The sequence below is a fragment of the Lissotriton vulgaris genome, chromosome 1_1 (assembly GCF_964263255.1).
Source record: "Lissotriton vulgaris chromosome 1_1, aLisVul1.2, whole genome shotgun sequence".
Lineage (NCBI taxonomy): Eukaryota > Metazoa > Chordata > Amphibia > Caudata > Salamandridae > Lissotriton > Lissotriton vulgaris.
In genome coordinates, this window is record NC_141685.1 from 1,857,860,709 (window position 1) to 1,858,004,887 (window position 144,179).

Here is a 144,179-nt window from a genome sequence, read left to right on the forward strand (position 1 = left end):
AATTTAGAAAGTATGCATTTGCAGGATGTTAGACTCGGCTAGGAAACCTTTGTATTAGAGATTTGTTAAGGTTAGCCAAATAACATGTCTTCATCAAAATGTAATAAATGAAAATTGTACATGATTATGAAACTTTTATTTAATGTTTTAATTTTGTTTCATATTTTAATAAATACGGCCGGGAGGGTGACTCCCTCCCGCCTTCCAAAAGTTCAGAACTACGTCCGTCTTCCCATCCTTGGGGATTGTGTTGGGAGGGGGTGACGGGCATCCCGGCCATATTGCATCTAGCTATTTTACGCACTAAATCCATTACGTTAGTTTATAATTTGGAAATTAAACACCTAAATAATAGTTTTGGGGCCAGATGTACGACCCTATTTTGCATGCGCAAACGGTTTTGCGACCTCTTTGCGCATGTAAAATACATATGGGCCATGTATTAATCCTATTTAGCGAGTCACAATTTTTTAGCGATTTGCTAAATAGGATTAGCAACTCGCTATTAGGAAGGGGCGTTCTGAGAGCGTCCCTCCTAATAGAGAGTCTGAGCCCTATGTAAAACTGTTTTGCAACTGCAATTGAGGTTGCAAAACAGTCGCAGTTTACCACCCTTCTCAGAAGGGTTGTAATGCACTCACAAACGGAAAGTAGTCTCAAGGGACCCCTTCCCCTTTGTGAAAGCAGGGGACAATAATTTTATTGGGCTCTTTTTATGGGGCAGGCAGTGGTCCCAGTGAAAAACGTTTCGTTTTTTTAAATGCATCCTGTTTTCCTTAAAAAAAAACGGGCTGCATTTTAAAAAAATAGCTTTATTTAAAAGCAGTCCCAGACATGGAGGTCTGCTGAGCCCAGCAGGTCCCATTCCTGGGAGGCCCGGCCATTCCCAATTGGGTCGCAAATTGCGAATGCCTCATTAGTATTCATAAGGCATGCAATTTGCGACACCATTCGGAATCGCAAACAGTGTCTGAAACATTGTTTTACATTGTGATTTGCAACTCACTAATTGCAACTCACAATTTGTCACAATTTGCGGGCCGCAAATCACAATGGTGGTACATATGACCCTAAGTGTGCAAAACCCATCATTCACAACTGTTAATCCATGGTAGTGAGCCACAAAACACCCCCAAATCCACCAGTTTTCGGCAAATACATTCCCAGCCCATGTCGTAATCAGATATGTGTTCCAATTAAGTAAAGAAGCGGGAACGTACCCAAGGAAGAAACACCCTAAAAACTAGTGAGGTATTGGAGAAAGGGTTTCCACACAGTCGGAATTCAGTTTTGCTTTTCATTGGTTCTTGCATAAATATACATTTAATATACTTTTGCATGCAAAATATATTCACATAGCAATACATATGTTGAATTCCTTGATAGTCCAAAATGTATTCACAATGTTGCTGTAACACCACAAGTGTACATTTCCGGCTTTGCAACCTTCTTCGATCAGGGATGGTTAAGACATCATTTGAAAATACAATATACTATATACAATATACTATACAATTTCTTAGAGCAGCTATTGATGTTAAAATGGCAAGGTAAATAACATTGTCAAAAATAGTGTTAAATAAGGAAGTGGCCTAATAGAAGTGGTAGGTGAAGTAATGCCATAATAAATTATACCTTGATAGCCAAATCACCCACACTTATTAGTCAGAGGTGTGTAATATGCTCTTTAGGAAACTAGAGATAGGAGAGGTGTACTTGAATACACCCACTTTAGAATGCTGTTTTAAAACTTCACTGGCTAGGTGCATGATATGTATATGCATGAGTGGCTGTATAAGTGAGTGAGTGGATGAATGAGTGCTTGTATGGATGTGGGGATAGTTATGTAAGTGGTTGTGTGGGTATGTAAGTGGATGTATGTGTGCTTGTATAGGTGAGTGAATAACTCTGTTGTGAGGCTATATACGTGAGTGAGTTGGTGTGCAAGTAGCTGTATGGGAGAGTGATTGACTGTGTGAGTAGCTCTATGGATGAGTTTTTGGGGGTGTGAGTGGTTGTACGGGTGTATGAGTGGTTGTGTGGGTGGATGTGTGAGTGGTTCTGTGGATGATGTCATCAGTAACATAATTGAGATGTTACGAGTGTTGTCATCAGTAATGTCAATTATGATGCTATCAGTAATGTCATCAGTGATGCCACTGGCCATGTCATGAGTGATATATGTGAGGTCAAAAGCAGTGCATTGCAGGGGGTATAGGTTATAGGTAGCTCAGGTACTTATGATGAATTTTCAGGGTTTTTGTTGTGTGAAATCTGAGCCTAACTATAAAATCGCTGTAGCCTTTGGGTTTTTTCAGTGAATTTCTAAAGTTTGTTTAAATCTATCTGCTAACTATAATGTCCCTGTAACCTTTGTTTTTTCAGTGAATTGCAAAGGTTTTGAAATTCTATTTTCAAAGTATTATGTCCCTGCAATGATTAGTTCTTTGAGTTAATTTCTAAGGTTTATTTTTGGTACTAAGTATACTACCCGTTATTTTGCTTTTTAATTTAGTAAATTGTTTTTAAACTATGGACTTTCCTTGTTAATAAATATACTTTTTTATAATTTTTTATAGGTAAAAATCAGATATGTTCTTTGTGTAACATATATAATGGTTTTATAAATGTAATTCAACAAGTTTTATTTTTTTAGTCATATTTTGGTACATGGTACCTCTGCAATTCTGAAAAAATAGATGGGACTTCAAGTGCTCTATTATTATTAATTCAGATCACATGATTGAAATAAATGTGCACATTGTGTTTATTGTGATTTGGGGATTCACCAAAAATGTCAAAAATAATTTTAAATGTATACATCTCTAAACTGTCATTAATGACATCAGTATGCGCATAAATATAAGTATATATATAATAACTTACATCTATTCTTCAAAAAGTTACTCATTTTATGAGTTTCACAAGTTTGCAAATCTAAAGACTGGAATCGCAAAATCGCTCGATGACACACCCAAACCTTGCCTTTTGATTGGGCACATTAAGACCCCACTCATGTAAATGTCAAACCTCCCTCAAAAACAGTTATTACTCCAGTGAGCTCTGTTGGAAAAGAATTCAGAAGCAGTGGTGCTCTGTTTTATGTTCACTTTGGTGAATACTTTGATAATATGGTTGAAACTTCATCTTCTGTCCAGGATGACCATCCAGAACCGGTTGAAGATGATGAACAAGATACACCACCTCCAAGAAAACAAAGTGATGTCTGGGAGCATTTTACAATACCTTCATGGGAAAAGAAAGTTATTACTAAATATTTGCAGTGCAGTATTTGTGGCAAACAGTTATCCAGAGGCACTGCAAAGAAGTATCACTTAGGACAAGTTCCATGTGGAAACACTAAAAAACAATTAATGAAAGAGTTTACCCAGATGATGTGGGAGAAAGCAGGTGCAGTAGAACAGTCCACCTCTAGAGCACCCTTGGTAGGACAACCATCAGCTGAAGTCAATATTATATAAGCTGCCTGTGAAGAATTAAGTGAAATGGTTACTCACTGCGCAAAATTCCACATGCTTGTCGCAGTAAAAATGTCTTCTGTGGTTGCATTCTTGTATATAGTGAAGAAGCATCGCTGTTAGTTCTTTGTTTGTTTTTACTTCCAGTTTCCACTAAGGAACTAATTATGATGTCCAACACCCTCTCAGACCTGGGACTGACTGACCTCTGGTTGGCAGTCCTGACCACCGAATTCATATGCGACTGAACACTGTTCAGTTGCATTCCGACATTTCTGTGTGGGAGCATACATTATGGCTGTAAACCAGCCGTAATACATGCTTCAATTGGGAAACGGGAAGTGTTGTTCATCCCTGCCACTGGGTACAGAGATCAACAAGGTAGCACCATAGATGCCCTCTCTGCCCCCAACCAGAGGGGGCCCCAAATATGCTTTCCAACATGGTTTCCATGTCGGACATGACCGGCTTTTAAACCATGCCAGAAACCGTGCATCATATTCCCAAGGGTGGATAGGCCCCTCACTTTGGGATTACGAGCTGGTTCTGACTGGCCAATATGCTCCTTGAGCCCGTCGGATGCTAGCCAGAATGACTGGATGATTTCGTTTTTGACCACCTGCATTGTAATTCTGCAATCCGAAACTAAACTGAGGTGCTGATTGGGATGTGACCCAGAAGGCTACGACTGTCTGTCGGACCCCGTACAGGCCTCATCGTAATCAGCCCCTTAATGTTTTTGAAGCCAATAGCTTCTTTGCCTTTCCCTTCCCTTACCCTTTTCATAGACTGTTGACTTTTTGCGGGAACAAAAACAGGATTTCTTTTTTTTTAAACGGTTAAAAACCCCTTCTACAAAACAACCCTGTTTTTTTATAACCACTATCTGGTCAAACAAAGAGCAAACTCTTGTGGCTGTATCAGTGTGAGACCGGGTCCGTTAGTGGCTGTATCCGTGTATGCCTGGGTATGTCAGTGGTAATAGAGGTGTGTGCATGAATGTATCAGTCTCCGTATCAGTGATTGGCTTGGTGTGCCAGTAAGTGTATCAGTTTGTGCCTGGGTCTGTCAATGTGTAAGAATGTATTACTGGGTGATTTAGACTCTGCTTCATTGTGTGGCTGGGTGTATCTCTGTGTGGACGGATGTTTTCAGAGGCCGCATTGGTGTTTGCCTGGGTGTGTGAGTGTATCAGTGTTTGTCTGGATATGTCAGTAGCTGTATTGGTGTGTAACTAGATGTGTTAGTGTCTGTATCAGTGTTTGTCAGGGTGTGGAAGTGGCTCTATTGAAGTGTGAATGGGTGTGTAATTGTGTGTATGAGTGTGCCAGTGGCTATATTGGTGTTTTCCTGGATGTTTCAGTGTCTGTAATAATGTGTGCCTGAGAGTGTTAGTGTCTGTATTTGTGTGGCTGGGTGTGTCAGTGGCTGTATCAGTTTGGGTATGGGTGTTTGAGAGGCTGTATCAGTGTTAGGCTGAATGTCTAGCTGGACGTATCGAAATGTGAGTGGCTGTATGTGTCGTTGAGCTAGGCTGTGAGTGGTTTTGTGTGTGTATGACTGGATGTGTGTCTGCTTGTATGGGTGTGTAAGTGGGTGAAGAGTGCCTGGATAGGTGTGTGAGTGGGTGTGCAAGTGCATGTGAAAGTCTGTAAGTGGGTGTGTAAGTGGGTGCATAGGTCTGTGAGTGGGTATATGAGTGCCTGTATAGGTTTGTGAGTGGGTGGGTGAGTACCTACATGAATCTATGAGGGGTCTCGGAGTGCCTGTGTGAGTCTTTGAGTGGATTTGTTAGTGCCTGCATGGATATGTGAGTAGATGTATGATTGCCTGTATGGCTCTCTCAATGTGTCTGTGACTGCCTATGTGATTCTGTGAGTAGGCATGACAGTGTATGTGTTGGTCTGTGTTAGAAATTGGATTTCTGGTTGGCTAGGACAAGCGCCTAAGCCAGGCAGAAACCACCGATCTATTCAGGCCAAGAGAGTTACACACTGAATATAACCCCTGCTCAACCCCTTGGTAGCTTGGCAGAGCAGTCAGGCTTAGCCCAGAGGTAATGTGTAAAGCGTTTGCGCAACACACTCACACAGCAGCTACACACTAAGCACACCACAAACAAAACTCCACACAAGATATATCAAAAACAGACTTTTTATTACTGATAAATCACATTTGAGCATAATCACATATATAAACAGTGCCACCTGGCACCAGGTATTACTTTACAGGGGATTATATACATTACATGGCCCATTGCACCACTGTCATCATCATCATAACACACAAGTAGTGAAAAATAAAGAAGCAACCAGTAACTACTGGTAACCTTGCACTTAGCAGAACATATTGCTCATAGATCCTGATTATTGACATCATCATTACATCAGGCCCCTCTTAGGCAGAATTAACATAGTGGTGTTCAGCAGAACACCTTATTCACAGCCATTATCAGTGGTGCAGGTAACAAACCTTATTAGTGCACCCATCACTATAAGCAGCACATAGCCCAACCCTTGCAGGGCATACACATTACTATGTGGGGCTCTGGCAGCAGTCCGATCTGTCCTATGAGGCAGCCTCCAAAGTACTGCATGGGGGCCCATCCTGGGCTGACCCCGAAATACCCCTCTCAACATGAGGCCTACAAACTGGCCTGCAAAGTAATGGGGGCGAGGGTTGCACTCACCCTTGTCTTTGTTTAGCACACACAAAATGCCCCTGTGGTGCAGCTGCCGTGATTGGCGGTGCAGTTGTGTAAATTGCATCCGGCACTAACAGTGCCTTGAGAGCCCCCCTTTCCAGGCTCCTCCTGGTGCAACTAGCAGGCACCAACTGTGTGCCTTCTTAGCCCCACTCACCGGGCTATTCTTTCCTAGCAGTCGGCTTGAAGTGGGGGCAGGAATCAGGTACCAACAGTGTGCCTTGCAGGCCTGCTCACCGGGGCCTCTTCTCTCTCGCTGCCACTCAGCAGAACAGGACGGGTGCGAGGCCGGGAGCATGCGAGGCTCCGTCTGTCTCTTGGCTGCACGAGGGGCTCTCCTCAGCATTATGGGAGCCCTGCCTTGGACCAGGCAACCTCTGCCTGTCTTTGGCAGCACTTCCTCCAGCCGGCCACAAACACCTGACTTCTTCTTTGGGGCCCTGGACACCCTCAAACGTGCGGTAGGCTCCCGCCCACCCCCAGGCACAGCTCCGACCTGACTTCCAGGCAACATGCAGGGCTCTTGAAGGACTGGGTTCTGTTAAGACCCAGCGGTGCCAGGGATAACACCTAAAACCTTCGTGGGTAACCTGTTCCGGCGTACAAATGACAGAGACACGGGACACTTCCTTCGGCGTCAAAGATTCGAGGTTTATTACTGCAGGGAAGACAGAAGTCACGAGAAGTACATAGCATGTAAGTTCACGGAGCCTGATTCGAATTGCTACTGTGGGTCGCTCCTTTTATACAGTTTTTCCTCATAAGTTAACATGGTACACAAAGGTTTACAACTTGGTTCCCATCATAAAAACCATAAGGGGTTGCTTTCATGTATTCAAGGCCCGGAACATAAGTACGGAAACGTTTGGTGGTTCCCAACTGTAGAAACCCATCTTCCCACCATTAGTACATTCCAATCAGCAGTAAACAGATCGAAGAAGGAACAGAAACAGGTGCAGAGGAAGACAGAAACAGTGGGGAGATCGGAAAGGGTGTAAAAGGGGTGGTATCGGGAAACACGAGCTACAGGCATCAAAGGGACGTGCCTAATGAGATGCACGGCTGAGACAATAGAGCGACACGGCAAGATGAGCCTCGAGCGGGGCCATCTGCCTTACAGTGTCATCCCCCTCATCATAAAGACACTTTCAAAGGAAACGTGTCTTCCGCGAGAGTTTGGGATTCCCAGGGTCGCGAAGCGGACAGCGTCCGTTCGCTGGCTACTTGAGAGCAAGAGACAAAATGGATGCCGCATCTAATATGGAACCCGTGGGCTCGTATGTAGAAACCCACGAAACAAACGAACGGTTTAGGCTAGCACAGCGAAAACGCGTACATCCACTAAACTCGTCATTTGCGGTTCATAGATACCAGACTCGACCATATTCGTGCGAGTCCAAAACACCACTTACGATCGTCACGGAACCTCAGACGCTCCTTTTGCCCTCAAGCACTAGTCGGAATCATACTCGATATTCATCAGACCATCCAGATGCTGCTGCAACATAATTCTATCCATCTGAGCTCCTTTGGTAACAGGCGGCTGTCTTATACACGTCGTAGCACAGAGGTCACATAAGGCAGGACCACACTGCACACAAAGGCAACACGTGAACAGGAATGCTACAACAGCCCGGATGATCATCAGAATCTTCCAACCCCAAGTCGACATTAGGCCCCAAAACCACCCAAGTAGCGTCCAATCCCCTACGTCCACGTGTATGGACTCGGAGATCTTATGCAACTTCGAAATGGCTTGATAGACAGTCGGAGCGTTATCTGGAATGAAAATACAGCAGCTCGAATGGATCACCTTACATACTCCACCTCGATCTGCTAAAACAACGTCTAAAACCATACGGTTTTGTAACGTCATAAGCCTATCCGCCTGAAGTTCTGCTGTAATGTTGCCAAGGGCACTGGCAGTGATATTAGCTGTCGATTCCACCACTCGGGTCAACTGTCTCAGGTTCCTACTATTGACCATAGGTCCCCAAAACGGAAAGAAACCCTTGAAAAAGTCTCCTGCCTCTTGACCGGCAGTGTCCTCTTCGCTAATCACGCCCCTCACAATTCGAGTCTTGTGGTAATCGGAGGCGACTGTAAAAGTCGGTGGCAACAAGTTTGCAATGTAACATGTGCCCGCAAAGTCAGAGGGCAACCATGTGTACGCACGATCATGACAAACAAAGTACGTACCCTTGGCAGTCAAAAACACAGGGGAAGAGAGCATCGGTAAGACATACGTCTCGGAGCAAGCACTCTCTCCAAGATGTGCTCTCGGTCTTCGGCCACGACCTTTTAGACAGAAATTACCAAGGTGGGGTACGATCCATATTGGAGACGAGCTTCTAAGCTGTCTTTCACCCACGAGCGCACTATACTCAGCCTCACTCAGATCCCTATAGGCTCGCTCCTCTTCCTCTGGGATGAGCGACGGCTCATAGATATCCCTATCTAAATCAGCAATCGCTATAGCCAAAGGCTTGTGGTACGGACCGGGACCAAAGTGCGGAGGACGTGGCTCTCGATTGGGGTAGGAATCTAGTGCACTTCGAAACATTGTTTGGAATGCTCGAGCTGAACCCTGGGAACTATAAGGAAGAACCAAGTACGGAATTCCCTTATCGGTGGTATGTGGCATCAACCCACACACCCAACAATTGGTAGTATTAACCACCAACTGATGTTGATGAAGGAGCTGAATGAAGGAATTGTTCATAAATTCCGCACGTCTAGCCTGCTCGTGTTGGGGTAAGATGTGGAAGGAATGGGGAGAAACAGTGGAGGTAGTTTTAGGTTCAGGAGAAGGGGTAGGTGAGGCAGAAGGCAAAAACGTCAATATCAGATAATACACCCCACCCACCAATAGCGAAGAAACAGTTAGGAACAGAAGGAACACTTGAAACATGAAGCATTTGGTACGAGTAATTTGCTGCAACTTGAATCTTTGGGCCTGAGCTTTTTCCAAATCCACTAGCTTAGAGAACGGCATCCTCTAAAACCGTCCGCAACGTTTCTTGACGCACTTCGTTCTGTGTAGCAGTAGTCAATCCCCAGGAGTTCCCAGGAACCGACGGCCTTTAACCTAGTGTCAAGACCTACTAACCAGAAGGAAGTACACGCGCGGCCCTACGGTTCACCCAGATGCAGGGTATTTTATTTACAAGTATGTGCAAAATCTCCTAGCTGTGGAAGCAAAACACATGTATGGAAACAAACTCACAGTATTTACAAAAGCCAAAATCATACAAGTGTGTTCAAACTGAATGGTATCAATGGGGTATTGTGGATGTCAAAAAGGGGGAAAGCAAAAAAAAAAAAAAAAGCTTTTTTTTTATTTGTCCGTGGGAGTGGATCGCAGAAAGTATCGGCTTTTCCCGGGACGGGTCTGTTCATCAAACAACTGTTACGATGGTGGGACAGAGTTCTGCTGATCAGTCAATTGTTCGGATCTTGAGTTTTTCGATGGTAAGGGTTCAACAATGTCTTTCTGCTGCAGTGAGGGCTCTCCAACAAGCTGCGCGTCGCTGAAAGGGACGAAAGTCTGTGCAGCTTCTGTTTCCGATGAAGCAATGCCTTTCCTCACCCACGAGTCTGCTGATAAAGGTATAGGTACCTTTTTGGTGTGGGTGGCGTGCACCCAATGTTTACGTCCTTCCAAACGAACTGCAGCCTTGTGGCGAGTAACACCTGGTAGGGTCCAGTAAAGTGGGGTTCAAGATTTCTTTTTCGTCCAAAATTACGAGTCACCACCCAGTCTCCGGGCTGGAGCTGGTGGCCTGGACCCTCCGTCTGCGTCGGCAGTGCTTCAAAGACCTGTTGGTGAATTAACCTCAGTTTAGCAGTCAGATCATGAAGATAATCCATCAACATTGGGTACTCAAGATCAGAGAACACACTCGGTCTAGGAACCCCCCAAACATTTGCAGGACGGCCGAACACTATTTCATAGGGACTGAGCCCTACTCGGGAGTGTACAGTCGCCCTTGTTGACAACAGAGCTAGAGGCAAAGCGTCAGGCCACGAAAGACCAGTTGTAGCCTGAATCTTCGCCAGCTTCAATTTGAGCGTGCCATTGTAACCTTCAACCAAACCCGCTGACTGAGGATGATTGGCGCTATGGAATTTTTGAGTAATTCCAAGGCCCTTACACACATTCTTCATCACACTCCCCACAAACTCACTTCCGTTATCAGACCATACAATCCGTGGCATTCCATACCGAGGAAAGTATTCCTTCAGTAGGATTTTCGCAGTGGACAAAGCAGTATTATCTTTGAGAGGGTAGGCTTCAATCCATCGGGAGAATGCGCAAACCACAACTAAAACGTATTTCAGGTTATTGCATCTCTCCATATGGATGAAGTCTAGCTGAATTACTTCAAAGGGACATGAAGGGGGAGCAAAATGGCCAGGAGGTGTAGGGGTTCCTTTTCCAGGGTTGTACATCATACATATCATACAATTCTTAACCAATCTCTCAGCACATTTAGTAATACCGTCATTCTTCCATACAGGGGACAACAACTTGCAGATACCTTTCGCACTAATATGTGCTAACCCGTGTGCCATTGTCACAACAGCTAGTACATAAGCATCTGGCAACATCCATCTCTTATGCTCCGACAAATCGATCCACCAACCATTCGCATCCAACTTTCCCGTACTCTCTTTCCACTTCGTCTTTTCAGTCTCGGTGGCCTCATTCTGTATCGCTTTCACACTCTCGATAGTATCCTCGCACATACTAGTTTCTGTAGGCCACCTTACCGAACTCGTCACATACATTCTCGTGCTAAGGTTCCGGGCAGTCTCCTTAGCAGTCTCATCCGCAAACGCATTCCCACAGCCAACATCATCCGTCACCTTACGATGCGCACTACATTTAACAATCGCCACCTGCTCAGGCAAAGTCAGTGCATCCAAAAGATCATTCACAAGCTGTCCATGCTGAATCTTAGTGCCATGCGACGTCATAAAACCTCTCTCTCGCCACAATCGTCCAAAACTATGTGCGACGCCAAAAGCATATTGGCTGTAAACACATTCACCCGTTTCCCTTTCGACAACACACACGCTCTAGTCAAGGCAATCAGCTCTGCCGCCTGGGCAGAATTCTGATTCAATCTTGCAGCTTCCACAACCGTACTCAATGGCACTACAGCATACGCAGTCGTTACATCACCATTCGGCAACTTAAAACACGACCCATCCACATACAAAGTCCCATCGGGATTTTCCAAAGGAGTATTTTTCAGGTCCACACGACCCTTGGTTTCCTCCACAGTTCGTAAGTAGCAGTCATGAGGTGCTACTTCATCTGATTCCATACTGATTGGCAACAAAGTCGCCGGGTTTAAGACATTACAGCGTTTTATTTGAATATGACTTGCCAAAAGCGTCAACTCATAACCAGACAACCTTGCACTTGTCAAGTGCTGAATTTTCGTACGATTCAAGAGAGTGTCAACTGCATGTGGAACCATCACCGTAAGCATATTATCCATGACCAACCCTGCAGATTGTCGAATGGACACCGCAGCTGCCGCTGTTGCCCTCAGACAACTCGGCAATGCTCTTGCTACTGGGTCCAAGGTCGAGGAAAAATATCCACATGGACGCTGCTTACCGCCGAATTGTTGCGTCAAAACACTCAACGCACAACCTTCCCTCTCGTGAACGTATAGTGTAAACGGCTTACTGTAGTCAGGGGTACCTAACACAGGAGCCGAACACAACGCGTCACGCAGTTCAGAAAAACTTTTCTGACATTCTTCCGTCCATGGCAAAGGAGTTGGAATATCCTTGCATGTAAGAGCCACCAATGGTTTCGCTAGCAATGAAAAATTTGGAATCCATTGCCTGCAGTATGACGTGATACCTAAAAAGGAACGCACATCTTTCTGAGTTGTTGGCACAGTCATTCGGGCAATCGCTGCAATTCTCTCTGGGGTCAACCTTCTTCCCTCCTTTGACAATAAGTGACCTAGATAGGTTACTTCTTGACAACAATATTGTAACTTAGAAGGTGACACCTTGTGATGTAAGTCACAGAGATGTTGCAACAACGACACCGTAGCAATTTTGCAAATGTCCTGAGTATCTGCAGCCACCAATAAGTCATCGACATATTGGATTAAGGCCGCACCGGCCGGCAACACAAACGCATCAAGTTGACTCTTCAAGGCTTGACTGTATATCGATGAACTTTCACAGTAGCCTTGAGGAGCACGTTTAAACCTGAAGCTACGGCCACCTAGAGAGAAACCCAAAAGGTCTCTACTCTCCTCAGCAATCGGAATACTGAAAAACGCATTTTTCAGATCGATCACTGAGAACCAAGATGCAGAGGCTGGAATCAGAGTTAGTAGCGCCGTGATGTCGGGCACCACAGGGAACTGAGGAATCACAATTTTATTCACCTCCCGTAAATCTATAACAAAACGATAAACAGGGGGTTTTGATGGATCAGTGCGCTTCAAAATGGGCAGTAGAGGGCTATTGCACACGTTTCCCCGAGTCTCCTCAATAACGTCTTTCTCGATCAAATCGTAGATGATAGCTAACAGTGCCCGTTCACCATCAAGGGAGATACGATACTGGGGAATACGTGGCAAACGCACATTAGATTTCAAGTGAACAACATAAGGGGAGATGTCAAGCAGGCCCACGTCATTGGGACCTGTCGCCCACAAAGATGCAGGAAGAGAACTCAATTCCGGTGGAAGCTTATCGATGGATAAGTACATAGGAGAGACAACTCTCTCACCCAACGTAAGCTTTACTCCCGCAGGAGAACAATACAAAGTCGCATACAAACGTTTTAGCAAATACAGGCCCAAAAGATTTTCACCACAACCAGTGGTCAAAATCAGCGGAGCTTGCAGCTCACGAGGCCCAATTGTAAGGGGCAAAGGGCACGAAACCGGATTGCTAACAGGGGCGCCAGAGAATCCAACGGAAACATTTGTTAAGCCAGACAAAGGTGCGCCAGGGAGTTTCGAATGCATGATAGAACTTTTTGCTGCACCAGTGTCCAACAGAAAAGGCTCAACGACGCCCGAGGTGGCAACTGCGACGTAAGGCCCTCTCTGATCAACCGAACTGATACTACTCCCTCTCTTTGTTCATGGCTGTCCTAGTAATTACTATCGTCGATATTGTGATCAACGTAATAATCGTCTACATTGTACTGAGCAGATCTGCTTTGCGATGATCCACGTTGATCAAAACAGTTGTTAGAATCGGAAGAGTTATTAGAACGTTCAGTCTGAACACCATGACCTCTATCAAGTGATGCTTGTTGGGGGCCGCTACGACCTCCTCTAGATGAATTACCGCTGTTTCGATCACGCAAAACCGGACAATCGAATTTCAGATGACCCTCGTTCCTACAATAGGCACACTGATTGTACCCCAATGAAGATCTGTCAAAAGAGGAGTCATTTCGAGATTGCGATCTATTCGACTGAGGCTGCGGTCTATTGCGCTGTTGCGAATCGTTCTGATTCGAACGTGGAGGATACACTTGCTGTAACAACACTTTCGTTTTGAGCTCTTTTGTCTTTTTATCAGCACGGTCATTCTCTTCTTTCTCTCTGTTCTCATAATATTGTGCCGTAGCCAATATTTGAGCAGAAGTAGAGACAGCCCACGCACTTTCGGAATTACGCAATTTGTTGCTTAAATCTGGTAACAAATTAGACACAAACTTATCCACAAACAATCGCTGTCCTCCCTCAGTACCCATATCCTGACCACTATGGTCGATGAATGCCTCCTCAAATCTCGTAAAGAAATCAGAGACACTCTCGTCCTTCTTCTGTTTACAAGCGGACAACTTGTCCCAATTCACCTTCAGGGCTGGCATAAGCATCTTCATAAGAGTGATAATTCTCTGAGGAAGATCCGTAATTAACTGTTCAGGCTTAGCCCCACCAATTTGACGGGTGTCTGCTGCCACAAGAGCAGGCCAGTCACCACCTAGCTCATTTGCATGATTTTCCTGACGAATCTTTGCCCATACCGGTTGCGGTACGACATTACCAAACAGCATATCGATATCGGCAAGATTCATTATCGTAGCATCCACAAGCTGCGATAATTCTTTATAGTACCCTGCAGGATTTTTGCGAGGGTCAGGCAAAGATTGCTTTACCTGTAAAACCTCCGATCGTTTCCATGGAAGATGTATCCATACTCTCTGAAAGTGTGGCAGGATCGGTGGAGCAGCGCCAGGGTTACCTGGCATCCACACCGGTGGAACTTCGCGCATGGGGTACTGACCAGGCGCTTCCAGCGGTCCCTCAATATCTTCTACAAACAATGCTCGAGGCATTATAGAAGGACGAAAAGACAGCAACTGCTCGACATTGCTACCCACTACCATTCCACTTGAGAACTGGAGCTGAAGGTTAGTTAGAGCAGAAATCGTTTCTTCAGATGCATCAACTGATATTTGATCTCGCAAAACCTTGCACATTTCCTCAAACACGAACCTCTGTGTCGGTATATTGAACTGAGAGAACGTGTCAAGCACCACGCGTGGTGGATTCCTAAGGGAATATTTAATCCAAGCCATCGCCATATCATATAGACAGTCACGTTCCCGACTACCGGGAAGCTGACTTCGTCTCTGGGGGCCGTCAGAACCAGCGGTCTCAAGAATCGGTCCAAGAGAATTGAAGAAGTTAGCGGCTACAGAAGGGACACGTCGTCCAGTAGACGGGGTAGTAGAATAACCCAAAGGGGTAACAAGAGAAGTACCAGAAACAGAGGGAACAGCAGGAGAAACCAAAACAGTAGAGGCAGCGGGAGCAGGAGTATGAGGAAGTACAAGCGGAGGAGCAGTAGGGACGGAGGCAGGTAGAGGAACAGGAACAGCTGGAAGTACAGGAACAGGAACAGGTTGGGGAACAGGGACAGGGGGGACCACAGGAGCAGCGGTACCCTGTACATACGGAGGTGGTGACTTCATGAGATAAGACATTAAAGGGTCCTCGGTACCTTCCTCCTTTTTATCCGTATCCGCCGGTAAAGCGGGATAGCACTTATCTACAGACATACGCTGCAATCTATCGAAAACTTCCTTTTCCTTTTCCTCCTTATCTCGCTGGAACTGCTCTGCGTTTCTTACCGTAGTCACAATTCCTTCTCTCTTATTACGTTTAATTTCCTTGATTTATTTCTGTTTGGCTTCTTTACGCCACAACCGAAAGGAATCAAACATGGCCGGCCTTGATTTTCTTTTAAACAATTTGGCTTCAAGATTATCTAGAATCGGGGTCTCAAAACTACCATGAGGTGACCAACTAAGGGCACCATCATTTTTAGTATAGCGCACCCAACACTCATTGAATGTAATTAGACCTAACCCGTGCTTGCTATACAGCTCATAATTTGGAGTTCCAATCGGAGGTATCGGACGCGAGTCCTCCAATCGGGAATCCAAACCACAACGTCTAAAACAACTGAACAAAGTACTACGGCCAGGCATCTTGCACACTAACCGAGTTTCACAAACTTCAAGGGTTATAGGATTTACAAAGTCCCTGCAAAGAGCAAAAACCCTCATTTTTTGGCGACTGCAGACGTCAAATATCACAACAAAGAACCAAGTACTAAGAACCAAAAATGCAATGGAACCATGCAACAACTAAGCACCCACAACTAAGAACTCTGGGAGCGACCCACAAATACTTAACTCAAAGATCGATGGCGTCACCAGGAAGGCCCGTCTATCGTCTCGCTGTACCAAGGTCTACGCCAGGCGCCAAAACAGGTCTACAGTCAGGGCAGCAGTCCGTCGCAGCCGTCAGGAGGCGGGAATCTTCGCGGGAAAAGTCGCCGGGCCACTTGTTTCGACAACAGGATCGATGAAGCGGGGTGCACCTTCCCTCTGGGATTTCACACGAAGTTCCTCACGATCGTCGGGCTTTGGACCGGTACCACTGATGCAGCCCCACATTGGGCGCCAACTGAAGGACTGGGTTGTGTTAAGACCCAGCGGTGCCAGGGATAACACCTAAAACCTTCGTGGGTAACCTGTTCCGGCGTACAAATGACAGAGACACGGGACACTTCCTTCGGCGTCAAAGATTCGAGGTTTATTACTGCAGGGAACACAGAAGTCATGAGAAGTACATAGCATGTAAGTTCACGGAGCCTGATTCGAATTGCTACTGTGGGTTGCTCCTTTTATACAGTTTTTCCTCATAAGTTAACATGGTACACAAAGGTTTACAACTTGGTTCCCATCATAAAAACCATAAGGGGTTGCTTTCATGTATTCAAGGCCCGGAACATAAGTACGGAAACGTTTGGTGGTTCCCAACTGTAGAAACCCATCTTCCCACCATTAGTACATTCCAATCAGCAGTAAACAGATCGAAGAAGGAACAGAAACAGGTGCAGAGGAAGACAGAAACAGTGGGGAGATCGGAAAGGGTGTAAAAGGGGTGGTATCGGGAAACACGAGCTACAGGCATCAAAGGGACGTGCCTAATGAGATGCACAGCTGAGACAATAGAGCGACACGGCAAGATGAGCCTCGAGCGGGGCCATCTGCCTTACAGTGTCATCCCCCTCATCATAAAGACACTTTCAAAGGAAACGTGTCTTCCGCGAGAGTTTGGGATTCCCAGGGTCGCGAAGCGGACAGCGTCCGTTCGCTGGCTACTTGAGGGCAAGAGACAAAATGGATGCCGCATCTAAGATGGAACCCGTGGGCTCGTATGTAGAAACCCACGAAACAAACGAACGGTTTAGGCTAGCACAGCGAAAACACGTACATCCACTATACTCGTCATTTGCGGTTCATAGATACCAGACTCGACCATATTCGTGCGAGTCCAAATCACCACTTACGATCGTCACGGAACCTCACTCTCCCTTTCCTCATGGGAGACCCGCCCACAGACAAGCGCAGACTTGCATAACTTCTATTTTTTTACTTTTAGGGAGCGAAGTCTCCTACGGGGCCCCTGCCTTCTTCCCGACATGGACACACACTCCGTAAACACCAAAGAGTTAAGCACCCTCTATGGCAATATGAACAACCGTGACCACAGCACTCACCACACACTTCCACTGTGGCACCAGTTCAAAGGGAATTGAAGTGCTCTGCATGCCCTCATGCCAATGAGCCCACGTCCAGGGCAATGAACGGATCACGTAGTGCTTGGCCTGTCTTACCCCAGCAGGTACCACCAGAAGTGCACTGGCAGGCCAGCACACTGGGTCTCCTAGACAGGCAATGCAGACCCTCCAGCTGCCAAGCAGGGCAGCAGGTCAGTCCCCAGCGGCTGTTCCTCCTATCAGTCGGGAAGGCTGCCAACCTCAAGTCCAAAAGTAAGGACACCAGCCATGGGGCTGGAGTCCCAATATTTATATCACATGTCTCCTTTGTTATGCCCTGACAGAGGGCTTGGGACCTGGTTAAAACCATTTCTGGGGGGCACTTAACAAGTGCACAACAGTCCCCATTGACAGTGTAGGCCCTGGCCCCAGACATACCACAGGGGGGCAGAGCCAGCAGTATACAAGGCAGGCACAGACCTATTCAGGGTCAGGGGCTACTCCTCCCACTACTCCAAATGCAGGTCAGGCCCAGAGTGGGCATGTGACTGCCATTGGGGGTCTGTAATTTGAAGTGAGAATACCTGCGTGGGAGCCTGAGTGGGTCTGAAAGTAATTTTTTTTCAAAGTGCATCAAGATTTGTGGATACAATACAAATTGAAATGAGGGGCTTGCTGGGCCTCACAAGGATCTGCAGGTTTCCAAAGTAGAAAAAAAGAAATTACTCACTTTCGCACCCAAAATACCTTTGAAACTCCTCTAACACACACATGGGGTCAGGTTACTTCTACTCTGACCCCTTTAATAATTTTACAGGTACATTTTGAGACCTTGGACCGTTCCCCGATACTGGTGGCCACATTCTCCCGGCCAAGTTGTGGTCAGTCAACCAAAGCATTGCTGATGGCACATGACTTCATGGATCCACTGTGAGGGATCTGCAGAGAGTCTGCATCCCCAGATATATAATTTCATTTTTCCCTTAATTACTTCACAACTATTAAAACTGATATACACCAGACCACAAAAAGGTCTCTTTCTTGACTAAGAACTACCTCTAATTTTAAGTGATCCCATCCAGCAGTTGGAGCTGCAGTAGTGTTCAAAATCCCCATTGGATCTTACATGGGAAATGCACAGATTCATAGACGTGCACATTGGCAACGTGGCTAATACTACATTGAAACAGAACAAATGACTGTGCCTCTATGTTTACTTACACATGAGCCTTCTTTTCTTATTTTAACGATTAATCATCAGCAATCCTCTGCAGTGACAAGTAAACATTTTCCTAATCATATTTGTTCCAAACATCTTAAGAACAAAGGTTTCACAACGTTTCACAAATTGCAAGTATGCTAGAGGCCCTGCCCCCCTACAGTAAGCACGGTCGATGATTGGACCAAAGTTTTGACCTTGAAGAAATCGCAATCTTGCACACTAGTGCATGGAATTACAATGGCTGAATACATGAGGGCTGTTTGTGCCCCACCAGGCTTGATAGTAACCAATGCCCCTCGTTTGTTTTTGAACGAAAAATCATTTCTAAAAGACTGGTCTCTTATAGCGTGGCGCTGCACGCGAGATTGGCACATTTTGATAATAAGCACAGCCAAGAAAGTGGCCGATTCATTCTTGATTGAAATTGAATTGATTGAAACTTGAAGCACAGATCAAGGCTACCATCACACCAACTCTCTTTAAAAAGCAACAAGATGAATCTAACAAGAGTAACAAAGAGTTCAAAGATTCTATTTTACAGATGATATTGGACAAATTCAAGAAAGATCTAGCCAAATTCAAACACGATCAAGTCTACCCTTACACGAGTGATAACTATGTCGCCCCAGAGTTCAGGAAAAGCGGAAAAAAATATGGTTCTAATTATTCAGGTTCTAGTTCTGACACCAGCAGTGACTCTGACACTTTGAGCCCAGCAATGCAGGGTGGTAGAGGGAAAGGTAGATCAAATAGGTTTCAACACTATAGGGGCCAACAACAGACACAATACCAACCATGGTGGCCCCTCCCCCCTTGGGGACATCCAGCACACCCACAACATACCTTCCAACCCCCCATGACCGCTCTATATCAAGGATATTAGCCACATTACAATGCGCAGTCTTTTTTAGGATTTGGCCCTCGCAGGTCAAGGGGAAAAAGGAGAAACCAGCAGCCCCAGGTCCATTGGGAGGAGCCAACAGGGCCACATGCAAGGACCTGCAGCCTCACCAGGAGGAACCCACCTCCAGCAGTAAACAACCAAAACCTAGCCTGGTGATCAATCTGAGTAGTAGGCAATTGAACGAGGCAGAAGAAAGGGTACTCAATAAAGGTCTAGGTTATGTTACAACTTTTAATGGAGACCCATTCCAACTACAAGTTGAACGAGCTCAATTTTTTTCGCAAATTGCGATTACATTACTTCTTCAAAGATAAATCTCCAGCAGAAGCCTTCTCTCACAATGAAAACACACTAAGAAACAAGTCCACCTTTATGCCACCCACTATTCTGACACCCCCTCAGGTTCTAACATTTGAGAATGCGGTTAATGATGACATCCAAAGAATATGGCACTCAGATGAGAGTAACACCTTCAAAAATGTATCTAAATGTGAACATCTGGCCTTGCGCACTTTAGCAGAGGACGCTACTATCACGATTAAGCCAGCCGATAAGGGCGGGTCCATCGTCATCCAGAATCCCTGTGACTATAGGTCTGAATATCTACGACAACTAAGCGACAGACCATCATATGTACCTTTAGTAGAAGACCCCACTACAACACTAAGTCAACAAATTAAGATCTTGGTAGAGGAACCCTTAAATGAGGGGTGGCTTACCAATCATGAAGCCAAGTTCCTACAAATGAAACATCTGATTGTACCCTATTTTTACACATTGCCTAAAGTGCATAAAGCACAAAGACCACCACCAGGAAGACCAATAATATCTGGTCTGGGCTCTCTTCTAGAGCCCCTTTCGGAATTTGTAGATCACTTCTTGCGCCCAATTGTGCACACGATGCCAACATACCTACAAGACACTAAAGATGTTTTGAGGGTGATACCAGAAATAGAGTACAATCTAGAGACAGACTATTTGGTCTCCTTAGACATGGAGTCTCTTTATACTTCCATACCCCAGGATGAGACTTTAGATACCGTCATGTCCATCCTGGAGGACTCAGTATTAGAGTCTATAACACCGGTCCAGTTCATCATGTCTCTACCCAGAATTGCTATAAAAGAGAATTTCTTTAAATATGAGGAAACAACTTACCTCCAAGTGTCAGGAACCAGCATGGGGAGTATTTTTGCTCCGTCCCTGGCTAATCCCTATGTTCACACCTTTGAGCAACAGCACGTCCTAACACCTAATAATCCATTCTTTCCATCCATCATATGGTGGAAACGGTATATAGATGACGTGATGTTGATATGGAGAGGAGATCGAGATACCATCTTACTGTTCCACCAGTGGCTTAACAGTCAAAACCGGTATTTGTGCTTCACGGTTGAGATCAGTAAGGACGGGTTGTCCTTTCTTGATATTATATTTATTCCACTCCTTCAGGACTTGAAAGTGAGTTGTTCCATAAACCTATGGCAAGGAACTCACTGCTATCATACGGAAGCAGACACCCGAAATCGCTACGGGACAGCCTGCCTTAGGGGCAGTTCCTCCGTGTTAGGCGGAACTGCTCTACAAAAGAGACCTTTTCAAAACACTCACAAGGCTTATCCCATCAATTGGAGGCCCGTAATTATCCTAAAAGGTTGATCAAGCGATCACTCAAGCGAGCATTGAACAATCACAGAGAAGCTCTATTAGAACCCCCACAAGAAAAACCTGCACTCAATCGACTCACTTTGTGTGAGTACGTTTAGTACGAAGTCCAACCAGATTCAGAAGATTGTCAACCGACATTGGCGTATCCTAAATGCGGGTAATGAAAAAATTGAGCCCCCTCTGTTTGCTTTCAAGCGTTCTAGCAATATACGTGATCGCTTAGTACACACCGTCCGAAAGAAACACCTGGACGTATGATAGGTACCCTTTGGGACTTACCAGCAACTACTGGACATCATCCTTGTGGATGTTGCTCAGTGTGTCCACAAACCAGACACACCACTGAGATCGATATTGGAACAGACCGTCCCTGGGAACAGCGACATTTTACTAACTATAACAGCACCCAGGTAATTTATTTACTGACTTGTCCGTGTGCTATTAGATATGTTGGAATGACAACAACACGTAAGGTCTGTCTCAGAATGCTCGAACACAAGAGTGCATTCAGGTGCAACAAGACTGTAACCAAGCTAACTTGACATTTTGTTGAGTTGAAACATACAGAAGAAGATTTTACATGGACGGTACTGGAAAAACCCTACATACCATCTCATATGGGGGATGTATCCAAGTACCTATTTACTAAAGAGCAGCGATGGATTTATAAATTATCCACCGACTCCCTTGGACTCAACGATGATATTCCATGGGCCAGTCTCTGATGATGGGATCCTCTGCATCATAGCCTTCTTCTGTTATTGCGTTCTCGTGACATAAGATAGTAGAACCATCTTTTTTTAGCATCACCAATTTTCTCAAGACAAGATTTAAACTGTAGGAACCCACTGTATGAATCCGCGGATGAAAATCATTGTGCATTACACAGCAACTTTTTCCATTATATACCAAGTTTTTTCCAATATACACTAAGTTGATTGAACACATGTATAGATCTTCACCATTTACATGTGTACAATAGTTTTGAGATATACATCACTCGAACTCTCGTACCACTATGCTACACCGATTTCAGTTCATGTTTACAATAGTTTCGAGACACACATCACTCGAACTCTCGTACCACTCTGCCACACTTATTTCAGTTCATGCCACTGCCAGAACGAAAGTATTCTTAATTCTCTCTAAATCCTATTTTTAATGTCCAGAACTTGTGAGGGTTTTGGAAATGTACCCTATCGAACGTTTTTGTAAAACTTTATTGTATTACTCTCCAAACACTGATAGCGTCTGCGGTAGTCATTGAACTACAGAACGAGTACCAGTGAGGTCATTCTGTAGTTCTTTCAAGTACCGCAAGAGTGACCATAACAGCCGCGGTTACTCACTTTCTGCATCATTCGTCGTCCATAGTTACTATGGTTAAGAGCGCACTACCAGCTAAATATGCTAGATGTAAGTTAGCTTTGAATCACGGTAATTCGATTGGTAGAAGCGGCTATTGAGTAACGAGACTCCACCCCTAAACACTGGAACTGCTTAAACTTCCGGGACAGAGGGAAACAGACGCCTCCCCCCTGACTCGGCGTCTGCACAGAGGTAACGACGGACAGGTCAGGAGGAATTTGTAGATCACTTCTTGCGCCCAATTGTGCACACAATGCCAACATACCTACAAGACACTAAAGATGTTTTGAGGGTGATACCAGAAATAGAGTACAATCTAGAGACAGACTATTTGGTCTCCTTAGACATGGAGTCTCTTTATACTTCCATACCCCAGGATGAGACTTTAGATACCGTCATGTCCATCCTGGAGGACTCAGTATTAGAGTCTATAACACCGGTCCAGTTCATCATGTCTCTACCCAGAATTGCTATAAAAGAGAATTTCTTTAAATATGAGGAAACAACTTACCTCCAAGTGTCAGGAACCAGCATGGGGAGTATTTTTGCTCCGTCCCTGGCTAATCCCTATGTTCACACCTTTGAGCAACAGCACGTCCTAACACCTAATAATCCATTCTTTCCATCCATCATATGGTGGAAACGGTATATAGATGACGTGATGTTGATATGGAGAGGAGATCGAGATACCATCTTACTGTTCCACCAGTGGCTTAACAGTCAAAACCGGTATTTGTGCTTCACGGTTGAGATCAGTAAGGACGGGTTGTCCTTTCTTGATATTATATTTATTCCACTCCTTCAGGACTTGAAAGTGAGTTGTTCCATAAACCTATGGCAAGGAACTCACTGCTATCATACGGAAGCAGACACCCGAAATCGCTACGGGACAGCCTGCCTTAGGGGCAGTTCCTCCGTGTTAGGCGGAACTGCTCTACAAAAGAGACCTTTTCAAAACACTCACAAGGCTTATCCCATCAATTGGAGGCCCGTAATTATCCTAAAAGGTTGATCAAGCGATCACTCAAGCGAGCATTGAACAATCACAGAGAAGCTCTATTAGAACCCCCACAAGAAAAACCTGCACTCAATCGACTCACTTTGTGTGAGTACGTTTAGTACGAAGTCCAACCAGATTCAGAAGATTGTCAGCCGACATTGGCGTATCCTAAATGCGGGTAATGAAAAAATTGAGCCCCCTCTGTTTGCTTTCAAGCGTTCTAGCAATATACGTGATCGCTTAGTACACACCGTCCGAAAGAAACACCTGGACGTATGATAGGTACCCTTTGGGACTTACCAGCAACTACTGGACATCATCCTTGTGGATGTTGCTCAGTGTGTCCACAAACCAGACACACCACTGAGATCGATATTGGAACAGACCGTCCCTGGGAACAGCGACATTTTACTAACTATAACAGCACACAGGTAATTTATTTACTGACTTCTCCGTGTGCTATTAGATATGTTGGAATGACAACAACACGTAAGGTCTGTCTCAGAATGCTCGAACACAAGAGTGCATTCAGGTGCAACAAGACTGTAACCAAGCTAACTTGACATTTTGTTGAGTTGAAACATACAGAAGAAGATTTTACATGGACGGTACTGGAAAAACCCTACATACCATCTCATATGGGGGATGTATCCAAGTACCTATTTACTAAAGAGCAGCGATGGATTTATAAATTATCCACCGACCCCCTTGGACTCAACGATGATATTCCATGGGCCAGTCTCTGAGGTTGGGATCCTCTGCATCATAGCCTTCTTCTGTTATTGCGTTCTCGTGACATAAGATAGTAGAACCATCTTTTTTTAGCATCACCAATCTTCTCAAGACAAGACTTAAACTGTAGGAACCCACTGTATGAATCCGCGGATGAAAACCATTGTGCATTACACAGCAACTTTTTCCATTATATACCAAGTTTTTTCCAATATACACTAAGTTGATTGAACACATGTATAGATCTTCACCATTTACATGTGTACAATAGTTTTGAGATATACATCACTCGAACTCTCGTACCACTATGCTACACTGATTTCAGTTCATGTTTACAATAGTTTCGAGACACACATCACTCGAACTCTCGTACCACTCTGCCACACTTATTTCAGTTCATGCCACTGCCAGAACGAAAGTATTCTTAATTCTCTCTAAATCCTATTTTTAATGTCCAGGACTTGTGAGGGTTTTGGAAATGTACCCTATCGAACGTTTTTGTAAAACTTTATTGTATTACTCTCCAAACACTGATAGCGTCTGCGGTAGTCATTGAACTACAGAACGAGTACCAGTGAGGTCATTCTGTAGTTCTTTCAAGTACCGCAAGAGTGACCATAACAGCCGCGGTTACTCACTTTCTGCATCATTCGTCGTCCATAGTTACTATGGTTAAGAGCGCACTACCAGCTAAATATGCTAGATGTAAGTTAGCTTTGAATCACGGTAATTCGATTGGTAGAAGCGGCTATTGAGTAACGAGACTCCACCCCTAAACACTGGAACTGCTTAAACTTTCGGGACAGAGGGAAACAGACGCCTCCCCCCTGACTCGGCGTCTGCACAGAGGTAACGACGGACAGGTCAGGAGATATTCTACCTCCTTTCTTTGCTCGATTACTGACTTGACTTGTTGCCTTTCTTTAAAAATAGGAGTCTCTGTATATACTAGAGAACTGATATAGAGTTGTTTTAAGGGTTGTACCAACTATAGCTTTAGGGATGATTGATCACTTTTTTTGGAGCTTTTTCTCTACCAGATTAGTTGAGCACCCATGGAAGAGGGGTTTAGAATTAGTGTGTATTGGGTTACAGAAGGCACATGCGTCCAAGGAGCTAGCTTTTTTACTCAAGACACTTTACACTTCTCTTTCATAGAGCGGGGCCTCCATCTTCCTGAGCAGGGTCCAGGAGAGGTGAGGTCTAGTCCCCGGTCAATCTGGGTGAGTGTTGATTTATAATTCTGATTACAAACTTGTTACACTTACAATGTACACATGATTGAGACTATTGTGATTGTTTTTTTCCTAGATGTGAGACACACCAGTTTTGACACGGAGGAGTATGATTATGGACTAAAATGTCCATCTATATCCTTTACATTTGAACAATATTATTTCATCTGTTTTCTTTATTCTTTGTATTCACACCAGCGGTAGCAAATCATTCGAACAGAGGCCCTGAAGAAAGCCTGGGAAACACTATTCCCCCAGAGGCTAAAACATGTTGGCCCTTTTTGGTAGTCAAATATTTGTTTGAGACTGTCGTTTTTTGCACTGTTCTTGATTTTAATTACAGGGTAAAACAGTCTACAGAATAAAATGTCCTTTTTTCTGTCTTTGCCACTCTATTTTATTTCACCACGTTCTTCTTTCTTTGCACTGCACTGATTCCCATATTTATTTGACCTACTTCATGGTCAGCACAGTGATTGTGGGCTAGACTCACGGACTCCTTTTGGAGAGTGGGAGTGGAGATGGTCTCAATGATCTAGACCTGATGAGAATATAGATCTTCACAAGACATTTGATGGGAATCCATTTTCACTGAGTCTCACTGATAATCACCTGTGTTCACGATCACAGTTCATTGTTGCGTACTTTACGTTTAGACTCAATAGGACTTTCAGCATTCTCAACTGATTTAATTACAATATCGCCTATCGTATGGTTGAATAGATCCATTTCCTTTAGACCCCTGGTTCTCTGGTTGTAGTACGATTTTTCTCTCTACTGCCTGTATTTTTGACTGTATACTGGACATTGTTTTTGCTGGTTTGTGTAATCTAGGCACTTTGTTGCTGCTAATCAGTGCTTAAGTCCCTGTGTAAATTGTGATTATGTTTGGTGATCCGTGATTGATATGTTTGATTTTCTGATAGGTCCCTAGTAAAGTGCAGAGTGTGTGCCCAGAGTCTTAAATCAAATACTACTAGTAGTAGACTGCAGCACTGATTGTGCCACACATGAGTAGCCCTGTAAACATGTCTCAGGCCTGCCACTGCAGTGTCCGCAAGTGCAGTTTTAAACTGCAATGTCGACCTCGCAAGTATACCCACTTGCAAGGCCCAAGCGTTGCCTTTTATTATATGTAAGGCACCCCTAAGGTAGACCCAAGGTAACCCCATGGGCAGGGTGCAGTGTATGTGTAAGGTAGGACATGTACTGGTGTGATTTACATGTCCTTATAGTGAAATACTGCCAGATTTATTTTTTCACTATTGTAAGGTCATCTCTCCCATAGGTTATCATTGGAGCTGCCTGGTAACAACTTACAAGTGTAACTTTCAATTTGGAAGAGATAAGGATTTGGAGTTTGGGCTCTCATCATGTTTTAGTGAAAGAGGTTTTCAAGTTGGTTGTTTGAAAATACCACTTTTAGAACGTGGGCATTTTTGTGCTTTACCATTCTGTGTCTCTACCTGCCTGCGGAACCAATATCTGATTTAAAATGACAGATGGGTTGTTTGTGCATTCCCTTAGACAGTCACTCAAAGGGAGCTGAGATGTGCCCTGCATATCCTGATGACCCATCACCAGGCTGGTGGGCCTTCCTGAACTAGGATGGTGGGAGTAGTTGCATTAACACTTGAATAAGGCTATGCCTGACCTCTCGCAATACTGTCTCCACCTCCTGTAGTGTGTCTAGAGCCAAAGCAGGTCAAGGCAGGACCCAGGGCCGGACTGGCTACCGGGCAGTTTGGAATACTGCTGAGCTTCTGTCTGATTTTACTGCAGTGGGGGCTGATTTCGTTCATGGAGACCTGAGTGTGCTTCGAAATACTGAAAGCAAAACTAATTTAGTTTAGCTCACGCAGGTCCCCATTAATGGAATCAGCCCCAGCTCAGCAGCATTACAAACTGCCCGGAAGCCAGTCCGGCCCTGGCAGGACCATGTGGACAACAAAGACTTCCCTTTGAAGTAGGCCTACTTCAAAGGCCAAATGTGGTATAAGTATTGGACTGTTAACCCCACATTTTTAGAACATCTCAAGACTGGTGACCCTGCTAAGAAGAGCTGGAAATCTGTCAGGAGGGGTACTTCCCCTTTGCGGTGTGTTGCTTTGCTGGGTTGGCCTGCACTTGCTGCTTCTGTGGGCAGTAAAAGAATTGGACTTTTCTTTCTTGTATCCTGCTTTTCCAAGGTTCTTAATGGCTTCTGTGTGGAAGTCTCAGGGCCATCAGAGACTTTATCTGCGCTGAGTTCTGACCAGCCAAATTATGCCAATTCCAGGGCTAGGCACTTGGAGGTGGTTCTGCTACTTAGAGACTTGAAAATCCATGCATCGCACTTGCAGCAAAGTCTTTCCCGTCACAAGCTTGCTGTGCCGATGAAAAACCAATACAGCACCTGTTCTCAGCCTGAAGGAACACAACAGCCTCAGTCTGCTGTGCGGCTAAAGGAATCGATGCATCAGCTGTCACCAGCTGTTGAAAACGATGCATCACCTTTTTCACCAGTGTATCAACCTGAAGTGCCTAGATTTTCTCATGAATCGCACCTGTGTGCTAAGTCTTCCAATGCGTCATCCTGCTAAAAGGAGTTGTCTATGGAAATGTATGCATCACTTCTTCTCGCAGTAAGGAATCAACCCAAAACTTCTCCTGCCTAGAGCAAAACTGATGCATCCATTCGCCTGGAGCTCACGACCAGATGCATTGCTGCATTTTCTGGCACTTTCCTCCTTTGCAGCTGTTTTTTGTCATGGATTTTGATGCATCAAAAGTATTTTGTGCTAAAACAACACACCCACAGATTACTTTAGACAGAATTGCTTAAAGTGATATTTTGAGTTATGTATGTTGGATTTTTGTTGCTTTGGTCTTGATTGGTTTAGCTAAAGATTGTTTATTTTTCTAAACTGGTGTGATGTCCATTTGTAGTGTTTTCACTGTGTTACTGTGTTTGTTATGTGCAAATACTTTACACATTGCTTCTGAGAAAAGCCCGACTACTCATGCTAAGCTACCATGATTGAGAGGGGTAATCTTGAGTGTGTAACTCCCTTTCCCTACTTGGACAGGGTGCATACAATTCTCAATTAGAGCTCCCCATTTCTAACAGGGCATTATTATTAGAGCCCCGCAAGCCTGGGTGTTAATTCCACATGGCTGAAATTAATTAACAACACCACAATCCAATTAGCTCTGGGATACGGACTTCACAGGGATTCAAAGGCTTAGATAAATGAGGAATTTCCTGAAATATGTTGTTAGAGATCAGATTCCCATGGAAAATCCCCATTGTACCCTCTATTTTCCTCCTCTCAGCAGCCATAGTGTCCAGGGAATATTTATGGGTCTGCGATGTTCCTGCAACTGATAGAATTTCTTGAAGCCTATAAATTCAGTAAAGTGTCTCATTGTGGACTTTAGAAGGCTTGGAATGGATGCCTTTGTGTAATTGCAGCATGTTACTCTAACACAGCTTAAGGTGTCCAGCACCCAAATAGATGTCAGGAACAACAACCCTTTTACCAACTTGGCTGCTGGAGTGCAAGTCTTCTTTATTATTTTATTTTTTATTTATTTTATTTTAAAAAGCTTTATATAGCGCGAACCAGATCCCAAGGGATATCAGAGCGCTTTACAAAAGGATGAAAGGGAGAGCACTAGACCAGTAAACAATGCCAAACAGTTGTAGTCACGAAAGTCACACACAAATGATACACCGCGAGAAGCGAGGGAGAAAACAGAGGCAGTAACAAGGTCATATAAGAATCCCAATCAGTTACATGTCATATAAGAATACCAAACAGTTACAGTCACATTTTTCACCGACAGGTGGTACACAGCAGTAATGAAATAAGCAGGTCAATAACAGGCTGCTACAGGGGGCAAACCTTACACCCGAGAGGGGCATGGAGCACAAATACAGGAAGGTAAAAGGATGTAGAGTCAATCAACACCTGTTGTATGATCAGTGGGTATGCGCGAATTCACATCAGCCAAATTAGGGTAGAAATGTGTTCATTACAAATCTTTTGGCTTCAATTTTGGAAGCAGTTAATGATGATAATCTGCGCAAACCCAGTGGAAGAGAATTCCAGATCTTTGGTGCAGCACCAGAGAAGGCTTGACTACAAGATCATTTTTATTCATTATACGTGTATTCAGGAGGAAGTTGTTAGCCCTTCTTGACTCTCTCTCGCCACATGATAATTCCAGCTTTTGTGCTAGGTACCTGGGGGTGTTGTAGTGCAGTGCTTTGTGCACCAGAACGATAATCCTTAGCTGGATTCCGGCTTCATAGGGCACCCATTTTAGAGACTTTAAGACTGGAAATGTGCTCATTTCATTTGGTACCAGTAACTAGTCTGGCCACATCGTTCAGTGATTACCTCAGTGGAGCCAGGGTGTATTTGGGGAGGCCACAGAGCGTAGCGCTGCCATAGTCTAGCCTTGGCAAGATCAGTGCTTGGCCTGCATGTTTGAAGCCATTATGTGGAAAGAAGGGCTTGATATTTCCGAGTGTCCTCATCAAGTGATTAGCTCCCTTACATACATTGCTGATATGATTTTTCATATCCAGGTGCTTGTCCAAGGTGATTCCGAGGGATTTGGCTGGGTCAATAATGAGAGGTATGCAATTGAAAGCAGTGAGGTGAGTCAACCAAACGTCTAGCTTGAAGGGGTGGTTCGGAGGAGAGATGAGAAGGAATTCAGTTTTGGAGGTGTTGAGCAGCAGGTGGTTCTCAGTTAACCAGTTTTGAGTAGAGGTTAAGTGAGAGTTGAGTGAGATGATGTTATGCAGGGATGAGATTTTCAGGTAAAGTTGTGTGTCGTCAGCGTACATGTGGAAGGGAATGTTCAGGTCATTTAGAGAACTAGCAAGAGGTTGCAAAAAGAGGTTGAAAAAGATAGGAGAGAGCACCAGACCCGAGACTCCCAACCTGTTCTTCAGAGTGGAAAGGAGGTTGTCGTGATTAACCGTGTTGAATGCGGAGGAAAGATAAAGGACGTGAGTGCTGATTCTGTGCAATGCCCCTTCTGAAAGCTTGATTGATGGACAATAGCGGTTAATTGTTTGGCCTGGTCAGTCATTTCTTTTTTTACATTTTGGGGTTAAGAAAACAGCTGCTAGAAATTTCTATCTTAATTTTTTTCTACAGTATTAGTCAACAAACTTATTCTTGAAAAACATCTTTGGTAAATTCACATTGTTACATGAACCAAGGAACTAAAACACAACTGAAACACAATATGGAAAAAAAACATTAAATGATTTCTATTTATCAATCTAAAACGCGAAGATCTAAATAAAATAACTTTTTATTATTTATAACCTCGATTTGCTCTCCATTAGAGACATAGCTATCTCAACTTGTCGGGAAGAGGATGCAGCCCTATGGCTAGAGAGGGTGACCTTGAAGCTGAGGAGCTGGGTTTGAATCTCCGCAACGACGCTCAACAATCTGTAATTCTGGTCAAATCACTTAACGCCTTTGATGCTTGTGACGGAACCATTCCGTCATCAGTCACGGTTGGGCTGTGCTGATGACGGAATGGTTCCGTCACGACCACACCCATTATCATAGGGGCCCAGCACAGGAGGAGAATTCCATCAGCAGGGATGAGGTTAATATCGCCTGCCTAACAAAAATAAATGTGTCCTTCTGTAATGAAACCAGTGCTCATGTAAAGCGCTCTGTTACCCAATGTCTCAGGTCTAGTTTGCCCTAAATAAAAAAATATTTATATATCTGAGCTTCGCCGTTAGCAATTCCTTTGCCCCTTCTCTTTCTGGACTATGTAGGGTTTCCCTGGTACAGCTCCTTCTCCGGCATCTCCACCAGCAGTTCTTCCATCTAATAAAGGACTTTATTTAGTAAAACAATGACTCACACTGGCTGAGATTGCAAAAGGCTTCTCTTGTTTGTATTTTACTGTGTTTTCTATTTTGATAATGTTGTCGTACAGCAAGATCTATATGTTTTATAAAAAGCATGTGTTTCCATAAAGTCTTCTGAACAGTGTACGGTTCTTTAGAATTATTTTTACTATTGGACTGATTACCTCACATACACTGCTTCCTATTACCTTTCACCCTTCTTTATAATCTCTCAAAATATCAGAGACAGAACACAAAACAGTCAATTTCAGGTTTAAAAATATTCCTGCAAATTACAGATTGGAATGAGAGTTGTTGTTCTCTTGTACAAAAAGGAAGGGCCTAACTGTGGCAATTTAATTATAGAAGCAACAACTGCTCTCACTGCCCCCTATTTATGGTAGCAATAACATTTAGCATGTCCAGAATAAGATGACAATGTCTTACCGTGGGAGGTAGATAAGGAGCAAATAAATACTTTTGAATATCAAAGGAAGCACAACATATGTGGTACTGATCTGGTTCAGGGGTATGGCTATAAATAGTACACTAGGGGCAGTAATATTGGTTTCCAGGCCCTGAGGTGCCCACTCCAACCCAATTCTGGCTGTCTTTTACTACATTAGTGATTTTTAAATGGAAGAAAGGGGGACACACATTGGGCTACAGCTTAAAGAGCTGGGGCCACCTACAAACTTTGTACATGTATATACACATAAATAAATACATATATATAGGGGTCGAGGCAGGACAAATCCAATTGAGGCTCGGGCCTTATCTGCTGCCCCCTTCTAGAAATCCCAGTGACTATAAAAAAAAAGTACATTTTTCTTTCATTGTTCAGCCCGTAATAATTGGAAGATCCAATTCTTACACAGTGTCCCTCAGCTTAATTTGAAACGAATACTTTATCACGCACTGGGTAGTTATGTGAGAGAAGTGATCACTGCCCTTAGCTTTCCTTTCAAAAGGCCATTTTCCTACGAGGGAAACATGTCGTTTGTGCAAAAGCTTAAAGTACTGTGGAATTGCGAGTAACTCCCGTGAAAGTTAGCAAATTAACGGGTAGCCATATCTTTCGCGATTTAAACAGACACAGATCTGCCTGGCTGCCTCCCTTGATATTTAAAGAAATGAGGGGATGAAAATGAATGCAGCAATAAATGTTTACCAAGGTCCCTTGAAATTATAACTTTCGGTACGGAAGTTTTGGTAGATTACTTCATTACAGGGGGACTCGAATATATTTAATATAAAATGTTTTTGCACCAGAGGAAACACGGTTAAGATCATATTTTTGAAGATAGAACAAGTTATGCTCCCTTTTCCTGTGCAAAAGAGAGATTAAGTTAGCTCGGTAGTTCCTTAATTTCCCATAAAAGTGCCCGGTTGAAATTGACAGGTGTGATTGTACTTAAAAGTCTTGAGAAGATGAAGCCAGGTTGTCAGTTTTGAGCTGCAAATGGGTTGTATTATCCTGGAGGTATGTTAAACAGACCAGCAGCCACCGTGGCAATTATATGTAGCAGTCGGAACATAAGTGTATGCATCTCATCCAAGCTGCCTTTCCAGTGAGCGGGAGGGGAATGCTTATCTGGCAGTCTCAGTGAAACTACCAACACATTCTTTACCTCAAATAGCCATGACATGAACCTCATTTCGGCGAAGAATTTTTTTCTAAACGTGACAGTTCCAAAACCAATCCTAAGGGTGTTTGTTAAATTCATTTTTAATAATATGCCGTGGTGTATTTGAAAATAGCTGAGCTACGATTCTTTGTACTGCTCGAATGCATGTTATACGATTTATTTCTTTTTCACCGAACGCCAGGCCGGTAGTTACACATAAAATAAGGGTATTTTTGTTAACTTTTTTTGTGTTGCGATTGCCACAAAATCCCGATAAAAAAATATTGACCTACAGTAATATTAAATTCCCTATATTGCCTAGTACTACATTGTCATTGTTTACACTATTAAATGCTGTATGCATCTATGTTAGGCCTGGCCATTTTGAAAGGCTTATCCCCAAACGTTTTGCCTTTTGTCTCTTATTTTTCTAAACCTGTTTTCGTTGGCTATAGGATTCTGGGCACTTCACTGCTAAAGTGCATATGCTCTGTGTGTAAATGGTGATATGATTGGTTATCCATGGTTGGCATATTTGATTTACTGGTAAGTCGCTATTAAGTGCACTGAGTGTGCCAGGGACGGTAAATCACATGCTACTAGTGGGCTTGCAGTACTCATTTATAGGGCCACCCACATGAGTGACCCTATAAATGTGTTTCATGTCTACCACAGTAGTGTCTGTGTGCACAATTTTAAACTGCCCTGATGCTTTGGCAAGGGCCAGGGCCAGACTGGCTACCGGGCAGTTTGGAATGCTGCTAGCTGGGGGCTGATTTAGTAAATGGGGACCTGCATGAACTAAACTAAATTCGTTTTGCTTTCAGTATTTCGAAGCACACGCAGGTTTCCATGAACAAATCAGCCCCCACTGCAGTAAAATCAGCCAGCAGCTCGGCAGCATTCCAAACTGCCCGGTAGCCAGTCCAGGCCCTGGCAAGTGCACCCATTTGCGAGGTCCTAAACTTCCATTTTCTTACATGTAAGGCAATCTTATGGTAGGCCCAAGGTACCCCCGTGGGCATAGTACTGTGTGTTGAAGGTAGGGCATGTACTGACGCATGTGACATGTCCGATAGTGAAATACTGTGGATTTTGTTTTTCACTATTGAAAGGTTGTCTGTCCCATAGAGTAACATAGAAGTTGCTTTGCAACATCTTAAAAATATAACTTTCCATAAGGACAAGATAGAGAAATGGAGTTTAGTCTCTCTAAACTCAGAATTTATGAACACACCTTTTCATAAAGGTGGTTTCGAAATTCTGTATTTGAAAATGCCACTTTTAAAAAGAGAGCATTTTCTGGCTCTGCCATCCTGTGTGCCTCTGGCTGTTTGACTATTAGGTGTTTGGTTTTGGAATGACAGTAGCTGGGGATGTGCATTCACTCTAGACAGTCACAAGGGGGAGGGTTGAGGTGTGTCCTGCCTTGCTTGGGTGACTCATTGCTGTGCTGAATAGATCTGGTCTGCATTTAGAGTTGTGGGAGCAGTTTCGCTGAATAGGTTGTGTCTCCTTTTCACAATGCTGACTCCACCCCCTGTGGTCATGCTGCACCAGGGAGGACAGGGCTGGTTTGGACTAGGTTCAGAGAGCCTAACAGCAAAGAGAACAATGACAAAATGAGGTTTAAGTAGTAGACCTAAAACCCCAGACCTTTAGATTGCTTCAAGAAATAAGAGGGCCCTGCCAAGAAGAAAACTGGAAGGACTGTGTAGGAGTGCAACTTTTTCTGTGTGAGCGGTGGGTTGCCCTGCAGTTGCAGCTTCTGCATTTGTTAAAGGGCAAGGACTGACACTTTTTGCCCTGCTGTGGTATCCTTCTTATGTAGAAAAATATCAAAGGGCTTGTGGGTGCTTGCCTCCTGTTGAATGTCTCAGGGAAATCAAAGACTTAATAAGTAAAGCTCTCTGCAGGATCTTAAATAACCTACCTGGGAGGAGAGCTGGAGATGGTGTGTGAAGAGCGCTCCCCCGGATAGGTGTGGGGTAGGACTGCCAGGAGCAGGAAAAGGACTGGACTGGCTTCTTGGCACCTTTATGATTGCGAGGAGGTGCCTGAGGAACACTGTATTTGACCATCCAGCATGTGGGGAGCAATGTATTTCCTCATCTTGTGGGGAGGAAAGCTGCATGCCAGGCCAGAAAGCACATGGTGAGTGCTTTTTGGGCAATCCCCTTCCTCTAAAATAAGCATGTGAGGCATTTCTAATTGATCTAGGAGGTACCGTGAGAGGCATTGCGCGTGCCGCAAGCAACCCCACAGGGTTTGGGCCCGGGAGGGGAGAGCTTAAGGTGTTCTCCCCCCTTTCCAGCCTCCAGTGCATGTGCCCACTCATGGCCAAGAAGCCGTGGAGAGAAGGAGTCACATCGGTGTCTCCCGATGCGGCCCTGGGATTTAAAAGAAAATTTTGCCTGGCAACTGGCAGGAGGAAGCCAGTGGGAATAGATGCCCGCCTTGCCATCTCTCGACATGGCCCAGGCATTTAGGTGTTGCCTAGCAACCTGTGCAACTGGGTGCGGCATCTCCAGATACTTGGAGGAATACAAAACCTGGCCGGAGGCCTCTGCAGCTGTTGGGCATTGTGGGAGGGGTCCACTGACATCACCAGCTGGTACGTCCTGAAATAGACATGGGCTGACCCGGCTTCAAGACACCGGGAGAGGTCTCCAATATATCCTAAAGGCATTGCTACCTGGGGACAGCAGCTGAGCCAAGCGAATGCGGGCAGCTGTCTTTGGATCAATCCCTAGGCAGGGGTCACCCACCAAAGGTGGACGTATAAGTATCTTCCCTCTTCCCGCTGGGGGTCACTTACCTTAAGGGGCATTTTCGTTAACACGGGGAAGCCAGGGATGGGCCACCAAGCAGAAACTGGTAGCATTAAAGGGAAACCTCCTGGGGAGACCATATTGTCATGGTGTTCAGGCACTCTGTGGAGCCAGAAACTACAGTATGGCTGATATTAAGAGTGCAGATGGAGCTCCTGAGGGTGATTTGTGTGTTAGGTCTCAAACCTAACTACTGCATGTTCTTTATTCCCTGGTGTTGTGCTGTACATATGATATAAAGAGTCTGTGGACTAATGCACTAGTTATGAGTACTTGTGTCAATGAGCTAACTGGTATGTTTTGCTTAATGTTTCTATGACAGGTGATGTAATGGCAAATACCTAGTTGGCAAATTGATGTATGATCTCTATATTTAGGACAATTGCCTAGTGGCAAAGTGATTTATGTGATTGAGGTCCAATCTGTTTTATGTATAATACAAAGGATATTTTTATACAACCTTGTGTGGAGTCTCTTTTTGTGGTGTGCCTAGTGTGTCACTGGTATGTGTTGTTGCGGCTGCAAACGCTTTACACATTGCCTCTGGGATAGGCCTGACTGCGTTGCCAAACTGTAAAGGGGGTGAGCAGGGGTTATCTTGTGTAACTCCCCTACCATGACTAGAGTGGTGGGTTCTGCCTGGCTTAGCTTCTGCCTCTCATCCATATTCCACTGGCTTGCACATGCCCAACTGAAGTGCAATGAGGACAAGTCGGAGGTATTCCTGTATGTCCGGTTCTGCCCTGCCTTCAGAGAATCTTTGTGGCCTCCAGACTTTCCTTGCCCTTACTCATCTTACTTACAGAAGGAGACCCTAAAGAGACGTACGGATAAAAGACCTACCTGACGCCCCAACTTGATTGACACAGATTGAATCCACTGAATCTTTTTGGAATTGAAGCTTGCTGTACCATCATTGCGACAGCAGGTGAGTGATCAGCATTCACGGGACACCATCCCTTAAACCATACATGTTGTATACGGGTCATCAATTGAATTACCCGCTTATGTTTAGAACACCAATAGTGAGGAAGTCAGCCGCCGGACCTCCTTATAAGACGAGGGAATAGGTCTACGCCTGGAAAGGACCCACTCGGGCCACCCAGATGCGGCACACCAGACTCTAACTTCCCTGCACTACAGTCATGATGAAGACCCGCAGTGACCAACAAACTGGGCCATAACTGGGTTGAAATGTCGACGAAAATATTTGGATCAGCAATAGAGACTCTGTGGAACAGCCAACGCATGTGGCCCACAGTTCATACCAATGAATGAAATTGGTCTGACCAAAACCTCCCCTCCTTTCAACACTGTATTTATCACTGCACGATATATCACTGAGCACTTGGACTTCACTATTCTCACAATCTGTTGCGCCATTTGGAATATTTGAACTGGTTTTTTTAAATGCAAAGAAGGGTATTTATGAATGCAAGTAAATCCATATAAAATAACCTGAGATACTCAACGTGGTTTGGATTTGTTTATTCATTTACATACTTTTTTGGCATTTGTGGCTGTGATTGACTCGTTGAGAAGAAATGAACTACTAACTATTAAGTAGAATGTACTAAGAATTTTGTTTCGAACCTGACAAGACCATTGTTTCTTTACCGCTTACTCAGAGGGAGGCCCGGCAAAGAACTTAGGGGTGTGGTTTGGTGAAGATCTCTGGTTTTCCGATCATGTTACAAAACTTACAGTAGTCTGCTTCGGCACCCTTAAGGACATGAGAAGGTTTTTTCCCCTGCTTCCTAGGGAGGCTAAAGAATTGGTAGTGCGTGTCCTTATCCTTTCCCGCCTCGATTATGCCAATGCTTTGTTAATTGGCATTCCTGGCTATTTGGTAAAGAAACTTCGAATTATACAGAATGCCGTTGCTGGACTCCTGTTTGACATCTTTTGGAGATCTAGTGTTCGGCAGCATTTGCGGGATTTGCACTGGCTGCCTGTGGCCCAACGGGTGCAATTCAAGGCCCTCACCCTATCTCACAGGGTTCTTCATGGCCAACAGCTTGTGTACCTTAGGAGGCGCTTTGCTTTGGACATGCCCAGTAGATTCTTGCAATCTGCCACCCAACGCCGGATGGTTATCCCGTGGTTTCCCAGGTCACGTCTGGGGGGCCAGTCCCTTTTTGTCAAAGCAGCAGTTGCCTGGAATGCCCTCCCCATGGACTTACAGCATACCCAGGATTTCCGTCTTTTTAAAAAACATTTAAAAACTTATCTTTTTAATCAGCTCATTTAATTTTTCCGGACCTCTCTACCACAGTCCACTCACACGCCAGGACACTCTAGAGTATTAGAGCGCGATACAAGTCTTTTTTTAACATAACATAACATACCCTAGCCAACCAGAAACCTCATTTCTAACAATCTATCAGTACTACCTTGAAATGTAGCAGTTATTCTAACTTAGTGGATCCAATATAATTGCCATGTAATATAATACATGCAATATAGTGGGGGTATGTCAAAAATACCTGAGATAAAAGGTCTATTGGTCAGTTTGTGCATGTCCATGCAATGCTTTTCAATTATCGCCTGTAAATGATTTTACAATAAAAGTATTCAACTCAATACTTCTTGACAACACTGCCACACTCTTCCCCAATCTAGAACCTGTCTCACCCACTTAATTTTGCAAGGATCACTTTTTACACACATGATGGAACCTGTTTAAAAGCCTCACATATATACTGCACCCAGGTACAACCAGCTCATGAATGCAATGTGTTATAAAGTGCTCTGAGAAAAAACTTTACACTACGTTTACTCTATACAAGCACACAACAAACCAAGTTTAAAACATGGTGTTACACTAGCAGGAGTACTTGATCTTTAACTAGAACAGAATATGCAAAGATAACATTCCAAACAATACTGACAAAGCATACTGTTGTCAACAAAAAATGCATATTTTGCACGTACAAGCTGAAGCGCATGTTTGTAAAAATATACAAAATATGCAGTCTGCTGATATCTTTGAGCGGAGAATACTTTCCAGCTTACAATGCAAAGGCTTCATGCCTGCACATTGATTCTCTCATCAATACTCTTCATAGGTATCTGAAATGACACCTTTTTCAGTCACTATCCCAGCTTAGAATAGGGAGCTTTCTTCATGGAACATATTTGCTGTGTTGTTACTATATTAATTGTGATTCTAACAAACATATTGCTCTATCTTATAATTTAATATCGATTTGTGAATTATGTTAACTTTTCATGCTGAATGTTATAGACTGACCCTAAAAAAAAGGTGAAAGACTAACAGATCTGAAACATAAACCCCTTTAACTCACACAATCTCTCTTTATTGACTGACTGGACAGTATTTAATAATTTATTGTTATACAGATGATTGCTCCTCATTTCTCTTTGCTGACCAACAAAGGTTCATATGACCAGAGTTGGGGGTTAATTAATGATTATACCCAAAGATTAAGATGTAAAAAACCCTGCACCATCGTGTGGTAGTGAGACGACAGTTTGTGTCTCTAGAGAGAGGAGCTGAATTAAGTTACCCCAACTTAGAATTGCCCATGTACTTAGGCCCAAAGTCCAAACGTGAAGATAGAAGGAGTTGCTGCTTTAAAGATGGTTGCAATGGTGAAAGTGTGAATATCAATAGAGTTAAGCATCGCCATTGTCTTTTTGAGATTACGTTCTTATGTTGAAGTTATGTGTTTTGTGAAATAGCAGTGTTTATTCTTAAATGTTGAGTAGTTGAAGTTGTGACTGGACTCAAAGTAGTCTGAGAGCCTGGGATAGGTAGATAGTTGAAATTGGGGTGTTCTTTGTCTGCTAAGATTTGTGCTGCAGATTCATGAATTACCATTGATTGCACAATTGAGATAGGAACTATAAAAAAGTGTTGATGGTCAACTAATATTGATTGTTTTTAGTGGAACCTGTTGCGCAAAGGAAAAGCTGTCTCTAAGTCAGAGTGATTTGCCGCTGGTTGAGATTTCCTTTGTGTGTGTATGTGTAGAGTCAAGAGTCTTAAAACCTTGTTTCCAACGTGTTTCTTGCTAAACCAGCCTGACTCCTGCAGACCCGGTCGCTCCTCCCTGCCTCCCTGCCTCTGGGTATCGTAGTGCTAGCTCTGCTGCCAAAATCGATCCTGTGCTTTGTAGAATTTATTTGCATGCTTAATTTGTGCCTGCTCAGCTGCTGTAGCGCTTATTGCGCATCGTGCCCCAATCTCGTCCTGTTTGCTTCTGTTGTTGTTTGCTGCCATTTTGTGTTGTGCCTCCAGCCCGTCCCCCACGCTTCCGCCTCCCAGCTGCCCCTCCTACCCACTGGCTATCTGGAACGTCCCGTCTGGTGAAGCCCTGTGACCAGCCTGACTTCTGCAGACCCGGTCGCTCCTCCCTGCCTCCCTGCCTCCCTGCCTCTGGGTATCGTAGCGCTAGCTCTGCTGCCAAAATCGATCCTGTGCCTTGTAGAATTTATTTGCCTGCTTAATTTGTGCCTGCTCAGCTGCTGTAGCGCTTATTGCGCATCGTGCCCCAATCTCGTCCTGTTTGCCTCTGCTGTTGTTTGCTGCCATTTTGTGTTGTGCCTCCAGCCCGTCCCCCACGCTCCCGCCTCCCATCTGCCGCTCCTACCCACTGGCTATCTGGAACGTCCCGTCCGGTGAAGCCCTGTGACCAGCCTGACTCCTGCAGACCTGGTCGCTCCTCCCTGCCTCCTTGCCTCTGGGTATCGCAGCGCTAGCTCTGCTGCCAAAATTGATCCTGTGCTTTGTAGAATTTATTTGCATGCTTAATCTGTGTCTGCTCAGCTGCTGTAGCGCTTATTGCGCATCGTGCCCCAATCTCGTCCTGTTTGCCTCTGTTGTTGTTTGCTGCCATTTTGTGTTGTGCCTCCAGCCCGTCCCCCACGCTCCCGCCTTCCAGCTGCCCCTCCTACCCACTGGCTATCTGGAACGTCCCATCTGGTGAAGCCCTGTGACCAGCCTGACTCCTGCAGACCCGGTCGCTCCTCCCTGCCTCCCTGCCTCCCTGCCTCTGGGTATCGTAGCGCTAGCTCTGCTGCCAAAATCGATCCTGTGCTTTGTAGAATTTATTTGCCTGCTTAATTTGTGCCTGCTCAGCTGCTGTAGCGCTTATTGCGCATCGTGCCCCAATCTCGTCCTGTTTGCCTCTGTTGTTGTTTGCTGCCATTTTGTGTTGTGCCTCCAGCCCGTTCCCCACGCTCCCGCCTCCCAGCTGCCCCTCCTACCCACTGGCTATCTGGAACGTCCCGTCCGGTGAAGCCCTGTGACCTGCCTGACTCCTGCAGACCCGGTCGCTCCTCCTCCTCTGGGTATCGTAGCGCTAGCTCTGCTGTCAAAATCGATCCTGTGCTTTGTAGAATTTATTTGCCTGCTTAATTTGTGCCTGCTCAGCTGCTGTAGCGCTTATTGCGCATCGTGCCCCAATCTCGTCCTGTTTGCCTCTGTTGTTGTTTGCTGCCATTTTGTGTTGTGCCTCCAGCCCGTTCCCCACGCTCCCGCCTCCCAGCTGCCCCTCCTACCCACTGGCTATCTGGAACGTCCCGTCAGGTGAAGCCCTGTGACCAGCCTGACTCCTGCAGACCCGGTCACTCCTCCCTGCCTTCCTGCCTCTGGGTATCGTAGCGCTAGCTCTGCTGCCAAAATCGATCCTGTGCTTTGTAGAATTTATTTGCCTGCTTAATTTGTGCCTGCTCAGCTGCTGTCGCGCTTATTGCGAATCGTGCCCCAATCTCGTCCTGTTTGCCTCTGTTGTTGTTTGCTGTCATTTTGTGTTGTGCCTCCAGCCCGTTCCCCACGCTCCCGCCTCCCAGCTGCCCCTCCTACCCACTGGCTATCTGGAACGTCCCGTCCGGTGAAGCCCTGTGACCAGCCTGACTCCTGCAGACCCGGTCACTCCTCCCTGCCTCCCTGCCTCTGGGTATCGTAGCGCTAGCTCTGCTGCCAAAATCGATCCTGTGCTTTGTAGAATTTATTTGCCTGCTTAATTTGTGCCTGCTCAGCTGCTGTAGCGCTTATGGAGCATCGTGCCCCAATCTTTTCCTGTTTGCCTCTGTTGTTGTTTGCTGTCATTTTGTGTTGTGCCTCCAGCCCGTCCCTCACGCTCCCGCCTCCCAGCTGCCCCTCCTACGCTCCGCCCCTCTCCACTCCCCATTTATGACAGATGCACCCCACGCGCAGCATCCACGCGCAGCGGACGCGCCCCATGCGCGCCGAAGGTGCGCCAAAGGTAAGCCCGTCTACACCCGTCCGTGCCTGGACCGCGCCCAGCGCCAGACCCCCTGGTTCTCGCAAAACCCACTCCGCCTGCATAACGTACGATGCCGCCACCCTCCTAGCCCTCAACCCCGGACGCACACCACAATGCTACGAAGCTGCCCCAGGACGCACCCACGGTCCCTTCACCTGCCACTCCTGCAAGTTCGCCTGCATCAAGACCCACACCATATCCACTAACTCCAAACACAGCTCGGACTCTAACCACCTGAAGTGCATCCTGCTGAACACCCGCTCGGTCCACAGACACCCCACTGAACTCTGGGACCTACTCGACACTGCTTCACCGGACATCACCTTCCTTACAGAAAACTGGATGAACGCATCATCGGCACCCGACATCGCCATAGCCATCCCGGACGCTTACAAGATCATCCAAAAAGACCTCACCAACCAAACAAGAGGAGGCCTCGCCATCGTCCATAAGAACACCATCAGAATCACGACCAGCTTCGACGATAACCTTGCAACCGCCGAACACCTCCACTTCCAGATCCACACCGACCCCAGGACCACACTTAGAGGCACCCTCATCTACAGACCACCAGGAACCCGTCAACAATTCAGCGAAGACATCACTGACTTCATCAGCCCACACGCCCTCACCTCCGAGAACTAAATTCTACTGGGAGACCTCAACTTCCACCTGGAACAGAAAAACGACAGCAACACCACCACCCTTCTGGACAACCTGGCCAATCTCGGACTCAAACAACTTGTTGGCACCCCCACCCATGTAGCCGGACATATGCTCGACCCAATCTTCACCTCCAGCAAGCACATCTCCTTCGATCACACCACAGCTCTCCATTGGACGGACCACAGCTGTATTCACTTCAGCTACAAAACTACCTCGACCCACAACCCCCCACAACCTATTCCGCAAAGAAACTGGAACAAAATCACCACCGACCAACTCCTCACATCGCTCAAACAAAAGCCTCCCGCCCTCTCATCGGACCCAAACCAAGCTGCCACCAAACTCAAACAATGGATCACTCACAGCGTTGACGAATTAGCACCCTTGAAAAGCCACCGAACCAAACAGGGTAGCAAAAAGGCCCCCTGGTTCAACAATGACCTTAAGAAATCCAAGAAACTATGCCGTACTCTCGAGAAAACTTGGAGAAAAAACCCAACCACTGACAACCTGACCACCTTCAAGACAGCCACCCGCAAACACCACCAATTGATCCGATCCACCAAGAAATCAGCATTCAAGGATCGACTCGACAACAACGCCCATAACAGCAAGTAACTATTCAACATCGTCAAAGAATTTACCAACCCCACCGCAGCCTCAAACGACATTACTCCCTCCCAAGACCTCTGCGATTCGTTATCCTCTTTCTTCTACAACAAAATAGCCGACATACATAACAGCTTTGAGAACATTTCCAATGAACAGTCCACTCCACCCACCTCCGAACCCAAACTGCCCTCTAATAACCTTAGCGCCTGGAACCCAATCAACACTGAAGACACCATCCGCCTAATGAACTCCATCCATTAAGGTTCGCCAACCGACCCCTGTCCCCACCACATCTTCAACAAAGCAGACTCCATCATCGCACCCCATCTCCGTGATGTCATCAACTGCTCCTTCAACTCCGCTACCTTCCCAGAAAGCTGGAAACACGCCGAACTCAGCGCCCTCCTGAAGAAACCCACAGCAGACCCCTCTGAACTTAAGAACTACCGCCCTATCTCCCTCCTCCCATTCCCTGCCAAAGTCATTGAGAAAGCCGGCAACAGCCAGCTCACCGCCTTCCTTGAATCCAACAACTCACTCGACACCTCACAGTCCGGCTTTCGAGCCAAACACAGCACCGAAACCGCCCTCATTGCAGCGACAGACGACATCCGATTGCTTCTGGACAACGGAGAAACAGCTGCCCTCATCCTACTCGACCTCTCCGCCGCCTTCGACACAGTCTGCCATAGCACCCTCATACAACGCCTCAGCAACATCGGCATACAAGGAAAAGCCTTGGACTGGATCATCTCGTTCCTTGCCGGGAGAACCCAGAGAGTCTGACTCCCCCCATTCAAATCAGAGGCCACCGAAGTCATCTGCGGAGTACAACAAGGATGATCATTCAGTCCCACCCTCTTCAACGTTTACATGAGTCCCCTCGCATCCATCGCACGACAGCACAACCTTAACATCATCTCTTACGCTGATGACACCCAGCTGATCCTTTCCCTCACCAAAGACCCTAACACCGCCAAAACCAATCTTCACGAAGGCATGAAAGAAGTAGCCGAATGGATGAAAAACAGCTGCCTAAAACTTAACTCAGACAAAACAGAAGTCCTCATCCTAGGATCATCCCCCTCTGCCTGGGACGACTCATGGTGGCCATCGGCCCTGGGCACGGCACCCATACCCACAGACCACGCACGTAACCTAGGCTTCATCCTAGACTCCTCCCTCTCGATGACCAGACAAGTCCACGCCGTCTCATCCTCTTGCTTCAATGTACTTTGTATGCTCAAGAAAATCTTTTGTTGGGTCCCCACCGAAACAAGAAAGACTGTCACTCACGCACTGGTCACTAGCCGACTGGACTATGGAAACACCCTCTACGCCGGAACCACAGCCAAATTACAGAAAAATCTCCAACGCATCCAAAACGCATCAGCCAGACTCATATTGGACATCCCTCGCCAAGCTCACATTACCGGTCACCTGAAAGACCTCCACTGGCTTCCCGTCAACAAGAGAATAACGTTCCGTCTCCTCACCCACGCACACAAGGCCCTTTACAAACTTGGACCCGAATGCCTTAACACACGACTGTCCTTCTACACACCCACCCGCCAACTAAGATCCTCCAATCAAGCCCTCGCCGCAGTTCCGCGCATCCACAGATCCACCATGGGAGGAAGATCCTTCTCCTACTTGGCGGCCAAGACCTGGAATTCTCTCCCCACTCACCTCCGCCTTACGCAGAACCACATTTCCTTCAGAAAGGAACTTAAAACCTGGCTTTTCAATAAATAATGCACCCCCTCCCCCAAGCTCCTTGAGACCCTCTGGGTGAGTAGTACGCTATACAAATCCCTGAACTTGAACTTGAACTTTGAATTCTCTCGCAGAGCAGATAAAAGTTATCTGTTTATTGTGCTTGCTTAGAGCTTTTGAATTATGTCTAGAAGAACATTTTATAGAAGGATGAACAGTTGCAAAAACTGAAGAGTGATGTCACAGTGTTCCACAATGGTATAGGCCAGTTGATGTGAAGAGCTGCTATGAGATTGGTCAACAAGTAAACAAGTATTAAGCTGTTATATGTTTGTGAAATAAGAGTTGTGACAGGAATGGAGGGAAAGTACTGACACATATGGAATTGTAAACTGTACAAAAGATTGAGGTTTTTGAATTTGATTATTGTTTGCTTTTGAATATTTGCAGCTATGAAATGTTTCAAAGCACATTGATTTGATGTGGGGAGATTTGTGAGTCGCAATTAGGGAAGGTGCAGAGGCTCCGCTAGAAGATATTCAAGCTCATTTTATGCCAACAAATGTAAGGCTCCACCCAGGTGTGTGGTGGCAGATCACTGAAAATGAAGGACCATTTAAATTCCCTCCATAAGTTGCCTTTGATTTTAAAATAATCAAACACTTAAGAGAAAAGATGTATGAAATGAGTCCAACACCTAGACCTACACAATATGAAGTGATAAATGCTTGAGAGTGAGCAGCAGATGCCAAAGAGAAAGAAATGTTTCAGAAAGCAGTGTGATATTGCACAGATGTGCAATGGGATGAAGGGCAGCATGGTGGATGAAATGTGTAGTTCAGCTAGCTAGGATGTCCCAGCTATGACCACTTAAAAATCTAGAACAAATTGGAAGGAAGAAAATCATGATGAGGAAGTTGCAAAGGAAACAGACACTGACAGTGATTCAGGGGATGACATTGCAGATGCTCTGTTGTCCTCATGTTCACCATTTTATGTGGCCCATACAACAAATACAGGGAGTGCTACAACCACTAGCAATACAGTGGCTACAGGCCAGATTGAAAGATCACTACCAGCACATCTGATTGCACCTCCACCAGTTGAAGCAGCTCCTGCCCCAGTGTCATAAGTAGTGTCAGCTCAGACGTTGGTAGTGCCTGTTGTTGCAACAGCATCAGTAAATATTGTTCAAAATACTGTTGTTCAAGGTGCTGTAGGAGGAGTAGCTTTGACAGAATTCATTCCAGGATCATAGAATTCACAAATTGTTGCTTGGACACAACTACAATATGTTCAATCATTAAGAGAAGGGAGAAGCATTCTCTGTACGACACCAAAAGCGCCTTGAGACCCTCCGGGTAAGTAGTGCGCTGTATAAATGTCTGTGATTGTGATTAATTGAATTGCACAAGGTGAGACAGGGTCATTTCAAAATGGGATTTTTCCCCCATTGTTTAAGAATCTCCAGACAACAAAAGGGTGGCTAAAATAGAACAACAATCAACTAGGCAGCAAAGAGGAAGTAAGTACATTTTATTTTACAGTTAATTAAAACCATTACAAATGTCCATCTAATTACACATTTTCATAATAAAAGTACATATTGTGACACATTTCCATGATAACTGTTCAAGAGTAAAAAAAACACTATAAAATAAAAAAGGTAACAGCTTTTAAAATGAGGCAAATGATGTATGTGTGTAAGGTTAGCCTGATCACTGACCTGGTTAACTTCTTAAAGTTCAACATTCGCAGAGGAGGGTTTTCAAGCTCCTGAAAGCAGATTCAGGAGTGCACAGAGAAATGTGCCATGTGCTCTGGTGACTTGAGGCCAAAGACGGGGCAGCCAGGAAAGCATTAGGCAGACTTTTGTTAATCAAAGCCTGTATACTCAGATGAGGCACATATATTATTGTGATATCCTTTAGATAAAGTAGTGGGCTCTGTGTGCACAAAATTACATCGAGATCTATAATCAAAGGAGACCTGGCGCTGGTTAAAATTCGTACTTAGTAAAGTACTATTCAGTAAAGTGCATGATGTGCAAATATTTGTCAGTGCTAAGGATCACTGTAGATTAAGCATAACATAAATTAAATTAAAGATAGTGGCAGACAGCTATTGCAGGCCTGTGATTAGCAGCATAGCCTGGCCATTCAGCCTCTTAATCGAGATTCAGCCTCTTGCACAGCATCCATAGCCCTACCTGAGTGTGCCTGAGTTGGGAAGAGCACACGGAGAGCAACGCACGGCAGACCGGACAACAGCGCCAGATTCCCGCCACCAGTCGCGCCGCCGCCTTGGGACTACGTTTCCCATCAGGCTTAGCGGCGGCGCGTTCCCCGACGCGGCAGAAGCGCCGGGAGGGGCAGTACAAAATCGAGAGCCCTCGGTGGAGCGGAGGGGAGATTCAGCCTCTTGCACAGCGTCCATAGCCCTACCTGAGTGTGCCTGAGTTGGGAAGAGCACACGGAGAGCCACGCACGGCAGACCGGACAACAGCGCCAGATTCCCGCCACCAGTCGCGCCGCCGCCTTGGGACTACGTTTCCCATCAGGCTTAGCGGCGGCGCGTTCCCCGACGCGGCAGAAGCGCCGGGAGGGGCAGTACAAAATCGAGAGCCCTCAGCGTCGCGGGACGCGAGCGGGACCTCTGTGGCCAAAGTTGATTCTGACCCTCGATCAGACAGACAAGATCTGATAGACCTATCAAATAACACTATCAACGATTCAAATCAGCAGATAGCTGCTACGGAAGCAGTCTTACAATCTCCGCAACCTGCCACAAGGGTTGTTAGAGCTTGTCGAAAATCTGCAGCAAAACGAGGGGGTAAACATCTAAGCAGGAAGAAGGCTGCTACCCCCACCCCCTAGTCGAGTAAGGAAACAGCCTGAGCCTGATACTGATATCGAGCCAAGAAGTACCATCGACGAGGACCTTTTTAACAGAATCCAAGACATGATTGACATTAAAATCAGGACTATAATCAAACCCATGATAGGGAAACTGGATAAGTTAACATCCGAGGTAAAAAAGTTGGGTGTGGCACATAGCAAGTTGGTAGACGAGGTCGAAAATTTATCCTCCCTCATCACAAACTTAATACTCACAAACGTAGAGGTCACCCGAATGAGAGTAGCTCGCAACCCATTCTGCAAGGGGTGCCACCTCCGCCTCCATCACCCCCATTACCACCATTACCCGCAGTGGGTCAGGTTGCAGATGCTGCAGATCCCTGCATCAGCACATCCGCAGCTATAGCGGGAACACATCAAGTGGACATTTCAGCTCAATTTATCTTGGAAGCCTTGCCGGTCGTTCTGGTGTTGGCAAATGTCCCTGTTTTAACACAAGGTAAAGTAGAGTCCAACCAGGACCTAAAAGACAAAGCATTACATTGGCTCACCAATAACATGCTCATGACAGAACAAGGTTTTGACAAGCTGGCAGGGGACATTGTTATGTCAAGGAGGGTACCATGGATCGGCAGCAAGCCCAAAAAGTTTCAAGGGGATTGCGTCATTCTAAATTTTGCCAATGCCGAGGTCCTCCCAGACATCTTAAACAATATTTTTCCACCCCAACGACGCAGTGGCTCCATAATTCCTCTTACCCTTAAGTTCTTCTTTGACAAAAATAGGTTCACCACCTTACCTAAACTCCCCAGTCACAAAAGAACCACTAATACTGATAGATGGGGAGGGGGCCCCAGATTTCGACACCATAACGACTGGTCTCAGCCCATAGCATATAGGGAGCCAGGAAGACTCTATCGCCCAAATGACTTAAACATCAGGCCACCCTTGGTACAAGAGCCAAGAGGAAATGTTTGGGGTTCTGGCATACGGGCCTATGATTATAGCACCAGGGGTGTTAGGCCAACACAATGGTTGGGAAATGATCAGCTCCCGGTACACCCAATAATCCCACAACCTATGTGGAACTTAGCTCCATTTGGCCAGGCCCAGGTAGCCACTCCTTTTGAGTGGGGATTTGGTACTGGCAATAGATTTGCTCCCTTGTCAGACTTAAATTCCTGCGACTGACTTGAACCAGGAGTAGCTCAAGAACGGGAGGAGCCGATCGATTCATTACCAACAAGTGGTGGTCCGGCTTCGCAACTACCAACAGCTGAAAGAGCAGTTGAGAGTGGGAAAGAAGATTTAAGGTTACCCACTGACTCCTGCAAGATAATAAGTTGGAACGTGGCGGGCCTAAACGCCAAACGTCAGGACCATGCATGGCTAAGTTTCATTTCTAAACATCATATCATCGCCCTGCAAGAAACTTGGGATACATCTAACAACCTTTGGTGGGACGGGTACACCAGTTTTACCAAACCTGCAGTCCCTAGTAGAGCGGGTAGAGCCAAAGGGGGCTTGGTGATCTTGTTCTCATTGGCTCTAAAAGGCAGCTATAGGCAGATCAGCTCTGATTCCGATAATATTTTAATGGTTGAGAGGGTGATCAGTAAAGATTGTAAGACATTATATGTCAATTTTTATAACTCTGGGAACAGCGATTACAATGGTCGTAATATCGCTAGTCTAGATAATATTTTAAACACAGTACTTCAGGATATCAACCTAGTTTATGAGCTAATTTTATTAGGCGATTTTAATATTCATTTGTGCGAATTAGCCTGCAAGGGTAGTGACGTAAAGGAGGTTGAGGACGCAGCCATACAGGGCCCTCATTTCGAACATTCTGTAGAGGGGCAGGAGCTCGAGGAACTCCTGGCCAACTTTGATCTAAACGAACCTGACTGCGCCCTGAGAACTCCAACTTTTATCGGCACCCTACATGGTACAGTGATTGACTATATTTTTGTCACATGGGGCATTTTAAACCGGTCTATGGCCTATCGCACTATACCCACTCACTTCAGTGACCATAACCCAGTACTTCTTGAAGTGGCCTGGGGGGCCTACATGGGGGCACCTCCAGCAACCGAGAAAGTGGCACAACCCCTGAGGACCGCTGATCAAGATAGACGAGTGAAGTGGGCCAAAGTGATCCCGGAAAACTTCTATAAAAAATGCTTCCTCAAAATCAAAGCTCAGGTTGAGCTCTGTAGAAATCCGGGCACTCAAGGGCATACCATAGTAGCAGCTTACGAGGCAATATGCGTTCAGGTCTCTAAGGATCTCCTGGCCAAATCCACCCCGGGAGCACAAGGCCATAAGCGTTGGTTTGACCACGAATGCTCGAAAGCACATAGAGAATTGCTTGTGGCACTAAAATCTGTCCCTAGGGATAAAGCTGATATTTCAAGAAAAAGGAAGATCTACAAAGCGGCCACAAAAAACCGCAAAGACGCCATCAAACGCGAAACATGGGACAATCTCCTTTCCGCTGCTGTACTAAAGGACAGTAGGAGATTTTGGGAGATCATGAAGCAGCCCCTATTTGCGGAAGATAACAACGCACCCTTGGACTGTGTGATTACTGATGAAACATGGCTGTCCTTTTTCAAAAACGTATATGGGGGCGCTGATGACGAAGGCACGAATAGGGGTCAGTTGCCCAGCAACCACGTACATTCCATCATTTTCAACTCGCAAGAAGTAGAAAAAGCACTCCTGGCAACCACCAAACACAAGGCACCTGGTCCGGATGGAGTCCCGGCCGACTACTTCATGTTTTCACCTAAACTATGGGCTGAGGTTATGTCAAATTTGTTTAATGCAGTCAACGGCAACCCAGCCCCTGCCTCATGGGCCATATCCACGATCGTCCCCATTTTCAAAAATAAAGGTCGGAGGGACGATCCCGCATTCTACAGGCCCATATCCCTTTTGGACTCGACCATAAAAATATTGGGCAGAGTTCTGTTAGCCAGACTGAGGGAGAACATCGAGGATTGTGGTGGCCTATCTGACTTGCAATATGGTTTTAGAGAGAGAAAAGGAACCATCGAACAATGTATTAACCTGCACTTACTCATCTCCAAGTATACGGTAGCCAAGGAGGGTTCTGTGTTTCTTGCTTTTATGGACCTTTCATCGGCGTTTGACCTTGTTAATAGATCAAAACTGTGGGCGATTCTGTTGGAGCTGGGCATCGATGAAGCCTTGGTCTCGTTTATGGCTACTATGCATCAGGAGCTGTTTGCTGCCGTTCGAGTGTCAAACAACGGTAGATGTACCCCACTGTTTAAATCCTTAAAGGGGGTACGGCAAGGCTGCATCTTAGCCCCCACGCTTTTCACCATCTATATCAACGGCCTGGGGGCACACCTGCGCGGCCAGAACGCGGACGTCCCACGTGCAGGTGATGTACAAATTCCGGCACTCCTGTACGCGGACGACGCCGTGTTGATTGCTCGTACTGGTGTTGGCCTTCAGATTCTTTTGGACGCATTTGGCACTTTTATGAATAATTTGGATTTGAAGGTAAATGTCTCAAAATCTCACACGATGGTAATGGGGCGCGAGTGTACCAAAAAAAGGCATAAATCTTTCTTTTGTAGAGGGGTCCCCGTTTCAATGGTAACGACATTCCCCTACTTGGGTGTACTATTTGACCAAAAGGGAACATGGGGGCCACAGATAAGAGCTAAAAAGTTGGCGGTAACTAGATCCTCCTCAGCGATCCTGGGTTTCGCAGGCAAGTTGGGAGCTAGGCCCATGGAAGCCCTTTTAAAGATCTATAAGAGCAAGCCAGTGGCCATTGCACTTTATGGCTCACCTTTGTGGGGCTATGTTAACCTTGACCCCATCCAGAGAGCGGAAAACAGATTTATTAGATCCCTTCTCTCTGTACCTCAGTCTACCCCAACCTATTCAATCCATCGAGAGGTGGGTTTACCGTATTTGTCAGATCTATTGAGCTTAGCACCCCTGATCCTATGGTTGAAAATGTGGTTAAATGAAGACCTCCCACTAAATCACAAAATACTGAAGGATGTTTTATCTCTAGATAAACACAGTAGTATTCCATGGATGGCCTATCTAATGAAATCTTTCACTGACCTGGGTCGCCCTGAACTCTTTTCATGCCCAGACAAAATCAGGGCCCTGGATATAGGTCACATAAAAAAGGCATTCATGGAAAGTAAGGAAGCGCATCGCGAGGATGATGAACTATTGAAGCCATCAGTCAGGTCACATAACCTTTTGGTCAGTGCCCCCTCCATCGCACCTTATCTTATCTTTGTAACTTTTCCCTATCATAGGTTCCTGTTAACCAAGTTCAGGTTCAACCTGATACACTACCACCTTGGTTCATTTAAGGGCTGGCAGAAGCCAGATCAAGCTCCACCTTGTAGATGTGACGACTTCTCGGTGCAGGACACAATGCACTTTGTTATGTTTTGCAGCTTCTTTCATGAGCAGAGGAAAAAATATCTGCTCCCTATTCTAAAAGAAGCGGGTTTCACTCAGGTTCGCCCAGCATTGCTTTATTTACAGCTTTTGTCAAATCCTCGCACTACCTTTTGCATCGCGAATTTCTTAGTAGCTGCAGCTAGGGTGAAAGCTGCTGGTCAAAATTAACAATTTTTAAGGGTTATTATGCTTGCTTCCTTTGAAATAATTTGTATTGTCTTAATTTTGTATATAGTATTTAAAATGTATTTGTAGTTTTAATGTCCTTATGGAAACGCTGGGTTATGTATGTACATATGTATCCTATGTTATGTTTTATCGTCTTTTTGTTTCTTTGTATGACTTGTAATAAGTCGAATAAAGATATCCTGACTGACTGACTGAGTGCTTAGCAGCAGTCTGGTTTGAGCAACCGGCAACAATGTACTGGTGTAACGGGAAAAGTGCTTAGTGCAAGAGCGGCTTAATGAATAGGGGCAGGGCATCTGGGGTTAACCAGCCACGGGGCCTTGAACTATCTTCTTCTTCATTTCAATTCAGCAAATAGTTTAAAACTAGTCAGACGATAAAGCACTAAAACAGATGCATTCATAAGCGACCATTAAAAGGATACAAAGAACTAATTGTACAGAAGGCGGGGCTATCTGGGAGGTAGCAGAGCCTTACTAGCTAGTTTACAGGTTCATTGCCACTGTCTCCGCGGCTTTGAGTCCCTGACCTGAGTTCAGCAGTAGTGGCAGATTTGCATGCAGGACCCTCAGCCACTCCTGGTTACTTGGTCCTTTCGAGGTGCAAGAAGTGTGCAGTTTGCCGGTGCTGGAGTTCTTGATAAGGTGAGGGTGCAAGCATAGTCCTTCTCAGTGAGGGTAACAGTGATGTTATCAACGCGACCTTTTTCCCGTTTGTTGATGTAGGTTTTAATGTCTGCTAAAAATGTTACCAGACGGCAGCTCAGTTGGACATCGTCCCAGAGGAAGCTTGCCAGCACTGCTTGCCTGCAGGACCGTATATATTTCTTATTGAATAGCAGTCTCACAAGGGTCCAGAGTTCCTGTATTAGCTCCCAGCATATGGTGATGAGGTGCACTATGTTCTCTTCACCATCCCCACAAAGTTGCCAGATTGCTGGCTTCGGAGGCTGTAGCCACGACAGTAAGTGGTATGCAGAGTGCAGTAGCCCTACACAGAATCTCAAGAACTTCTCTTTCATGTTTATGGAGATGCTGGTGTGGAGATATGCTTGGGGAGAGAGTTGGATGTAGTACTGAATGTTGAGCCAGCCGTGTGCTCACTCTGCCAGGGAGGCTTTGCCTTGCAAGAGGGATTCTTTCTTGACTATGTCATTTACTACTTTTTTAAAGCTTGCGTGAGTCCCTGGTTGTTCCCATAGTTGCAGTAGCCCCAGCTGGTTAAGAGCACCCTCCAAGTAGAGTCTGGCAGGGCAGGCCTTTTTGGCTTGTAGTTCTTTCCACAGAGGTCGTTTAGCGTTTTCGTTCTCCTCTTCTGATTTTGTACCAGCTTTTGATGAATGCGACTTTACGTGCCAGCTCTTCTCTTTGTAGCTCAAATTCTAGCCTAATTTGTCTGGGGAATGTATATCCCGGCAAGCCAAAGATCATTTGCAGTGCTCTCGCTATAGTGCTGTCTAACGTGTCAGCATCCCTCCGTTTCATAGCTTCACTACCGTAGGTGATAGATGGTATTAATTTTGCCTGGATCACCCTTGTTAGAGGGAGGAAGGTCAGGCCATAATCTTGTTTTTTCGATTCCTTAATGCCACTGCTGTCATTATTACTCTTTTTTATGGTCTCGCGATGGGGCACGTAGTTGCTTTTGTTATCAATGATAACCCCCAAATATTTGTATTCTAGTACGGTCTCTAGCTTGTGCGTTGCCAGGTGCCAGTTGTTTGTTGTTTTGTGGGTGTTAACACACATAATTTGGTTTTCTTGATTGATACTAAGTTTGTTGGTTTCCAAGTATCGAGACATGATGTGAAGCAGACACTGTAGGGCTATGGGGGTCCGGCTGATAAGCACCAGGTCATCCGCGTAAAACAGGTTGGCTAGCTGGAAGTCACCTAACTTGGGAGCGTGCGAGTTGCATACATTGAAGAAGACTGATAACTCTGCCATAAAGAGATTAAAAAGTGTTGGTGCAAGCACGCAGCCTTGTTTTACTCCTGTATTTGTTGGGATCTTCCTTCTTAAATATTCTCCTGCGCCCAGTTTCACTTGCACCCTGGTATCACTGTGCAAGAGGATTAGTTGATTTAGGAGCAGCAGTGGAATATTCAGCATATTCCGCTTTTGCCACAAAATGTTTCCATTAACATGATCGAATGCGGAGCTGTAGTCAATAAAAAGTATAGTGGTTGTTTGGTTGCAAGTGTGGCATCTATGATTAGAGAAAGGGCTAGAATATTGGTTGTGGTACCCATATTTTTGCAAAAACCTCTTTGGTTGAGTGGAATTGCTGTAACGTCTGTAGCCCAGGATGTTAATTCCTGAAGTAATAGGCCCGCAAAATATTTGACCTCTTTGTCAAGTAGGGTTACCAAACGATAACTTTTTGGATCATTCCTGTTTCCTTTTTTATAAATGGGGGAAATCATTGCACCCTACCAAGATGATGGTATTGTTGATGTTTGCAAGATTTGTTCAAACATGGGTTAAATACAGAGGGTCAGAATTCCTGCTCTTGTTTAAACAATATGGGGGGATCCCGTTTGGGCCGGGAGCGCCCTCGCGTCTGCCCTTTGTAATTCTTTTACAGAAATTATGCATTTGTGATTAAAATGTCCTGTTCTGTTGCTTGATTATCGGCTATTTGAAAAAGTCGAGCTTCAGGGTCAAGTGAGAGATTATTTGTCAAGGGTCGGATTTCTTGAACTTTGTTGAAGTGTGAATCAAGGAAGGATATCCAGGCCTCTTCTATGACATGAGATTCGATGCCCTGATACCGCTGGTTGGTCAGAGTGTTGATCTTTTGCCAGAATTGTGAGCTGTTGTTGTTTTTGATGTCATATAGAAGTTTAGCCCATAGAGTCTTGTCTGCTTCTTTTTTAAGACGCCATGTCAGCTTTCTGTGTGTCTTTTAGCTGTCTCAGCTCCTGTTGTGCAGCGAGCTATTTCCTCCTTCTCTGGAGCACTCGATTTATTGAGACTTTTACCTTTTTAGTTGAACATTGTTTCTAAAGTTTGAATATTTGCTTTGCTTCTGAGCTTGGGCCGATCCTTTAGGTCGCAGGTTCCCTTTTCTAGTCCTGTGCTTTTTCGTAGTGTTTTGTGAACACCTCCCAGCTCTCAATTATATCTGGTTCTGCTTCTTGTGCTTCACCTAGTGCCTGGTTTGCGAGAGAGTGGAGACTTTTTGGGTTATCTGTTCTGCATTTTTTCTGTCTCTCATTGGTGGTATATTCTAGACTGTGTGTATTAGCTAACAGTGGGTGAGATAAGGAGAGGGCCTCAACCGTGATTTCTTGGGGCAAAAGATCGCTGTAATCTAGTGAGCCAATGTGGTAGTCCCTTGCCTTTGGATACATGCCGCAAGAAAAGAATGTAAAGTCTACTGTAGTGCTGGCCGCTGCATTGTGGAATGTTGCTGCCCGCAGGCGGTCTCCTCGGAATCTGCCAATAAGTGCACGAATGCCCAGCTCTTCCAATGTTGCTAGGAGCCTCTGCACTGTTTTCATGTGTCTGCCATTGGAGGTGTTGTCTTAAGAGCTTGTTTCCTATACAAATGGGTCCTCCATTGTGATTGGTGTCTATGTTTGACTTACCAAGCATAATTAGGTTTAAGTCCCCGCTAATGATCAGACTATTTTGTTTTCTCAGCCCTTAGTATTTTTACAAGCTCTTCTTTCAGCTGCTGCCTTCCTCTGGTTTTGTTTCGTGGGTGTAAATAAAGATTTATCAAAATTGTGTCCTCCTTTTCATCCAGCTCCTGGGTGGTGATTTGTAAAACTTGCATTGCATCTGGAGGGGCTAGCTTATATGCCAGAGTCTCTGCTGCGTAAATGCTCCTTATGGAGCTATATGTAGCGAGGCCACCCTTGCTGTGGCCGAAATTTGCACTCTTTATAGCTGGAAGGAAGTGCAGTTTGTATCCCTGGAGTGCTGTTGGAGAGTCAGACCATGTTTCTTGGAGTGTGATAATGTTGAATTTTTGCAAATAAATCTGCAGTTCTGGATCCATAACCTTGTCTCCTTAAACGTTTATGTTCTAAGAGCAGAGATTAAGGGTATTTATGGTACTCATAAAACTGGGCTTACTTTGTCACAGGTTTTCAGTTTTGATGCTTATGGTCCTAGAAAGCCAACACCATTCTTGAAAAATGTAACTTTTCGTTGTACTTGGTCTGCGGTTTTACAGCTCTCTGGGTTCTGAGTTCTCAGGAATTTTGCTGCCAGCCCCTCGCAGCACAGAGAATGATTGTGAGTTCGGGTAGGCCTATCTGGGCTCTTCTTGATGTTCTCAGTCAGTTATTAGGGGTCCGGCTATTTAGGTTTGGTGAATGGTCGAAGCTTTATGCCCAAGGTGTTTAATGTAGCTTGTTCTTTTAGCACCTTCTCAGCTAATTCTGCTGTGCCCCGTACTGTTTTTGTTGCTTCCACTCCAGGTTGCTCGATTGATTCAATAAACCCGACTGACTCCAAATCGTTGAACTTGAGATTTTTTAGACTGTTGATGGAGCTTAGTAAGCGTGAGATGTTTCCCCTGTTCAATGTGTCAACCGTTCCCTTTGATTTTTTCCAAGGGTGGAACATGATTATGCTGCTACCGGCCGGCCCGTTCTCTTCAAATGGTCTGCTCTGCATAATAATTGGTTCGTCCGCTGACCCAGGGAATTCTTCTCCCGAAGATCTCTGTCCCTGGGTAATCCTTACCTTTGCCCAGGCCGTCTAGTGGCCAGTAGGACTCGCTGCCGTTGTAACCCCATATGAGTCCTCACTATATCTTCCAGATTCGTTTTTGGAGCAGCGCTGTTGATGTGTTCTTTGTAAGAGGGATACTTCGTTCAATTTTTTTCCTCTCTTTCTGGGTCGACGTTTTTCTTGAGGCATGGTCCGAGGCTGTTACTTCACTCATCTGGGCTGACATATCTTGTGGCAGTTCCCTTGTCTCGTTCCCAGCGCTGTTGTTCATACTCCTATTGAATAGCGTGGGGTGTGTTATCTTTTGGTTGCAACCCTTCCTCCTCTGCTTCCTCTGCTGTTTGGTAGGTTGGATGCTTTTTGCCACGTCCGTATTTTGTGGAGAATTTCTGAGTGGTGTTGTGTTGCTTTTTGATGGCAGTGTGGGCCCTAGGCTCAATGAGATGTTATTTGGTCCTGGCTTTGTTGTGTCCATGGCCTCCCTGTGCTGCTTTGCTTCTAGAGTTGGCTTTGGAGTCACCTGAGTCGATGCCTGAATTCTTACTTTCAATGTCAGCTGATCTTCATTTTTCGTCTGGGCAGATCCGTTTGTTGATTTGTTTTTTACAGCCCCTCTAATGTCGGAGAGAAGGTTATCAATTGCTTTTGGAAGTGTTGCCAGCTTATCCACAATTGTTATACAGGTACAGTTGGTCTGTGTGAGTTGGGTATCTGCTTACGTCCTTCTGACCAGGTTATTAAGCTCTGCCAGTGTGTTGTCTATGTTAGCAATGAAAATGGAAAGTGAATTAAGGACTGACTGTTGGAGATCCATCTTGTCCGATTGGTATTGGATGGCATTTGCTGACATTTGCATTGTGTGCAGCAGTGAGGTCCAGATGTCTTCTTTTGCTTGCGGTCTTTCTTTGCCAAAATTGGGCATGGGGGCACTAATGTTTAATTCTGATGGTTCATCTTGGGGGGCTATAGAGTAGGAAGCTACCAATTCTTCTTATTCCTCTGGTGTGAGATAGGAAGATTCTGGTTCCATGACCTGAGATGATGATGTAGCTGGCACCAGCATGTATGGTTGGACATGTGCACTCTTGTTGGTGCAAGTTGTTCATACTGTTGCTCATTGTCTTGAAATGCAAGCCGTTCTTGCATAATTGATTGAAGTGTAATTAATGATTTTTCAGCTGCCATGTTGACTAGTTGGTTATTGAGATCTCTATTCCCCATGTTGCTCTTTTGTAGCACAGACATGATTTTGATCATGGAGGAGATATGCTTTCCTTCCACGGGTTTTATCTCTGGCGGGCGGTTGCCATACAGTGGGAGTCCTATGGGTATTGTGTCTCCCCTTTTTGAGATGTTGCAATTCAAAGTCTGCCTGGGTGCTTGTGTCTCCTGTCCCTCTTTGTTCGTATGGGTTAGGAGCCCTTCATCCAGATACTCTTCCCTTAAGTGCCTGGGGGGCTTTCCTTCCTTTCTTTTTTTTTGCTGTTACAAGTCTTGTGGCCTGTCCTTGGCCCTCATTCTTGCTCCCAATGCGGCTATCATTTTGTTTAGGCGCTGCCTGCTCCTGTGTCTTTGAGCTTGTTATGACGCTTACTTTGGTGCCCTTGGTTGGTTCTTCTTTACTTGTGTGGACTGTTCCAGGTACACAGTTTTCTCCAGCTTCAGCTGACTCTCCATTGGTCACTTTCAACAGCTGCTGGCTCGTTTGATATAACTTGCTTGGTTGCAGTGGGGCAGGTAGGTTGCTTACGTTATTATTATTCATGAAATGAAAATGAAAATGAAAACTTTGTGTAAATTTTGGGTTGGTGGCCAGGCTTGTTCGGAGTAGACACACGTGTTGCCCCTTTCGTCCTGATGTTTAGTGGGATTTGTGGGCTGGTGTGAAGAGGCGAGATCAGAAGGATATCCTCCTCATCCTCTGTTCCCTCCTTCTTCCTCTGGTCGTCTTCACTGTTCTTGATACCAACCTTTTTAATTGCCCTCCTCCTTCTTTTGTTAGGGTTGACATGTGCCTGCTGGTCCCTTGACTTCCCCAACCACATTGTGGTAGATGCTGTTGCCATTACTTTGCTTTAACTATGAGTGGGCAGTGTATTATTGGAGGCGGATCTTGACAGGGCTTAACAGAGCTTGACAGGGGCCCTTCCCAACCTTTCCTCCAGAGCTCCATGCCCCCCACACCTTGTCACCTCATCCTCAACCAGGAAAGGGCCTCACCCTTTTGTCCTATTGTCCTTAAAGCCTTTATCATTTTTTCTTAATATCTTTATTTCTTTATTTATTCTTTTGTCCCTCCATTTTTTCTGTCCTCGTCTTGACTCTTGTCGTTTACCCTTGCATATTGCCTCTCAGCCTCTTTACCTTTTCGAGCCTTTTTGAGCCTTTCTACCTTTTGCTTTGGCCTTTTTGAGCTCCTTTCCCCTTTTGCCCCTTGTCGCCTCAGCTCTTTGGATGTGTCCTGCTGGTGGCCGGTGACCTGTTACCTGTTGTTGCCTGGCCAAGGGCGAGAGAGAGGAAGAGAGGTTTGGACCAAGCGGACAGCTGGCTCGAGGGAACCCACGCTTTGAGGAGGGAACAAGAGGGGCAGACACCCCTCACCTGCCCACTCTCTCAGTGCCTCTTGATCACGGGCCATGGACCGGCCTCAGCAAGCTGGTCGTGCCACAACACAATGCAGTCTGGTGGCAGTGGGCTAGAGTGGTAGTGCAGAGCAAAAAGAGGCTGAAACAGGCTGCGTTGGGAACACGTTCCATCAGGTTGCGTCTGGTGATGTGAGGCTGTGAGGCTGAGTAAAGCTTGCAGGCCCGATCTGAGTCTCAGTGTTGGAAGTCAGGTGGCGGATGACAGAGGCTGCGATAGTTAGTATAGCCTGATCTGAGAAAACTGAGCCCAATTTTCACAAGAGAAGGTGGGCGAAAGCAGGCTCGCAGCAGGCAGCGAGTGCCGGAAGACAAATGCCGGGTGGCAGATTGGCAGTAACCGCAGCGGTTAGCGTGGCTGTAATTTAAAGGCCCTGGGTGAAGTGACGGAGGCAGGGGCAGGGGGAAGAGAGACCTGAGAGCAAGGCATGCTGGGGCACCACAAGCTGCACCCAACCTAGTTGGCCCGCTGCCACAGGCTCACCTGGGCACTACACTCTGTGGCCACGCTAAAGGTGGCCCACTCTTGCTCTCTCTGCACTTACCCGCAGCATGCATCCTACTCCACAGAGTCCGCTCCGCAGAAGTCTGGGCCCAACTCCGGTAAAGGGAGCCCACAAGCCAAGCCCCAACGCTCTTGCCTACTTGCTTGCAGCAGCCTCCTCAAGCCTTCCTCAGACCTCCACACCTCCGAAACTAACAGAGAATCCTGCATAGTGGTATTCACAAGTTGACAGATTTGTAAAGATTTCAAAGGTTTTGTGGACAGGCTTGAATACTTTTTTTTAATATTGTGGTACTCAGTGATTTGTGGGCCAATAGTAAGATATTTGTGTAATGGCCAAATCTTGAGCTTCCAAGAGATACGCGTACCTTTGCACCCTCACCTGTGGTGATGAAAAAATATGATGAAGTGACTGCGTATTTGAAAGGAAAAGTTCTAGCGAAAAAATATTAATTGAATAAAGATCAGCACAACTATCCAGGAAGCTAAAGAATAATGGCATGCCTATTATGAACAATTGTTGCAGATGCATCAGCCACAAGGTGGAAAAGAAAATGTAAAAAAAAGGGCAAATGGGAAGTTTTGTGTCAAAATTAGTTCTTTTGTTTGCTATCAGTGCACATACAACTGAATATGATTTGTTGGCAGACAAAGCCTTTAGATGAGAAACTGAGGTATGCAAAATACTGTAGTCATGAGCAAGAAATGAAGAGGAAGAGGAGGAGTTTATGCTTGCTTAAACAAAGCTGGCTCAAAAGTGGTTTCACAATCAATCGTATGGAGGAGACGTTGGTCGAATCTAAGGTGTTGGTTTGCAGGCTGGAGGTAAAATGGCACAAGGCGGAGTTGGTGTTTCACAGGGTAGAGTTTGAAGTGTTTAGACTGAATCAAATTCAGGAATAGATATTGCAAAAGCAAAGAAAACCACTCCTTGTCACTATTGTAACAAGCTTGGGCATTACTAAAGAAAGCTTAGACAGGATCCCAACTGAGTGAGTGGGAATGGGCAAATTATAGGGATAAATGAAGCACAAATGCAAAATCCATCAGTTCAGATTCCAGTTCAATGAATGCATTTGCAAACACCATTACAAGTTCCCAAGTTGCATTTCCCACAGGCACTGATGGCCCCACAACCTATGGGTAATCCCAGATTCATTCAATATTAATCAGGTACCTAGAGCAAAAAATCGTATTTGCTTAAATTCAGATCCCATGCCAATAGTTACCCATCTGGAGAATCAGAGTTCTGATTCTGACATTCCCAATGATGGTGACTGAGGCGGTAGGAAAATTGCATACCTGGTGTAGGTTTAGTGGTAGAACTAAGTGGACATTTGTAGGGAAAGAGGTTAAAGGTGAACACGTCATTCTTTATTGAAAATGGAGCTACCCCTTCTATTTTTAGACTAGGAGACGACCCAGGCCTACCCTCTCGGAAAGAAAGTTACAAGTGTCACAAATAAACAAATTATTAATCATGTTTTAAAGAATGTACCTGTAAAGACAGGTTCATATGAGGAACATTATCAATATGTGCTATGTGATTCAAGTCTTGTAAATATGTTAGGAAGAGCTCTGTTATTCAAGTCAAAATGCACTAATTACTGCACACCAAATGGTGTTGAATTTCAAACGCATGTTGAAAATGTCACATTTAAAATGGCAGGACAAGGAACAGCTGTAGGATTACATCCTGTAAGAACATTAGAGGATTTACTCCTGGCTTGAAACTGTAAAAACTGAAGTTGACATTGTTAAGGGAAAGTCATTGGGCTAATTAAAGGTCTAGAACCAGTCTGAATTACAATAAAACCAAATGCATTTTCCAGAGAACACCACCTTTTAATTTGACTGCAAAGAGAGTGGCCGGCATAACCCCAGTGATTAAAAACATATTGAAACAATGGATCTTGAAGGAAATTGTTGTTGTAATTCACCTATCATAGGTCCACAGAAGCCCAGTGGAAAGTATAGGATTGTACAGGATCTCTAAAAAATGAACAGCATAGTTGCCCCATGTTGTTCTGTGGTATCCAATCAAGAAAATATTATTTTTAAATTCCCTGCAATTCAGAGTGGTTTACTATTGTGGATCTCTGTCAGGCTTTTTTCTCTATTCCATTGCAAAAGGACAGTCAATTGTGGTACTCACTGGTTTCAGAGACAGAGCTTTGGCAGGGTGCTGAGTTCCACAAGGGTATACAGAAAGTCCTTCGACCTGTAATCAGATCTTAAAAAGGAATATTGAGACTAGGGGTGGGCGTAACACTTGAAGAGTCACTACGCAGATTTCCGCAGTTATATGAACACTCCACAAGATTCCATTGATGTTAGACTTGTCATCTTTAGGGTGGTCTTCCCCTATACTTTTTTGCCTGCTTACCTCCTCTTTTTGCAGTGTCTTTTTATTGGCCTTAGGACTCTAAACATTTTACCAAAGCTGAGCAGTGCTGAAGTGCATGTGATTCTCCCCTAAACATTGTAACATTAATGTATACACAATTGATGTATTTAGTTTACTTGTAAGTCCCTTGTAAAGTTGAATACCATATACCAAAGGCCTGTAAATTAAATGGTGCTAGTGGGCCTGCAGTACTGATTGTGCCACCCACACAAGTAGCTGTTCAAACTTATCTCAGGCCTGCCATTGAAGGGCCTGTGTGTGCAGTTACTGCCACTTCGACTTGACATTTAAAACTTCTTGCCAAGCCTTAAACTCCACTTTGATTATACATGTAACCCTATGGTAGGCCCTATTTAGCCCATAGGTCTGGGTGCTATGTAAGTAAAAGCAGGAACATATACTGTTATGTTCTGCACTACAGTGAGGCCACTCCTCTCATAGGTTAACATTGGGAATTCCTTAATATACTTTTGAGCTGTAATTCCTGGCTACAAAGAAGTAGCTGCATCATGTTTTATATCTTGGGAATGGTACAGATAAATCCTCTTTACTACTAATGTTGGATTTAACATTACTATTTTGGAAATGCCACTTTTTGGGAATTTCTCTGCTGTTACTGCTCTGTGTGCCGCAAAACACCCAAGATGCACAAGATGATGGACGGAATGTTGCACAATGGCAAAACATTCACCCCCAGTCACAGATCTGGGTTTAATCCATCATTATTTTGCTCACCAAGCCACCGCAGTTCAGACCTGGCCATATGCAAATCAGTCTTGACCCTGTGCCTCATGGGAACAGTCTAGCTTGGATGTATGTCATTACAACGCATACTTTTACAACGCATACCTTTACAACACATTTTTTACAACGTATTCCATTACAACGCATGTCATTACAACAAAATCTTTGAAACTACCTTTACAACGCATTCCACTACAACGCATACTACACTTACAACGCATACCATTACAACACATACCATTACATTGAATGTATGGTAAGTATTGGATAGTGTAGGGGTAAAAATTACTATTCTAACTCCAGGGGGTGCAACAGTAGGGTAAGTGTTGGATAGTGTAAATGTTAAAATTACTATTCCAACTCCAGGGGGTGCAACAGTAGGGTAAGTATTGGATAGTGTAGGGGTAAAAATTACTATTCTAACTCCAGGGGGTGCAACAGTAGGGTAAGTGTTGGATAGTGTAGGTATGCGTTGTAATGGTATGCGTTGTAATGACTGAGTTGTAAAGGTATGCGTTGTAGTGGTATGCGTTGTAGTGACATGCGTTATAATGGTTGCGTTGTAATGGCATGCGTTGTAATGGATGTTGCGTTGTAAAATTTTCGTTGTAAAGGTAGTGCGTTGTAAAAGTTGTGTTGTAATTGTTGTTTCCCGTCCAGCCCCAACTGCCAAGCCATGTCTTCCCTGGACCAGAATCAAGCATCCTAGGACCGGTATCTGGCTATCAGCCGTCTTCAGCCAGGATAGCTTGACTCCAGTGGTTTAGTGAGGATGGGACCCACGTCTGGGCATACCCTTCCCACATTGGGTGAACAGCAAAACACACAAGATGATGGATGGAATGTTGCACAATGGCAAAACATTCACCCCCAGTCAATGTGTGCCTACAGCTTGTCTCCAATACACGCCTGGGGTGGGTGTCAGCTACACTTTGTGCATTCCCTTTAGACAGCTGAAGACACAGGAAGGTTAGGTGTGTCTGCATATACATATGCATTCTGATGGTTCTTACTGAGCAAGAAGAGAGGTAGGAGCTGAAACTTACACCTGAATAGGCAGTGTCTTGTTTCGCACACCAAGGGCTGATTACCCTACACTGAGCAGGGAAGAACAGACCAAAGTGTACTTCAAAGACCCTTCTTTGAAGTCACCCCCAATTCAAAGACACAACTGGGTATAAGTAGTGGGTCTCCGATCCTACCAAGACAGTACACTACTGAACCTGTGAAGAACTCGGTCAGGAAGTAGGACTGCTGTGCTGCTACAAAGACTACCCTTTGCTGGACTGTTGCTCTGAAAGAACTGCGTTTGTGCTTTGATGTGTGGCTGTTGCCAGATGTTTGGTGCCCTCTGCCTTCGTGAGGAAAAGGACTGGGCACATCTCATTTGAGCCCAGAGTGACCCTATGGGTTTGCTGTCTTTCCCCCTGTTCTAAAGTCCTCAGGGCCATCACAGACTTCCTACCAACCCTGCAACAGCACCTGAACTCTGCCATCTGTGAGTCCTGTTTTGCTAGGTTGTGCCAATCCTTTCCTGTGTCCTTAAAAGTGCTTTATTCTGTCCTGACTGAGCAGAATCCACGCATTGACAACGTTGCTCATATTGGACCCAGTGCATTGTCCCTCAGAACAGCTTCTGCCCGACTACATCGCTTCCACAGATTGCATGGCTTGACAATGTCAGACTGCGCAACTCGATGACAGTGCATCACCTGCATCGCAAAGGGGTTCATCAACAAAGCTTAACTGACTGTGCGGTTAGGAACCAACGCCTGTCTGCATCCACGGAATTGGCAATGATGCATCGCCTCCCCTGCTTCTCACACCGGGACCTCAACATTGTTTCTTTCTTTAGCCACAGTTCTTTTTCAGTGGGACCAGCATGAGTCCAGTAGCCTGCCTGTGATTGGTATGTACTTTGGATTTACCCCTGGTCTTGTGTGACCAGATGTCCTCAGTTAGCACTTTATGAATCTAGACTATATTTTAATTTAATCATTAAAAATTAATGACTCCAGTTATACTTAATGGATTTTTGTCCTTGTTTTACTCATAAAAGGCTAATCTATTTGTCTAACCCTATGCGGAGAATGTTTGTGGTTTTTTCATTGGGTAACTGTATGTGTGTTGCACAAAGAAATGTACACATTGCCTCCTTGGTTAAGCCTGCCTGCTTGGTGCCAAGCTACCAGAGAATGAGCACATGTGATCTTTTAGTGTGTATCTAGCTTATCCTGACTAGAGTGGTGGTCCCTATTTGGACAAGGTGGATATCTCTGCCACCTAGAGACCCCATTTCTAACAGTGGAGTTCTGAAAATGGGCAGAGCTGGTCATGTTGCTGATTTTTAGAACCAGGAACTCGTTCCGTGCTAAAAAATCTGTGCAAATGGCACCTTGCGGAATGCCAGAGGGAGCTGCTTCTCAAGGTGATTTTTCTGTTTCTCGAGTAGACTTTCTACCTGAGCAGTAGCTTTCTGACCTTCAACAGTCACAACCGCCAACGACTGCCTGTGTTGGGGAAATCAGGCTGGGTGCCCTCCTAGCAACCGAAAATCACGCAGGGGACATCAATTCTATCTCACACTTGCCAATTTACAGTTGAAGAAAGACTTTGCCGCATGGCGGTTGGCGGAATTTGGACAGAACTATGCATAACACAGAGTAGCCAAAACACTGCCAAATAGCAGGCATAGCAAAATGTATTGCCCACCCCTAATTGAGACTCTGCAGAATCCTTGTAATTCAGTTCCTCTCCAGTACATTCATTGATAACCTGCTTTTGGCATAAAATATACAAGAAGCCTGTAAACAGACATTATTGCTTTTTTTAGTCATGTGGCTGAAAATAGACACAAGATGTCTCCAAGCAAATTACAATAATGTCACAAAGAGGTCATATAGTAGGATATAGCATGGAAAGAAAATAGAAAGGTGTCACAGTGGCGACTAGAGACAATTCTAAAGATGAGTCCACCCAGAACTCAGAGAAGTCAGAATGTTCATGGGAATGGTTGGCTAATGTGGACAGTGGATTCCAAACCTTTCCCCAGTGGCTAATCCTTTATGGAGGTTGACGTACAAAGATGTGCCAGATCCACATCCATAGGACCATGGTTATTTTAAAGCTTTCCTATTGCTGAGCGAAAGTCTCTTCTATTCCCCGGGGCTAGGAATGCATCATTACAGTAAAATGTTTGTGTTGTGTTTCAGTGGGAGGGAGGGCTGCGCTCTCTCATTGCTTACTCAGATGCATGATAATCTCAGACTTGTGGCTGTTTTTCAACAACACTTGACGGTGTTGCCGCAGGACTACCTGACTGTCTTAAAGTGGTTGTGGTAGTTGGTGTCAGTATTGGGAGATGTGAAAGCATTGTGATGGGACATTACCTTACAGTCATGGTCCCTCTGTCAGTCGAAGTTTTGTTCCCCCGTGCAGAAACACAGTATCTGACAAAAAGTAGACTTACAAAGTATGAACAGCAAATACTTGCAGCTGAAAATGTTGTATTGTAATGATGTCAGACACCCAATCCAGCCATGTTGCTACCATTACCTGAAAATTAAATTGATGGGGGATGTGGGTTGAACATGACTGTCTAGATATTACAGATTTATGTACCAAGACATAGATGAGCCTGAAAAATGTTTCTTAGTGGATGGCACATTTGTAATAGACAAGAAGGAACTTTGAGGGCAGGTTATGCAGTTTGCACAAATGAGGTGGTGGAAGCCTCCTGGCTTTGAGGTGTTACCTTGGCACAGGTTGCAGAACTAACTGCCATTGTAAGAGCTTGCTATCGTTCAGGCCAATAAAGGGTGACAATATTTACAGATAGCTAATATGGCTTTGGTGTAGTGCATGACTTTGGACAGTTATAGTCACAGAGGAAATGTATTAAATGATCAGGTTCCCTCATTGGACATGGTGAGTATGTAATGAAACTACTGTAAGTTTTGCAGTTACCCCAAGAAATTGTAGTAGTTAGATATGCAGATAACAGAAGTGGCAATGACTATGTCACTGTTAAAAATCAACATGCTGATGAGGTTGCACGGTATTGTGCACTTGTGTTATACACATTTGATGGAGAAGGTACAGACAAATCTAATGAGGACACTACCTTTTCTATGTTGGTGTCAGTAGCTGATACATGGGAAGAATTTAAGAGATTGTAAGAAGACTTTTCAGAGGCAGAACAGCAACGGTATGTTAGAGCAGGATGTGTTAAAAATGCAAATGACATTTGAGTCTCAGCACATGGAAGATCAGTGTTACCAGACAGTTTATTGTTCCCCATGGCACAACATTTCAATGGGCCTGCACACATTGGAAGGGATGCAATGGTTTGAGTATTTAGGTAGAATTTGTTCAATCCCAGATTCCTAGCTTTAAATGAAGAGCTTTCTCATAGGTGTGTTATATGCCAGCAGATAAATGTAAGAAGGAGAACCCTTGTAACAATTAGAAACATTAGAAAATAAGGAGGACCCTTTAACAGAATGCAGTTCGATTTGATCAAAATGCCTGTTTATGACAGGCTGAGATATTTTCTAATTAAAGTTTACATATTCTCCTGATGGTTGGAAGCCTAAACAAAGTGGAGGAATGACAGTCTCACTGTACCTAAACTTATTTTACGAGAAATCATTCCTGGTTCATATTTCCATTTTCTCTGGAGTCAGACAAGGAAACCATTTAGATAATGAGGTCCTTAAATGCTGTGTGTGTTACTTCAAGTGGAACAAAAATTATGCCGTGGCTATCGTCCCGAGGCTTCAGGGATAGTGGAACAGGTAAACGGTACTTTTAAGTCAGTGGCCAAAGTCTGCACATCCACCTCATTGAGATGGCCAGAACTTTACTACTGGTTTTGATGAGTTTTTTAAATACCGCTGACAGGAGAACAGGATTGTCACCTCATGCTTCTAGGGTGTGGACATACCTATAGGGGTAGCCAGGTGCTCTATAAATTACCTATTATTATCATTATGAGTCTCTCCTTGGTCGTTCTATGAGACTGCCTGCTGTACCTATAAATGTGCTTGTACACATCACATATGACATGATATCCGACTACTGCAAAGGATTAAATGAAGTGGTGCATTCTGTTTCTCACCAGGTTTTGGTGAAGAAGCATGTGCATAAATCCTGACTGGAACCAAAGTGGAAAGCCCCAGTCAGGTCATCCTGATTACAAACACTGATGGGATACCTAAATGGATTCATGCCTTTCACACTCAGAGAGTAAGGTGCCCGAAAGAAGAAGTGGTGTTCTTTGAGACAACCCTGCACCTGTCTGTTCAGAAGGACCAGAGGGGGTCAAGTACAGCAAAACCTCCCACCGGTGCAAGTTCCTGATATCTTGTAAAGTGATGTGGAATTACCAACTCAATAAAAAGAATTGAGAGCTGAGAATAAAGCAACTCTTGAAGTATCACAACAGATGAGAAACACCGCCATGGAATTCAGAATGGCATAATGGTAGGAGGCAATTGAGATCAAGTGTTTCAGTTGAACAAATAGCACAAACCATCATTAAAGAAACATAATCCAGTGGTAGATGCTGAACAGAAGAAGATGAAAAGACACCAAGGAGATCCCAAAGAGCAAAGGTGCCTGTTGAAGGTATTCTGCACCTGAATGGACCTAATATGCAGAGAATGTGTTAAATGCGTCAGATCAAAATATGAATGAATTGAGAGCAGAGTTATTTGACCCTCCATGATATGCCACACTGATAAATGACATTCATTAAATGAGATTTCTAAAACAAAATCTACTGTCACATCCTTTAGATTCAGTATCAATATGCGGTCCCCGGTGTGTGAATCTGAATAGGTGAATAGGAAGAGGCTTTGCCTTGATGAGACTGTGACAAATGGCTTCCCTCTTCCCCCAAAGGTGCCTTGATATGACATTGACTGGGTTAAAACTGGAATGGCATGGTGAGCAAAAAAGCTATGGATTTAGGCCCAGATCTCTGCACTGGGGTGAATGTTTGACATTATTCTGCATTCTGTCCATCAATTGTTGTTTTTGCATTTGTCACCCCGAGTGGGACGGGTATGCCCAGACGTGGGTTCCGTGCTCGACATGCCACCGGAGTCAACCTATCCTGGCTGAAGAGGGTTGAAACACCAAAACCGGTCCTAGGATCCTTATTTCCAATCCAGGGAGGACTTGGCCTGGCAGTTCAGGATGGACTGTTCCCATTGGGCACAGGGTCAAGACTGATTTGCATATGGCTGGGTTCAAACTGGAATAGCATGGTGAGCAAAAAAACGATGGATTTAGCCCAGATCTCTGTACTGGGGTGAATATTTGTCATTGTTCTGCATGCTGTCCATCAGTTGTTTTTGCATGAGATGACATTGAAGCATCCTATATACAAACAATGAAAACCTAGTCGGTGGTAAATGAATATATTTATATTTTTGGGATCCAATTAGAGAGTGTCCAGTGTGTATTGATAGGAGTGGTACCAGGGAGCTAGACCTTTTAGGAGAATAGATTCATACCAATCTCTCTTCCTAAACACCCCCTTTTTTTTAACCATACCGACTAGCGTTAGAAAAAAATAGGTTACACCTACTAGCCAGGTATTTTTAAACTACACCCCAGTACCATATGGACCTCACTCACTCTTTTTAAAAACCCTTCATCATTGTGTATAACAAAAAAAGTGCTTGCATTTACTCCATAGGTCGCAGCATGCCCTGATCCACAGCAAAATGGGATTGACCCGATGATGAAGCATGCCACCAAGCAGTAACCCTGATGGGAGAGGGTTTTACAAGAAAGACCTTTGTTTTTCTTTAGTGGAGAGCTGTTTTACAGGACTGAACGGGGTTTCTTTTTTGGAATTAAATATCTTTAGAATGCCCACAGTCATACATACTATTAAGGCATACGAAAAAAGTAACCTGTTTGATTAGATCATTAGAAAATAAATGTATTTTAATATTAAAGAGGAGACGGGCTCATATTTCTCATAATAAAAATTGAGAGGAAGGTATTTTAAGAAATGCATGGAAGAAAGAAAAGATGAATACAAAAAGATAGTTTGCTCAAAATTAAAGTTAGATAGATGACAGAATGTCGTTTATGTGTTTACAAAAGAAAAAAGCCTCGATATTAGGATTAGCAATTGTGAACATACGCTCGTAGTATTGGGAGGACATGTACAAAAATAACCGGTTTGAAACTGTATATAGATACAATGTTGCTACAAGGCAGAAGAAGCCATCTATTGATCCTGCAAACGGGGGGGGGGGGGGGGGGGGGGGTCGGTTCTCCAGTAACATTTTCTTAGTAACCGCTATTTCTGCTATTTCCCGTCAACACGGTTTTATAGTTTTTTTAAAATAAACTCCCACAGTGGGAGTTTGTTTAGGAAAATAAGTATAAATGGCCTTTTTTGCACAGGGATATGTCTCCCTACATAAGATCATAGCCCGCCTGCTCAACTTTCTAAATCGTGACGTTGGCTTGAAGCTTGCCAGAGAGAAAAGAAACCTGCAGTTCGACAAAGTTGAGTTCACAATTTATCCTGATTTCACTGCCCCAGTACAGAAAGCGCAACGTAAATTCCTACCTGGCAAACAGAAGCTTCGAAAGGTGCAAATTGACTATGCTCTCATGTATCCTGCCTGCTTACGGGTTACTCATCAGGGCAAACAACATTTCTTCCTCAAAGCGCAGCAGGTAGATGACTTCCTCAAGAACATTAAAAAATATTCTTCACACTGGGTTGATAGACATTGTGCATCGATTGTGGATGGGTGGCCAGCGATGGGCTGGAGGCAGAAAAGTAACATGAGAAGAACATTTGTTGTGTTATAGGCAAGGCAAACACTGTAACAGTAACATAAACTATGCAAGTACCCCCTTCTCCACTTTTCTTCCCCAATGGGAAGTTGTTCCTAAGAGCCACTGGAGAAGGGTGAATAGTGTCTGCCCTCTAGCGATCCCCCCTTGGGTGTTACCTCTAAAGTTTAAAGAACTATGGGGCATATTATAAAGGGGGTTTATCTCTGCTTTTTTGGCTTTAAAAGCCAAGAAAGCAGAGATAAAATTATCTCCCTATTACCTAGCTGTCGCTTACACCAGTTAGCGACAGCTAATAGGAGATAGCGACCATCTTGGGCCCCGCTTTGCATGTCAGTGAAATTTATCACTAATGACATGCAAAGTGGGCGTGCCAAGATGTTAGTGACTGGAAACAGTCGCTAACATCGCTATCTCCTATTACCAACTTTTGGAGATATTCGCGCTAAGCGCGAATATCTCCAAAAGCTAACACCTGCCCCTGAGCAGTTCTTAGCCATGTTATCCAATGGTAGGTGGATAACATGGCTAAGAGCATTAGCTCGGTAAGGATGTACCATGTTACTCCGCATACTATTACAACTACCTACCGTTACAACGCAACCATTACAACGCATACCATTACAACGCATAGCGCTTTGAGGTGCTGGATAGTGGTAAGTATAATTTACTATTCTAACTCCAGTCCCCGTGGACCCTAGGGAAGGTGTTGGATAGTAAATTATACTTATTCCCTATCCTAGAGCGCCCCCCAGCGCAATGCGTTGTAATGGTATGCGTTGTAAAAGTCGCATTGTAACGGTAGTGCGTTGTAACAAATGCGTTGTAACAGGTGTATACCGCTCGGTAATGCATGAATATCGCTGACTTTTCAGAGATATTCATGCATTTCGGCCGATTTTTATCGCTTAGGAGATAAACCTTGATAATAGCAAGGTTCCTAAACGATAAGCAGATGAGGCAATGAGCAAAGCCCTCGGCGGCGGGCGCAGGTACGAGAGATCCCGATCTCCCGTGAAGCTCTATGCCCAAACCCTGCTGGATTGCAGACGTCAAAATGGTGAGGCTTCATACTGGCCATGAACCTGGTGCGCACAGGGCAATATCACGCCGCTGACACCATACTGCCAAGCGATCCCTGTGGGCGGTGCGGCAGTGGTAGAAGCACTAGCGGCTGGGGGGCACAATGGCCGTGGGTGCTGGTGGCGGTGGCATCACGCTACGCAGGCGAGGAGTCCGTCTGCGCTGAGCTGCTCCAGAAGGAGAGTCTTCCAAAATCCCAACCCAGAGAGCAGCAAAGCAAATAGAATGGTGAGGGTGCACCAGGGGGAGCTACACGGGTGACGGAGAAAGGCAGCAGAGGAAGAACGGCAAGTGCTGCAGGAGACATCAAATAAACACTCCAGCCAAAATTTTAAAAGCAGGACACAGCATCACCCTAAGGGAAGATACATCTGCCACTTGTACCCCCGTCCTCCTCAGGGCACAACCTTGGGACAAACGTCAAACGCTCCATGCCAATTTACTGCTATTACTCGCACTGGCCTCCGCGAGGAACAAAGCTGCTTTAACAACATAGGTATGTCCTTCATGTCATCTTCTTCGTACATACCCTAGGCTGCCTCACTGTTGACCTGCTGAAAGCCCCAGTGAAGCAGTACTGTACCTATACTCCTCTACAACTTATGCTGCTGGCACCATCGATGTCATCCATCTTGCGGCGCTGAGGGCCCCTCCATCCAACCATCATTCAACCCCTTTGGCCCAACTGCGGCAGGCGAGCTGCTATCACTCATTCTTGGCTCTGGGACAGTCCGTGGCGCCTGACATACTACCAGTCCTACACAGAGAGTAGCACGCACTTTCACACGCTGTTCCTGCCACTATCTACCTGCAGGCATGGGGAAGCCAGACGTGCGGCAGCCCAAGCTTGTCTTCGACGCCAGGATGACAGTCACCCGGTCGTCTGCAGAAGAGCAGGCCCAAACTGTTGCTGACCCGCTGCAAAAGCAAACTCATTCTTCTGTTGATGAGGTGAAGATGTTATTGCTTGCTATGCAACAGAGTCTCACGGCCCTCGCAAGTAAGATGGACACGACAAACAGTCGCTTGGACTTTCTAGTATTAAAAGTAGACAAACACGACGAGCAGATTAAAGAGGCTGAGCGCAGGACCTCAGACACGGAAGACACTACCTCTCAAATACAGTTGCAGATGGCGCAGATGGACAGGCTCCTGAAAGTAATAGCCTCTAAGAAGGATGATTTGGAGGCCAGAAGTCGCAGAAATAATATACAAGTCTTGGGAATTGCAGAGTTCACAAATACTGGGCAGATGGAGGACTACATTGAGATGAGGGCAAGCTCCTTTTCCCCTCATCTGACTGTGGAGCGGGCACAGCCGTCACTTGGCACCTGCCCCCCACCGGGTGGCACTCTATGCTCCTTAATTACCGCGACCGAGACACTGCACTCTGATTGGCATGGGAAAGGAAGTCTTTGACATATGATGGCATGGGGCTCACCATTTACCCCGATTTCACTGAGGCCATTCAGGAGGCATGCCTTAAGTTCCTTGCGATGAAACCGAAATTGCGAAAGGCACAAATTGACTTTGCGCTCCAATACCCGGCGCGCCTTTGGGTAACTTACCAGGGCAAGCAGAATATCTTTGTAAACCCGCACCAAGTAGAGGAATTCCTTTAGCGCATCAACTGCCAGACATCTCGTGGGAGCCCAGCTGGTCCTCCTTCTTGGGCCCACACTGCAAAGACAGATGGCCCGTAGAGACAGAGGACGCTAACGGAACACTTTGATGAGACCTCCCACAACACTGGTAGCTAAGTATTCCTTGTACCCAGGGTGACTAATTTTTCCTCTATTTCCCTGGTTACCTGATGGGACACACATAGACCCTAGCCATTTGTACTCATCGCTCCACGGAGCAGTGCTGAGCACCCTCCCACTGTCTCTGCGTGTGCTCCAATTACTGGAACGGTGGGTTGCCAGCACCAGAGGGCATGGAGGTACCAGTGACCCACCTGTGCCTCCTACATATGGGAGATCCCCCAAGAGACTTTTACCTAGGTTGGCCTCATATGGCCAAGTTTGTCCAGTTTGGGTATTGCTGTTTTCAAGGAGGGACCTGTCAGTCCTAAGCACTTGGGGAGCCACTGTGGGAGGGGCGGGAGGTCGGGGAGAATGGCTTTTCAGACATGTTCATTGTTTTTGATGCAGCAATGTTGCGACGACCATACACATGGTATCTCAACACCTTACATATACGACTCATAGGGAGCATACCGACACCTATGGTATGCATCATACACCAATGGCTGATTCAACAGGGCGCAGGAGTGTAAAGATTGCCACCTGCAATGTCCGGGGGCTTGGGGACCCGTGAAAGCGCCGACAGCGCCTGGCGTACCTTGACAGGCAACACATACAAATAGCATTGCTCCAGGAGACGCACACTAATCCCCTCCGACCCACCACATTTGCCACTAAATGGGCAGATCATCACCTTATGTCCTCATACTCCTCATATGCTAGGGGCACGGCTATACTTATAAAGAAGCTGACCCTGTTAACCCTAAGCGCTGGATCAACAGGGCAAATATAGCATAGCTTGGGCAAGACTCATCACAGACTCCATTATACTAGTCAGTTGTTATGGCCCAAATGTAGATGCACCCAAGTTCTTCACTGTGTTGTGGGGAAAAATCTTAGGCATTGGCTCCACTCATGTAATCTGGGGTAGTGACTTTAATGTAGCACTACACCCTCCCGATGATAGATCGAACCCGGCTCCACATCATTATAACAAGTCGTTCCACGTTTTACGTGGTATTTTAGCGGAAGGTGGACTATTAGAGGCATAGCGCCACCTTCACCCATAGGCACGGGAGGGCACCCACTTCACAACACAAGCTGCTTCATGGGCCCGTTTAAATTATCTCCTATTGTCACGGGGCCTCGGTCCCTCGAGTAAAGAAGCTGTGCACTTGGCCTGAATTTACTCAGACTGCTCCCCGGTTGCACTCACAATCGACCCGCCTGGGTATAACATGTCTTCCCATCCCTGGAGGTTACAACCTCTGACGCTACTTGACCAAGTATTTCGTAGTGAACTGGAAGAAGAGATGCAGGACTTTTTCCACTGCAATAGAGGCTCGGTAGATGCAATTGAAACAATTTGGGAAGCAATTAGGCCGACAATCCATGGGTTCTGCATTTCTAAAGGAGCGGGTATCCTCATAGACATCCAGAACACACTTTGACGCATAGAGACAGAACTTAAAGCCCTGGAGTCCCAACTGAACATAGGTGGTGGTAAGGAGGTTCAGCACTCTTTCCGAGAAAAGCTCTCGGACTATACAAAGACTGCAAAAAGGGAGACAAAATTCAAAGGGAAAAACAGGGTTGCCCCACATTATGGAGAGGGGGAGCACACTGGGAGGGCTCTAGCCGAAGCAATATGCGGTCCGCACCACTCCCATTATGTACTGGAGATCGAGGGCCCCAGTGCGACACTGCACCACGACACTACTGACATATTGACAACATTTACTGCCCATTACTCGATGCTTTACACAACACAGCGTGGGGAACAATTTGAACTTGACAGCTTTCTGAGGGATTTGGCCCATGGGTGGCTGTGTGACTCCCAGAGAGAGTTCCTCAGCGCCCCTTCCAGATCGATGAAATCCGAGAAGCCATTATGCAGACACAGTCCGGTAAGGATCCAGGTCTCAATTGTCTGCCTATCGAGTTTCATAAAACTTACATAGACCTAATAGCCCTCATAATTAAAGAAGTGTATGAAGAGTCGCTAGAGGTCAGCACGCTCCCGCATTCGATGAGGGAGGTCCTTATCATGTCCCTGCTCAAACCAGGGAAGCCCCCCACTCATTGCGATTCCTATCAACCACTGTCTCTTATCAATTGTGACACAAAAATACTGGGGAAGGTCATAGCTAACCGTCTTATATCTTTATACACGGATGACATGACTCTCTATGTGAGGAATCCGCAGGAAACCTGAACCCCCCATTGCGAGAGTTCATACTCTTCAGGAAGCTTTCTGGGATACACATAAATTGGGGAAATCAAAGCTTTTTCCACTAATGCCTGCGGCCTCACGATTTCCTCAGAACTTCCCATTAGAGTGGTGTGACACGGCAATGCTACCTCAGTATAGCAATCACTAATGATAGGGATGGGCTGATGTGGCTTAACTATGGCACAGGAGTGACTCGTATTGCAGACAATGCACCAGGTGGATAACACCCCCGCAGTCTATGGCAGGATGAGCGGCCCTGGTTAAATGGTGATACTCCCACAGCTCCTGTACCACTTCTCTAACATCCCGTATTATCCGGGGCACCACTTCTTCCAGAGACTTCGATCGAACATGATACGACTGCTCTGGGGGGTAGACAGCCTCGGTTGCAGTGGAAGGTGCTTACACAGGCTTATGCTCAGGGAGGCTTCGTTATACCGGACTTTGAACTCTACTACATAAGAGTGCAGGCTCACTACGCCTACTATTGGTTCCACCCCCCTATGTATATGCTTCAGATCGCAGCGGAACACTGGCAAGCGGATCCCGTCCCGTTGAATGGTATGCTACATTCACCTCCCAGCACACGCCACACTGCTCCCACCACAATCTCTTGTACAGTAGACGCATGGCGCCACATATCGACTCTCCTTCAAGGCCCGGTGCTGTATTCACCACTTCTCCATCTCCCATTATCCTTGCATGCCACTGCTACAAGAAACAGTGTTCATCAAGCTCTGTGAGCACACAAAAATATCCGCATGGGGGCATCTCTATTTGAACGTGACGTTTCGGACCTTGGAGCAACTGTTTCAGGGGTTACAACCATCCTCATTGGACATCTTCCTTTTTTCTCAGACTCCATCAGGGAATATGATTTCTCTCCCCAGAATTCCCACAAGAACCCCCAACCCTGGCTCTTTTACACATGTTGCTCTGCGCTGCCTTGCCGCACCTCATGGTCTCAATGCTGTATCACGCCATACACTCGCAAAAGGCGTTACCTCCCTGTCCAGCTCAGGACCGATGGAACCTAGAATTAGGGTCTGACATCACTGAAGACCAATGGACGTACTGCTGCCTTCAAACGGAATGAATAACAACATGCGCTGGGGCTACGAATCACACATAATAAATTCCTGCAGCGCTTCTATTACACCCCTGTAAAACTGTTAATACTCAAATTGCGCACCACCGATAACTGTGTGAGATGCGGCAGCCCAGGGGCCAATTTCCTGCACCTGGCATGGCATTGCCCACAAGTGAGTAAATATTGGGCCCATGTCTTTGATGCATTAGATCAGATGGTTCACGTAAACGTGGAATGTACACCCTTAACAGCGTTGCTAGGTTACACTAAGCTGACCCCCAAATCTTGCTGCAAATGTCTCGCTCTTGCCTTGTTGTTAGCAAAACGTAAGGTGGCTTGCAATCGGGGATGGGGGCGTGCACCAAAGGTCAAGGAGTGGTTGGATGATTTGATCTATTGTCAGGATCAATAGACTTCGTATATTGAAACATTGCCACATTCTGCACGGCCAAGGTATATTTGGTCTCCATTGCAGGGCTACCTACTCACACGTGCAGCGGCCTCCCCATCCTCTGCGCAGCGGAAAGGGGTACAGTAGGAACCCTCATGTGTATCTGACTTCCATTGGGCACCCAGGTTGCACTCATTATTTACTGTCTGTATTATTGATCCCAGGTATTTCACCATCCTATGTCTCTTGGACTGTCCCTCATTCCACAAACTATAGGAACCTCAAAGTAACTGCGGTATCACCCATAGCACACCCATACCTAATTCACTGCTCTATGCTAGCGCTGTTGACCAGATACCCTACTACTTACTGCGTCAAATCCAGTAGGAATGACTACATAAGGTGCTGAATGCATATTTCAACTACCTGTACAACCCGTCGAAAGTCCATATGTGATGTAATGATATTGAATCTTACGTCTGTACTCATATAACACGTCCGATGATTGCTGCAATGATATGTTATTGTGATTTACTTGTTTTAAAAAATAATAAAAAGAAAGTTAAAAAAAAGACTTTGTTTGGACTGTAATGGTTTGGGTGGGTTAGGTATTGGGTGGGCAGTATAATGCCAGCACGATTGGGGTGCTGGTGTGGGGTGTGGGCAAGGAATGATTGGTTTCTATTCTATTTTTTGTTTTTACTCAGCAGGTAGACTTGCGCCTACACAGCATGAGATACATATGCACCATTAAGACGTATTCACGTCAGGTTCCACTTAGACCGGTGATCTATGGCCCCATTGGTTGAGGTGGAAAGGTTACATCTGCTCACTTGGAAGGCCTAGGAGACCCTTGTAAGCGTAGGCAAATTTGGCGTATCTTCATAGGCATCCAATTCACATAGCCATGTTGCAAGAGACGCATTTTGATCCACACTGAATTCCGGTCTTTGCCAGTAAGTGGACTGAGGATTGAGTGTTTTCCTTATACTCTACGTACTCTAGAGGCACAGTGATTCTTATCAGAAAAAATGTCCCCTTTATACTGGGTGGGACGAGCCATGATTCACAAGGGAGGAGTTGCATGGCTTGGGGCAGGCTATGGTCACAGTCTGTCACGCTTGTATGTTGCTATGGTCCCAATACTGATGATCCCGACTTCTTCACCACACTTTGGGGGCAAACGCCTAATATGAGATCCACACACATTATTTGGAGTGGAAAGTTTAACACAGCACTTAAATAAGCTAATGATAGATCCAACCCTCTTCCTCATCACTACACAGAAACATATGGCCTATTGACAGAGACGTATTCTGACCATGATCTTATCGTGCATGGCGGCATGTACACCCGAATACTTGGGCAGGTACGCACCACACAACAATGCATTTTGCCAGCCTGGATTATTGGGAGGTTTCCTGAGGAGTGGGGCCGTGGATGCTCAACGTGGAACACCTGGCCAAAACGTATTCTGATCACGCACCAGTACGCTTGAAGATAGCTCCCCCTGACCTGATCTCCACTCCTCATAGCTGGAAACACATGCCGGAGGCCTTATTAGACATCGTTTTTAGGGCAGAACTGGGAACAGAAATCACTGAGTTTTTCCAGAGGAACATAGGCTCTGTTGCATGTGTAGGCACGGTTTTGGAGGCCTTTAAAGTTACAATAACGGGTATCTGCATCGCTAAAAGCTTTGGTGTTTTACGAGACATCAGACAATATTTGCAGAAATTAGAAGGTGAGTTAAAGCAATTGGAGGGCGATATGGGTCATGATGCAACTAGTTTGCTTCGGGTGGCATTCAGGAATAGGCTGTCTGACTACAAGGATACTGCTGAAAGAGCGCTGCACTTCCGTGGAAAATACTTTACAGCCCAAAAGTACGGGGAGGACGATCGGCCCAGCAAAGACCTGGCGATGGAGATCCGTACACCTGGCTTCGCCAATCATACACTGGAAATCCAAGATAGTATTGAGATACGACATAGAGGCAGTCAAGATATCTTTGATGTATTCATTTCATTTCATTCCGACCTATACAGCACTCGCAGGACACAACATCCTGACCTACCTGCATTCTTGAAAGATATATCTCCTCTTTGACTAGGAGATGATCAGAGACAGTTTCTGGCGGCACCCCTCGAAAAAGACAAGATCCAGGCTGCTATTATGCAGTTGAAGTCAGGGAAAGCACCGGGGTCTGATGGCCTGCTGTAATAACCGACTTTTCCGACCCTGTTTAGAAGGAGGATGATGAATGGTGACTCCAGCCTATTATCCCCTATGGTATGGGGATTAGGACTATAAGTAGGACCTATCCATAAGGCACAGTAGTGCATTTTCGTACCCTTTTCTTTAGATCAGGGCTTATAAGCTAAAGCTAGGGGATAGATATATAAGTATTAGGGATGATCCGTCCTTTTGTAAGAGTATTAGTGCATTTTCTATGGAGTCACACATATTTTGGGCCTTGCAGGCCTTAAACGGGACAGACTCTATCTTGCCCTCTGCCCAGTAGCTGGAGAGGCTTTCTAGGTTAAATGTAATGTTTTAGTTTCAATGTGTTGTTCGCTTGGAGAGAACCGGTTCAGGCTGGCCCTTATCGAAAGACTGTATTTTTCTCCACTCCGAAGACACAACTTCAGGGCGGCCGGCTGGGAACATGTCCTTGGTACGGGGAGGTACAAGAATTTGGTGGGCAGCAGGTTACTGGCCGTAACTTTCCATGAAGGGACAGCTTTGATATTAGTGAAAGTGTTAGGCACTGAGTCAGTCAGTCCGTAGGCGGCAGCTAGCCGTTAGCATCTCTACCATTAATTATTTCTGCGGCAGACAATCGCCATTTTGAACTCTGAGAAAAACCGAGACTCTCTGAGAGCTAGAGAGAGAGAGAGAGAGAGAGACGGTAGTTAATAACGAACCAGGTTCCAGTGCCTTGGAGGGAAGCAGAGGAGGTTGAGCCTAGCGGTGCAGACGTGTACTTGTGACGGCTGAGGTGGACCCCCGAGACGAGCCAAGACACAGAGAGAGACGAGACGAGAACCTAGATGACTGCCGAGTCCAAACTTCATATTAACCAGGTGATCTCTGCCCCTTCCCTTGCGAAGCGCGCACCTTAACCTCTATCTTTTCTTTGCAGCCTATATATGTATAGATACATAAATATATATCGTGTAGTATTGTGTTTATTCTTTATATTGTAATAAATGCTCCCATTTATTGGTGACCCGACATGTGCCTTGTATTCTTGTTTAATCGTTGTGGTCTGATACTTCTAGTCGGATGTTGTTTACATGAACGGATGTGGATCCCGGTCAGGTAAGGAATGACTGAACAAGTAGGGAGGCAGAAAACAGTTGATGTCAAGAGCAGAAGGCACACTTTGTAATTTGAACACTACACTGATTTCCATTGCCGTAGTTTTACCCTGAATAGATAATTGCAGATTTCATCCCCGAGGATTCATAGGAAAGTGATCGTCGTTGGTATACGGCGCTAATGAGAGCACCTACGAGTAGGTGTGTAAGTCTGCCGGATTGTAGACTGTGTGTAAATGAGAGCACCGGGGGGATACGGTGCAGAGACCTGCCAGATTGTAGGTCGTGTGTAAATGAGAGCACCCAAGATTGAGGGGTGTGTAGATCTGCCGGATTGCAGATCGGGTATAAAGGAGAGCACTGGGACTGCAGGCCCACGTGTGTAGACGCGCCGGATTGCATGTCAAGTGGATAAATGGTACATTATCAGACCTGCCCTAGGGTAGACTAGTCTGGGCTTATGTGGCCGCGAGACTAATAGGTGTGAATAGGATGTTATAAAACCAATGCTTGTTTATTGCTATTTTTCCCATCCTTAGGTACGAGATGTCATACATATGTCTATATCCATTGTAAATACGTTCTAAGGAGGGAGTTGTTTGCGTTCCGGCTGGAGTAGAGGGGCTCCTAGGAGCGGATTCCATCTGGTCCAAAAATCTGGTCGGTACATCTGGCGTCACGAACTGTTTACGAAGCCTGTGTGCGCTGTATTGTTTTTATCTTGTTGGTTTGCGCTCGGCTCATACGTATTTTCTTTGTTGATATTTGTATATATATTTTTTGTGTGTTAAAATGTTTTCGAAAAAGAAATCAAAATCTACTTTTAAGTTGCCTGCTGATATTCCCGGCTGGGAGTCAACGCCGTATGAGGCTTTGGCCCGTGAGTGGGCCGATTCTACTGGTCTGAGTGAGAATTGGATTTCTTGTTTGGAGCAGGCGGAGCCCGCTGATGTAGTTTCTTGCTTGCAAAAAGCGCCAGTAGTGAAGGGTGAGGAGCTTCCTATTTTAGGACGCAGAGGTTGGATTGTGTTGACTGCGTACAGAATGCTGCATGAGAAGTTTACTAAATTGCAGAAGCGGTTTGTTGATATGGAAGAAAAGTTTGTTGAAGTGCAAAATGCGCATACTCTCTTGCGATGTCAAAATAAATTGCTTGCCGATAAACTTGAAACTTATCAAACTATAGCCGAAAGGGCTGCAGTGCGCATTGCGAAATATAAATACAGACACCGTCGTGGTCGTGTGTCTACGCGGAAAGTGCGTCTGGTCATGGCGAAATACGGACTGGATTGGAACCCCGACGAGTGGGATGGTAATATCTGGGATTCGAATGATTCTGGCTCCTCGGCTGAGGAGGGTGACAAGCGTGAATCTTCTCGCTCCGGACGTGATTGTAAATCTGCTTCTTGTGACAAAGATGATATTTCTGGCGATAGTTGTCGCTCTACCCGTTCTGATGACGTATCACGCCCTGATTGTTCTTCTAAACCTAAGGACCGGGCTTCCTCGGAAGCTCTTCCGGAGGTTTCTGCTCACCCTGTGTTTCAACGCAAATTACAGCAGGCTCCTGGTATGCCGAATGGTATTCATTTGGATAGTATTGAAGATTTTACTCAACAGGAGGTCAGTGACATTTTACAACGCTTTCGACAGCGACCCGGTGAATCTTTGCTTACGTGGATGGTGCGCCTTTATGAACTTGGCGCTGCCGGTATTATGCTTGATGCTGGTGATTGTTTACGTTTTTGCTCTCTGAGTTCCGATTCTACTGTACAAGATCATTTTCGGAATTATAATGGTGCTGGCCAAATTAGTTTGCTCCAACTTGCGAATGACGGTTGTAACCATAAATACCCTACTGAATCTGATTGGCCTGTCAATGACAAGCCATGGTACACTTTGCGCGATGCGTCGCAACGTTTGAAAGAGGAAGTGATGAAAACTGCGATTTTTCTCAGTACTTCTGACAGATTGTTGGATGGTCTTTTGACATCTTCTGTGCATAATCGCATTATCCGTTCTTCGCCTGTTGCTTATAAGCAGGTTATGATGACTTTGTTGATCAATCAAACTGGCAATCCTTTGTCTATGGTGCTTGAATCTGTTCGTCAGCTTGGTGAGTTGGGTGAATGGTTTAAACCTGAAAGGCAATCTCGACCCGAGGGTCGTACCGCTGGGGATTATAAATTCTCTAGGCGTGATATGTTTCTTGCACTTTTGGCTGATGGTGTGAAAAGGGAGGACATCGATGGTGAACCTAATAATCGCTTGTGGGAAATGTTTCGTAAGCGTGGTTTGGATCGTAAGGAGGGTGCCCGTCGAGTACGAAAGAATGATTGTGATCGTGGTTCTGATGACAGTGGCGATGAGAGACGTCGTGTGGATGCTGATCGCCGTGATGACCGGCGCTATGAACGTGATGCTTCTCCCCGCCGGGATAATACAAGGGTGAGAGAGGGGGAGAGAGACAGAGGGAGAGATGATCGTGTCTCTAGTAGACGCAGAGATGACAGGAGTTATTCCCCTGATGTTAGACGAAGGGATGATCGCCATAGGCTTTCTGACCGCAATTCACAATTCTTTGAACATGACAATAATCCATTTCGTAATAGAGATGGATATGAACAGGACGTTCTGATCCCGAAGAAAGTTGAAAGCATTTATCCTGATTTGTCTTAGTTGGCTGACCACAGTAAAAATGACTAGGAAATAGGTCAAGCTCCAGTACGTAGGTGGGCTTCCGATCGAGGAATTCATATTCCCTTAGATTTGATTAAAGATGTCATTCTGCATTGTCCTATCTGTCAGCATGCTCAGAAACGATCAGTGCCCCATATTGTTAAAGGCCATTTGCATCGAGGAAAAATGCCCGCTCAAATTTGGCAGATTGATTATATTGGTCCGCTCCCTATGAGCCAGTATATTTGCACAGCTGTTGATACTTTTAGTGGCCTGTTGGTCGCTTTCCCTTGTACACATGCGACCCAAGTTAATACCATTAAAACTCTTGAATTACTAATACTGTACTATGGTGTCCCATTCCAAATTCAATCTGATAATGCATCCCACTTCCGTGGAAGATTGGTGCAGGAATTCTGTGTGGAAAATAACATTGAATGGATTTTTCATATTCCATATTATCCGCAGGCCTCTGGCCTCATTGAACGCATGAATGGCTTGTTGAAAGAACAGTTGCGTAAATTGACTACTGACCATTACACGAATTGGAAAGATGTTTTACTTCAGGCATTATTAATATTGAATAATCGTCCTTTGTTGCATGCTGAATCTCCTTTAATGCGTTTGTTTCCTCCTGCTGTTGATGCAAAACCTAATTCGATGTCTCATACTGTGATCTATTGGGAAATTACCCCCGGAGCTTTGGCTCCATGCAGAGCGACCCCAGGTTCCGCAGGCTTGGACCTGCATGCTATGAATGATGCAGCTTTGAAAAGTAGAGATCGAATCATTGTTGAAACTGGCATTGGTGTCTGCATACCTGCCGGTAGCTTTGGACTGATTGCCCCTAGATCGGGCCTTGCCTTAAAAGGTGTTCAGGTTCTTGGCGGTGTAATTGACAGTGATTATCAGGGAGAGATTAAGGTTCTCCTGCTTAATAGCAGTGAGCTTGATTTATCCATCAAAAAATCTGACCGTGTTGCTCAGTTGCTGATTATGCCTGTGTTCAGTGGTGAGATTAAGAAAGGCTCTGCCCCGACTTTGCTAACGATACGAGGTCAAAAAGGGTTTGGTTCTTCGGACAACCCTGGCGCTAAAATTTGGGTGCAATCGCCTAAAAATCCTCCTGAACAGGCTGAAATTATTGCGACCGGTCATGATAACACCATTTTGGTGATGAAGCCAGGGAAAGATAGCTGGGAAGCTGTCCCGGCTGACAAATGTTATTTGCGAGAGTGATTAAGGCCTGTGTTTGTATTCTTTCAGATCATTCTCTGGACTGCTGCTGCAGGATGTGCCGGTGTTGGACTCCTTTTGGTCTGCTACGCCGGGAGAGGAGAGGACCCACCGACTTCGGTTGATTGGAGAACCCGAGTTCCGCGTTCCTTCGCTGCGAGGGATGCCTCCGCTAATTTCTGGATTACCCTTGCAAAAAGGGTTACGAACTCTCCACATTTCTGTCTTACCCCTATGAGATCCGTGACTGATATTTTAGCGACCTGCTTGGTTGCTGTCCCTGCTTCCACTGAGACTCTACGGCACATTTTCAATATTTCGAGTGCCCGTCCTAATATTATTTTGGGCGATTTTCCCGCCCATGAATTTTGCCCTTTATGTTCTACCCTTTCTGATTCTGCCCTTCCGATTCCTTCCCAGATTACCACCTATAATATTACACAGGGCGATTTGTGTTTTATTTTCACTTGTGATCCTAAAGCGATTTCGGAATGCCTACGTTTAAAATTGCAAGCTGCCACGACTTTTTCTGCTCACCAACGATTACTTTGTTTACGAAGACTTCCGAATTCATGTACTTCTGTTAAAAATAATATGACATGTAAAAGTTTATTAGTTGTTCCTAGCTATTATCGTCCTATGTTGCTGCCTAATGGCTGGTTATTTTCGTGTGGGAATACTTCTTGGCCCTATATTCCTGCTAATGTTACCGGAGGTCCGTGTGCTATCACTAGACTGAGCTTACTAATGTTTTCCTCACACCCTGGTTCCCATTCCCGTATGGTACGAGACTCTATGACATTACAAGAAGACTGTGATTTCTCCGTTCATCTTTACTCTAAATCGGAGTATCTTAGTTTAGCTTTCTCTATTATTGGTGTCCCAGCATTGGCTGTTTACAATGCTAAAACCATTGGCAAGATGGCTTGCTGGATGGTTAAATCAATTAACCACACCTCGACTGTATTATCTGACTTATTATTAGATGTCCAGGGTGAAAGACGAGCCATTTTACAGAATCGCGCTGCGATTGATTATTTGTTGCTGAAACATGGACAGGACTGTTCTGACTTTGAGGGCCTCTGCTGTTTTAATTTGTCTGACCATTCTAAATCAATCCAAGCCCATATTGACAAACTCCACGATTTGACTACAGAAGTTAGACGACATATTGATCAGGGCTGGTTCGACTGGCTCTTTAATTGGTTGCCAGACTTACATTCCTTACGACAGATTTTAGGGGGTATTATAATCTTTATTTGTGTTTTAGTAGCTATTTGCTGCTTTATCCAGTGCATTCCCTCTTTATTGCAATTTTTTAGAATTGGTAGAAAGAATAGATCAGTTAATTTTGTTTCTTATTATTCCTCTACGGATGTTAGTTCGATATAGATTTTGGCTAATAGACTGGAGTCAAGGGTGAAATGTAATAACCGACTTTTCCGACCCTGTTTAGAAGGAGGATGATGAATGGTGACTCCAGCCTATTATCCCCTATGGTATGGGGATTAGGACTATAAGTAGGACCTATCCATAAGGCACAGTAGTGCATTTTCGTACCCTTTTCTTTAGATCAGGGCTTATAAGCTAAAGCTAGGGGATAGATATATAAGTATAAGGGATGATCCGTCCTTTTGTAAGAGTATTAGTGCATTTTCTATGGAGTCACACATATTTTGGGCCTTGCAGGCCTTAAACGGGACAGACTCCATCTTGCCCTCTGCCCAGTAGCTGGAGAGGCTTTCTAGGTTAAATGTAATGTTTTAGTTTCAAGGTGTTGTTCGCTTGGAGAGAACCGGTTCAGGCTGGCCCTTATCGAAAGACTGTATTTTTCTCCACTCCGAAGACACAACTTCAGGCCGGCCGGCTGGGAACTTGTCCTTGGTACGGGGAGGTACAAGAATTTGGTGGGCGGCAGGTTACTGGCCGTAACTTTCCATGAAGGGACAGCTTTGATATTAGTGAAAGTGTTAGGCACTGAGTCAGTCAGTCCGTAGGCGGCAGCTAGCCGTTAGCATCTCTACCATTAATTATTTCTGCGGCAGACAATCGCCATTTTGAACTCTGAGAAAAACCGAGACTCTCTGAGAGCTAGAGAGAGAGAGAGAGAGAGAGACGGTAGTTAATAACGAACCAGGTTCCAGTGCCTTGGAGGGAAGCAGAGGAGGTTGAGCCTAGCGGTGCAGACGTGTACTTGTGACGGCTGAGGTGGACCCCCGAGACGAGCCAAGACACAGAGAGAGACGAGACGAGAACCTAGATGACTGCCGAGTCCAAACTTCATATTAACCAGGTGATCTCTGCCCCTTCCCTTGCGAAGCACGCACCTTAACCTCTATCTTTTCTTTGCAGCCTATATATGTATAGATACATAAATATATATCGTGTAGTATTGTGTTTATTCTTTATATTGTAATAAATGCTCCCATTTATTGGTGATCCGACATGTGCCTTGTATTCTTGTTTAATCGTTGTGGTCTGATACTTCTAGTCGGATGTTGTTTACATGAACGGATGTGGATCCCGGTCAGGTAAGGAATGACTGAACAAGTAGGGAGGCAGAAAACAGTTGATGTCAAGAGCAGAAGGCACACTTTGTAATTTGAACACTACACTGATTTCCATTGCCGTAGTTTTACCCTGAATAGATAATTGCAGATTTCATCCCCGAGGATTCATAGGAAAGTGATCGTCGTTGGTATACGGCGTTAATGAGAGCACCTACGAGTAGGTGTGTAAGTCTGCCGGATTGTAGACTGTGTGTAAATGAGAGCACCGGGGGGATACGGTGCAGAGACCTGCCAGATTGTAGGTCGTGTGTAAATGAGAGCACCCAAGATTGAGGGGTGTGTAGATCTGCCGAATTGCAGATCGGGTATAAAGGAGAGCACTGGGACTGCAGGCCCACGTGTGTAGACGCGCCGGATTGCGTGTCAAGTGGATAAATGGTACATTATCAGACCTGCCCTAGGGTAGACTAGTCTGGGCTTATGTGGCCGCGAGACTAATAGGTGTGAATAGGATGTTATAAAACCAATGCTTGTTTATTGCTATTTTTCCCATCCTTAGGTACGAGATGTCATACATATGTCTATATCCATTGTAAGGAGGGAGTTGTTTGCGTTCCGGCTGGAGTAGAGGGGCTCCTAGGAGCGGATTCCATCTGGTCCAAAAATCTGGTCGGTACACCTGCCTATCGACCTCTACAAAACATACATTGACCAGTTGATCCCCATACTGAACGAGGTCTATGAAGAGGCGCAGGAATGTCAGGTCCTGCCAGACTCTCTTAGAGAGGCTTTCATCACATCACTTCTGAGGCCTAGTAAGTCCGCAGATCTATGTGATTACTACCGTCCTCTGTCTTTGAATAATAATGATGCAAAAATCCTCACCAAAATTCTGGCAAACAGGCTCAGCCTGCTAATGGAGAAATAAGTTTTACCTGGCCAGGCCGGTTTCATTCTGGGGAGGGCGACGTAACACAATCTTGGTACTCTCTTATCTATCCTGCAAAATGTTGACTCGCAGCTGGCCCTGGTGCAGTCTTTTTAGATGCCAGAAAGGCCTTTGATTCAGTTGAATGGGATTACCTCTTCATCATACTCCAAAATATGGGGCTGCCCAAAGAATTTTTGTCTTGGATACACCTATTGTACACTTTTCCCGTGGCCAAGCTTCTAATCAATGGGCATACATCCTCCCCCTTTCCCATCACTCGGGGCACCTGTCAGGGATGCCCACTTTCCCCTCTCCTTTTCGCGCTCGTGAGTGTACCTCTAGTGGCCAAAATTAGACAGTATCATTAAGATAAAGCACTGCGCTGTCAACTCCGTCTTATACTAATTTCATTATTTGCTGACAACATCATCTTATATACTAGGGATCCCCAATAAAACCTAAATCCACTCTTGCACGAATTTGTGCAGTTCAGTGGGTTCTCAGGAATACACATCAATTGGGCGAAGTTCCAGTCAAACAACCAACCTAGGCTACAATGGAATACGCTTACCAGACCCTACCCCAAGTAGGGTTTGATATCTCTGATCTACAACTGTACTATCTTTGCTAGTAGGCGCACTATGCTCACTATTGGTTTCATCCACCTAAATATATGCTGCTAGTGGCTATGGAGCACTTGCTGGCAGGCTATATCCCATTGGAAGGGGCTATACTAACCCCGGTCATCCTTGGGAGACTGACCCAACACTAGTTACATGTATGGTGAAGGCATGGCAACATATTGCCAGACAAATGCACACACCCATGGTATATTCCCCTCTCCTACACTTGGTATACCACCCTAGGATGCCAGTACTGCAGGAAGGAGCTTTTAAAATAACGAAAGCAAAGTTCATCATTACCTCCCGGGGAGATGTCTACTCAAATGGCAAGTTCAGTATCCTACAGCAGTTGCTTGCTAATGCAACACTTTTCCCCATGGATACTTTTCTTTACATCAGACTCTATCAAGGCATAAAAGAATACACTCACGCATATCCGCAAGAGCCACAAGACCTCCCCGCTACATACAATACTACTATACGTGACTGAAGTAATACTGTTTAGTGCCATTAATGATAAAGGAACGTGTCTAACAATACATAATGTGCTAACTAATATACTCCACAGTTACGAGATGCCGTAAATGCATAGTTCATCATCTGCGTATGGTCAATTTCTAAAGGTACAGGTTGAGGTTAAAGGAAAAGTCCACATTTCAACCCCAAGAGTAGTTGAAGGGCTAGTAGTTCCTTAAATAGGGGTCTTTATAAGGGCAAACAAACGAGCAACCCCAACAATCCACTACCAGGAATGCACAGGAAAACTCGGAAAAATGGGTTGAATGGCTCCTAATCCGAAAAATGATTGATAGAAAGCATCTACAAAGGTCCAATAAGGATCCTGAACGTAGTTGATGTGATAAATTGGCTAAAAAGTATTTTAGGCCAGGGTATTCCAAATTCATTGGGTACATTGCAATATATGAATTAATTGAGCTAATACAGTATTAATCTGTTCCAGTATCCTCATGTTCCTCCTGCTAGTCCTGTTTTCCAATTCGCTAAACAGTGCATTCCATTTTCAAAATGGCTGCCGCGTTTCCAGCGTTAACGTAACATATCAACCTTGTCCAGCATGTTTGTTAACAATTCAGTAATAAATGCTTGGAACGTGAGACACAAAATGCAACACACAGTGTGGTCGCTACTGTTACTATTATTATCACATCTCTGACCACCCCATTGCAGATTTGCTCAACTGTTTGTTTTATGACAGCTATTAGGAAAAAGGCAGCCAGTCCTAGGAGTTGTCAACGTTGGTTGATGGGAATGTTCACTGAAAAGTTAAGGTTCACTGTTGGTGAGGGAGGGGGATGAGAAAAGAAGAAAACTAATTGAACTGCTTACATTGTGGACCCCAAGAACAAAGTTGATGATGAATTGCTGTGTAAATGTCCAGATACTGAAGTCCCAAAATACCTTTTTCCCCCTCACCTGTTCCCAAAACCAGGTTGATGCTTGGAATTTGTGTGGGCTGAACAACCCAAAGAAAATATACCATATGTCAATATACCTAATTTAGATGTACTATAGCCTTATAGCCCGCCGTAGAGGACTATACCGGCTGTTAAAGGCCCTCTCCAGCGTTAAAGGACCTGAGCCGAAGGCGAGGGCCTTTAACAAGGGAGAGGGACTTTAATAGCGGTGTAGCCCATCTACGAAGGGCTATAAGGCTATTAGAACATTCTGTCACTAGAGGACAGAATGTTCTAACAAAACAAACAAAGCCTTTTGGAAGCGTGAGGGGATTGGAATCCCCTCAGGTTTCCTCAAGCCTTTGTTCACAGTCAGAGCTGTGAACAAAGAAGCATTGGAATATTGGAGCTCCAGGCTTATACCAGCCATTATAAGCTCAGAGCACTCCATTGTTTTCAATGGAGCTCCCAACATTCCAATGTTCTAATAGTTCTTCAGTAGACGACCTTTCCCAAGATAATAATGCTAACATGCATAAATGTTTGCACCCTATTCTATGTATTCTAGGGGCCATATTACATAAAGTGCCCTGGGGACGCAACAGGCGTTTACGTCCATTTTACGCGTCCCCGGGGCTCTTAGATATTACAGAAAGGGTTGCAAGCCTGGGCAAGGCATTATTGAAGGGTGAAACAGAATCCGGTTGACCTCTGTCACCAGTCCCATCTGGAGCTCTCTTTGAAGTCTTGGGGGGAAGACACCCATTTTGTAGAGGTAGTTAGTCACATAACTAAAGTTTAAAGAGAGCTCTTTCAATCTGCAACTTGATTTTGCCATCTTGAGAAATTCTAAAATGCTGTGCTAGGAGGTTGTCCAGCTTGAGGGATGCTGCCAGAAGGTGTCTGCCAGGGGCTGACAAGCCTACCTTCCAGAACACTCCACCTACACTTTAAAAACCCCTGCACCAGAGAGAAACTTTAAGAGATGAGAGAACTACAAAAGAGAGAGTATTTTCCCTAGTATTTTGTTGTTTATATTTATTAGTGAGTGTGGCTATAGAAATTGTAAAAATACGGGTGTGTTTATTGTGTTTTCATAATGTAGTGACGATTGCCTTGTGCATGGATGAGGGGAGTTGTCCACTGGCTAGTGATTCTTTGTACAAACACAGCAAGAACATGGCAAGCTCATCAATTTATTCTCTATAAAATCAAATGTATAAGTCAGTCACTTCTGCGGCCGGTGGGTCATTGCATATGGCAGGTTGTCCCGCCTTTCAATTAATTGATCCAAGTCACTAATGATGCAGCTGACAAAGAATAGCAAGGCCCCCATTTAGAAGTTCAACAGACTCAGTAGATCTGTAACAGAAAAATGATCTTCCTATTCGGAGCCCTATCGGAGTGAAAACTACTGACACTTGTAATATCGAATCCCAACCAGACTAATATAATAACTATAATGTGTATCCCAATACCGGCAAGCATGATGCGAGGTGGACAATGGCCCAAGACCAGGAAAAAGTGGTCCCAGGAGATAGGACAGGTTATATCTGATTTACTGCTGCAGGCCAACTCACAATATGTCTCCCAATGTGTTAGAATTGGGGTCTCCAGTTGGCAGATGCATGCAACTTGTCCAAGTAGGGACCCTTCCTTCTAGTCAAGGCAAGGAGATTACACTTCTAAAATAACCCCTGTTCAGCCTCGTGTTTGCCTAGCAAGAGCAGTCAGGCTTATTTCAGGGGCTTTGTGTAAAGCAGTGAAAACATTACAAAGGGACACCAAACCAGTTTTACAAAATGTTAATCTGTGTAAAACAAGACCAAAATTATAAAAATCCAACATACAGTAATCAAAATATGAATATTGCAAGAATAACATTAAAATACAGCTTCTCGAAATCAATAGCTCCATCCGGGGCTATCACAGTGTTGTGAACAAACAAATCCAACAGTTCAGGCGGGCAGCAGCATCGCGGGGCAGCTAAGGTGTGGGAAAGACCCACAGACAGTACCTTTGAAATGCATGGTGTTGTGAACCTCGTGATGAGATCTGAAGTTGCAGCGTCAGCAGGCATTGGCTTCGGAGGTCAGTGGAGGAGTCATTGGGCCCCTGAAGTCACACTTATTGCAGATCGAACTCTGTGAGGTTCAAGTCAGGAGTGTCGGGGTTGCAGTGAGTAGTGGGATGGTGCGGTGATCTCAGGTCACTGTGCAGGCAGCAACTCAGTGATGGCATCCAGCGGTGTCGGTGGGACCATGGCTGCGGTGCCCAGCAGTGCAATGTTCGTCGCGGTGCTGGCAGGTCATGGTACAAGTAGGAATGTTATAGTTGCTGAAGCACTGTTGTTGTCAGGTCATCTGGAGTTGATGGCGCCGGCAGGCTAAAGCTGCAGCGTGGGATGGGGCGTTGTGTCAAGTAACATACAATCGGTGCCCTCAGGTCATAATGCAAGCAGCAGCTCGTGGCGGTGTCAGTCAGCGGCAGCGGTGAGACCAGAGTTGCGGTGCAAAGTGGGGTAGTGCTCTATGCTGTGCCTGCAGGTCACAGAGCCTGCAGCAGCATGATTGATGGTGACAAGTTGCTTTTTCCTCTGCGGCAGCTGAAACAAGCAGTTCAAGAAGTGGATACCGAGAGGATGGTGAAGTATTTGCTGTTCTTGAAACTTCTTTAACAGGAGGCAATCTCTACCTCATGCCCTTGAAGAAACTTTAGAAAATAAGTTACAGAAAGTTAATTCCAGTACATTCACTGCCCAAGACAGAAGCAGCAATTGCAGGCCAACACAGCAAAGCACACAGGAAAGTTCCTCCATGCATCTTCTCCAACTCTTCTTTTTGGCATGTACCTTAGTTCAAACGAGTTCTACAGTTCTGGGGTTCTGACTATGAGTCATCCTGCCATGTTCTATGTGCCATGTTGATGAACACTTCTCTTGAAGGATGGACACTTACACTCTGGGCTTTTATATTCTTTATTTCTCACAATAAATTAACAGACATCACAAGAGTTGCAGATGATAACAAGGACAGAACATTTTCAGCTTATAGTGACCCCCAAATGTAAACAGTGTCATTTATTTAATTATTTTTGCAATTTGCAACTATCCGGAGGTGTCTCTGCGCTTTAAAGATTAGAAACTGCACAAACAAAGGCATGTATTGTGCAAACAGCCACGCCTTAAGTTGTGTCCTGAAACTGAGTAACGTGGGGCAAATCTTAATGCCCAGGGGGAGTGAGTTCCACAGTCTAGCTGTGGCCACTATGAAGCGTCTATCTCCCCAATTGACCTTTTTTGCGTGCGGGACGTTCAGGAGGTGGGCTGAAGATGACCGAAGAGTTCTGGGTGCCTCTAAAGGTCTAAAGGCTAGTTTGAGAAACTGAGGACCAGTGTTGTTAATGGGCTTATATGCTATGCATAGAGCCTTAAACTTTGTGCGGCTTCTCACTGGAAGCCAATGCAGTTTACGAATGAAGGGGGAAATAGAATTGTGTTTTGGAATGTTGAGCAGAACCCTGGCCGCAGTGTTCTGCACCAACTGGAGCTTATTAAGCACCTTTGTCTGAGCATTAAGAAGGAGGGCATTACAATTATCTGTTCATCATGCTTTCATCTTCAATAGAATTCATGGTTATCAATCTGTTTTAGTTTCTGCAGGAATTGAGTCTATTTACTGCTCCTCTCTGGAGAGGTTCTAGAATATCCACTCTGATGCTGTGCCAGCTCTGAGCCCACTGATAATTTATTATGGTCCATGTGCCCTGCTCAATGAGAGTGTGAGCTTACGGGAGAGGAGAGGTGGCCTAGACACATGAGAGGAACCTGGGAGCTGCGTTCAATATGGTGACTGTGTCCTCTGCTTTGCAGCTAGATCGGGCCACTGAGAAGAGAGTGTGGTATCCAATGGGCCTGCAACTGCTACAGGACACACAAAACCTTGCTGCGGCCCACAGGTGTAGTTTTCTCAACTACTGAATCACCACCGCATCTGCAGTGAAGAGGCTTTGCCACAACATTAATGGTAGGAGACTCTGTGCAGGAAGATCTGCATCGGAGGGTTCTGAGACCTGCTCTCTGCTCCCTCATTTCGCTGTCCTGACATCTCCCTGGGGACTCCCCGACCTTACCTACGCCTGCAATCCAGCTGCAGCTTGGTGTGGTGGTGCTGGTATGCTCTGGGGCCTGCTCCCATAGAGGAGCCTTTAGCCAGAGAGTCCCAACCTCCAGCATATGCATCTGGCCTTTGGGTAAGGACAGGTCTGAGGGGCTTCCTGGTCAGATCCAGTTCGTGGGCCTGTGAGGATAGGCCAACCGAATCATGGGCCTGATGTCTGTATCATGCCACTCTTGATTAGGGACTCTGCCTGCAGCTGGAGGAGGAGTGGACGTTGCCATCATGGTGCCATTGAGAGCAGGTGAGTGTGACGGGGCTGGAGGAGGTGACCCCGGAACCTGACAACTGCACGGCTCTAAAGGAGGACAAACTATAAAACTAAAAAGGCACCTTGTAGTATGAGTCCCCACAGCCCCTTCTGCTGTACCAGTATCAATCAGCTCCCCCACCCCCTGCTTTTCCTTGACACTTGGACCCGCCAGGGGTATGGCTGACATTCATAGGTGTGTGTCCCTCACGCTGATACTGGAGGATGTGTACTCTGTAGGGGGGTTTTCTTGGGGGGGTCTGCTGTGGCATCAACATCTCAGATGTCCCTTTGACTGGTCCTGGATGAATCTTGGCCAATAGAGACTCGATTTGACAGTTGGAGGACAAGACATTGCTTCATCGGGGCACTTTGAATATCTGAATCCCATTACGGCCTCCGGGGATTCTATACCTTCCAGCTACACCCACCTCTGGGCTTGACTGCTTGTGCTGCCATGAATTGTGGTAAGCCTGCTAGTCCCTTGAAACATCAGCTGTGCCTACAAACCATCTAATCATGGGGAAGTGCAAGACCAAGAAACCCTATCTCTCCCAGCCACGCATTGATCAATTCACAACATCGACAGGAGTGCTGGGGGTTTACTCCAGCAGCAGGGGACCTAGATAAAATGCTTCTAGCTATACAAACTTCGCAAAATGCAGTTGAGAGAAAAATAGGACAGATGAGGATGGATGTTGCCGTTCAGCACCAAGACCTAAGAAATGCAACCAGCTGTATCACAGAAGTGGAAGGCCATCTCTCAAAGGTCCAAGAGGAAGTCACAGACCTTAAGACAATAGTCGCCCACCTCCACACTTGTACTAATGAACTCCATCACAGGGTTGAAGATGCAGAAAATTGGTCAAAGCAATATAATTGCACCAACTGGGCTTTCCGGAAGGTGCAGGACACAATCGGCCAGCAGAATTCTTAGAGGAATGGATTCAATCATGGATGCTGGAGAATAGCCTTTCACCTTGGTTTGTTGTGGAATGTCCCCACATTCCTAAACCCTCCTGGCAGATCACGCAGGCCTATGATTGTAAGATTTCTTGATTTCAAGGATAGATATTTGATTCTTAGGGAAGCCCCCTCCCATTTGGACCTCTGATACCAGAATTCTGAAAATTCCATTCTTCCCAGACTAAACAAAAGAGGTGCAGGCCCGAAGCTGGTCCAATGAATTGGTTAAACAACTAATTCGGGCTCAGCAGCTCTCTTACACACTTTCATTCCCAGCTCACCTCAAGGTGATATTTAAAAGCAGAACTCACTTTTTTGACACACCCGAAATGGCATAGGGATGGCTCACAGAAGAGAAACAGATTCCACTGACAACTGAAACTTCCCTTCCCTTAACTGGCCACACATCATGGCCTGCAGCTGTAGGAAGTAAACATAGAAGATGGATCCATACTGTTACCTCTTTCCCCAAATAAAAACCAGGAGTAAGGTGAGGACACGTCTTTATTTCTCTCGTGCCTACCTTGAACTGACTTCTCTTTCCCCTTTCCGGCTTCTCCTCCACCCCTTCCTACTATGCCTGCCCTGTCTGTGCGCATGGTCAGGCAATGACGATACGACACCTCCCCCCTTTGTACAAAGAGTCTTACTGTCTTTTAGATTTCTTCAATGAGGTGTGCTGGTCATCTGACATGTCGCCGGGGACGGCTGAGCTGTTCCCGGGTCCGGATTCTGTGGCTTGCAGCTGCTTAATGCCTTTCCGGACTGGAATGATCTCTGTCAGTGTTCTCAGTTTGACTCCCTGACTCTGTGGTGGAATCATGTGGCTGAGCTTCATCGTGACTGTTAGAGTTACACTTCTTGAAGTGCGAGATGTTGCGAGTTATCCGTTTATGATCTGCCTCTGCTGTGATCATGGTCCCTTTCCGACTAGAGACTCTTAATGGATGGGCAAGGTAACGACTGTCCGCTTTCGTTCTTCGATCACGCCGAACCATCACCCAATCTCCTTCTTGGATATCTGTATGTTTTGCGTGTCTGCGTTGGTCAGCATAGGTCTTCATTTTTAGTTTCTTGTCATGGTCTAGTTTGACCAACGTGTCGTGATCAATGTTCACAGCTTGAGGCTGTAGGGCACAGGCCAGTGTAGTTAGCCGTGTGTGAGGGATTCGCCCTAGCATCAGGGTGGCCGGGCATTGGTTGGTGGTGCTGTGAGGTGTGGTGCGATATGCTCGCAGTACTTCATTTAGGGCTTGTTGTATGTCTCGGTGAGCAAGTTCTGCTTGTTGGACCGCCTTCTTGAGAGTTCCCATAAAGCGCTCTACCATGCCGTTAGCTTGAGGCCATAGTGGTGTGATCTTTTTATGCTTAAATTTTGGTGCTTTGCAAAGTCTGCGAATTCCTGGCCATTGAACTGTGGTCCGTTGTCAGACTTTACTCCCAGCGGAATACCCCACGCTGCAAAGGTCTCATCAAGGACTGAAATCACTGCAGTCGCTTTGGTGGATGACACTAGATGCGCGATCCGGAATCGGGAGTACTCATCCATTATGACGACAATGTACTTGCCCGATTTTAGGGGGCCGAAGAAGTCGATGGCTATTTGCTGCCATACTCCGACGGGTAACTCTGACATTTGCAAAGGAGCCGGCGGTTCATCACGGCTCACCAATTGACATGAGACACAGTCATTGAGGGTGGCTTCCACCTTCTGATCGAGTAATGGGAACCAGACACGCTCCCATAGAGCCTTCTTGGTGGCACTTACTCCTCTGTGGCCTTCATCGGCAAGGTTAATCTGTCCTTGCTGTAGTCTTTGTGGGATTACTATCCTCCCCCCTCTCAATAACAAACCATCCGCACTGATGGACAGTTCTTCTTGGATGTGTTTGAACGCTACAAGTTCTTGGACACTGTGAGCAGATTTCTGGGGGTTGTCTTTTACGTGTCTCCACGAGTTGTTGCGTATGCGAGCCATGACATCTTGGAAGATGGGGTCTTGACTGGACGCTTCACGGATCTCCTCCAGGGGTACTGTAGGCGGACATGAAGTATCAATGACGAAATGAATATACTCCTCCGCCAGTGAGCACCTCTCTCTGGTATGTATCTGAGGGTGTCGGGACATGTAGCCTGCCTGGTTTTCCGATTTCCCTGGCTTGTGGATGATGGTGTACACGTTGTCCTGGAGACGTAGTCCCCATCGTTCAATGCGCAGAGGCATTTTAGCTTTGGGATTACCAAAAATGGTGATGAGGGCTTGGTGGTCCATGATGAGAGTGAAATGTTTGCCATATACAAATAGATGAAAGTGATCGCAGGCCCATACCACCGCAAGACTCTCCTTTTCAGGTTGAGAGTATGCCTTCTCTGTGTCAGTGAGGCTGCGACTGGCGTAGGCGATGATGTGGCATAGGTCTGAGTCTTCATGATATTGCGCCAGGATGGCGCCCAGGCCCACCGGGCTGGAATCCACGGTAATTTCTGTTTTCTTCTTAGTGTCAAAATACGCTAGGTTAATGGCAGAGCTGACAGCGTTTTTAATTTTGTTGAAGGAATGATCACAGGCAGGTATCCACAGGAATTGCTGCCCTTGATGGGTGAGTTCCCTGAGGGGATAGCTGATGGTAGCGTAATCCCAGATGTACCGGGCGCAGTAACTCGCCATCCCTAAAAAATGATCGAAGGTCGCTGACATCTCGCGGTGTCGGAGTGTCTGCAAGAGCTGATACTTTCTCTGGGTCTGGCTTCATGCGTCTTTGGAGAAAATGTGGCCATAGAACTTAAGGGTCGATCTGTGGAATTCGCACTTGTCTGGGTTCAGAGTTAGATTAGCGTTCAGTAGTGAGTGGCATACTCTATCCAGAGCGGTGTCATGCTCAGTTTGCATCTTTTCCAAACACTTGGATATCATCGCTGTAGTTAAAAGCATTTGGGATCCCCTGGATTACTCGCCGGATAGCTTCTTGGAAAATCTCGGCAGCTGAAGATATGCCGAAATGTAGGCATTTGTAGCGGAAGAGTCCTTGGTGAGTCGTGAAGGTCGTAATGTATTGTGACTTTTCATGTAATTCCAGTTGATGATATCCCTTATTGAGGTCGTGCTTCGAGAAGACAGTAGCTCCGTTAAGGCGAGCGATCATGTGGCTAATGTGAGGTCCTGGGTGGCGCTCCCTTTCGATGGCCGTGTTGGGTGCGCACATGTCCACACACAGGTGCACTTTGTTGTCCTGCCCTTTCTTAGGCACTACCACCACTGGTGACACCCAAGGGGTGGGCGCTGATGAGCGTTCAATGATATCTGTCTTCAATAGATCTTGGAGTTCGTCATCCACTGCCTGTTGTAAGTGGAAAGGCACTTTCCTGTGGTGTTGCGCCACTGGGGTCACTTGTTCTTCAATGTGTAGCTTTACTCTGAATTGGTTGAGTTTTCCAAGCCCTTTGAAGAGATTTGGAAACTTGCAGACAATGTCTGGGGCATCCTCTGTCATGTAAAAGGAGTTCCAAGAGTCTCAGGCATTCTGCCGTTGGTAAACTGAGTAAGCAGTCAGCCAGGTCCGGTCCTTCAACTATGTGAACATAGGCTGGAATCTGTTGGTCCTTTTAAGACAGTGTCGTGCTAAAACGGCCCGAACATGGTAGTGGCTTCCTGGACATCCAGGTATATACTCAGACTGCCGCTGGTTCTAGTTTCGGCCGTGGCTTCATACTTTGGTATTCAAGAGCACAGATGTAGTTTAAAGAGGCTCCTGAGTCTAATACAAACTTGTCAGGGTGATCTCCTATTCGGATATCTAATTTAGGGTACTTTTTCAGCCGGTCTGGGTCTGACATCATGCTGATGTATTCGTCACTATCTTGTGACACAGGTGTGGGTAATGATGATTCACTAGATGTCGATCTTCAGGATCTATATGAGCTGGCTGAACGTACACTCGATCTGGATGAGCTAGAAGAGCGCCCTTCTCTTCCCTTTACTGCTCGAGCCTGGCTTTGTGTGCTTGACCGCGACATGGAAGACCTTTGCCCTGATGGTCGTGTTTGGCAAGCCACTTCAAAGTGATTCTCTCTTCCGCTACGATGACATCATTGACCAATGGCCAGACGCAGTCCCGAGTGAGGGTATTCTTGGCCGCACCTGTAGCACGTTGGTGCCGTCTTGCTGTTCTTGGTGTGTCGCGACTCCTGATGTGATGGCGTCCTTCGTGAGGTTGTGAAACGTGTAGGCTGTCTTTACTTGTGATGATCTGACTGATGTTTCTTTTCCTTGTGTGCTTGCATCCTAAACGCTTGTTCCTTCTTTTCAGTCTTGTTGGCTTCCATTTTTCTTGCGTGATCTGCTTGGTTGTTGATTCGTGTAATTTCTTCAATCTCCTCGAGAGTGTAGTGTTTCTTCAACAGTCGCCGACGCAGAGATTCGGATTGGCAGCCTTCGATTATGCGCAGTCGCAACGCATCTTCTGTGGTGAAAGCGTCAAACTCACAGTGTCGGGCTAAGCGCCTGATGCGCACAATGAAGTCACTCATGTGTTCCTCTTTTCTTGGGATGCTAGATTGAACGTGTAGCGCTCTTAATCGAGGTTGCGCTTGTGTAAGAACCTCCGATCGAGGTCCCCTTTTACGTCATCACAGGAGGTAGCATTTGCGGCAGGCAGTTCTTTGATAATTTGCGCAATGTCCTTTCCAACTAAATTTCGCAGGGCTATTAGTTTTTGCTTAGGGTCTTGCACCTGAGATCCGGTCATGTAGTCCTCGAAATCTTCTGACCAGCTTTTCCACTTGGGCCCCATGCTGTTTCCGGACGTCAGCTCAAGTGGGTCTGGTGGCCACAGGTATGGTACCCCCATGAGCACTTGGGCAGGTGGTGGGGTCGGGCCGCTGTTCCTGCTCCTGGAGCGCCCGTCCGGTTGGTGTTTGACATCTTGACTTGCTTTCAGTCGCTTAACTGACTGCCACTTGATTTGTTTGCCTGTTTTGGTGCAAATTCAGTGTTGCCTGACTTCGAAATGGCCGACCCAAAGGATTCAATGGTTGTTTATGGCTGGCGCCTGATCTCAAAATGGCCGCCGCTCAGGACAAACTATATTTCCCACAAGAATTTGGATTTCTTTCTTTTCTGCCTTTTTTTTGCCCTTGGAGATTATTTTGAGCAGTTGTTCCAGCGCTCGGGACTCACCCTCTCGCGCCCCGCTCCAGCTGGCAGGGTCAGGAACGCTTTCCGTTGTCTTTCGCGGCTTCACGCCGTTTTTCAGGTCGGGCAGACTTGAAGCTAAGTTCAAAGGCAGCGCGGGCAGTTCTTGCTCGTGTCAATGAAGCCGTCGCGTTTCCGAGGCAGCTTCGAGTGCGGCGCACAGAGCGATCTTCACTTTTTGCACTCTTCCGTGCGGCACCAATGGCAGGCTGCAGGCTCACTGTTTTTCTGGCCGTTCACGGGCGGCAGGGGCTTCCGAGGAGTGAGGGTGTTTTGAGGATCTCAACCTCGTCGCCAGTGTTACCTCTTTCCCCAAATAAAAACCAGGAGCCAGGAGTAAGGTGAGGACACATCTTTATTTCTCTTGTGCCTACCTTGAACTGACTTCTCTTTACCCTTTCCGGCTTCTCCTCCGCCCCTTCCTACTCCGCCTGCCCTGTCTGTGCGCAGGCTCAGGCAATGACGATACAACACATACTAGATCACACCATGGAAGATGTACCACAAGGACTGTTTCCCCCTCGGGGAGTTCGGCTCTTCAAATCCCTTGCCAACGCAGGAGCCTGATCGACCTCAAAGGTAGCAGACCATCCGCAAGCTGATCCATGCCCTGAAGAGAGACTAAACCAAACACCTCCGATTTACAAGTTTGTAGTCGGGGAATATGTAACTACATATAGACACAGACAGGAATACGATGTTGGTACAAGGCAGAAAATGACATCCATTGATCCTGCAAACTGGGGGAGTCCACCACTCCACACCTATCTTTAAGACTCTGTTTATAAATTGGGGTTTATTGTTTATGGCGACAGATGCTTCTAGGGGGGAAGCATGTGTTGAGGGTATTGGGGTTGCCACCATGAAGGATGGGGGCCTTGAGGTTTTGTTTATTCGTTTGTTTTTCTTCGCATTTAGGTTGGCACAGAATTCTCTTATAATTTTAGCATTAACAGCCTCACTGCATTCTCGCACACATAGTCTAAATTTAGAGCCTAACCCTCTTTACACTGCAGGTGCATTCTTGTCCCAAAACATGATCATTTCCCAGTCTTACCATGGCCCTACACAGAGTGCTGTCTTGTAACATAAACAGTCTTTTGGACCAGATTAAATGTGCAGGAGTGATGCACTGTGCCGCTTTTTCCCTTCCATCTTACTGCTTCAGGAGACACAGTTACTGGGCACGAAATGCCCCTTTCAAGTGCAATATGAATTTGACAGGGTCTGTCACACAGCCTACAACTGTGGATCCAGCGGAGTGACAATTTTATTGCAACATTCTTCTCCTTTTACAGTAGCCCACACTTGGACATACCTACAGGGTCGATATTTGGCTCTGACTGGTATGATTGAGTGCAGCCTGATGAACATACTTTGTCTTTAAGCTTCCCCCATAGCACAAGTGCCCTACTTTGACATGCTTTTCAAACTCATAGCTCAGATGCCTCAGGGTCACACTGTAATAGGAGTTGATTTTAACACACTATGGACCAGACATGGGACTCTACAGGCCCTCCCTCAGAAGCTAGGTGTCATGGAGCTAACTCTCTACAAAAATCGGAATCCACTTTGGACCTCTGTGATGTATGAAGAAACTGGAATCATAGAACCAAACAATATATGCAAACCTCTCCAGCACACCATACCCACTCACGCATCAATGTGTTGTTTCTGCCCGTCATGAACCTCCTCCAGATCTCCCAGGTGCAAATACTCTCACTGGACATATCTGATCACGCCCCACTACTCCTTCACTTTGGCACACCGGACACCTCGATGCATCCTATGTGGAGGCTGAGTGCCTGGCACTTGCAAGATGCTTCTTACACTCAAGCTGTTAAAAAAGAGATTGGGGCCTACTTCCACAAAAACACAGGGTCCGTCCAACTACATGTGTTCTCTGAGTGGCATGCAAGGTCACTGTATGAAGAAATGCTAGAGCTCCCTTTCGGCAGCAAGAAAAAGCACAACTGGACAGAGTCACCCAGCTCAGGCTTTGCGACTAGAGATGAAACTCCAGGGGTCCAGTAGTAGGGACACACCAAGGAACAGAATGTGCTCTGGGAAGAGATCAGTACCTGTTCCCTTGAAAAGGCAAAACAACTCTGGTGCTCTTCTATTGCTAGAATATAAGTATATGGGGAGAAATAGCAAACGGTTGTTTTGGCTGGCCTCCAGATTGGAATTACCTGGCCAATGTGCTGCATAGAGCAGGCTTCAGGCCCTATTTTTGTGGATTGGTGCAACTTCTCTACTCAAACCTAATGGGTCTGGTGCATATAAACGGGTGATGTCAGATCAATTTCCAATTGGCCCAGGAGGACCTAGGTAGGGTTGTCTCCCTCTCCCTCCTTCTTTTTCATTGGAACCTTTGGCCCATCATATACAATGTGACACAAAGATCACACAGTGTGAATGGGACATGAGGCACAAAGACATAATTGCATTTAATGCAGATGGTGTGTTGTTACACCTTTTGAACCAAATAGATAGCAGTCCCTGCTGCATCCCGTCTTATGGCTTTTTGTGGAGGCATTGGGATTGGTCATTAACCCAGCTAAACCCACTTGTACTTACTAGAGATTGTATAGCCTGGCAGGAAAGTATCCCCACACGCTGCCTTAGTTTTTGCTATCTGGGCATCCACCTGGCACTTGAAGCAGCCTTGACTTGGTCTCTCAATATAACCTCCCTCTGTGTAAGATTTCAGAGGACCTCAAAAAATGCGAAACCCTTTTAGTTAAATGTTATAAGGATGTTAGCACCCTACAAGATTATGGAAATTCCCAGGTTCTTATGTCTTTTTCTGAACAACTCTCGCAAGTTATGTCGTCATTGGTTTAGAGAGATGGATCACAGGCGATGTTCTTCCCATGGCAAGGTTCCAGACCCCTTCTTGCCTTCCTGAAATGTCAACCCGCCCCTTATGATGGAGGACTGTGCATGGCCAGCCTATATTTATAATACTTGGCATCTAACCTCTTGATGTTCAACGATTAGCTTAATGGAGGATGGTCAGAATGAGCATATAGGCGGAAGCTCGTAACACGGGGCTTTACTTAAATTCTAGACTGTCTCTAGGGCTACGCCAAACCCAAAACACTCCCAGAGATTTCGTGATTGGTTTTCACTGAGTGGAGGGTGGCACTCCGACACACAGTATGGTGGAAAACAGTCACTCATCAGACCTCGTTACGGCACTGAAAATGGCTGAAGGATGTGGCGGCCCTGGAAGTATTTTGACTGTGGGACGCTACCTGTTTTACTCTATTGGGTGACATATGGACCGAATTTCATATGCTCTTCTTTCAAGAGACCTAAGCTTTATCTAAGATGCAATTCTATAAACCACTCTTTAGAGGTACATGTCCTAAGGTTGTCCCTGAGTTTAGCCCCATCGAGACCAAGCTGATGTTGGGAGCACTAGAAGAGGGCGGTGTCTCCCAGATCTATCGTACCCTGATTATAAGTGCACCTGAGACACTACATAATCTAAGATTTCATTGGAAGACCTGGTTAGGGACGAAGACTGGTGAGATGCCTTAATGGCCCCGTATGTCCTCATGATCTCCTCTAGGCGTCGATTGATACAAACATATTACCTACACTGCACACACCTCACCCCGAAAGGTTGTCCCTAGCTGTAGTCACTGTGCTCATGCACCAGCACATTTCTTTCATATTGTATGGTTATACAAGATATGGGAGAGAGTTATAGCCAAGCTATCTGATGTTGTAGACCTGCCATTAGAGATTTCTCTCTTCTGGGTTCTATTGAGTGTGGATTATGGAATCGAAGACTCCGAACAGACAAGGCTTTCCTGGCATAGCTCTGCTAATTGCTAAAAGAGATATTGCTTCACATTGGAAAGCAAGTACAGCGCCGAAGCTGTCAAAATGGAGATCCGGAGTGGACTGGTGCGCTCAAAAGGAAAATCATATTTGTGAAGTACAGGGTTGTCCAGCTAAACAAGGTTAGATCTGGGGCAAAAAGCTTGGAGGATTGGGAGGAGGTGCTGAATTGCTGTGATTCTGATGTCCCCGCAATCCTTGATATGACATCAGGTAACAAAGCAAACGGTTTTCACTGGCTCACACCTTGATTGTAAGTGATGCGTTTGGGGTCGTTTTCAGAACTGATAATGTGACTTGTTCTTTCTCTGTAACAAAATCAATGAAGTTGTTTATAAAAAAATAGAACATATTTATTTGGAAATAAATGCCATTCTTTGATGGGGGACACATAAAATGTGTAATACATGTCATTTACAAAACATATACACACCTTCCTCTGTACATAAGAATTTGCAATTCTCATTTGCAAATGCTTACTATCTTTGCACTTCATACCTTGATTGCATATCTGGGTCAGAAAAATAACTTGAACTTGAATATATCATTGCATTGTACCAATGGGACAACAACTACAATTTTATACTAAACACAAAATGTTCTAGTTAGGAATGAAAGCCATTTAATGCTAATCTGCAGTGAGCCAAACAAGAGTAAATGTATATATGAATCAAACAGTAATTTCTAGGCTACTCTGTAACAATAGCAATGTTCTATTATTAATTCACATTATTTTTCAGGACACATTATTGCCATTGATTATTCAATGCCAATTATTATTATTTCAAACAATTTGGATATTGTGTCATTGATGGAAACTGGTTTGAATAAGGGGTTAGGTTCACTTTCTCTTTTTCTTAAACAGAGAATTTTCCAGTGCAAATTTCAAACCCTGTCTACAAAGTTGATGATGTCATTCAAAAGCGTATTTGACATGAATGTCTGTATGGGCAAAATTCCTTTGAGCAACAAGTGGCATGACATGGCTAGTTCAATATCTTTTGACCAGGGCTCGGACTTTAAAAACAGGACTTGACAGGAAACGGAAATTTGCACTGGCAAGAATGTTGAAACAAGCCTCACACTGGAGGAGGGTACCACAACAATGAAGCCATACAGGCTTTCATAACTGGGGCACGGGAACCCTATGAAATTAGCGCCCAGGCGTGATGCTCAACCAGAAGATGCCAGTGTACCAGAAAGGCAAGTCATCCCATGGTCTTGACACTAGTTTCCATCTTTCAAATTTTGCTCCCACCCTTGTGGTCCGTCATCAGACTCCAAAACACCCCCAGCTGCAAATGGAGGTCTACAGGGAGCAGCGCCACACTCCTCCTGAAGTTATGCAACTAAAATCTTAGACTATACCTAGTCCGACAAAGAACTCCGTAATAAAGAGCAATATTGAATAGGGGCACAGAAAGCAATGCTGTGGAGGCAATGTCTTGTGGTTCCATGCTTGACTGTGGCATGTAAATCGTATTATAGTTAGGCCATTCAGTCAAAGGTCCAGGGCTACACCCATTGGTGAATTAATTGAAAAAAATCATCCAATCCTTACTTCTAAATATTTCACTAATAGCTCCACTGTTTTATTTCAAAGATGCCTTCTAGCTAAAATGTTGTCTTTTAACAAACTTAGTGAAGTGGCTACAGATGATACAACTACTTATGACCCTGCTGAAATATTTCTATAAGTAAAATGTATTCCCCTACTTTATGTTCATTACACCACATTTCATGTCTGAAATGCTTTTCTGAACAAATCCATCACTATTGCAGACTACTTACTCAGCACTTAATCCTATATATACTGCTGCTTTATTATTGTGCTTACAATTGAAGTTTTGGATCATAACACAGCTGCAAATTCCTAAACGGAGTGCTGTGAAATGTAGGTACTTTAAACACAGTTTTCTGCCACAATATCTGTTGCAGTAGTAACTCTACTATAGTTCTCTAACCACTATGGATTTATTTTTTTATGTAGCACCTTTACATTTAATGGTAGTGTTAGACCTGACATCATTGGCGTGAGTTTCCCTTCCATTTTTGACGGATTGCCTCCTCTGTTTTAATATGTTTTTGCTGGATTTATGCTTTGGGCACTGTGCCATGCTAATCAGTGCCACATTCCAAGTGCTCCCCGTGTTAAATTGATATACTGATTGGATTCCATGATTGGGTTATTTGATTTATCTGTCTGCCCCTAGTACAGTGCACCATGTGTGCCCAAGGTTTGTAAATAAAATGCTGCTGGTGGGCTTGCAGCACTGGTTGTGCCACCCACAGAAGCAGCTTGTAAAGTGTCTCTCAGGCCTGCCATTGCAAGGCCTGTGTGCAGTCTAGCACTGCCAGGTCGACTTGGCCAAGTGCACCCACTTGCTAAACCCTAAACCTTCCCTTTGCTTCATATTAGACACCCCTATGGTAGGCCCAAGGGCAGGGTGCATTGTAAGTATAAGGTAGGACAAGTCCTGATGTGTGTAGCATGTTCTAATAGTGAATTACAGCCATTTTCGTTTTTCACTATGGAAGGCTACCTGTTCTCATAGGTTAGAATGGGCAGTTAGATTATTACATTCTTATTATCCTAATTGACTCAGGGAACATGGTAGAAATTCGAATTTAGTATGCCTGAACTCAGAATAATAAAGTACATCTTTTAGAAAAGTTTATTTTAATATTCTGTGTTTGCAAATACCACTTTTAGAGCGCAGGTATTTGCTTGCCTAACCATTTGAGCCTTCCTCTGCTGGGTTGAGTATTCCTTATCTGGGTTTGTGTGTGACAGGGCTGGGGAATTCCAGGAGACAGGCTGGGGCAGACCAGTGGTGAATAGAGAGATCTGTATCTAGATGGGAGGGGGTAGTTACTCCTGGGACCTGAATAGGGCTGGGCCTTCCCTCTACAAAATTGGCTCTGCCCGGCACTGTGAAAGGAGAGGAGAATCATGTCAACAGGGTGCTCCAGAGCTGTATCTTTCCTCCCCTGTGCTGGCTCCACCTCCTGTGAGGCGGCTGATGTCTCTGCCTTGCACAGTGAAAGGAAGAAGAGAGTCATGTAAACAAAGTGCTCAGGAAATGGTTTGGACTAGGCAGAAGCCTCTCTGCCTTCAGAGAACAAAGTATTTTTGGGTATAAATATTGGGACCCTGATCCCATGAAACTAGATCACTTCTGTAACAAGAAACCTTTCTGCCAAGGAGAAGAACCAAGGAAGCTGCAGGAGTTTGTCTGCTACTCTGCCAGTGTACTGTTTGCTGGGTTGACCTGCAGTGGTTGCTTCATTGCCAAGGGAAAGGAGAAGGAACTTTGTAAGGACTTTCATCTACAGAATATTCTCCAAGGGCTTGAACTGTGCTTGCCTCCTGCTGAAGTCTCAGGGACAAAAGACTTCACCTCCAGCTCCCTCCTGAATTTCCTTGCTGGGAATTTTGACTCCAGTCACTTGCGTGCGCTGGGAACTGGAAGCGTGATGCATCGAGAAGAAGCGTGTCGCCGCCGCAGCTGAGATCATCGCAACACCAGAGAAGCGAGCCTTCCTCCCATCTCCCTGGAAGAGTGTGTTCATCAAAGCTGCCTGCTGTCGCATCACCGGAGAAGCGTGACGCCATCGAGAGAGTCACCATCACATCACCAGAGAAGCGTGTCACAGGGCCTGTCGCGACTCCAAAGTACAGAGTCGTCGCAAGGCTACCAGGGCGTCATCGCATCGCCATCGCATCGCCGCATCAAGGGCGCCATCTTCTCGCACTGCAACCGATTCATCGCATCGCATCAAGGCGCCATCCTACGCAACGGGCCTGCAGGCCGAGAATCTACACATCAACTCTGCACCGGTAAGGCTCACGACGAGTCCCCTATTCTGCGTAAGCATTGAGGAAGGACGCAACCGTTTCCCCAGGTCACGGAACCGATGCATCTCCTCTTTCGCGAGCCTTTTGTTCACTTTGCGTTACGCATCCAGGTACTTTGTTGAGAACTTTGTCGCATTTACAACTTGCACTAAGAGACTTTAATCACATTTCAAGTAATCTTATGTGTAGTATTCTGGATTTTTGTCGTTTGTGGTCTTGTGTTTAAGTCTATATAATGAATACTTATTTTCATAAAACCTGTGTTGTGTCCATCTGTAGTGTTATCACTGTGTATATTCACAAATGCTTAACACACTGCCTCTGAGATAAGCCTTTTTGCTTGTGCCAAGCTACCAAGGGGGTGAGCAGGGGTTATTAAGGAGTGTAATCCCCTTATCCTGACTTAGAGGTAAGGGTCCCTATTTGGATAAAAGGTGATAACCATTGCCAACTAGAGACCCCCAGATCTAACAGGTAACCTCACACCTTATGAATTTTCATGACCTTAAAACTGACTGTTTATCTTATAAGCACACATATAAAGAGTCCTCCCCTAACTGTCTGGAAAAATATTTACATATTCACCTTTAACATTGTCACCCCAGACCCACTTTCCCCTTAACAGACCACTAGACGCTTGGGGTCCATTAGGATGTTGGGCGGTGGCACCACCGCTGTACTGGCGGTGCCGAAAAACACATTTTTCCGCACCGCCAGCTGAGGTAAACACGTCCGCCACATTTGTATTGTTAAACATAGGTCAATTCCCGTCTACCACGGTGCGATGCGCACCGCCATCAAAGTGCACCCGCCACCGCGGCGGAGTGAGCCAATGGAGACTCACCGCCGTGCGGAATGACGTCCGCCCCGCTCCACAAATTAGGAAGCCCCAAACATGCAGACGCAACTCAGCGGAGACGCTGCACAATCAGAGATAGCGGAAGCACAACAGCGGAGTGCGAAACCAGAGTCCTGGTCCCCTCCACCCGGTTACAACCACCATGGACCCCGCTCTACACGTGTTCCTGGTGCTGTACCTGCTACATCACTATGTACTCATGGCCCGCTGCGTATACCGCCACAGGTACTCAACTACACTGATACAACACACAGGGTGTAGCCACATACATCACACAGGGATGCCACAGCAACAGTCTGCACAAAAACATCACACAAACACACAGCCCAAATGAATCACACACAGCACCACAACAAACAGCCAAACGGTGGCAAGGCAATGGGAGCACAGACACAACAGGAGTGCACAACCTCATCACTTGTGAACAAAGCACACACAACATACCACAAATCACACAAGAATTACACCATCGCAGAACAACACATCCACATCAAATCAACTACAGATGCACAGGCCAAACAAACTGAACAAACACTGCAGGACATCAGGGTATGCACATCAGGCAATGTCAAGGCCACATACACGCACAGCATCAGATGATGTGGTACTTTATGTCGCAGGCAGGGATTCCTCCTGCATACTCCGGTCCCCCTCTGAGGCGCTGGTGACTTCTGTGACACTGGGCTCCTGTGCAGCTGTAGTGCTAGTCTCACCCTCACTGGTGTCTGGCTCCTGTCTCTCCATGACCACTGGTAAATCTGCATGAGAGAGAGATGCAGGGCCAGGTTAGTGGCATCACCAGGACAAAGCAATGCAATCAATGCAATACAAAACATGCCCAAATCTACCTGTTTCACACCACACTCTGCAATCCCATTGCAGCAACTCACTACATAGACCACAACAGGGCATGTAACCCTGATCATATGTCATGACTGAGCCATGTTAAGGCCACACAGCACAACACCCTGCCCGTGGCTGAAGTCTACCAGACACACAACTTGCTATGCCAACACCTACGGACATGATGTGGGCACACAATTTCTTGCCACTGACATACCTTGAGGGAACAGGAGGGGACAACACAAACACATATTAACCCCTTAAGTGCTGCTTCACAAATGAAGTGATAAGGAGGCACATACACACACACAAAGCAAGAGGACAGCCGACATCCAAGTGAAGTGTACTGCACTTCATCAGTGGGCATGGCAGGAATGCACAAAACACAATCAGAAGGAGTCCAGGCCCACAAAGAGTACGTACAAGAAGCACACATAGGGGATGGCATTACACCACATACGCCATGCCATACAGGGGGATAATAGGCACAATGGGCCTGCAATGCCTGAGAAACACAACCACAATGGCAGTGTTTAGCAGCAGGTCTGCACAGTCTACACAAACAGAATCAACACACATGGATGATCAAACAAACACAACACTGATGTGCCAGACACACCCTCTGCACACTCACAAGTGACTAAAACAACAAGTAGGAGTCAGACAGAACAGCATGGACAGACCAACACACTGCACACCTCTTGACAACCCAAGAGCACACATCTCATATAGGCCATGGGACCATTGACATACACAGCTGGGCACACATAAAGGAATAAGCCACATACATGATGACATTGCCCAGCCTGCATGTAAACCCGTGCACAGAGTCATACTCTGTGCTGGCAGTGTCCCCCAAACTGACATGTGAACCATGTATCCAACAATTGGAAACCTGGAAAATGAGAACTGCAACACAGGTTAAAATGACACCACAGATGCCACACGTATCAGTGTCAGAAAGAACTGAAGTCCCTCTCACCCCTGTGAAAAAAGAATAGGTGAGCAAAGACCTTGGCATTGTGAAAGTTCCACATAGAGCATGGGGCACAGCCAAACATATGCACACACCAAAATAACTTTATTCAGTAAGGACACTGACAAAACAGACAACAGGAGTAACTGTATTTATTCACATGTTGATTAGATAGGCACCAACAGCAGAGAAGAGCAAGACACAAAATGCACAGCATATCCATGAGAAGCTGCACAGGCAAGGGCAGGACAGGACGCCCAGTGTGCATGGCAAAGTGCAGAGTGAGTACATGAGAGGCTGCACAGGGAATAGTCCAACACAGCAGAGCAACAGGGCCAGTGGCTAGTTCAGGGTGCACAGCAAGTACATGAGATGCTGCACAGGGAACAGTCCAACACAGCAGAGCAACAGGGCCAGTGGCCAGTTCAGGGTGCACAACAAGTACATGAGAGGATGAACAGGGAAAAGTCCAACACAGCAGAGCAACAGGGCCAGTGGCCAGGGCAGAGTGCAGACTGAGTACATGAGAGGCTGCACAGGGAATAGTCCAACACAGCAGAGCAACATGGCAAATGTCCAGGGCAAAGTGCAGAGTGAGTACATGAGAATCTGCACAGGCGAGAACAGGACAGGAAGCCCAGTGGGCATGGCAAAGTGCACGGCATATCCATGAGTATCTGCACAGGTGAGGGCAGGACAGGAAGGCCAGTGGGCATGGCAAAGTGCACAGCATATCCATGAGAATATGGACAGGCGAGGGCAGGACTGGAAGCAGAGCAAGTACATAAGAATCTGCACAGGGAAAGTGTGCGACTGTACCCTTCCATGGGCAGTAGGGGGGGGTAACAATGGGCAGAGCAGGCCCACCTGTGAGAGAGACAGGTGTGTGAATTGGACTAGCACTCACACTTGGCTGTCAGGCGGACTGGGAGCTGACTGTGTGTCGGCAACACCAGGAGCACCTGCTTGGGGAGAGGTATGGCAATCAGTGGCTTGGCAAGCCGGAGGGCTGCTTGGACCAGGTGGTGTAGTGGCACGTGGAGGTAGAGTGATGCAGACCTGAGACACTGTGTGGGTGGGAGAGGTTTGAGGGATGCCTTTCCACTTCTTGGGAATTCAGAATGGCTTCCCAGCACTGGGGTTAATGGGAACTGGTGCTGACACAACAGGCACACACACCAACAGAGCCGCATCAGGTGTAGACACTGACACTCCCTCTGGTGATGAGCCGGATCCGGTGGAATTCTTTGTCTGGCTCCGCCTCTGGCCCTCCTTCCCCTGTTTGCCAGGGGTACCCCCTATAGTGCCTCCTTCACCTGCTTCACTGTGCTTGGAATGGGAGTCGATGTGGTGGGGGAATGTGGCTCTGAGCCCTTCCTAGGTGTACCCTTGCCATACAACACCTCCTCAGTGGGCACAGAAACTGCATGCCTTGCTTTGCGTGAAGTTTTAGGGACAGGAGATCCCTTAGCTGGGAATGCCTCTGAGGCAAGTGAGCCTGAGGTCTGCTACTTTGCTTTTTGGGACTTGCTTTTCCCTGATGGGCTCTTGTCTTTGCATTCTGGGGTGGCTTTGCTCTTCTGTGGGGATGGTGTCTGCGGGCGGGACCGCTTGGGTTGTTTCTTCTGGGTGCTTCTTGTGCTGTATTGTGACTGTGACGCATGGGAACCGTGGTCACTATCATCAGATTTGACCACTAACTGGGGGGTGGACAAAGGCCCTGGAGCAGGAATGGGAGTATGTACCTGTTGAAGGGCAGACATAACTGTGGACGACAAAGCTTGGACAGTATGGTGCAGCCCACCCACGTCGGAGTGTCTGCCCTCCATGTAGGCTACCACCTGGGCTAATTTTTTGTCATGGCCACTAAAGGCATTGAGGAGGGCTGTCTGGCCCACACAAAGCTGGTGCAGAAGCTCAACAGACTCAGCACTGAGGGCAGCAGGGGGGACAGGTGCAGGGGCAGTAGTGCAGGTGTGAATGTAACTCGTCCCCTCTTACTGACACGGACACGGGCAGCACCAGAGGAAGTGTATGGGAGGGTGGGCACTGTCCGCTATTTGGTAGTAGATGATGCAGATTCTCCATTCCCTGTGTCCGCCAACATGGTTACATCCCCGCTGGCATCAGATGATGTGGTACTTTATGTCGCAGTCAGGGATTCCTCCTGCATACTCCGGCCCCCCTCTGAGGCGCTGGTGACTTCTGTGACACTGGGCTCCTGTGCAGCTGTAGTGCTAGTCTCACCCTCACTGGTGTCCGGCTCCTGTCTCTCCATGACCACCGGTAAATCTGCATGAGAGAGAGATGCAGGGCCAGGTTAGTGGCATCAACAGGACAAAGCAATGCAATCAATGCAATACAAAACATGCCCAAATCTACCTGTTGCACACCACACTCTGCAATCCCATTGCAGCAACTCACTACATAGACCAAAACAGGGCATGTAACCCTGATCATCTGTCATGACTGAGCCATGTTAAGGCCACACAGCACAACACCCTGCCCGTGGCTGAAGTCTACCAGACACACAACTTGCTATGCCAACACCTACGGACATGATGTGGGCACACAATTTCTTGCCACTGACAGACCTTGAGAGAACAGGAGGGGACAACACAAACACCTATTAACCCCTTAAGTGCTGCGTCGGTGCATTGGCCGACGGCAGCACTACCTCCCCAGTGCTGCGCACCACCATTGGACGTCCATTCAGCACTAGTTCGAATGGACAGCGCAGCACTGGGGAGGGAATTGCGCCGCAGCTAAGGTGTTAAGACATGACAGTTCACAATGGTTAAGAGCCTATGCCAAACACCATGTTGTACTCTGGGGCCCAATGACTAATGCACATTGTTGTCAGATGTGTAGGCCTCAACATTCATGGTGCATGCAATGTATGCATAAATGTAGTCACACTCAGATTGGGAACACTGCTATTCTCTCCCAAAGCGATTCCCCAGACTACCCCAAAGCTTAATAACCATGAAGAGCATAACACATACGGCAATGGGAATCTCCAGCAGGGAGGATCACCTTTCTAAGAACATTGCAAATGCATGACACTGGCACACATCCAAGCAGCCACTTACATGACAATGTGCTGCACCACTCCACAAACATTACATAGACAACGGCTGGCACAGGCCCTGTACACATGCATCCACTCCCAGCCAAAATCACCCTCCCCAAATACTCACCCCTGCCTTGCTGTTGATGCTCCTTCAGACGTGCATCCACCTCAAGATGAGTCACTGGCAAGATGTGGCCCATCAGTGGTGTCATCCTGCACTGTGCCAATCGCCCAGTACGAGGAAGCAGCCCCAAGGTCATCTCTGCCACGTTCTTTGCCAGCTGGCTGATGTCGTCCCACCTCTTGTGGCAGTGGGTGCGCCGTTGGTTAGATACCCCCAGAGCTTGCACCTTTGCTGCAATGGCCCTCCACACAGCCTTACACTGGTGTACCTTGAGCTGCAGGCATGGGAGACAAGAGGGGAAAATGATCTGTGACATAGTGTCATGTATCACCATCTATCAGTATAGTTGCAAGACACAGTCTCTTTACCAAATCTAATCTCTGTCCATCCCACCCTGGGGTACACTCCACATGGGCAAAACTGGTGTGATTGCATGCATTTATGAGGGTGTACAGAGTCCCTGCACATCTCACACACATGCAGGATGATGTCACTGAACCCCCTATTTGGCAAGCACACACCTCCAGTCCTATGCATGTCTGGGCACAACATACATCACATATCCGGCTGTGTCAGTGGGTAGACTCACTGTGTGCAAGACTGTGCAGCACTTAATGTGCATGCCATGTCAATATATCAGTATGTCATGTGTGTGGCATTGATGGACATGGACTCACAAACACAATATAGAACTACACAAGTGTGGGTGTGTGCAATTATAGAGGGCTGAGATGGTGCATAGTTGGATTTCACTGTGAAAAAACAAGAGTAAGGACACAGAAGTGCAGTGATGTGATCTTGTCTTGGTAGGCGGGCACTGTACAGAGCAACTGGGCTCACACTGAGTTGGACAACAGGGGCACATATAGCCATTCAGCCAAGCAATCACTGTCCTGGCACCTGCATGACCAATATACTGTGTCACTGTCTGGCTGACAATGCAACACACTTCACTAAGACCTACAAGTGCAGGCAGGGAAACCTGTGACATTGGGACATACACTCTTTCTCCCTGGAGACAGCTTGTTTGTCAGTGCATGATACAACCCCACACCGTCAGGCATATACTGCAGCAGTCCAACTACAAGCGAGCACCCTCCTGCCCTACTCCTCCGATTTTGATTACTTACCATGACATTTGGGGCACCATACAGCCTTGGGTACTGTGCGAGCACCTCATCCACCAGGGCCTCCAGCTCCTTGCTTCTGAATGGACTGGCACGGATCTTCTCTGTCCTTGCCATCCCTGTGGACATGGAACATCTGTGGTGGAATTGGGTGGTGAGGGGTCTCTGGCAGCAGTCCCTGGAGGCAGCAGCAGATGAGGGGTCTCTGGCAGCAGTCCCTGGAGGCAGCAGCAGATGAGGGGTCTCAGGCAGCAGTCCCTGAAGGCAGCAGCAGACGAGGGGTCTCAGGCAGCAGTCCCTGGAGGCAGCAGCAGATGAGGGGTCTCTGTCAGCAGGTTCTGGGAGCAGTGGAAATGTGAAGCTCAGTCCCACACATATATAGCCCACTGGGGTCGTTTCTAAGGTGCCACGCTGCAACACTTGGTTGTCCAGGTCTTCCTCATTCAAAAGCATCCAATGACTACCTCCACGGTGGCGACGCACGCCTACCGCGATTTTCCAAATTATATTATGCCACCGCAATCATCGTTCTCATTGGCTCTAGGGCATGATCCATGGTGGTGATGCACCGCAGTGGCCAGGGGTGCGCTACTGCGATCATGCATCTTTCAAAGACTGCAGCAGTCCAACTACAAGCGAGCACCCTCCTGCCCTACTCCTCCGATTTTGATTACTTACCATGACATTTGGGGCACCATACAGCCTTGGGTACTGTGCGAGCACCTCATCCACCAGGGCCTCCAGCTCCTTGCTTCTGAATGGACTGGCACGGATCTTCTCTGTCCTTGCCATCCCTGTGGACATGGAACATCTGTGGTGGAATTGGGTGGTGAGGGGTCTCTGGCAGCAGTCCCTGGAGGCAGCAGCAGATGAGGGGTCTCTGGCAGCAGTCCCTGGAGGCAGCAGCAGATGAGGGGTCTCAGGCAGCAGTCCCTGAAGGCAGCAGCAGACGAGGGGTCTCAGGCAGCAGTCCCTGGAGGCAGCAGCAGATGAGGGGTCTCTGTCAGCAGGTTCTTGGAGCAGTGGAAATGTGAAGCTCAGTCCCACACATATATAGCCCACTGGGGTCGTTTCTAAGGTGCCACGCTGCAACACTTGGTTGTCCAGGTCTTCCTCATTCAAAAGCATCCAATGACTACCTCCACGGTGGCGACGCACGCCTACCGCGATTTTCCAAATTATATTATGCCACCGCAATCATCGTTCTCATTGGCTCTAGGGCATGATCCATGGTGGTGATGCACCGCAGTGGCCAGGGGTGCGCTACTGCGATCATGCATCTTTCAAAGCATCCAATGTCTGCCACCGCGGTGGCAGTGCACGTCTAATGCGATTTTCAAAATTGCCTCATGCCACCGCAATCATTATTCCTATTAGCTCTAGGGCATGCTCCATGGCGGTGATGCACCGCAGAGGTCCGGGGTGCGCTTTCGCGATGGTGCATCTTTCAAAAGCATCCAATTTCCGCCTCCGCGGTGACGGAGTACGTCTACCGCGATTTTCAAAATTGTATCATGCCACCGCAATCATCGTTTCTATTGGCTCTAGGGCATGCTCAATGGCGGTGATGCACCTCAGTGGCCCGGGGTGCGCTACCGCGAGGGTGCATCTTTCAAAAGCATCCAATGTCTTCATCCGCGGTGGCAGTGCACGACTAACACGATTTTCAAAATTGCATCATGCCACCGCAATCATCAATCCCATTGGCTCTAGGGCATGCTCCATGGCTGTGATGCACCACAGTGGTCCGGGTGCACTATCGCGATGGTACATCTTTCAAAAGCATCCAATATCCGCCCCTGCGGTGGCAGAGCACGCCTACCGCGATTTTAAAAATTGTATCAGGCCACCACAATCATCATTTCCATTGGCTCTAGGGAATGCTCAATGGCGATGATGCACCGCAGGGGCCCGGGATGCGATACTGCGATGGTGCATCTTTCAAAAGCATCCACTGTCCGCCTCCACGGTGGTGGAGCACGCCTACCGCGATTTTCAAAATTGCATCATGCCACCACAATCATCGTTCCCATTGGCTCTAGGCTATGCTCCATGGCAGTGAGACACTGCCCTGGCTCGGTGGTAGCTACCACGGTTTGAGGCACATACAATGGCATGAGGCACCGCGATTTGGGTGGCGAGCATGCCAAGCGCCATTTGGGCTTGTGTCCATGACAATGACTACTGCACCTGTGTTGGGGGGGGTGCTGGTGAGACACCGCCGGGGCCAGGCGGTAGCTGCCGCGATTTGGGGCACATACAGTGGCAATCTCCATCGGGAACACTTCAACAGTGCACAGTGGCCACATGGCGAAGGGCACCTCATTGTGCACACAATGCCAATGTTCCATTGGCTCCACAGGTGCCTACATGTGCCATGGTTGTGTATGTGTGACGTACATTGGTCTGTAGACCCTAACATGTTACAAGGCATTAGATGGTTGATGAGGCGGGACAGTGTTGTAGTGGACTTTACAATGTGTACACATATCAATGTGTTGTGGGGCAGTGATGACCTCGGCAAGGCTTGTCTCACTGTATGGTGTAGCTACTTACTTGTGCTTTTCTGTCTGCTCATACACGCAATTGTCAGTTCACCGCCAACTGTGGTCATTGTGTTGTGGATGTGTGCCAAGTTTGAATGATGCATTGAGGTTTGCCAGGTACAGCAGATGAGTATGAGACAGTGGTGTTGATTTGTCGCACATTGGCTCGATGCCACGCTCCCAGGCGTGCACATGTGAAATGTAGCCCTGAAACTATGTGCATTCACATTGACCTATGTGGTGTTTGAGGCACTTGTGTAGTGAAAATAGAGAGGTGTGCCCTCTGTGTGGCTCAAACGTCCACCCATGTGACCTGGTGTGTCACTCCTTTGTAAAGTCAGTCTTTGTTTATTCTGTGTCATCATGTAGGGGATATGCTGTGGCCATCTCATGATGGATGTCATTGATATGTGTCCACTTTCAGCTCAACTAAGAGGAGGCCAAATCTGATTCATCACTTGACACTGCTGGAGGACATGGAGGATGTGGTGATTAAGCATGGGCGGAAAATCCGTTACGCTCGCGGATTTTGCGGATTTTCGGTAAATTCGCAATCCGCGAGATCCACGAATTTCCCGCAAAATCCGCAAATTCGCACACAGCAGATTTTTTGCTGCGTGCGGTGTAAGTTCGCAATTGCAAACTGGTACAAAACCCTCGCGAACTGGCAGATATCCTTGCGAACTGGCAGAAATCCTTGCGAACACAAAAAAAGCATTCAGCAGGTTCAAAAGTTCAAACTCATCATTAGTAACCATTCCCTGTAGTGCTTCCTGACAAGGGCCCCTCCAGAGTTCAGTTGCTAGTTGCAACAATTATATGACCCTGCTCTGACCCTCACAGCAGGCTCATAGAATAGCTACAAGTAGGCCACAAAGGTCCTGGAAAAAAAAATTGCACTGCAACAGAAAGCAAATTACAGATAAGAAAGCAGGTGCCAGACTGGAATTTTAAAACAGTGACACATTAATAAATCAACCCCAAATTAATTCATGTCAGTTGAAGCAGGCAGGTGTGCTTGCTTTTCCCCCCCATAATCTACAGTGATGATGAACCAGAGGGTGGCATTGATGCACCAGAGGATTGCATGGGTGAAACAGAGGGTGGCAGGGGTGAAACAGAGGGTTCTGGGAACATGTGATGATGAACCAGACGTAGAAACAACATAATCGTGACCGTTGCGAGCCGACATGTAAGTTCGCAATTGCGAACTGGTACAAAACCCTCGCGAACTGGCAGAAATCCTTGCGAACTGGCAGAAATAGAACGCCAGATTCGCAAAATTCGCCCATGCTTAGTGGTGATCATTTGCAAATTCCATCTAGATAGAGCCACCATGAAGTCCCTTTCTGATATGTTGGAGCCCCACCAGCAGCCTTGCCGGACATATCCAACAGCGTTCACCACAACTCATCAAATGGTGGCAGCCCTCCATTTTTTTGCCACTGGATCGTTCCAGAAGACCATGACCAGCGCTGGTGGGATGTCTCAACTGATGTTCAGCATGGTGCTGTGTGATGTTCTGTCCAAAATGATGATCTACAAGGACAGATATATACATTTCCCAAGGGGTTCAAAATTGCCAGCTGTGAAGGGAGACTTCTATCCCCTTGGGCACATCCCCCATGTTGTTGGTGCCGGTAAGTAGACATTATATCGAAATTAAAATATCGATGTGACAGAGTATGGATGTTTTAATATCGATGGTAATATATATCGAACTACTTAATATCGATTACAGAAATATCGTTGGTAGTATGTGTGTTTTAATATCGAAAGTAAAAATATCGAATGATAAAATGTTGTGTTAAAATATTGATATTGTGTAGTTTTTAGTAATATGTATATTTATGTTTTAAAATGTTGTTTGTATTTTAAATTAGTAATTTTAATGTGTTAATTAATTTTAATATTTTAAGTTTTTTTTAAATCATATATAAGTTTAGGAGCGGGATGTTGGGTTTATAGGGGATAAGGGTGGGGAGTGTTTTAAAAATGTGTAATAAAAATTTTATTTAAAAAACAATTAATATATACATTTTTCTAAAAAATCTATATTTTTTATGTATTAATTGACTAGATATTTTAGGAGTGGGATGTTGGGTTTATAGGGGATAAGGGTGGGGAGTGTTTTAAAAATGTATATTCAAATTTTAAAAATGTTATAAACATTTTTGACAATTAAATAAAAAATTTCAAATTTCAAATTTAAATAAAAATATGACTGAGTTGTAGTGTTTATAGCGGATAATGTTAGTTTTTTTAAGTAAAAGTTAAATATTTAGGATAATATTTAAAATAAATAAATAAATAAATTACATTTGAGAATTTTTTTCCGTTTAGGATTGAGTTGTCATGTATAAAGTGTACAAGGGTTGTGTTTGTTTGTAAAAAGTACATACTATAGGAACAATTTTACATTTTAAAAAATTCATTAAAAAAATGAATTTCAAAATTTTAAATAAATTATTTAAATTTTGGATTGAGTTGTAGTGTTTATAGTTGTGTTTGTTTGTAAAAAGTACATACTATAGGACTAATTTTAATATTTTGAAATTTATAAATACAATAAAAAAAATAAAAAATGTAAATATAATTGTGTTTGCAATTAAAAAGTTCATATTATAGGAAAAAATGTCAATGCTTTTAAAAAACTAAAAAGAAATTTGATTAATAATTTTACATTTACAAATAAAAAATGTTTTAAAAAATAAGGAATATTTTATTTTATGAAATTAATTTATTTTATTTTATAATTTGGATTTATTTTTATTATAAATCTTTTATGTTTGTACTGCATTTACTCCAAATTATTGTAGAATGGTGTGGGAATAGTAAATTATATGTAATTAGTGTCCAGCACCTACCCCAAATTAATGTAGATTGGAGTGTGAATAGAAAATTATATTTAATTAGTGTCCAGCACCTACCCCAATTTAATGTAGACTGGAGTGGGAATAGTAAATTATATGTAATTAGTGTCTAGCACCTACATCAAATTAATGTAGATTGGATTGGGAATAGTAAATTAAATGTAATTAGTGTCCAGCACCTACCCCAATTTAATGTAGATTGGAGTGTGGATAGTAAATTATATGTGTGTAGTCTCCAGCACCTACCACAAATTAATATAGATTGGAGTGGTAATAGTAAATTATATTTAATTAGTGTCCAGCACCTATCCCAATTTAATGTAGATTGGAGTGGGATTAGTAAATTATATGTGATTAGTGTCCAGCATCTACCCCAAATTAATGTAGACTGGAGTGGGAATAGTAAATTATATGTAATTAGTGTCCAGCACCTACCCCAAATTAATGTAGACAGGAGTGAGAATAGTAAATTATATGTAATTAGTGTCCAGCACCTACCTCAAATTAATGTAGATTGGAGTGGGAATAGTACATTATATGTAATTTGTTTCCAGCACCTAACCCCAAATTAATGTAGACTGGAGTGGGAATAGTAAATGATATGTAATTAGTGTCCAGCACCTACTCCACATTATTGTAGATTGGACTGGGAATAGTAAATTATATTTAATTAGTGTCCAGCACCTACCCCAAATTAATGTAGACTGGAGTGGGATTGGTGCGTCCATGATGTGGACACGGGGGACAGTTTTCCGGTGAAGCCCAAGGCTTACTGTGTGACTAAGAGGGTAAGAGCCTGTATCAAGGAGGAAGTATCGAAGATGTTTGCTCTTGGTGTGATTGAGTCCTCCAGCAGTCCTTGGGCCAGCCCAGTGGTCTTGGTCCCGAAGGCTACAGCGCCGGGTGCCACACCCGAAATCCGGTTCTGTGTGGACTATCGAGGGCTCAATTCGGTCATGAAGACCGACGCGCACCCCATCCCCAGAGCTGATGAGCTCATCGATCGGTTGGGGGCTGCCCGGTATCTCAGCACGTTTCACTTAACGTCTGGGTACTGGCAGATCACCTTAACTGACGGGCCCAAAGAGAGGTCAGCGTTCTCAACCCCAGATTGGCATTTCCAGTTCCGGGTTATGCTATTTGGGATGAAGAACGCCCCTGCCACCTTCCAGAGTTTGGTCAACAAGGTGTTGGTTGGACTGGACGCGTTTAGTGCCACCTACCTGGACGACATCACAGTGTTCAGCGGTACATGGGAAGAACACTTGCGACATCTATGGGAAGTGTTGACAGCACTGCGCAAGGCAGGCCTCACTATCAAGGCAAGCAAGTGTCAGATCGGGCAGGGTTCCGTGGTGTACCTGGGACACCAATTGGGGAGCGACCAGGTGGCACCCCTTCAGCCCAAGATTGAGACCATCCTGACTTGGGAACCACCCAAGACCCAAACGGAGGTGAGGGCCTTCCTCGGACTCACCGGGTACTACTGGAGGTTTGTCAAGGGGTATGGCAGCATCACTGCCCCCTTGACAGAGCTGACTTTGAAGAAGCAGCCCCCGAAAGTGATCTGGACTGACGCCTGTCAGGAAGCATTTGACACCCTGAAAGTGGCCATGTGCACGGCGCCCGTGCTCCTGGCTTCTGATTTCTCCAAAGTGTTCCTAGTACAGACAGACGCTTCAGAGCATGGGGTAGGGGCTGTTCTTTTACAGATGACTGAGGAGGGCTGGGACCAACCTGTAGCCCTCATCAGTAGGAGGTTACTCCCACTGGAACAGAGGTGGAGTGCGATTGAGAGATAAGCTTTCGCTGTGGTCTGGGCATTGAAGCTAAGACCGTACTTGTTTGGTTCTCACTTCTGAGGTCAGACAGACCACAGGCCCCTCAGATGGTTGATGCAGATGAAGGGTGAGAACCCGAAACTGTTGAGGTGGTCCATTTCCCTACATGGTAAGGACTTAACGGTGGAACACCGCCCTGGCATAGACCACGCCAAGGCTGACGGTCTGTCAAGATTTTTCCGCCTTAGTGATGAGGAACTCCCTGGTGTAGGGTAGTTCTCCTCACGTTTCAGTTGGAGGGGACACGTGTTAGACCTGGCACCTTGGCGTGAGTCTCACCTCCACGTTTTGCTGATGAGCATCAAATGTTTTTGCTGGTGTTCGATGCTCAGGGCACTGCGCCACGGCCGATCCGTGCCGCAGTGCAAGTGCTCCCAATATAAAGTGTATCCGTAATTGATTTCCATGATTGGCTTATTTGGTTTACTGTCAGTCCCCAGTAACGTGCACGAGGAGTGCAGGGCCTTGTAGATACAAATGCTGCTAGTGGGCCAGCAGCGCTGGTTGCGCCACCCACCGAAGTGGCCTCGTAAAATATGTCTCCGGTCCGCCATCGCAGACCCTGCGTACAGTCTGGTGCGCAAGTGCACACACTTGCCAGTCCCTAAACCTTCCCTAACCTTCATATCAGTCACCCCTATGGTAGGCCTACGGGCAGGGTGCATTGTAAGCGTAAGGTAAGACAAGCCCTGATGTGTGTGGCATGTCCTAGTAGTGATTTACCGCCCTTTTTCATTCTTCACTATTGAAGGGCTGCCTGTTCCCTTAGGCCAAAGTGAGCTGCCGGAATTATTACACGCTATAGTCCAGGCAGGCTCAGGGAACACGGTGGCACGTCAAGTTTGGTATGCCTGAACTCAGGATAATAAAATACTTCCTTTAGCAAGGTTTATTTTAATACCCTGTGTTTGCAAATGCTACTTTTAGAAAGTTAGCATTTGCTTGCCTAACTATTTCAGCCCGCCTCTGCCAGGATGTGTATCTATTGTCTGGGTTTGTGTGAGTGACAGGGCTGGGGAATTCCCGGGGACATTTGGGGTTACCAGGTGGTGAATAGGGTGCTTACACCATGTGGGCGGAGTAGTCCTTGACTCTGAATAGGGTTGTGCTCCACCACTACAATACTGGCTCCACCTCCTGCGGAGCGTCTGATGTCCCTGCCCTGCCCCCTGAAAGAAGACAGCAGCTTCCTATCAACAGAGTGCTCCAAAACTGGGTTGAACTAGGCTCAGGCCCCCTGGCCTGCAAAGACAAAAGAGACCAAGTATAAAGGTAGGAGCCCTGCTCATAGCAAGTCAGATCCAGTTTTGACCACAATGAACCTCTGCCTGACTAGGAGGACCAAGAGAAGCTGAGGGAAGGAAACCTGCAGGGGTGCCTTGCTGAGAACGGAGAGGAAAAGACCAGAGAGGACTTTGAAGACTTGTGCCTGAAACTATCTCCAAGGGCTTGATCACGAGCTTGCCCCTGAACGGAACCCCAGGACCATTGGGTTCTATTTTGCATGTGCCCGTTTGCTGTTGGGTCTTTAGTTCTTAATCCCTCGCTAGAGTTGTGACTCGGGTGCCTCCGCCCTCCAAGGTTGTGACAGCTCGGAACACGGTCGCCCCGTCGCCGAGAGCCCCGCTCAAGCTTGAGTCGCTCTCCGCTTCAGTGCCGGGCCGCCCGCTCTCCTGTCACCTCGCCTGCTACGGAGCGCACTGGGCGCCTCTCATCTTCTCCCGCTGGAATCTGCACGGAGCGCATCTGATATCCTCGTACGGTCGGTACATCATTACATACCCAACTGTCTCGCTTAGCCCTCCTGCATACCAAGGCCGTGCTGCACCTCAAGAAGGGCCTTCCGTACTGTGGTACCGGAGGCCCGGTGCTCCACCCGTCTGCCCGAGAACGCGATGCCCCACAAAGATCCACAGGTACGACCTGGTGTGCTAAGAAGTAGTACGCCCCGCAGGCCTGAACCGCACCTCGCCTCGTAAACTGCATCAGATCTCAGATCGCCACAACCCTCCACACCGTCCCGCTCACCGGCCTCGCACCTCGAGGGGGCCCGAGCCGGATAGATCACCTGGAGAACCGTTGGCCTTGTCCCGGGTCCGCCCTCACCAGTAGCTGGGCCTGAAACGCCTCGGACACTCAAAGCAAGGTACACTTGAACTCCATCCCGAATTCACATCGGATCCAGGGTCCGCTACATTTGTTTTCCCTGTCATCGTACCTTGCTAAACCAAGAACCCTTAAGAACAATTGCCTATTTAAATCTGGTTGCCCTCAATTTATAAACGTTATATGGTCTTGTGATAATTCTGCATATGAAGTATTTTAACATAAAGTCTACGTATTTTTGATACAATCCTACGGCTGGTATCCGTTTGTGGTGGGTCAGTGAGTTTACTGTATATGCTCATAAATGCTTAACTAACTATCGCCCTGAAGATTAGCCTTGTCTGCTCGCGCCAAACTACCTAGAGGGTGAGCAAGGGTTATTTCTAAAGGAGTAGTTCTCTTACACTGACTAGAGGAGAGGGTCCCTGTTTGTCACAAGTGCATACCTGTGCCAACCAGAGACCCCAGATTCTAACACCCATGGATATTAGGTAGACAGATACGACATGTTTCTGGAATACTGCTTCTCATATTAACTTGCTTGTATTGGCATATTCTAATTCATTATGTACAAAAACAAGAATGAAAGTATGGATTTCTTGGGTTTCAAATAAAGTGATGTACCGTTAGCATAACACAATTTGGGGTGCAATACAATCACTGATGTACCCTATTTTAGGCAATGCATTTTTATTTTGATCTAATATTGTTTGTTTGCACTTGCTTTCCTATCTACACATTATAATTAACTATAAAAAGAATTTTAAAACAGTTCAAACAAATGTGTTAAGAGGCAAATAAAAAGTCACCAATGAGGATATTTATTACTCATGTAAATACTTTGTCTTCTGTTACTCTCCTAGTTCAGAGCCAAGTGTGTTGTTATAGCCAATAAAATTAAGCATAGGCGTAAAATCAGTTTTGCGGGTGACTTTGCAGATTTTTTGCAATTTCGTGATCTGCGAATTTGCCCAATAATCCGCAAATTTGCAAGCTACAAATTATTTTGCTTGGTCGCGCTTAAAAAATACAATATCGCTTGCGCGCCCTTGACTTACCGTGATTCTGAGTCGGCCGAGTTGTGCTGCACCATTTTCGAGCGCAAGAGTTTTCGAACGCAATTACGTTATCGCGGCTTGCCATCTTGTCATAAAGACCCGCAATCACGTATTGCGGGAGTAAACAATGCCGAACACGAAGATGCAGCGCGCAGCTGACTTCCGGCGGGAGATTTAAACAGCTCGCGTTCCCGAAATTGCAAAAATTGCAATTCTGCACAAGAAATCGACCGCAGGAAGCAAAAACCTTGTGAAAATGATGATTTTGATCAGAATAACTCCTCAGATTGACATTTGGCTACACTTTTTTGTGCAAGGAGTCCATTTTTGGGTGGGTAGGAGGAAGGAAGTGCCCCAGAGTCTCCAACTTCCTGTTCCTGTCCAGCAGGCTCCTCCCAGTGCTTTGTCCATGTCCTGGTCACTTTTCATTTGGATCTGGAGCTGGAAGGATTACTTTTTGTGGCTGCTGCTGGATATTTGTATTTGAGGACTTTTTGGACTTTGGAGTTTGGATCACTTTTGGATTTGAGATTTTACAAGTAAGTTGGTGTTGTTTGTTTGGGGCATTGCAGTTGCGGCAACTACAATTTTAAAACGTTTTCACAACTTTAAAAAAAATATATTGTTGGGTAGCCACAGTATCCAGTAGGCCCAGGGTTAGTCATGGGTGCAAGATACAAATGTTTCTGTCAGTTTTGTTGAACTTAAATCTCATTTATGTCATGGAATTTTAGCTCACTGTTATATGTGGTTTTTATTTTTTTTATTTTGGGGTTGCCTATAAAGCCTCACTAGCCAGTAGGCCCAGAGGTAGTGAGTGGCGCATGGCCCTAGTCTTTCTGTGGGGTGTATAGAATTTAAACATCATTGAGGGCATGGACGACATTGGATCGTTGTGATTTTTGTGTGTTTCTCGACTTTTTGGGGTGTTGTTGGGGCCTGGCCCTGTGGGTGGGGGCCATTTTGAGGCCTGGGAGAGGCAGGGCCTGGCCATGTGGTGGGGGTCAAGGGGCCATTTTGAAGCCAGGCAGTGTGCTCAAGGCTGTACCCAGTTTGCCTTGCTTTCAACCATTATGTCCAGGGGTACTCAGTGGTGCATGGGTCTAGTCTTTCTGTGGGGTGTCTTGAATTTAACCCCTTGGACCTGATGACGAGCTCAGCTCGTCATGAAGTACACCTCTCGTACGCTCATGACGAGCTGAGCTCGTCAAGAACCGCAGGATTTTTAAATCTTCAGAGCACAGCGGGAAAATGCGCCGCACCAATGGTGTTAAACATCATTGAAGGCATGGATGGCATTGGATTGTGGTGATTTTTGAGTGTTTTTCGACTTTTTGGGGCGTTGTTGGGGCCTGGCCATGTGGGTGGGGGCCATTTTGAGGCCTGGGACAGGTAGGGCCTGGCCATGTGGTGGGGGTCAAGGGGCCATTTTGACTCGAGGCAGTGTGCTCAGGCCTGCACCCAGTTTGCCTTGCTTTTAACCATTATGCCCAGGGGTACTCAGTGGTGCATGGGCCTAGTCTTTCTGTGGGGTGTCTTAAATTTAAACATCATTGAGGGCATGAATGGCATTGGATTGTGGTGATTTTTGAGTGTTTTTTGACTTTTTGGGGCATTGTTGGGGCCTGGCCATGTGGGTGGGGGCCATATTGAGGCCTTTGACAGGCAGGGCCTGGCCATGTGGTGGGGGTCAAGGGGCCATTTTGACGCCAGGCAGTGTGCTCAGGCCTGCACCCAGTTTGCCTTGCTTTCAACCATTATGCCTAGGGGTACTCAGTGGTGCATGGGCCTAGTCTTTCTGTGGGGTGTCTTGAATTTAAACATCATTGAGGGCATGGATGGCATTGGATTGTGGTGATTTTTGAGTGTTTTTTGACTTTTTGGGGCATTGTTGGGGCCTGGTCATGTGGGAGGGGGCCATTTTGAGGCCTGGGACAGCCAGGGCCTGGCCTTGTGGTGGGGGTCAAGGATCCATTTTGAAGCCATGCAGTGTGCTCAGGCCTGTACCCGGTTTGCCTTGCTTTCAACCATTATGCCCAGGGGTATTCAGTGGTGCATGGGCCTAGACTTTCTGTGGGGTGTCTTGAATTTAAACATCATTGAGGGCATGGATGGCATTGGATTGTGGTGTTTTTGTGTGTTTCTCGACTTTTTGGGGTGTTGTTAGGGCCTGGCCATGTGGGTGAGGGCCATTTTGAGGCCTGGGACAGTCAGGGCCTGGCCATGTGGTGGTGGTCAAGGGGCCATTTTGAAGCCAGGCAGTGTGCTCAGGCCTGCTCCCAGTTTGCCTTGCTTTCAACCATTATACCCTGGGGTACTCAGTGGTGCATGGGCTTAGTCTTTCTGTGGGGTGTCTTGAATTTAAACATCATTGAGGGCATGGATGGCATTGAATTGTGGTGTTTTTTGTATGTTTCTCGACTTTTTGGGGTGTTCTTGGGGCCTGGCCATGTGGGTGGCGGCCATTTTGAGGCCTGCGACAGTCAGGGCCTGGCCATGTGGTGGTGGTCAAGGGGCCATTTTGAGGCCAGACAGTGTGCTCAGGCCTGCACCCAGTTTACCTTGCTTTCAAACATTATACCCAGGGGTACTCCGTGGTGCATGGTCCTAGTCTTTCTGTGAGGTGTCTTGAATTTAAACATCATTGAGGGCATGGATGGCATTGGATTGTGGTGATTTTTGTGTGTTTTTCAACATTTTGGGGCATTGTTGGGGCCTGGTCATGTGGGTGGGGGGCATTTTGAGGCCTGGGACAGGCAGGGCCTGGCCATGTGGTGGGGTCAAGGGGCCATTTCAAAGCCATGCAGTGTGCTCATGCTTGCATCCGGTTTGCCTTGCTTTCAACCATTATGCCCAGGGGTACTCTGTGGTGCATGGTCCTAGTCTTTCTGTGGGGTGTCTTGAATTTAAACATCATTGAGGGCATGGATGGCATTGGATTGTGGTGATTTTTGAGTGTTTATCGACTTTTTAGGGCGTTGTTGGGGCCTGGCCATGTGGGTGGGGGCCATTTTGAGGCCTGGGACAGGCAGGGCCTGGCCATGTGGGTGCTGGTCAAGGGGTCATTTTGACGCCATGCAGTGCGCTCAGGCCTGCACCCAGTTTGCCACGCTTTCAACCATTATGCCCAGGGGTACTCAGTGGTGCATGGGCCTAATATTTCTGTGGGGTGTCTTAAATTTAAACATCATTGAGGGCATGGATGCATTGGATTGTGGTGATTTTTGAGAGTTTTTTGACTTTTTGGGACATTGTTGGGGCCTGGTCATGTGGGTGGGGGGCATTTTGAGGCCTGGGACAGGCAGGGCCTGGCCATGTGGTGGGGTCAAGGGGCCATTTCAAAGCCATGCAGTGTGCTCATGCTTGCATCCGGTTTGCCTTGCTTTCAACTATTATGCCCAGGGGTACTCTGTGGTGCATGGGCCTAGTCTTTCTGTGGGGTGTCTTGAATCTAAACATCATTGAGGGCATGGATAGCATTGGATTGTGGTGATTTTTGTATGTTTTTCGACTTTTTGGGGTGTTGTTGGGGCCTGGCCATGTGGGTGGGGGCCATTTTGCGGCCGGGGACAGGCAGGGCCTGGCCATGTGGTGATGGTCAAGGGGCCAATTTGAAGCCAGGCAGTGTGCTCAGGCCTGCACCCAGTTTGCCTTGCTTTCAACCATTATGCCCAGGGGTACTCAGTGGTGCATGGTCCTAGTCTTTCTGTGGGGTGTCTTGAATTTAAACATCATTGAGGGCATGGATGGCATTGGATTGTGGTGATTTTTGAGTGTTTATCGACTTTTTAGGGCGTTGTTGGGGCCTGGCCATGTGGGTGGGGGCCATTTTGAGGCCTGGGACAGGCAGGGCCTGGCCATGTGGGTGCTGGTCAAGGGGTCATTTTGACGCCATGCAGTGTGCTCAGGCCTGCACCCAGTTTGCCACGCTTTCAACCATTATGCCCAGGGGTACTCAGTGGTGCATGGGCCTAATATTTCTGTGGGGTCTCTTAAATTTAAACATCATTGAGGGCATGGATGCATTGGATTGTGGTGATTTTTGAGAGTTTTTTGACTGTTTGGGGCATTGTTGGGGCCTGGTCATGTGGGTGGGGGGCATTTTGAGGCCTGGGACAGGCAGGGCCTGGCCATGTGGTGGGGTCAAGGGGCCATTTCAAAGCCATGCAGTGTGCTCATGCTTGCATCCGGTTTGCCTTGCTTTCAACCATTATGCCCAGGGGTACTCTGTGGTGCATGGGCCTAGTCTTTCTGTGGGGTGTCTTGAATTTAAACACCGTTGAGGGCATGGATGGCATTGGATTGCGGTGTTTTTTGTGTGTTTCTCGACTTTTTGGGGTGTTGTTGGGGCCTGGCCATGTGGGTGGGGCCATTTTGAGGCCTGGGAACGTCAGGGCCTGGCCATGTGGTGGTGGTCAAGGGGCCATTTTGAAGCCAGGCAGTGTGCTCATTCCTGCACCCAGTTTGCCTTGCTTTCAACCATTATACTCAGGGGTACTCAGTAGTGCATGGGCCTAGTCTTTCTGTGGGGTGTCTTGAATTTAAACATCATTGAGGGCATGGATGGCATTGGGTTGTGGTGACTGTTGAGTGTTTTTTTACTTTTTGGGGTGTTGTTGGGGCCTGGCCATGTGGGTGGGGGTCATTGTGAGGCCTGGGACAGGCAGGGCCTGTCCATATGGTGGTGGTCAAGGGCCCATTTTGATGCCAGGCAGTGTGCTCAGGCCTGCACCCAGCTTGCCTTGCTTTCAACCGTTATGCCCAGGGGTACTCAATGGTGCATGGTCCTAGTCTTTCTGTGGGGTGTCTTGAATTTAAACATCATTAAGGGCATGGATGGCATTGGATTGTGGTGATTTCTGAGTGTTTTTGTACTTTTTAGGGCGTTGTTGGGGCCTGGCTATGTGGGTGGGGGCCATTTTGAGGCCTGCGACAGGCAGGGCCTGGCGATGTGGGTGGGGGTCAAGGGGCCATTATGACGCCAGGCAGTGTGCTCAGGCCTGCACCCAGTTTGCCTTGCTTTCAACCATTATACCCAGGGGTACTCAGTGGTGCATGGGCCTAGTCTTTCTGTGGGGTGTCTTGAATTTAAACATCATTGAGGGCATGGGTGGCATTGGGTCGTGGTGATTTTTGTGTGTTTTTTTACTTTTTGGGCTGTTGTTGGGGCCTGGCCATGTGGGTGGGGGTCATTTTGAGGACTGGGACAGGCAGGGCTTGGCCATATGGTGGTGGTCAAGGGGCCATTTTGATGCCAGGCAGTGTGCTCAGGCCTACACCCAGTTTGCCTTGCTTTCAACCATTATGCCCAGGGGTACTCGGTGGTGCATGGGCCTAGTCTTTCTGTGGGGTGTCTTGAATCTAAACATCATATAGGGCGCATGGATGGCATTGGATTGTGGTTATTTCTGTGTGTTTTTTCGACTTTTTGGGGTTTTGTTGGGGCTTGGCCATGTGGGTGGGGGTCATTTTGAGGCCTGGGACAGGCAGGGGCTGGCCATGTAGTGGTGGTTAAGGGGTCATTTTGATGCCAGGCAGTGTGCTCAGGCCTGCACCCAGTTTGCCTTGCTTTCAACCATTATGCCCAGGGGTGGTCAGTGGTGCATTGGCCTAGTCTTTCTGTGGGGTGTCTTGAGTCTAAACATCATTGAGGGAATGGATAGCATTGGATTGTGGTGATTTTTGTGTGTTTTTCGACTTTTTGGGGTGTTGTTGGGGACTGGCCATGTGGGTGGGGGCCATTTTGCGGCCAGGGACAGGCAGGGCCTGGCCATGTGGTGGTGGTCAAGGTGCCAATTTGAAGCCAGGCAGTTTGCTCAGGCCTGCACCCAGTTTGCCTTGCTTTCAACCATTATGCCCAGGGGTACTCAGTGGTGCATGGTCCTAGTCTTTCTGTGGGGTGTCTTGAATTTAAACATCATTGAGGGGCATGGATGGCATTGGATTGTGGTGATTTTTGAGTGTTTATCGACTTTTTAGGTCGTTGTTGGGGCCTGGCCATGTGGGTGGGGGCCATTTTGAGGCCTGGGACAGGCAGGGCCTGGCCATGTGGGTGCTGGTCAAGGGGTCATTTTGACGCCAGGCAGTGTGCTGAGGCCTACACCCAGTTTGCCACGCTTTAAACCATTATGCCCAGGGGTACTCAGTGGTGCATGGGCCTAATATTTCTGTGGGGTGTCTTAAATTTAAACATCATTGAGGGCATGGATGCATTGGATTGTGGTGATTTTTGAGAGTTTTTTTTACTTTTTGGGGCATTGTTGGGGCCTGGTCATGTGGGTGGGGGGCATTTTGAGGCCTGGGACAGGCAGGGCCTGGCCATGTGGTGGGGGTCAAGGGCCATTTTGAAGCCATGCAGTGTGCTCAGGCCTGCATCCGGTTTGCCTTGCTTTCAACCATTATGCCCAGGGGTACTCAGTGGTGCATGGGCCTAGTCTTTCTGTGGGGTGTCTTGAATTTAAACACCGTTGAGGGCATGGATGGCATTGGATTTTGGTGTTTTTGTGTGTTTCTCGACTTTTTGGGGTGTTGTTGGGGCCTGGCCATGTGGGTGGGGGGCCATTTTGAGGCCTGGGACAGTCAGGGCCTGGCCATGTGGTGGTGGTCAAGGGGCCATTTTGAAGCCAGGCAGTATGCTCAGGCCTGCACCCAGTTTGCCTTGCTTTCAACCATTATACTCAGGGGTACTCAGTGGTGCATGGGCCTGGATTTTTTGTGGGGTGTCTTGAATTTAAACATCATTGAGGGCATGGATGGCATTGGGTTGTGGTGATTGTAGAGTGTTTTTTGACTTTTTGGGGTGTTGTTGGGGCCTGGCCATGTGGGTGGGGGTCATTTTTAGGCCTGGGACAGGCAGGGCCTGGCCATGTGGTGGTGGTCAAAGGGCCATTTTGATGCCAGGCAGTGTGCTCAGGCCTGCACCCAGTTTGCCTTGCTTTCAACCATTATGCCCAGGGGTACTCAGTGGTGCATTGGCCTGGTCTTTCTGTGGGGTGTCTTGAGTCTAAACATCATTGAGGGCATGGATAGCATTGGATTGTGGTGATTTTTGTGTGTTTTGCGACTTTTTGGGGTGTTGTTGGGGCCTGGCCATGTGGGTGGGGCCATTTTGCGGCCGGGGACAGGCAGGGCCTGGCCATGTGGTGGTGGTCAAGGGGCCAATTTGAAGCCAGGCAGTGTGCTCAGGCCTGCACCCAGTTTGCCTTGCTTTCAACGATTATGCCCAGGGGTACTCAGTGGTGTATGGTCCTAGTCTTTCTCTGGGGTGTCTTGAATTTAAACATCATTGAGGGCATGGATGGCATTGGATTGTGGTGATTTTTGAGTGTTTATCGACTTTTTAGGTCGTTGTTGGGGCCTGGCCATGTGGGTGGGGGCCATTTTGAGGCCTGGGAGAGGCAGGGCCGGCCATGTGGGTGCTGGTCAAGGGGTCATTTTGACGCCAGGCAGTGTGCTGAGGCCTATACCCAGTTTGCCACGCTTTCAACCATTATGCCCAGGGGTACTCAGTGGTGCATGGGCCTAATATTTCTGTGGGGTGTCTTAAATTTAAACATCATTAAGGGCATGGATGCATTGGATTGTGGTGATTTATGAGAGTTTTTTGACTTTTTGGGGCATTGTTGGGGCCTGGTCATGTGGGTGGGGGGAATTTTGAGGCCTGGGACAGGCAGGGCCTGGCCATGTGGTGGGGGTCAAAGGGCCATTTTGAAGCCATGCAGTATGCTCAGGCCTGCATCCGGTTTGCCTTGCTGTCAACCATTATGCCCAGGGGTACTCAGTGGTGCATGGGCCTAGTCTTTCTGTGGGGTGTCTTGAATTTAAACATCATTGAGGGCATGGATGGCATTGGGTTGTGGTGATTTTTGTGTGTTTTCTGACTTTTTGGGTTGTTGTTGGGGCCTGGCCATGTGGGTGGTGGTCATTTTGAGGACTGGGACAGGCAGGGCTTGGCCATATGGTGGTGGTCAAGGGGCCATTTTGATGCCAGGCAGTGTGCTCAGGCCTGCACCCAGTTTTCCTTGCTTTCAACCAATATGCCCAGGGGTACTCAGTGGTGCATGGGCCTAGTCTTTCTGTGGGGTGTCTTGAATCTAAACATCATTGAGGGCATGGATGGCATTGGATTGTCGTTATTTCTGTGTGTTTTTCGACTTTTTGGGGTGTTGTTGGGGCCTGGCCATGTGGGTGGGGGTCATTTTGAGGCCTGGGACAGGCAGGAGCTGGCCATGTGGTGGTGGTTAAGGGGCCATTTTGATGCCAGGCAGTGTGCTCAGGCCTGCACCCAGTTTGCCTTGCTTAAAACCAATATGCCCAGTGGTACTCAGTGGTCCATGGTCTTAGTCTTTCTGTGGGGTGTCTTGAATTTAAACATCATTGAGGACATGGATGGCATTGGATTGTGGTGATTTTTGAGTTGTTTTTAACTTTTTGGGGTGTATAAATGATGTTCCTCTGGCTTCCATTGCTTGACGGTGTACAAGAAAACCACCAGTGTCAGGAAGAAGTCCTGCAGCGATGTGTGCAACACAACGTCACGTGACGGCACGTGCGGACACAGACAAGACAACTCTGCAACTCATGCAACTGCGGCCTGATGTTCTAACATCTCAAGAAGATGGCCCAAAGCACGTTGGCCATAGCGCCTCAGCAAAAAAAGTTGCCAGTGCCACTGCCAGTAAGAAGGAGCAGAAGAAGCAAGTGGCACCACCTATCAAGGAGACTGGTGTGCCCACCGACACCTTTTTGGGGAAAAAAACTACACCTGCAGCAGCAGCTGTGTCCACCGGGGACCAAGCTGGAAGCAGCACCTCCTCTTCATTGGGCTCAGTGCCACCACGCCAAGTTAGGTCCAAGAACATGAGTGCTGTTGCGGCAGCCAGTTTGGTTGCTCAGTCACCATCGACCAGTGATCTTGGCTCATCACAAGAAAGTACCACCCAATCAATGCCGGGTGTAACTCAGCTGACGAATGTTCAACAACCACATCCGCAACCACAAACACATGTGCAACTAGTACAAGTGCAAGTACATGGGCAAGGAGAGGCGCATGGAGAGGCACAAGGAGAGGCGCAAGGAGAGGTCTAACTAGAGGTTCATGGAGCGGCACAACTGCCTACAACGCTTGTTCCTCCAGAAGTAGGGGCACATCAGGAAATCGATATTCAAGAGGAGGTATCATCCGAGGAAGCCACTCACTCCTCCTGATGATGATCCATTGTCTTCCAGATCCCCAGCAAGAAAAAGGTCAAGGAGGTATACTACTACTACTACAAGTTCTTCTTCAAGCCCCCTTCATTCTGATGACCTTGATCGTGATTGGAACCCAGCAACGCAGTCTGAGAGTGAGTCACGCCATGAGCCTACAAAGGTAGCTAAGCCTAAAAGGAAGGCTCCCGCAAGGCTACGACTTATGGGTAATGCCGACAAACAAGAAGTGGTGTCTTTTGCTGCTGATGAACAGTCTGAGGACGACCCAGTCATCACAGTCGTCACTCCAGCCCCAGCGGGCATGTAGCAGACAAACATTTTGACCCTATCCCGAATGGCTGCTGAGAGGGATATGGGCGGAGTGGCACTGGTACCACCACCGTTAACTACAACACCAACACGACCTTCAGCTTCCATCATTTTTAGTCAGAAGGGCTGGCATGGACCTCCATCCAGCTCGATCTCAAGTAGTGGTGCTGTACGTGAACAACAGAAACAAATTCAGCCACGCCCATCCTCCACTTCATCTGGCATTGAAAGTCAAAGTAGCACCTTCACACCAGCAGACATCACCTGTCCCCAGTTTGTGACTTCTTTACTGTTAGCGCAAAGGCGGAAAACATGGTTGTTTGTTCGATTTGTAAAGAACCGTTAGTCGGGGTAAGCTTGGTACCAACTATGGTACCGGAGGCCAGAGAGGTCATCTCAAACAACACCACCCTATCCAGTGGTATACACACCTAAGTAAGATCGAGGAAGCCCAACAAAGTAGAACTGATCGAAATGTATTCATTCACATTGCATCTGATGCTGACGAGGGGCTGATTGTGCAGGGGGGAAGTCAAGAATCGAGCGACATTTTCTCTGGTACACCCAGTACCCCTGGTGGCAGCACTGCAGTGGTAGCGCCCACACCCTCTGCCCCTGCAACATGTATGAGGCACACTAAGAGTCTGGGACAGACACCAATGCAAAAAAGTCTATCAATGAGCCTAACTGGTTTGAAGTTTGCATCATCATCATCATCGTCATCACGTAAAATGGTCCAGCCCACCATTAGGATCATGTTTTGGTCGTTGGCGCCATTTGAACGCAACCACCCAACGGTACGTCTGTATAACCCAAAGCTGGCTAAAATGCTAGCGCTGGACCTTCTCCCTTTTTCTTTTGTGGAAGGGGTGGAGTTTATAGAATTAGTGGCAACAGTCTGCCCTAAATGGAAAGTTCCTAGCCGGTCCTCTTTTGCCTGAGTTGCGGTTCCAGCACTACATCAAGATGTGCTGGAGGTGATTGGGGCAGCTTTGCAGAAGAGTGCTGTTCACACTATCCACTTGACAACAGACATGTGGACCAGTTGCCAAGCCCTTGATTACATGTGCATCACTGCACACTGGGTCTTTTTTGCAGGGGTTAGAGACAAGTCAATTGCAGTTGTTGACCTGGACACACTTTTTCAAGGTACTCGGAAACATGCAACATTAGCCATGTTTGCCATGGAGAAATCTCATACTGCAAAACACATTTTGGAGGAGTTTAACAGTAAGGACTCTGAATGGCTGCAACCAAGAAATCTCATAGTTGGTTATGTTTCCACGGATAATGGCAGTAATATAGTTAAGGCCATGCAGCAAGGTGAATATTTCAGAGTGCTGTGTTTGGCGCACTGTATAAACCTGGTTGTGCAAGATTTCTTGAAAAATAAAAACACAGTCAGAATGTGCAAAGCATTCATTCCTTTTGATGAAGCAGATGTTTCAAAGTACAAACATTGGCTAGCTGTGTCGCCACTCGGTTAGAAAAAGATCGGCAGAAAATTTAAGGAGCCGGCAGAAGTCCAACAGAATCAACAGGCCACCCGGCGTCAAGTTCCACTTCTGAATCTGTGGGCGAAGGGAGTCACTTTCTCTCACAGCCGTTAACGACACCAGCAGCAACCGTATCATCATCCTCACCTGCACCAGGCCCAGCCATAATATTGTCGGAAGCGGATGGACTAACTCATCAAGAGTTTGCTTGTTCCAGTGCTGCAAAGGCCACAGATGGTACTCAAAGTGGAGCAACCGTGGAGAACCTTGAGTCGATGGTGCAGGCCATATCTGGATGACCCAACAGAGATCTTTCTTAATAAGAACCCATTGCTGTATTGGTACAGGAAAATGGCTCTATGGCCACTGATCACAAACCTGGCTGTAAATTATTTGTTTTGCCCACTCGCAAGCATGTCTTCTGAACGTGTTTTCATTGCTGCTGGTACCATTGTAACTTCAAAAAGGACCCTCCTCTGGGCCAAAAATGTGGAGAGGTTAACACTGATCAAGGTGAATCAGCACTTCATACCACCATATTACAAAGTATGTGAATGCACGCAGGAAGAAGAGGACACCGACTTAGGTGACGGAAGTTCTTCTCTGTTACCTGACCTACTCCCGTCTCAATTCATGGAGTTTGAGGACCAGCTCTACTTCCCTGACACCAAGCCCTGAAAATGACTTCCTTTTTGTCGTCCTTATTCACTTTTATTCCTGTGTGTCTTTCTTTGTTTTGCAACTTTTACCACAACAAAACTCTAATCACCTAATCACAACAAGTCCATCAGCAGCACTGTCTTCATCTTATATTCCTTATTGACTTGAAGGTGCCGCAGTCTGCATTCCTTAGGTTCACAAGTTCACAACTCAATCATGCTCCTTTATACTCCTCCTCCAGACTCCCCCTATCCAATTCCCTCAAGACAGATGGATGGATTACGACGAGTCCCGTCATGTGGGACTGAAATTACTGACTGACTACATGCTTGCTGATTGCTGACAGAGTTACTTCTGATATTGACAGGAGAGGCTACCCTGTGGGCCCTCACTTTCCGAAGAAGATGCTGACAAAAAGTAGAACAGGTAATGACTAATTAAGAACATGGCATGCAGTGGACAGTAATGGCTATCTGGCTCTGATGAACCAATTACTGTTTGTTTTTTGTGCATGAAATGATGATTCATATGTCTTGTCTTAGTTATTATTTAATCTTTTACACAGTAATTACAACTCATGTCAACAACACTGTTTTTTTTTTATCTTGTTTAATTCAAATTGTACTTCAAATTCAGGGGCCACTATATTGCATTTCACAATATGCAAAATGTCCTTGGAGCGGACTCACTTGCCAATATACCATGATGATTGATTAAATAATATATCTTTTTTCTTTACAGTCACTCACTGGGATGGATGGATCATCAGCGTCGGTTTACGGAAGAACTATGGCCAATTTGTGAGTGGCAAACAGGTAAACCAGTCTACAACAACTACTACAGCAGAACTACATGTCTGTCTATTTGTGGTATAACAGGCAGAGTCCACTCCAGACAGCAGTTCATGTAAAATTGGGGCTATGCGGCTTTCTGCATACAATTAGAAATGCTTTGTCTATCTGACAAAGAGCCTAGGTATGCTACATCAGGTTGCTTCATTCAGTGGTGCCTGCCTTGACCCTCTGCATGGCACTGCCTCAAGCTTGGGCCAAATATCCATTATGTTTGCAAAATTTGCTGTTTTTCGGTATTTCGCAAATCTCGCGAAATTACCGAAAAATCGCAAAATCTTGAGCGGAATGGATTTTTTACCCATGCTTGCGGCAAGGCCACGCAGACGGTCAAGGAAGGCACCACTGAATGAAGCATCCTCCTGATGTCGCATACCTAGGCTCTTTGACAAAGACAGATAAAGCATATCTAAGGTTTAGGGTTCAGTGCGATTTACTAGGGTTTTTGGGTTTAAGTTGGTATGGTTCACACTGATTCTAGGGCTCGGGGCCCAATGCAGGCTCGTTCATAATGATGTTGGCAAGGTTTTAGGGGGGTTTGGTGTTCTTTGGTCCAGAATTGGCAGAATTGTGGCCTTTTTGGGTGTTTTGCGGGCGCGTGTTTTTGGGTGAAATCTAAGTGAAAACTAGTTGTAGACCTTCGTCTTCTTCTTCTTCTTCTTCTTCTTCTTCTTCTTCTTCTTCTTTAAAGAGCGCAGTGGTTCGATTTTGTTCTGCCTTGCTGAGATTCTTGTGAATCGCTGGAACAAGTGACTGTCCAGGTAAGTTTCAAGAGGATCGAAGTAGTGGAAGTGCTGAAAACAGCAATGTTTTGTGAACAGCGCAATTTGCCATGTTTTGAATATACCAGTATTGCATGTTTTGGGGGCTGTTTGGGGGTGTTCTAGATTTTGTGGGGGAGGGTCTGGGAGCACTCCTGGGATAGCATAATCTTAATTGCCTTTGTTTTTCAGGAAATCCATGGTGGAAAACGGGAGTTAGTGTCAGGATTCACAAACGTTATTGCGCCTGCCTAGTGTTTAGAACTACATCTCCCAGAATTCCCGGTGCTGCGGTGTGGAATAAAAGAGGGGGCGTGGCAGTGAGACGTTGCACGTAATTTGTATTTGCTGGAGTTTTTCTGGATGAAGGTTGTGTCGCTGTATCCAGAGCGACTTCTGAGGACCTAGCAGAAAGAAAGGTAGAAGTTTCCATCGGCAGTGGGAACGGAGTTCTGCCAGTAGCTGACAGGTACCGAAGGGCGGACTGTGACTTGAACAGCCACGCTCTTTGCTGGCGTCTCGTTCTTCCGGAGCAGGAAGAAGGGAGGAACCTCTGTTGTGTGTTACAGCGGGCTCGCTGTGATTGTGCTCGATCTGTTCCTTCTCCGTACTGAGTGAAACGGAAAGCAAAGCCAGGGTTCATGTTTACCGAGGACGAAGGGAGGAAGTAACAACAAACACACCAGAGCGGAGGATAGTGGGGTAGGGCCCTACATTCTGCCGTGTTTGGTAATATTGGAACTTTGTTCGTTGTACCTGGAGGTGTATTTGGATATCTTATTTGACTGCTTCGCAGATGATAGTAGTAGAAAGCTACATCATTCCGTGTACAGAGTGTGGCAACACGTATTGATTTCTATTTGGGGACAACAGTTCATTTTTCTTTGGAGCACGTTGTTGTGGGGGAACCACTTATCATTTCTAAGGAACTACTTCTTAAAGAGTGGAATATATACTTTGGGAATACTTACGATTTCACACTTCAAACAAACCAGGAGGGTATGTGTGGTTCTTGGTGTGGTCTTCGTTATACTTAATCCCGTGACTGTTTTCCATAACAATAACATGTGTCTTTATTTCGTATAGGGGGCTGTTTATGCGTGATAGTATGAGGTGCTAATCAAAGAGTGGAGCAGAGTTTTTCTATAAAACAGGTGACTATAGGAAAAGGGGAGGGTAGCGAGAATGAAATGAGAGTAGGATTATTGCCTGTGTAGTAACCGTGTGTATTTTCTCATTTCAGCCATACCTTCCCAGCTGTCCCCTTCCTTCCCCTCCTGGTTATTGTTTTGTTATCTTATTATCCCTCGCTTGATCACTCGAACACCCTGTGCTCAAAAAGGGGTGTTGGTGCGGTCAGGAGGTGGACCCCATATTGCTACAATCGGATCCTGCGGAGTCCAGCCCTGACAGTTAGGGCCTTGCTGCAGAGCGTGTTTGGACCGATGTTGACTGGTTGGCTCAAAGTATAAGTTTATGTATATTTGCTTTTAGCCTGTTTAGGGGTGTTCTTCTTTTTTGCGGGGGGCTCCAGGGTTCTGGGGGCATACCTCGGAAGGTCTAATATCGGAATCAAGTGTTTTGGACCAAATCCATGGTGAAAATGTTTTTCCGTTTTTGCTCCCTTGCCTGTTTTTGTTTTGCTGTTTGGGGGGCTTCTAGGTTATAGGGGGTGGGGTTTGGGGTCTGGGAGCACTGCTGGCACAGTCTAATTTTGATTGCATCTTTTTCTCAGAAAATCCATGGTGGAACAGGGGAGTTAGGGCCTAGCTGTAGAGCGTATTTGGACTGTATTGAAGGTAGGCCCGTTTTTGCTTTTTGCCTGTTTGGGGGTGTTCTGCTTTTTTGTGGGTGGCTGCAGGGGTCTGAGGGCATTGCTGGGAAGGTCTAATACTGGATAAAAGGGTTTTGGAGAAAATCCATGGTGGAAAAGTTTTTTACTTTCCAGAGTTTTCTTTCACTTTTGTGTTTTCGGGGGCCTGCTTGGGGGTTTCCTGGTGTTTGGGGGTGGTGGTTTGGGGGCTCTTGGAACAATGCTGCATATGGATACTTTTGATTGCAAGTGGTTTGGAGAAAATCCATGGCGGTTTTTCTTTTTGGCTGTTTGGGTGTGTTAAACTTGTTTCCGCCTGGGTTGACGGGTCTGGGGGAATTGCTGGGAAGGTCTAAAACCGGATAAAAGTGGTTTGGAGAAATCGGAGGTGAAAAAGTTTTTGCGTTTTTGCTCACTTGCCTGTCTTTGTGGTGCTGTTTGGGGGGCTTCTAGGTTTTTGTGGGTGGGTTTTGTGGTCTGCAAGCACTGCTGGCACAGTCTAATGTTGATTGCATTTGTTTTTCAGGAAATCCATGGTGGAAAAGGGGAGTTAGGGCCTAGCTGCCAAGCGCATTTGGACTGAATTCCAGGTAGGCCCGAAATTTGTTGTCTCACTTTTTACGGTTTTGCTTTTTGGCTGTGTGGGGGTGTTAAACTTGTTTTCGCCCGGGTTGGCGGGTCTGGGGGCATTGCTGGGAAGGTCAAATACCGGATAAAAGTGGTTTGGAGAAAATCGGAGGTGAAAAGGTTTTTCCATTTTCAGACATTTCGCTCACTTTAGCGTTTTTGGGGGGCTGTTTGGGGGGTTCCTGGTGTTTAGGGGGATTTGGGGGGTCTTGGAGCAATGCTGGGTATGGATACTTTTGATTGCAAGTGGTTTGGAGAAAATCCATGTGGGCAAAGGGGAGTTAGGGCCTAGCTGCAGAGCGCGCATGGAGTGATTTGGGATTGAGGGCGAAATTATTCTGTCTCACTTTTTGCGGTTTTGATTTTGGCTGTTTGGGGGTGTTAAACTTGTTTCTGCCTGGGTGAACGGGTGGGGGGGCATTGCTGGGAAGGTCTAATACCGGATAAAAGTGGTTTGAAGAAAATCGGAGGTGAAAAAGTTTTTGCGTTTTTGCTCACTTGCCTGTCTTTGGGGTGCTGTTTGGGGGGCTTCTAGGTTTTGTGGTTGGGTTTTGGGGTCTGGGAGCACTGCTGGCACAGTCTAATGTTGATTGCATTTGTTTTTCAGGAAATCCAAGGTGGAAAATGGGAGTTAGGGCCTAGCTGCAGATCGCATTTGGACTGAATTCCAGGTAGGCCAGAAATTTGCTGTCTCACTTTTTGCTGTTTTGCTTTTTGGCTGTTTGGGGGTGTTAAACTTGCTTTCGCCCGGGTTGACGGGTATGGGGGCATTGCTGGCAAGGTCTAATCATGGAAAAAAGTGGGTTGGAGAAAATCGGAGGTGAAAAAGTTTTTCCATTTTCAGACATTTTGCTCACTTTAGTGTTTTCGGGGGGCTGTTTGGGGGGTTCCTGGTGTTTGTGGGGGGAGCGGGTTGGGGTCTTGGAGCAATGCTGGGTATGGATACTTTTGATTGCAAGTGGTTTGGAGAAAATCCATGGTGGCAAAGGAGAATAGGGCCTAGCTGCAGAGCGCGCACAGAGTGATTTAGGATTGAGGGCTAAATTATTCTGTCTCACTTTTTGTGGTTTTGCTTTTTGGCTGTTTGGGGGTGTTAAATAAGCATGGGAGAATTTTGCGAATTCGTGGTTCGCGAATTTACGTATTCACGAATTCGCAATCCGCAAAATCCACAAACTCTCGCGAATTTGCGGATTTTTTCTTTTTTTTTGTGTTCGCAAGGGTTTCTGCCAGTTCGCAAGGGTTTTGTACCAGTTCGCAATTGCGTACTTACTTGTCGGCTCGCAACGGTCGCGACTTTGTTGTTTCTACGTCTGGTTCATCATCACAGGTTCACAGCACCCTCTGTCTCACCACTGCCACCCTCTGGTTCACCCATGGCCATGGAATAGTTGCAAGTAGGCAACTGAACTCTGGAGGGGCCCCTCAGGAAGCACTACAGGGAATGGTTACTAATGATGAGTTTGAACGTTTGCACCTGCTGAGTGCTTTCAGTTTTGCAAAATTCGTTTTTCTGCAATTTCGCGGGATCCGCGGGGCGCCAATTTGCGTGAGATCAAATTCGGAAGCCGTTATTTCGTGCAAATATGCGATTTGTTTTTTTGCGGCGGGTTAGTTCGCAAGGTTTTGTGTATTTTAGCCTGTAGCGCAACGGCGCGAAGTTACCCTCACGGTCGTTCACGGGCGCGGCCATCTTGTTTGCATGACGTATTTCCGTTTCCGGGCGCTATGTGTAATCTCGCAAAGTGTGCGGCTCGCTAGTACAAGTTCGCGTCTGATCGCGAGGGAAATCTCACGCGAACTTACCCACGCGGTCGTGAACGGGCGCAGCCATCTTGTTTCTCATTCATCGCTATGGTTCTGGGCATGCTTTCTGTATCCTCTCTGAATCTCTGCCATCCTTTGCTTGTTTGAAGTTTTATTTGATCTATTTTACTTATTATCTATCCCTCTATTTTTCTAGCTCAATATTTTTGTGTTTTCTGCTAGTTTTGGTTAATTTTAAACTACTTTTTTAAACTCTTTTCTTTTCTTCTTCCCTATTCTGTTTCTTATTTCTTATTTACCTTCCTTTCTGCTGGGGCCACGGTAAAGGGAGCCGGGAAGCATCCGTGCGGGCGTTTGAGAGGGGAGCAGTTCACAGCCCGGGAAATCTTTAGCGG